Source organism: Chamaea fasciata, unplaced genomic scaffold (genome assembly GCF_029207755.1).
Source record: "Chamaea fasciata isolate MVZ Bird 193981 ecotype frontalis unplaced genomic scaffold, bChaFas1.0.hap1 SCAF_7, whole genome shotgun sequence".
NCBI classification, from domain to species: domain Eukaryota; kingdom Metazoa; phylum Chordata; class Aves; order Passeriformes; family Sylviidae; genus Chamaea; species Chamaea fasciata.
Window position 1 is genome coordinate 12,641,891 of NW_027094092.1, and position 144,179 is coordinate 12,786,069.

General features: G+C 36.5%; 2 long non-coding RNA genes across 3 annotated transcripts; both read left to right on the forward strand.

Moving 5' to 3' along the window:
- The first annotated feature begins 11,967 nt into the window (after positions 1–11,967).
- On the forward strand, positions 11,968–53,086 carry LOC136292203 (uncharacterized). Of its 2 annotated transcripts, XR_010721851.1 has the most exons (5): positions 11,968–12,102; positions 27,853–28,122; positions 29,130–29,253; positions 47,956–48,065; positions 52,659–53,086. It is a non-coding gene; the product is annotated as an uncharacterized lncRNA (long non-coding RNA). The 2 variants fall into 2 exon arrangements; XR_010721850.1 differs by lacking the exon at positions 27,853–28,122.
- Positions 53,087–95,719: 42,633 nt separating this feature from the next.
- Positions 95,720–114,017, forward strand: LOC136291719 (uncharacterized). Its single transcript, XR_010721678.1, has 3 exons — positions 95,720–96,031; positions 112,721–112,809; positions 113,939–114,017. It is a non-coding gene; the product is annotated as an uncharacterized lncRNA (long non-coding RNA).
- The last annotated feature ends 30,162 nt before the right edge of the window (positions 114,018–144,179 follow it).

Genomic DNA, 144,179 nt, shown 5'->3' on the forward strand with positions numbered 1-144,179 from the left:
ACAAGGAAAAGAGAGCTGAAATACCTGTATCATAATATTTCTCATAACTGATTAACGTTTGCCTTGGGAATTACATGATGTTCAGTGTATTTATTTTTTGCTACTTCTAGTGCTAGGTAGAATTTTCCATAAAAGATAAATGTATTCTTGGTCCCTTAAGCAATGCAGAAGGAGTAGCTAATATGTGTGTGTTACAATAGTGTACAGCCATCCACATGTACGCTATGTTTTCTATTTTCCAAATGAATTTTCGGAGTCACTTGGGTTAACAGGAGAGCTAATATTTCAAGAAGAGTTTAAACAAACTGGTTTGTTAATTTTTCCCTGGGGATCAAGAGCGGGAAATGGGGAAATGGCTAATAAGAGCAACCTAGAGCTAGTGATATTGTGCTGATAGAAGGAACTGAATTAACTTAAATGTGTCACGTTGATTTAAGATGCCTGTGATGTATTACAAAATGTGTTTTTGCCCTGCATATGCCACTGGAAAACAAACCATGCATTTTATTACTGTAATATCTTAAGACCTTATAAAAACTTAGCCAAAGCAAACTTATCTTTAATGGCATGTGTGTATTTGCTTTAAGATGAAAATACTTGAAAATATAAAAGAATTTGTAGGAAATAGGTAACATACATGAATGGCTGCTCTGATTCTTTCTGATCTATGAAACTTTCAGGGTTTTCCGGTACTCCCTTGCACATCTTTTTCTGAATGAGGCCAGTGTTTGCAGAAAGAACCTAGGGAAAATCTTGATGGTTTGGTCCCCTCTGGAAGAAAAAGAAAAAGCATGTGAACACAGAAAGGTCCCCATGTGTTTCACAGTCCCCCTGGGACTTTTTAGATCTTTGCATTGCAGGCCAGATGCAACCACAGGGAGCCCACACCATGCTGCTTCCAAGCACATGGACAGACTCTAATGCAGTCTGGCAGCATGCCCCAGAGTCCAAAATATGAATAGCTGTCACTCAGCATGAGTAAGTTTCATGGGCTGGCCCTGCCTGGATTCCAGACACCCACCAAAGCCACTTTATCACCCTGCAGCTGAACAGGGGACAGAAAACAGGACCAAGGTTCATGAGTTAAAGTCTCAGCGAGATCACTCACCAAATACCATCACAGGCAGAACAGACTCAAATTGGACATAGTAAATGAATTTATTACTGAAAAAATCAAAGCAGGATAATGAGAAGTAAAATAATTCTGAAAAACACCTTCCCCACACCCACTCTCCTTTCCAGATTTACCTCCCCCTCCCGTGGCACAGGGAGTCAGAGAATGGGGGTAATGGTCAGTTCATCACTCTTTGTTTCTGCTGCTGCTTAGGGAAAGAAGTCCTTCCCCTGCTCCAGTGTGGGTTCCCCATGAAGTTCTCCATTAACTCCTCAAGTGTGAGTCCATCAGACACCCTTACAGGGGGTGCAGTTCTTCGAGGACAGGCTGCTCCAGCTTTGTGTCCCCCACAGTGTCACAAGTGCTACCAAAATCTGTTCAGCTTGGGTTCCCTTTCCCCAGGGGTCTGCAGGTCCCTGCCAGGTTTCCCATGGGTTCTCAGCTTCCTTCAGGCATCCACCTGCCCTAGTGTGAGTCTCCTCCATGGGTTCCAGAGGCACATCTCCCTCACCACAGCCTGCAGGGGAAGGAATCTCAGCTCCTGTGCCTGGAGCACCTCCTTCCCCTCCTTCTCCACTGACCTTGGTGTCTGCAGGGCTGTTCCTCTCATGTATTCTCACTCTGCTCCAACTGTGTCACAATGATATCTGTGCAACTGTGGGATTTTTTCCTTCTTAAATATCTTATCACAGAGGTGTTACCATCATCTCTGATTTGCTCAGCCTTGGCCAGCAGCACGTCTGTGTTGGCCCAGCTGGGGTTGGCTCTGCTGGACAGCGAGAGAGTTTCTGGCAGCTTCTCACAGAAGCCACTTTTGTAGTCCTCCCACTACCAAAGCTATATAAACCCAGTGCAGTAAGATTGATGGGTATAGATTTCTTACCAAGTCCAGAGGAAAAACAGAAAGAAAAAAAATCCGTACCATTGCTTTTCTTCTAGTTCAATTACAGAGCAACAACCTGATATTTCTTTTACTTAGAGATTTTATAATCACCTATATATGTGCTAAAAGTGTGAGTAAAATATTGTCAAGCCATGATCAAACCCTTATTTCTGTTCTATTTTGCCCTACGCTAAGAATAGGAAGGCAAAAGTAAGTAGCCATGTTGACCCTTGCTTTTCCTCATAACTTACAATTTTATAGAACCTTGTTTTTGCAAGTCACTTTGCCTTTGTCTTGTTTTGGAAGTGACTTGTTTGCCAGGCTTTTTCTGTCTTTTTCAGCCCTTTGTCAATAAAGGTTGTGTGCATTTAGAGAAGAACAAAAACATCACAACAAATCCAGGCTAGTTTATTCCCAGACGCTTCACTTCAATCATGACCTTGGCATTACTTACCCACCAAGGAGGAAGGACTGGCCAGCAGCTGATCGTGACTTATCTGATGGGCCAGGATGAACCTGGTGGATACTATTGATGCTAAGCAAGAGGACAAGAAGGAGGGCCTGAGAGATCATTGCTGGTCACTGAAAAATAGTGTCTTATTTGGATAACCTGCAAAACATAAAATGTTTTTAAACAATAGGATCTAAGAGTCAGCAAGGCTGATAATAACTAAAATTACAATCAGGTACAAATTATTCTTGTACTCTTTTTGTCGCTGACTATGATTTTGACTGAATTTGTGCTGTTAGCTCATTTATACCTTTCTTTGTCTCATTGTAATTTTGGCTAAATTAATGGGAGAAAAAGACAGAAAGAATCTTTGATTTCTTTTTTTGGACCTGTATGCTGAAAGAAGGATGAGATTATAATTTTAGTAATGCAATATTATGTATTTTCAAAGATCTTTTTGGACATTGGGAGGTGTGTTTTCCATATAGGTATAATAACTTATCCAGTTAAAATCATTTCAGTCATATTCACTACATTTCTCTGATATTTTTAATCCTATGGGTAGTTCCTTAACTTCAAGTTAAGGAAGTTCTTCAAGTGAGTCTGAAACAAATACCTTTCCTGATATTAATATACATGTCTTCAAGGCCCTTAGGAGTTATTTACATCAAACAATGATAGGAGCTTCTCTGTATAACCTGAAAAAAACCCCAGAAAACACCCCAAATATCCTGTGTAGGATCTAGCCTCTTTTACATCTCACCACCTGGCTTACAAGGTTGTATATATTTCAGCTGAATCATTTATGACAAGAGAAGCCGTTAAAGTTTCTTTTGCAGATTGTTTAGATGTGGCTGCCAATGAAAAGACCTTAATAAGTTAGCTATTGCAGCTGTGCTTGGATGCACCCAAGGCACTTTCAATTTTGCTATTATTCAAAAAATCTGGCAATTCATATTGTTGCTCCCTGTTAGCGCTCTTGATCTGGGCTCTTCAGGTTCCTTTGGCTCCAGAGTTAGTTTGGGTTTGCCTTTGTTTCAGAGGCAGCCTTTTGAGGAGAGTGTGCATGTGAGATAAAGAACACAGATTAAGCATATTCATTAGGTCACATTTCAGTGACAGAGAGTTAAGGCAAACTCTCTGCTGAAGTCAGTGTAAAGTTTAACTACTTTTTTCCAAGTTACCTAAATGGCACTTCCATATTTTACTATTATTTTGTGACAAAGTACAGCTTTGAATGTCCTGCTACGGAGTGCAGAGGTCCCTTGAAGTGAAAAGTTGGCACTGATCAGCATTATTTTATCATGAATGTTTGTGAGAGCTTTTGTGGTACTTTGCCAAAATGAATATTTATTAAGAGATACATTACTCACTTATATCTAGTAATACATCTGGATAAAGGTAACAGAAAAATATGAGAAATATGTCAGCATGATTTATCTGCAGATGTAGAAAAAGTTCAGCGAAGCTTTTCAATGCATGCACCAGGAGCTTCTCTAGAGAGGTTGTACTGCTTATTGATAATAATTTGACTAGAGAAATGCAAGGCACTCTTTACCTCCTTTTCCCTGGCAGAGTTTTTCCCCACAAGTTGTATTCCTGTCCAATTTAATTCTGCAACCTTGATGACTCCTGGAAAAGGAATTGCAGTACCAAGCAAACACAGCAGCTCTTGTTAGCACAATTTCCAGTACTCAGTATGGGACAGTATTGTCTGAAAAACCTAATTTTGCCCAGTAAAGCAATTTTTTTAATATCTTCCTTATTGTTCTGCATCTCTCCCTTCTCCTAACTGCTCCAATTCTAGTCTCACTAGCTGAAATGAAAAGGAAATTATGGAATGGAGAGAAAAAACCAAAATGTTTAGGATCATCCAGCCATCACAGAAACAGGCATAGCTCCTACATGTTTACAAAAAACCTCCCCATAATTTTTATGCTATGAGGAATTAAATTTGCAGTCTAATAAATGCACACAGCAATTACAAAGTTTGAGCATCAATACACTGTAGAAGTTAATGATTTGCTTAAAAATGTACTGGTAATGGTCAGATATTAGCTTTTTGAGTAATTCAGTTTCTGAAGGATGTACGGGTTTTTTACTGCAAAATTCAGACTTAATTATTAGATGTGATTTACATTCCAGTACAGGCTGTGATAAATGTTTACTATGAAACTTGTAGCTGTAAAATTTTAATTATACACTGAAAAAATCAGGTTAAGTGGAAGGCAACATTTAAAAAGATTCACCTTTATCTTTGTTTCTGGTCCCATTTAAGACGAAACACTGAAACATTTGCATCTTGCACTCAAATCAAATCACTGATACAGTGAAATGCTGAAGGGCAGGGGGAAAATCACCGAGGTCAGAGTCAGGCTGAAGTGGGGTGTACTCAGTTTGGCTCCTGGCAAGTGATGCCAAGGGATCTGGAGTTCACTCACAGGGATTCTCCTGGCAAGGGTCACTGTAGGCAGCTGCCAATTCTTATTGCACAGCTCTGTTACTGTACCCAACAACAATTCTTCCTGGGATTTTACCAGCTGAGAGTTCCAGGCAGACCCCTGATGTTTCCCAGATCTGCTTTCTGAGGTCGATAAATAAACCTGGAGGTTTTTCTTTACTAGGATATGCTTTTTACTTGATGGAATTTTTGGTTTTTCAATGTTTTTTTTTTGTTAGCCTAAATAGTGCAGTTTTTCTTTTAAAGAAGTACTTCATAGTTTTATCATTATTTTCAAGGGGAATGTTAAAATAGGGCAGGACAAAACAGAAATGTTCTCTTCCACCTCAGAAATAAAAGTAATAAATATCTATGGCCTGCTAATACTCTGATAACAAAGATTGAAGTATTTTTAATATTGACTTCATCTGTGGTTATACCACATTTGACACAATTATCTTGACAAATTGCTATTAAATGGAACAGTTTTCTGTACAGATGTTTCATATGCTAGCTTGTCTGTTAGCCTGGCTATTTATTTATCTATGCTGTGCATCTTTGTGATGGATTTCAAAAGAGCTAAATTGAATATTTTTGCATAACTAGACTAGGTTCTAGGAAATGTTATCCTATGGCTACTTGTCCTCAGTGTGTGTCAGATGATACAAATCACCACAGTATGCCCTCTATTAACTTGAAGCATTTGCCCTGATGTCTCCTGGGAAGACTTGGTGCATCAGCAAATTAATGTATAAAGATTGTACCTGTTGAAAAGTTTTTTTTTTCCTTCACTTAGAAGTCTTTATAGGTCAAAAGAAAATAGATTTAAATGCTACCTACTCAACTGTAGTACCTAAAGTGCTAGTCAACCCCTGGTGGGTGCCTTTTATACCTTCCTGAGTGCCTTTCTTAAATTGATCTAATACTGACTCTTCTTGGAATTTTTTCATGTCATTGTAGTTGGCAGTAGCAGACTGAAATCATTGGTGCTGTTTTGTGGTTAAAATCACCTGCGAAAAACCTGTTCAGAAAGGAGCATTTTACAGAAAGTATAATTGGGTTGAACACAGTTTTCTGTTGAAGTTCACAAGGTTTGATTTCTGAATGCAATTATTTGATAAGACACATAAGAGAATAGGCAAATATCTAAAAATAAGTTCAAAGAAGTAAAGAAGCAGAAGAAAGTATGAAATATTAACTGATATTTTTACACAAATGGAATGAAAAATATTAATCAACATAGAGCATCCCAAATAAATACTCAAAAATGTTTGCAAGGAGATAATTTGTCACAAGAATCAGACAGATGATATGAAAAATTCCTGTTTGTTTTTATTCAAAGCCACCGTTCCCAGAATCATCTAATCACTTGAAGCAACTGCAGTGCAGCACATTTGCACATTATTTTTCTCCATCTTCTTTTTTTGCCAAAAACATAAAATCCTCTAGCTATACTTAAATTTCTTTTCTGTTGCCATGTTGTTTACATGCATCAAACAAAGATCAGAGTTTCTTTGTGTTAGGTTTATATAGACATAAAAAATGAACATAATGTCTCTCCAAAGATTGTGCAATTTTATCACGTAATGAGTACATGAGTAAAAGAAAATTTTAGAGGCAGAAAATTTTTAGGAGTCTTACTGGAAACCCTGGAATAAATATAGGAGCTGCATGAGATAAACTAAGAGTAAAAACTAGGCGCCTATTCTTATGTGCAAGTACTTGAGATAATAATTGAAACAATAGGAACCATCTAAACCATATCTAATTTATTTGTGTGAGTATATTGTTATTCACCATAGAGTGCACTGAATTATAGCCTGAGAATTATACTGTATAAATAAAAATCCTGGTCCTTGTTCAGCATCTGCATCATTGTTGATTGTCTTAAAGGTAAATGTCACAAAAAAGAAGAGAAGAATTTGAAGGAATACAATTACAACTGAAGAAAAAAAAAGAAAAAAAAAAAGAGTAGATTTGTTTTGGAGTCCCAACTTGAGATTTGCTGTCGCCAAATCTTAGAAGGAGACATGTTTTTCACTTGTAAACTGAGCTGTAAGCGAGTAGGAGACACATATAACCCCATGATGATATTTAAAAGAGAATAGCTTTGCTTTAATGGGAAATAGTTGATATAGCTGGGAGAAAATATCCTCAGCAGTATTTCAAATGTAGGACTGAGAGAGAATATTCTCATGATAAGAGTTACTGCTCTTTATTTTCTTCTTCTGTTCATTCTACTGTTCTGGAGTTTGACTAAATTTATATGTATGTTCATGTCTACATACATACACATATACATCATAATAAATGCGTCTCAAATTTTATTATCCTTTAAAAGAAAAGCAGAGTAGGAACACCATTTTGAGATGGCTTTGTTAAGAGACAGGATATTTCAGTTCCAAGTCCTTAAATAACCTTATGTTCTTAGGCAGTACTTATTTGTGAATTGATGACAGTCCTACTCAACACAGAGTCAAAACTACTTTCCTTCCTGGAACTGATGTGATGAGAGAATCCGGGTCACTGTGACACAACAGGGTCAGTCCTGAGAATGATTTGAACCTGGCACTTCACTCCTAACTGGACCTCCCTGTGCATGGTCAGGCTTCCTGTCAGTGCAGGACAGAGCAGAAAATTCTTTCCATCTTTTCTTTGTTGTCTTTTAAAACAGGTGGGGTTTGGTTTGGGTTTTTTTTGTTTTGGTGTTTTGGTGGTTTTTTTTCGTTGTTTTTTTTTTTTTTTTTCAGACTGCTTCAGACCGTCCCTTCCAGCACAGAAGAACATTACTTCTTGTCCAGATCCTGTACAGACTTCACCATAGCAGAATTGTCATTCCTTATTGCAGCCATTTCTCTTCAGCCCAAACAAGAGGCAGCAAAATTAATTCAGTTTGACCCCCATTTCCCACCTCAGAGGAGAAATTGAGAAGACAAATCTTTTAGGATGAGTAAGAAGTGCATAGGCTAAAAAACCAAGTTTTTTCAGGTGCTTATTTCTGTGCACAATTACAGAATGTTTGTTTAAAGAACAAAGATAATTTTATAGCAACCCTTAAAATAAGAAGTCATCCCATGTAAAGGCAGTTGTCTATGCTGTAGAGTAATGAACAGCACAGCCATAATTTGGCTCATCAGTACTGTATCAAAAAGTCTCCATAATTGCTACAATATGCACTTTGCACAATTTCAATGTGTTGAATTTCTGTCATTTATTCTAAAACTAATCCTCCTTTAAATGTTTCCTTTCTGCTGAAGTGAGTTGAAGAATTCTTTAGTTAACACCATTAGCTTTTCATGGTATCTAAATCTCTTCTGCCATGAGCATCAATACTACAGTGCTGCTGTCTCCAAGCAGTTCTGCATCAGTGCCTGCAGATGGAACATGACAGATACAGTAATGTTCTCCACACAAATTGCTCTCTACATATAGGCAACAAGCAAAATAACATGGAACATTCATTGCTCTGTGACTGCAAAAATTACAACTGTATTCATTGTGTGCCGGCTCAAATGCCTGAACCAATCACAATATACAGCAGTCATAGTGAATTTGAAAAGCCATGTTTTGAGAAACAATGCATCGTCTTGTTCCCATGGGGTTCCTGTAAAAAGCAGATTCCGATTGTAGACTTCTTTTTTTCTTGTTTTTTTTTTTTTTTTGTTTGTTTGTTTCTTAAAGCATGGAAGTGATAACTACCTAAATATATTTGGGTTACAAACTGGATTTTAGCCAATGATCTTGATTGTTACCAAAAGTTGGACTTGATGGTCCAGGAGACGTTTTCCAGCCTGGGGGATGCTGTGATTCCCTTAAATGGGTAGTTTTGCTACATTTGTTAATGACAATACAATTCTCACCTTCCCTGTGTATTTTTTTTTAATGGTGCAAAATCATCTACTATTCTGCCTTGTATTTAATGAAAATCTGCAAAGAATACTTTATGCTTTAATAAAGGATATGATTTAAAGACACCTCTTCTTAAAAAAAAAAAAAAGCTGTATTATATATTGTGAGTTAAATATGTTATTAAAAGTGGTGTATTCTTGGTGTGCTTATATGGTTTACTCCTTTATACAGATTTTTTTTGTTGCAGATCAGGAAAATGCAATTGAAGTTGCTGTTATGTTTAAGAAAATTAAGACAGTTTTGAAGCACAGACTGTAAAATTATTAGTATTGAGCAGAACAAAGTATTTCATAGAAACTTACTGAAACTCGATGTAATGTAAATCGTGCATGCAAAGTGTAAGTTAATGCCCATTAATAATCAAGCAGTTTAGTAGTAAAGTTCTTAGAATCTCAGTCTCCAAAAATATTGTAAAAGAAAAGGTCTGCTTCAGTTGTCAGACAATTTGACTGTCTGACTTAGTGACATCTTTTGTCTTTAAGAAACTGCATTCTTGCCAGGCAAGAACCCTTGTCTATGATGGATCAAATTTCCCTGTGGGAACATTGGACTGTTTGGCAAGAACAACATGGGAATCATACCTGCTTGGCTCCAGAATATTTATTTTCTATCTGCACAGGAATGGCGGGACCTGAAAAGGAAGGAAAGAAGATAAATTTGTAAATTTTAACAGCATTCATTAATGGATGGTGGACTTCTAACCCTGTCAATTACTTTTCCAGTTTTCTTCCTCCCTAACTCCTTCAAATCGTCACTCTGGTTCCTCACACTCTTTCAAAAGTTTTCATGTGATTCCTCTTCACTGTGATTGTCAGTCTGCCCGCTGCTCCTGTTTTTCCAAAACATGCCATATTTTCCTGAAGAACTGATTTCCCACTTGACAGTGTTCAAGCTGGGTTTTTTTTCCAGTCTGGCTTCGCTTTTCCAGTATTTTACACTGCTTTGGCCTGTATTAGCAATGTCCTTTCGTACTTTAGCACATTATTGTCCTCACTGTCTCAGTTACCTCTTACTCTTTATCTCTGTTTATACAGTTTTCAAGAGTCTCCCCTTTCTTCATTTTTGTACTTTATCAACTGTACTACCAGCTGCTGCTCTCTGAAAATGTTTGTTATGTTAGTAACTTTGAATTGTTTTCCTTTGTTTATTGATGTTTTTCAAGTTTCAGAACTAAACTAACCCCCTTTTTTTCCCCCTATCTCTATGACATTGTTTGATCCCAGAGTTTTGGCTGTCTCTGTAATGTAGAGAGTTCCAAATCATATATCAGACATTTTTGCAGCTCAAATCTTCCAGAGCTAATCATTTTGCAAATATGTTCTCTGGGACATCTGCCTGCATTTCAGATGAGCACTCTAGAAATGACTGTCACAGTTTAAAGTGTTGCTGCTATTCTAATCCAGAAAAGGATAAAGATACTTTAAAGATTTAAGTGATGGGAGGTAACAAGAGAATAGTCAGCCTTGTACTCAATCAGTGATGGCAATGGTGTCTTTGTGAATATGAGAATAAATAGCTCCTCTTTGACATAGAAGAGAAGGGCAAATTGGTAGCGAGATGGAAGATGCTGAAGATGATCTAATTTAAGCACAGATATACCAGCATTACGTTTGTAGCCACTTTTTGAGCTCCCTTGATGAAGGAAGACAAGTTTTTTGTTTAAGACTCTAAGAAGCATAGCAGCCAGATTTGTGGAAGTCTTATCCAAACACTCAAGACCAATGAAAGCAATCATTTTACCTGAAAGGATAGATTAGAGATAATTTTCTTCATGGTGCCGTGGAAAAAGAACGTGAAATATTTAGGCATTAGTTATCGAGGTGGATCTACAAAAATGTGAAAGTGGAGACCTGTCCTGGGTGTCTGTAGTGATCACAGTGATCCATGGAGGATACATTGAAAAGTGCTTAAGGGGAGGATTGAGAGTCCCCTTGGATATGCTGAGCATTTCCCATGGTCTGAAATGTTGCCTGAAACAGAATTGTGGTCAGAAGCTACCTGTTCTGCATGTGTGATGCCTTTATGGCAGACTTTTGGAATTCTGTTGCTCAAAGTAAATCATTAAGCTACTGGAGATTGTCTGACAAGTCAAAACTGGGATGAATTTTGGCTGTGGAGTGGTCATCAGAGACACTGATAAAAACAGGTTCATCTACATGAAAAAGACTAAAATATGGGCTAAAACTGGGGGAGAGAAACATTTAGATACTGTGAAGTAGTCATTTGGTGAAAGAAAAGTCTGGCAGGAGAAGGAGAAATGGCAGCAATTACAGGAATACAAGTTTATTTTATAAGAGTCCCTCATCTTTACCACTTTACCAGAAGTGTGGCTGGAAGGAAAGAATGGATTTCTTGTTAGAAGGCATAATTTTCTAAATGTAACAAATTGCAACTGAAATTTAACCTAAAATTCATTACTGCACCGTAACTTTTAAAAAAAAAATTATTTCTGCTCCAGTCAAAAGCATGCTTTATACAATCAGAGAAGCATTTACATTATGTCTTAAGCCTAATTTTAGCTTGCCAAGTCAACAGGCCTTTTGTCAGGCACTAAGAGTAGAGGGAAGATACCTGCCTAACCCCAGCTGCCTTTTGGGAACTTCAGGAATGAGGATTGATGCTAGGAGACTGAATGAAACAAAACTCAACTGTAGCTCTCCTTCAGAGATCTCTTCCTTGGAGGTAAGCACAGCAACCAGAAATGGAAGGAAAAGGAAGAGCCAAACCCCAGCTGTCTGGTGTCATCTAAGCTGTTTGTGCAAGTGCATTTCCTCTTTGATGTTCTTGGCAATGGCAACTAACCAGCTGGGACGTGTGTCAGCTTTTTCCCGGGAATGGAGGGGAGGAGGAACATTCATACACATACACTCTTGTCTCTGGTCTCTTTTGGGAAGCAGCAATTAACAGCTGAGAGGTTATTAAAAATTTCTTCCTAAATTGCATCTTATCTATGGCTTGCTCCTTTTTAAACAGTATAACAAATCTTGATGAGTGGCGGGGCTTGTTTTAAGACCACAAGACTAAAGGCAAAAAATTTGATGAGGAAACAAATGAAATCATAATTATGAACCTCTGGCCTAGGTCATGTGAATGTGGGCTACTTGGTTCAGATGGCAAACACCTTGAAACCATAGTAACACCTGCCACAGGTGTACTACCTAGATAATCATTCAGCCTCATGGCTTCTGGGGCTGCTAGCTGTGCTGTTATCAGCCACCCAAATAAGCTAAGTTGGCATACCTGCTCCGCTTTCCCAGGAAGCAGTCACATCTCTGATGGCAGCATAAACATGACTCTTGACTGAGGTAATGATTTTTATTTCTATTTTTTTTTTTTTTTAAATTTAAATAAAGGCTGTAGCTGTGAATGTTTGAGGCTTGGACCCTTCAGAGGTCTCTGTTAATGTGCAGCTTTTTGTTTCACACTGTTTATAACCTCACACAGTTATGGTTCTTTATTTTTTTAATTCCTATTTTGGTAATACAAGTTTTATGACTCTCTGCAGTTCTGAGGATTTCAGAATAGAAATAACTTTTCCATTGAACAGTTTTGCGCTAACTTTTATCAAAATTTAAATAAGGCCACATAGTTCAGTAGCAGTCACTTGACTCAGCATCTTCTATTTCCAGGAAATAAACATTACCACTTGGGTAAACAAAATGTTTTTCTTTCCTTTCATCTTTTGGGTATTGAGATAGAAAATAAAATGTAGGACTGTGTGAAAGAGTGGATACTATAATTAATCTCTTTGTACAGCTCCTCTCCTTCTCTCATTTCTTAAACCTAGTAAAGCTGTACTATTGCATCTCATTCCTCTGTTGTGGAACACCTCCTAATCTATCAATTTAATCAGGTATCCTAAGGATTTTTGTCAATTTATCTGCCATGTCAGACAAGAAGCATTGGGCTAGCATACACCCATCACTGTGCACTAAAAATCAGTGGGAAATAGCCCTGTTTACTGCAGCATTTTATGCTGAGTGTAGTTAACACACTGCCGTTCAGTAAACAAAGTACTTTGTAATGTGGAATATATTATTTTGCTATAAGGTATTTTGAAATAAGGTGGCATATTTCAACACTTTTCTTAGTGGCAGTATTACAAGTATGAAGAGGCTGGGTTCTGATAGATTGAGGAGCACATAGCAAATCAGAAGTTACTTTTGGTGGTTGCTCCTTTAATGAGATGTATCATACAGCTTGGATTAATTCTCTGCTGTGTGAAGCAACTTATCATGCCAGAATATACAGTATATTGTCATGGGCTTTTTTTCTTTTTTCTTTTTTTTTTTTTTTAATCTTTTTGATTCTCTGGTATTCTGATGAATTATTTGCAGCATTTCCCTTTCACTGCTGCTAGAATAATCAAGTTATATTTCTTGAACATCAGTCTATCATTTTCATTGACTTTCTCCGTTGTCAAAGAGGGGGAGAAGGGAAAAAAACCCCACTGCTTAATTTCACAAGACATTCTTCTATTTCCTTTGCTCCTTTGTTTCTTTGCTTCCTTTGCTTTCTTTGTTATGGCTTTTAACTTAGAGAAGACTTTTAAGTTCCTTCACTTCAGTGTAAGCTAATGAAGTCTCATTATTTATTTATTTTTTAAATGAACTGTAGTTTCACCACCATAGTCCTCTGAGCTTTAGATGCTTTCTCGTCCATAGCATCAATTAATCATTGTCAGGATTATACTTTTCTCTACATACAGAATATGCTTAAGAATTTTTGCAATTTTTTTTCTTTATTAAAAGTAAAAAAATAAAAAAAAGCACCCCAAAACAAACAACCCACACTAAAAAGAAAAAATCAAAACGCTAATAACTTTTTGGTAACCAAAAAGCAGCTGCTAAATTCTCATGTTGTCACATTTAGCAGGACTTCAGGCATAATTGTTGGAGAGTTGATGACCTATTTCAGTCTTACTTTCCTAGTTCAACTGTGGCAAACTTATTTCTTTTTAACAAACTGCCCTGAAAGTGTGCATCTCTACCTGAACAATCAATATTGTGATGCATATCCAGAAATTTCTTTATCTTACATAAATAAGACATCAAATTCAGAAAGCCCAAACTATAACAGATTTCCTCGTGACACAGCATTTTTGAAGTGTTGTTATTCTGGTTTTTGGTTTTGTTTTGATTTTTTTTTCCTGGTATGTTAATTTCAAAGGTAATTCATTTACGTTTCAAATTACTGAACTTCTTCCCTAACCTCCTGGATCAGCTCTTACATCTAGCAGAAAAGACAAGTGGGTGTATCGTTATTCCTTGGAAATGTTTAGGACATATCTTTTTAGAATCTTTTTTGAAGCTGAGTTGCTTCCATCATACACAAGCCTTATAAAAATGTCATGAAAACAAAAAGGTCACTTCTGGCTTCTTTGAGTGACGTTTCTTAGAGTTCAGGTAATGTTTGGATGATCCTACTTAATTTAGCAGGAGGTCTTTCATTGGAATCTAATCATAGATTTATTAGTTTGGGGATATTACAGATGTTTTTCTATGTTTACCTTCTACACCCATTGGAAGCTTTGTCTTTCTTTTTGAGAATCACATTATTATGTTCTGACCAGATAAATGTTTCCTATTCTTATGTCAGTTATTCAAACATTAATTGTTTTTAGCTTTACCTGTTAATATCTAACTCCATTTCAGGTTGATAGTATGGTCTCATGCATACATTGTCACCCTTTCTTACAGAGCCAGAAAATATCAATCCGTTGTCAAAATCACAGGTACAGACCCCAAATATAGCCATGGCACTGTCATAATAATCTCTCCAACAGCTGAGGATGTTTATTGATAGGCAAGTCAGACAAATATTGCTTTCATAGCCTTGCAAGAAACAAAATCCGATTTTACATCGTTTTTTGCATGGAGGTAAAATTTAATCCCAGAATCTCCAGAATTTTCGACCAAAAGTTAAGCATTAGACCACACAGTCATGTCCTTAAAAGTTTGTTAGTCCAGGAACATAATAAAAACCCCTGTGCCATTAAACCATAAACTAGCTGTTGAACTAGTGAGAGAATTTCTCTTTGTGAGGGTCTGGTACATGCAGCTGTTTTATAAGCCAAGGGAAGTCATCACTGCTGAAACAAAAGTCAAAATTACATAGATTTGGACTGAAAATACCAGGTTTCCTTTCTCCTAACTCCACTCTTGATGAATCAGTATGTCATGACATTCATTTCTGGAAAATCATGAGCAAATTTGTGGGAAGGACAGAGTGATCATGTCTTTTATCCTCCTCTCTTCTTTGTGATATTCTTTATAGAATATGGCTCATTTTCCCCACGTTCTAATCTCAGTATGGATCTCAGAAGCTGAAAGAAAAAAGTGTTTGCATGATTGAAACCCACTTTATAACTTCCTGTAGGTCTTTTTTATTTGTGCAGGCAATTAAGGGGTATATTTTCAACAATAGCTCCCACAAAACAGGCTCTACTGAAATAAGTACTTGCAGAAAGAGAATAAAGACAGTAACTATATTGAGATTGTGTTGGACACCGTTCTGACTGTATATTCAATATTTTGATATTCAAGTTCAAACAAAAGTTACATTGGTCTGATCCAGAATCCTCTGAAGTAAACTTCCAGTCATATCTATGTGTTGAGGTCTACTTGGCAAATTGTATTTATACAGCAGAAATCCTTGGTATGGCTTTAGCTTTGTAAAAAGCATTAAAATAATGTACAGAGGAAAGTCTCATTATCTGAGAGAGTGTCAAGTTAGCTAAGTATTTTTGAACTGCAAGAAAAATAATTATGTCTACAAAAGCTCTAATTTACAATATAATCTGTAAATATATTTTTGATTAGAAAATCACAAGTCTTACTTAATGATCTTTGATACATGAGGACCTTTTGGTGACAGAAACAAAAATTTTGTGGATTTGACAAAGCCAAAAATACTTTTATGTTTTACTCAAAGTGTTTATAAGGGAGGGAGATTTAAAACATGTAGAATATAGCTTAAAATTAAAAAGCAGAAAAACATTTTTATTGTATACCCAAAATGCTAAAATAATTGCAAAATTATGCAAATTTTATGATAGACCAGAAAAGCAAGTAGATTTTTGTCTAATTGGCACCTTTTGCTGATTCAAGTATGTTAATCAGAGGGAGCCCTCATAGTTTTAACAGACTTTCCTAATATATTCAGGTAAATTGAACAAAATAATTAAATGTCTAAATATTGATTTAAAGGGCTCCAAGTATTAATGAAGTTTTGCACTCTCCTTAGCACGGGTTAGCCTGTAGTTTACATACCTTGATCCTTTTGGATTGTTGAGTGAGGCTGAGGCTACAGGATCTACACAGCACACTGACAATTTCTTCACTCCAGCGCAATGAAAATGTATTTTCTCACCGTGACTCTTGAAAAATTCCTTACTTCTGTTTCCTCATAACCTCTGTAGAATGATGTACTGAAATTTACAAAAGCTTCTATGTGTTGTGCCATGGCTCTAATTTTAGAAAAGCCTGGCAGAAATATGCTGATGAGGAGTGGAAAAGGAGGGTCAGGTTTGTTAAACCCTCAACATTTCCACATGGCTTCGGGAGAAGCATAAAGGCAAAGACTGCTAACCCATTCTGCAGAGCAAAAGACCAGGCACAGGAGTGGTTTGGCTTTGTGTGACTGGGATTAGGATTAGGGAGGCTCTGCAACTTTCCATTTTAGCTCAGAGAAAAATCCCATTTTTATTCACATTTTTACTTGAGAATTTAAGTAATACAAAACTATTGGAGGCTGTTGTGGCAGGAATGCCGTGGAGAGTAGGAACTTCTAATTTCTTTCTGTCCTTCCCAGCTCATTTAACTCCATGTTATGGACAACACCTGCTCTCTGATGTCCTGTCTCCAGCTCCTGCAGTTTGTAATGGCATCATTCCCAATGCAGCCAGTGTTATTATTTTTTCCTGCCTTTACTCCTCTGTTAAAGTTACTCTGCTATTCACAAGTCTGCGGATTTCATCATGATGACATTTTGGGGGGTTGAGTTAGAGAAACTGTTGTCTGGATGTTATGACACTTGAGTGCTGAGGGAGCTGTAGCCTCAGCAATATGCCTGCCATTTTTGGATGTTCACCCTTTGGTTTTACTGAGTTAATTGTTCAGGGGTGAGGAGCACACGGTCCTGCACCAGTGCAATTGTGAGTGTTTATAGAAACACACCCACAAGCCTTAATCTGGACTTCTCTAGAACCATTAACTATTTAAAAAATTTGGATTTTTAATTAATATATGAGTTATTGTCATTCAAATTTCCATCTCTTTTCTTCAAACTCTCTAAAAATAGTGAAGAATTTTTTTTTTTTTCTGCATGAGCACGGTAAAAAATAAAACAGAAATACCTGTGGCTTAAGTCACTCTGGTAATTCTTTTTCAGCAGTTGTCCCTGTGTTGTAATTTTGGTTTTTTAACATTTCAGCTATTCCTGAATAAATTAGACTGATTTTGGTCCTTTGAACTGCTCCTTGCCTTTTATTTCTCTTGAATTTTAGTGGAGAAATTCAGAAGAGACAACTGTTGGTTGTGGTAATGGTTTAGGAAGATGTTGCAGAGAAAAGAACAAAAACATGCCTTCAAATCCAAAAAGTTAAAATGATGGCAGAATATGGGCAGTAGTAATACTTAAAACATTCCTACAGAATAGTGAGTCTGTACAGCTGATAGATGAGGGCCTGTTCATTCTCATAATTTTATCGTAGTCAGATTAGAGAGGTAAAACCAAAATTCCTTGAAAGTTTCAGGAGACGTGTGAACAGGGACCTTTAGAGAAGAGGAAAAAAGAAGTCCAAGCTCAAAATACAAGCTGGGGGGGAAGAGGTCACTTTCTCTTTACCCCTCATCTTCACACTAGGCCAGGTGTTGTTTGTGATCAAAACAGCAACATTTATTATTCCTTACTTTACTTTTCAAGAGTACATAGATTCCAGCTAGAGCTGTTATTAGATAAATGTCATCATTTCAGTTTTATAAACAAGCAGGTTATTATAGAGCCCTATGTTTTCCAACTTCCACTACACAATGTTCTTTTGTATGCCTCAGACAATGAGCTGACAGCTCCGTTGAAATCTCTTGCAACACTCTGTAGTCAAAAGTGTTATGGAGTTCACTAGGAGTAGTAGAATGCATAATGCATTGAAGCAATGTTTTAGGCATTTATATTAGACTTTTAATGGAAAAATTAAAAAGTAATGCTGCTTTGCATTGCAGTAACTGTACATCAACTGTATGTCTTCATTTCTGGCACATGAAGGGTAGTTTCCATAGCAGCAGCATCTGTAGCACTGAGCAACATGGAAATTGGATTTTTTTTTCCTCTTGTATTTCACAGATTAGAAAGGTAAAATGTATGGAAATAGAAGAAGGTACGTACTGCACAAATATGATCTTTAAAACCTGCGTTTTCTTTCCAAAATTCTGAAATTGCAATGAAAAAAAAAATTCTTGCACTTCATCCCTACTTCCTTAATCTTCATATGTGACTTAATAAATGTGTATGGCAGCTATTTTTGGTTTTGACTGGCAGAACTAGAAAACTGCAGAACTGTTTCTGTCCATCTTCTGGTATCATTTATTATCTGGCAATTCCTTTACTATTGGCCAAAAGTGACTAATAATTAAGTCTTGCACTGAGACTGGATTTTTATATTTCATTCATTTCTGCACAAACAGCACTTGAGGTATGCTGCAAATAAGAAATACCAGATATGAAAAGTCTGCTATGTACTCAAATTAATCATGTTTTTTTATTTCAAATTCTCTAAGAAAAAATATTTGCTTTTGTTATGTGCACAGAACTTAGAAATGTAACCACATACTCTAAGGTATATATGCGCTTAGATAGAATCCCGATAGAAATATCTTCAGGAGAAAAAAAAAAAGACTGAAAGTTATTGCAAAGCTAACACACTTTGGTGAATTTGGTGTAGGAAAGGTTAAGTCAGAACAAAATTGTAGTCTCAGAATTGTTTCTCTCAAATTTAGCAGGAAGTGGCTCAATTATTTTCCTTAATATGTAAGTCAGATTTTTATTTTCATTTTTCTTTTAAAGGGAGTGAAATTTTCACCATTAGTTAAGAAACTTCTGATGCTTCTACCTGGTGAAAGAGCATGAAAAAATTTCATAAAATTTATATATTGAAAATGTTATGTAAAGACAAACTTACTTTCTAAACATTTTACCATAAATTCCAGGAAAAACTGTGTAGTATTAAAGACAGGTTCACCAGGGAGAAATTCTTTTCAGATACTTTTGTTTTTCATGTTTGATCCTTTGTGCAGATACTCCTCTTGATGGTTGTTATTTTAGTAGGGAATAGCAATTTAAAAATTATCTTTTTACTGGGGCTTTTGTCCCTTACTCCTTTAAGCACTCTGAAAGCTGTTCTTAGACACACTTTAAAATTTTGTTTTGCATTTTGCAGTCCATCCTACTGACTTGCTGCAAATGTTAAAACAACATCAAGTCTAAATGCATCTTTTAACAGAACTACCTTGAGGAGTTTAGGGATTTTAAGAAATAACACACCTACTGAAGAATTCATCTATAAACAGTAGCTATTACCTTTTTAAAGGATAAATTTTCTTTGTTTGTTTCATGAAGATGATTTAATTTTCTTAAAATACAGCTTCAGCTGTTTGCATTGTGAAGAAAATTTTTAGGGCACTTATGATAGACAGAGAGATAAATTTTATAAGGATGGTGTGCTCTGTAAGAACCCCCTTGGATGTGCCAGATGCTGCTTTTCCAGAGGTGCTTGAGAGCCCAAGGTTCCAGAGTGTCACAGGTTTCCTGCCTGTATCCATGAACCTGGACTAAAGGACATTTGGCTTGCTGATGACACTTTATGTTCCTGAACCTTCCTGAAGAGTTATATACAGATTTAAAATAAAATAAAATACACACCATGTTTTGGTGCATGGATAGAAATTGTAAAATTTCACGTCTGCTTTTAAACCCAGCAACTTTCCCATAGTTTTACGCTTTATGAGCAAGGACGTTTTCTGGTTGCAAAGTGTCAAGAAGAAAACGTGAATTTGCAGCAGTAGGTAGTCCTGATATTTTTTCTCTATTCAGTTTATTACAGACTTTCTACTTACCCTTTGTTTTGTACAAATGACTTATCACCCAGAAGAGAATAAAGAAATATTGTTCTTTGTTAGCCTGAATTCCTGCTATGATTTATAATCGTATGCCCAAGCCTAATATGAAGCTTGGCTGACTCTTCATTTGAATAGAATTGTTTTTTGACACATCAGCTGTAGCTGACAAAACTCATAGTCCAGTGCTTCATGGAGCAAACTTCAAAGTTTGCCTTCCTCTTTAAAAGAGAGGAGACTTCTTTGGAGATAATCAGTGCATTGTGATATATGTATAAAATTGAGCATTCCAGTCAGTGAAGAACATACAGTCTGAGGCATTGAAGAGAAAAGGCTTTACACGTTTGATGAGAGGATTTCTATTTCTATTTATCATTTTTAGGAATTAATGGAGGAAGAGAAGAGAATGAGTTTTAATACCATTTTAAAGACCATGGCTTGAATTGTAGATTACTTTAAAAATGTTTAAGTAAAATGATATTAAATAAAATAGTTATATTGTTGTTATTATCTTTGCTCTCTCCCCTTTTTTCCAAGCTCACTTCACCTTTGAATCTTACAACGGAGAATGTGAAAAGATATTTGTGTCAGTTTTTCTGCTTGTAATGCTTTCAGGTAACTTGTAAATTCCAGAATCACTAGAACAGTCTAACTAGCACAGAATCTGAATTTAACATGGCAACTTTGGATTATGACTATTTCTTTTTCCTTCATCCTTTGTTGTCCATACGCTTTCATGAATATACCCTTAGGTCATAATGTGACAGTTTCATCCCTAATTATTACATCAATAACTTACCAACACAAGCAAAGAAAAGGAATGAAGTTTAATGAGCAGTTATTAGTCCTTGGCTTTTTATGACATATCTAAGATAGCATTTCAGTCTTGTTGTAAATTGCTCTTCTGGTGGACAGTCATGGCTCCAGGAAGCAAATATGTCAGTGAAACAGTGGTTGTGTGAAGTCTGACTTTTCTTCCATCTTCTCCATTCCTTCCTGGCTTTGACATTATCCATGTGAAGAAGAGGGAAGATCTCCTGGCAGAGATGCCTCTAAGGAGAGAGGAAGTGTAACTGATAATTCCCCACTTTTTCCCTCTTAACTTCTAACAATCTGCAGAGCAGCTCAGTATTGTGAGTCCATCTTTTTGTTTGATAGCCCTTAATTATTGCTTCTGTCATGAATTTTCCTAACAGCTTTTCAATACAATTTCATTTTTCGATATCCTTCTGTGAGGAGTCTCACAGTTTAATTACATATTACATTAAAAAAAAGTGTTAACCTGGATTTGTTTAAAATTTGCAGCTGAGAATTCCTTGGGATACTTGTCACTTCCTTATTGAGTGATGGTTTCCAATTCTCTTCTGCATATCATGCTTCCATGTGTCTATGGTATTCCCTCTGAGCCTTTCAAGCTAGTCCATTTAATTTTTTTCAAATGGAAATAATTTTTGATCTCTGATAATCCTTCCTACATCATGTTTAGTTCTGCTGTATCCTTCCTGAGATGGAGTGACCACAATTACATGAATGTCATGGATTTCTTTAATAGCCATAAGGCTTTCTCTACTAAGCTCTTAATGCTTTCCAAATAATTCCTAATGTTCTATTTGTCTTCTTAGCTGCTGCTAAGCCGAGCTGACATTTTCATAGAAATACCATTGCAAGATGTGTAATGACTTCAAGATCTCTATCCTGACAGGTTACAAGTAAATTAACATCCATCACGGGGTAGACATAATAAGAATTTTTTTTTCCTCTCTATATCTACTGTTTGTATCACTTTTAATTTATCAATTTAAATTTTGTTAAGAAGTTTATCATGCAATCAATCCATATTGTGAGATACTTAGCAATTCTTTGCTATCATTCTCTTCAATTTTTTCTCTCCATGTTTTTTTTTGGGGGGGGAGGGGCGTGGGTTTTTTTGATTCTTTGGGTCAGTTTTGTTTTCAGTTCTTTGTGTGTTTGTGGTTTTCTTTTGTTGTTATAGAGTTCCACAGTTAACACTTGTACATTGGGAAAATTGGCCATTAATTTCTGTCCTTTCCAGTCTCTGAAATGTAGATACCTGGACACCTACTCTCCACTGATAAATGTTTTCCATTTTAGAAACACCTTTAAAACAGAGCCTTTGCCGGAAGGTTGTTAGAAGTTCAGGCGGAGAGTATATTACTCCTAGCAACACATTCATTGACTCTTTCAAAAAATGAATAGATTTGTGAGGCTTGAGTTGATCTACAAAAATGTCTGGATTGTTGTCCACTCCAACTTATTACCTGCTTTTCTTCCTGTTCTACTCTTTGTTATATTTCCACCAACATGTCTGTTGCAGAAGTCAGATTTACGGCTCTTTAGCTCCTTAGAATCTCCTGGAAGTTCTTATGGAGAATTTGCTTCACCTTTATTGCCTTCTATTTCTTTGTTATCTGGTCTGATTCATGATAACATCCAAAATAGGTGAAATTCATACTTGTATTACTTTAGATCTCTTGGGTGAATTCTGCCAGTTCAGGACAATTTGTTATTGCTCATTTAATGATTTTTTTCCATTATCCCTCTGACTGGTTCTTCAGTATCAGACAAATCCACTGATGCACCCCTCATAAGAAAGGCTCCTCCAGGGCAACTTCACCTCCTTCCTTTCGCATTTTTGTACAAGTAGTTGCTTTCAGTCACTTGCTCCAGCCTAATATTTCTTAACCTGAGTTTATTATACTTCTCATGCATAGGTCTTGAAGGGTATTTAAAATCATTTTGTTTGAGAGGAATTTGAAATAATTTTATTAACAATTCTTGTAGCTTACACCCATTCTTTCCTATTTTGCTCTGTTTGACCATTCCAGAAATTTCAGTAGATATTAGACTATGACGAATCTCCATTTTCCCCTTAAACCTCAGTGATGATGGTAGCTAAATAAATAGATTGTCTAACAGCCTTATGACTGTTTTCTTTATCATTTCTCCTTTTAACAAACTTTCCTTTTAACCAGCTTCCTCACTTTTACACAGCTTTCCCTTCTGAAATGAATTACTGCTGCAATAGAATTTTTGTTTAGGTGTTTTGCAGTTCCCCTACATCAGAAAAAATTTTACAGCCTTCTAGGCAACACGTAGGAGACTGAACTAAAGCAGATTCTGTCTCATAATCGTGCGAAAAATATTCATAGTGATTCCTTTTGGAATATGTCATGACTTCCGGAGCATCTACCAACTCCTGATTCTGAATCTCCACTGTGTTGCAAGTTCTTTATATCCATAAAAATGAATGCATAACAGGAGCAATCCATTTGACAATATTTAAAGCTCATTTTCGGTCTGTAAATGAGAGAACATCAGGTGGCAGACAACATAGAAAGTCCAAAATTTGTTAAAAGAAAAACTTATTTATTATGGTTAGAAATGTGCTACATCAATAAAAAGTCACCTAAGTGACTGGAAGTCTCACTGTTCATTTCACATCTTGCACAGAGCCACTGCTGATTAACAATCTCTGCTGGGTTTGTGTAATATTTCTATTTGTTGTAAGGGGAAAAATATAATCATACTCCCTTCTATAAGAATGGCTGTTTCATGAAATTTTGGACTTATCTAGAACGCAATTGAAACTTTTTTTTTAAAATAGAAAAGTACTCTAATTTCTCATTCTTTTTGTTCATAAGTATGTGTCTTTCTGGAGGGGTGGAATTTTGTGGGTCATGTTCTGGGGTTTTATGGTATTTTTCTAAAATAAAGTTTACAAAAGGTTTCATTTTTACTTGTGTATTTATTCTATCTAAAGATCCAATGTATCAGTTTCTTTCTATTTTTAATTGGGCTTATTCTGAGGGCTATTTATTTGATCTTTGCTTTGCAGACAGAGGAAGAGTACTAGTATTAAAGATACTATGCTATATAATTTTCTGTCATATTTTCGGAGACAAAACAGTCTAAACTAGAAAAGGAACACAAACGTGGAGTGCTGAATTAATGAGAAGTGTTTTGAAAGCCTCTTAAAATGTACTTGCAATTTTTGCAGGTTCTCCTTTTATTTTCCAAGGGAGTTTAACACATTTAGGAAGCATCAAAACGATTTGTGGATATAATTGTAGTCGTTTATATTGTTTTTTCCTCTTTCCTGATTTAAATAAGAAGCAGGTTTGCTGGGTACATTCAGGCATATAATTCAGTGAATTCCCTTCACACACCCCTTTCATCTCCTGCCTTTCCCCATCTCTTATGGATGGGAGAAAAATGGGTGTTTGATAAGAGAAATTATGAATCTGGAAAAAAAAAGAGTTATTGGATGGAGGAAAGGATTGATTGATTAATTAATTCAGGAAATATTGTAATGTGATCAGAGAAAACTGAATGAGTCCAGTGAGCAGTAGGGGTAGGCAAAGACAGCATCTGAAGGGTGGCCTAGAGAGTGGAATAAGCAAACGAGTATCTGACTAATCCAAGAGTTGGGAGCTGTGTATCTGTCAGGATGTAGCTCTCTGTGGCTCTGACACTTTTTCTTTGTGGTTTTTATTGGTTTGTGGTGGGGTTTTTTTCTTTATTCTTTTTTCTTTTTTTTTTTCTTTTTTTTTCCCTAATGACGAAATGGACGTGAAAGCACAAAAATGTGCATGTTCACACACATATTTGCAGTGAAGTAAGTGAAAGAAGAGGACTGTGCCTGCAAGAGCTTTTCTGTGTTCCCCATTCAAGAGTAGATACAGCAGTGCTGATGAAGTGCCTGTGTGGTTACAGGTACATATTGTGCCTGTCAGTGCTCATGCAAAGCAGCAGGAACTTCTCTGAGCTGCTGGTAAACTCTCTTGACAGTTCTGAAACGTTGACAAGCATTTTAAATTCTTGGAGAAAAATTAAAAGAGATTTAATGCAAAGTGTTCTTTTAAAGTGTTTTCTAAAAACAAATCCCCAAAATAACCTACAAGTATCATATTTTTATTTTTGCCCCCACTTAATATGACACTTCTTAATTTCCTGTTGGCAAGGCAGTTGTAATCTTTAGCTGGTAACTAATTTGGTCATAAAATACTGACCCAGATTTTTCTGGATAATTAACAAGTTGGGCAAATCAGCAGAAGCAGGTGTGGTGTATTTTCAGTACCAGTGGAGAAAAGCAGTTAGCTGGTGTTTTAATTCTCATTTCCAGTAATGAACTATATAACATTCTGGCTGGCTAATGCAATTAGCATTGTCTTCTCCTCCCCTTACTTCCTCACTTAAAAAAAAAAAAAGAAAGGAAACTCAAACCAGGAATTTATTAAAGGCCAAGAATTACTGACCCTTTTTGCACCTTCCTTACAATCACACTATTAACCTCCTGGATTGAGCCTTGTGTAGAACAGTAATAAAAAATTTATACTAATATGTATCATGTTACAAGCTGAGGCAGAAAACAATGTTTCCATTCTTCAAGCAATTAATTATTGTGATAAATGTATTCCCCCTTCTCTAAGCACAATTCTGCCAGACAGAGTCAGCCCATTGACATATTGTAGAATTATAATACATATCTAATTAAAGGTGACCTGAAAAGGCAGAGTGTTTAACCTTCCCTGTCAGGACCAAGAAACTGTTAATCAGAAAGTGCTTGCCTTCCACACCACCCCACCCCTCCCTTTTTTTATTTTTGTGCTAATTTCAAATCTTCTCCCTGCATCAGTGAGCAGATGAGATCTTCAGCCAGCTTTCATCTTTCAGAAAAATGAATAGTGCAGAAAGAACATTATCAAATGAGCTGTTGAAGAAGTCAGTGAATATGTCATTGAGTGTGACTGCTTCCAGAATGAATTTAGATTTATCTCTGTTATCTCTCCTCTCCCTACTCACTCTCCACACTCTGTTTGCACTCAGTCCACACGTCAAGCAGGGTGGGTCATAATGAATCATAAGGGACAGTTACTTGTAGAATGGTGACAGGTCCAATTGTGATACAACTTCTTCTGGAATTAAGTTTGTTAACATTATAAATTGTCTCATTTGACCAGAGGTTTAAACACCTAGAAGCCTTTATTCATGCAATTTCTTAAAGTATTTCTTTTCCATTAGGCAGCTGCTGCTTTACAGTATTCCACAAATGAAATTGTTTTATCACATCAATAGCTGCACAAAACAACTGTGACAAAAAAGAAGACTCTTTTCACCCCCATCTTGCTAATAAGTATCATTCAAATCAATAAACTCTGGCAACTGGATAACACCACAAGAAGATATTATTTAAACGCAATTTTGAAACACGTTTTCAAATTCATGTACTGATGCAAGCCGAGGAATTTTCATACCGTCCTGTTTGGTTTCTGTAGAAATAATCCACTGAGTTAACAACATCTTAAGTAGAAAACCAATAAATATTTTAACTTTTCACTGCCAGTATTTTTTTTCCTATATGTGGTGCAAAGTTGTTGTCATAGGATTTTTCTTTTTATTTTTGCATGTAATAGGGAATGGTGTGATTAAATTGCAGTGTTTTACCCACAGGGGAAAAAAAAAGACTAATGTTTTTCTTCAATTGTCAGTATTGCCATGTAACAGAATGTGATATCAGAAAAACCTGCAAAGTCAGCACACCTTCAGACACATTTGTTATATTCTGTAAACGCTTTGGGGTATTTGACTAGTTACTTCATAGTTGTGATCATGCTTCACTAGGCTAGTCCTACACAACAAATATCTCTTAGATGCTTTTCAGTTAAACAAAATTAATAAGTAGTGTCACTGATTGTTTAGAAATATCTTTTAGAGTTTATCAAAATCACCAGAATAACTGTTTCGTGCTCCTGGTTTTTATTTATTTTTAAATAATAAGCCTCTTTCATGCTCAGAAGTTAGGGAAATTTCTGTTGTTTCTTGCTGATTTTTCCACCAGCCTGCTGTTTGTCAGGGGGAGATTGGCAAGGCTTACAGATGTATGTTTTTCCTTGGATGTCTGTGAGGGCATTAGTGCACGTGTGCTTCCCTCTGGATATTTGGATGATGTATGTAAGAAGGGGAAGAAGCCACTGTGCAGCAGCAATTGCAGCGAGAGAAGAGAGGAGTGATGAGAATATGTGAGAGGAGCAGACCTCTAGGCACCTAGGTCAGTGAAGAAGGAGCAGGAGGAGGGCATGTTCCAGGTGCCAGGGTCAAGATTCCCTGGCAGCTCATGGAGGACCCCAAGGCGGAGCAGGAGGATGCCTGAAGGAGGCTGGGACCCCACGGGTAGCCCGTGCTGGAGCAGGGACCTGGCAGGAGGGAGAGAGGCAACATGATGAATTTACTGCAACCCCGATTTCCGTCCCCCTGAGCTGCTGGGAGGGAAGGAGGCAGAGAAATCAGGAGTAAAGTTTAGCCCAGGAAGAATGGAGAGGTTGAGAGTAGGTGTTTTCAGGATGAGGTTTTACTGCTCATTCTCATAGTCTTATTTAAATGGTAATACATTAAATGAATTTCCCCAAGTGGAGCCTGCTTTGCCCATGACAGTAACTGGTGATTGATCTCTCCCTGTCTCTATCTCAACCCGTGAGCCTTTCATTGTATTTTCCCTCCTCTGTCCAGCTAAAGAAGGGGAGTGATAAAATGGCTTTGGTGAGGACCTGACACCTTGCCAGGGCATTTGCCTGAAAAGATGTACTGAAAAAAATTCAAATTTTTTTGGTTTTGAATTTTTGGTTTTGTTATTATGTCTGGATCTCAATGCTTATATAATGGTGTGGTTGATTAAAGGATAAAAGGTAATGAAAATTAAATGTTATACAGTGAATTAAAGAAGGGTAGAAATTAAAGTCCATCTTAAAGCCAGTGCAAGCTTTGGTCCTAAAATGTTTTATGGCGATGGGCAAAATAGAAAGAAGCTACTACAATTTGAAAATATTACCATTTTGTTCATTGAAAATATGATTTATTCACAGTTCTCTTATTTTTAACCATTCCAAATTATATTGATATACTTTTTTTTTTTTTTTTAAATTCAAGGCTGTAGTTGCAAAAATTATTTACAAGCTCTGAACAAGGAAGACATTAAGTGTTTATTTAGGAAGTGCTATTTTGCAGAAGAGAAACTGAGGCTTGGCTCAAAGAAGCAATTTTATAAAAGACTAGGAGGAAATCCGTGTCAGAATTGAGAGCTGAAATTCTTCCTCAACTATGTCCATGGCGTTCATTAAAAAGAGATCTTTTCCTTCTGTCCTTCTCCTCCTCGCTCCTAAGACTGTGAATGACTAAGAAACACAACAAAGTTGACTAGTAAGTTAAAGATACTGAACATTTTTTTGTCACAGTATCTCCAGTCATTTAGAGACATGGATGTATGTGTACATATATATTTTTGTATATATACGCTTACATTTACAAGGCATTTCTGCCTGTTTTTTTGCTAGCTCTCCATTTGTCTGAGACATGTTACTGGTATTATTTTCATTAATGTTTTGATGCTTTCTCTATTTCTGTATATCAGTAACCTTTCTCCCCATAATAGGTTCAAATATATTTGGAGGGTTAAGTTTTCTGAGATACAAAGCAGAGTATAACCCTTAAGTCTTCACTGAGTTTTCCAGCAAGTAAGATTTTTTAATTTCAGTGGGATTTTTGCTTGATTAAAGACTAAAGATTTCAGGATTTCATTGCCTCAGCCTCAGAAAATGTTGAATAAAAGAATTAAGTTAGAAATCAAGCTTGCAGGTAGCAAACTATCACAAGTATTGCTAAATCACAGAACTGGAGTGAAACATTTGAATAGATCAGAGGGCACCTAAATCGGATCAGGTGAGACTGTAATTGTTTTGATGTGTTCTGGTACAAGTGATAAATTTTATACAAATGATTTTGCCTGAAGTGTGACAGGACATGAAAATTTACCACTGAAGAATGGTAATTTTTTGCTTTTAAAATTTCTTTCTTGCATAATTATTGATATGAAAAAAATAAAAAATGTTTCCAAGGTAAGTTATACCCTTGCTAAAGTAATAAATGCAAGGGTTATTTAATTATTGGAGAATTTGATTGCAGAAATACTAGAAGTTATGTCCAAGAAGAGGTTTAAAAAAATAAAAAATGTAATTTTCCTTGTTGTGTTTGGAGAATCTTTAAAATACTAATACAAACACAAGGAAATGCTGAAAATGATATTTTGCATTGTGTTAAAAAACCACTACATGGGATATAAATATGAAGCGAATTCTTGGCTAACTGTTTCAATGCGTGCATACTGAGCCCACAAAACCTTTTACCTAAACTCTCTTTGTCCTGTGCAGGAACTTGTTACCCAAATGATGGACCTGTCCAGGTCAATGGGTGATTTCCTGGAACATGAAACATGCGCAGCTCGGGCTGAGTAATGCTGATTAGATCAGGGCTGGAGCCTCATTCCTTCCCGTGGTGTGTATTACTTTCATCTATCATCACATATCTTAAATCAGCACAGAATTAATTCAGCAGAGCACCTTAGGCAAAGACCAAGCTTTCCCAATGCTTTAAGCTTAGGAATCACCCCTTTGAATCCTGCATGCCAGCCCATACTTCAGCTCAGATACAAGACAGGGGCTGATCAGATCTTGCAGAGGCACTCAGCTCTGAATTAGGTTCTCTGTCACTGGCAACAAAAACTGAGGAGAGAGGAGTGGGGTTTGGTTTCAGTTTGTGCATAGATATCTCAGTAATTCTATCTAATTTAGAGAAGTCACTCCAGATTTACACCAGTGCTACTGAAAATCAAAATCTGGCCCATTGTCTCAGCAAAATACACCAAGTCAATATCAGTTCATTACAGAGAGGAAGAGAGAAAGGGAATGAGAGAGAAAACAAGGATTTCGTTAGCAATGCATTCTGTAGTATAAAAGATAAAAAGGAATATCCAATTAACACACCACTATAATTGCTTGCAGACATTCTTTTTTATTTAAAGATGAAATAGCTAAGAGTTCTCATCAAAACTGGGGTCACAGCCTACATATTAAATGAAAGAAATTGATTGGGCTTTATTACACCCTGACTACTGCAAATGTGCCTCAATCACTGATTGCTATAAATTTATTCTTATAAACTACTAATTGCCCAAGTCATAATGGTAACAATGGTATAATGAAATTATCTTGATCAAGCTGATGCACAAATTTTGCTTGACAACATGAGCAGTGTGAGAAAAAAGGAAAGAAGACATGCATACAAATACATAATGTTTCATTAAAATTAAAACCAATGTTAAAACAACTGTTCTCTGAAGTATACAAAGTTCTGTATTAGAAGGGCTTCCTTTAGAAAAATCATTTAAGAAGACAGGCATTTACATTTATAATAAAATGATCTTGCATTTTTTATTTGTCTTGAAAATTAATGACTTACTTAATCACATTTGATCAAAGGAGATAAGTTGATGTAGTCATGTGTTTCTGATTGCATTAAGCCTGATCCAGAGTGGCATGATGGATATTTAATAGTCTTGCTGTCCCTCTACATCTTGTCACCATTTCTTGATATGCATGGATACTGTGGAGTACACCACAGCACAAAACTGTACTTTTAATAGAACAGGCTAAGGTTAGAGAAAAGGAAATTCTGTTGGAGATTACATGGTGGAGCTTTTAGAAGTAGGTTATCCACTATCAAAATATATTTCTTTAAAAGACAAACATCTCAGGTAACTCTATATATAGATCTACAGCTTGAAGCATTTTCTCCTTTTAGAAGTGCATTTTGCTTGTATGCTGCCTCTGTTAAAAGATATTGCTACAGTAGGTTTCAAGGACTAGGCAGTGTGAAAGCATGTAGAAACAAAGATAGCCATCCAGAAAATGTAGGAAATTTCTAGAAGCTGGAATGCAGAGTATTGTGTAAAATGCATAAATTGGTGCTATTTTTATTGTGCTAATAGCTGTTTCTACAAGTGTCAGCTGAGCCATTCATAGGGAATATTGGTATGTATGAGAAATTATTTCTGAGTAGTTCAAATGTAGTTCCAACTCTTTCCAAATTAATCTCACCAAAAAATTTTATTTAAATTGATGCCTAATTCTTTCTCACCAGAGTATTTCTTCAGTATGAAGCTGTCTTTTTTTTTCCATGAGCGTTTCTTGCTTTCCTCTCTCAAAAGAGAAGTCCAAACTTTTATCCTGGGGTACAGTATTTGCATTCTTCAGACTGAATTGCTCCTAAAATTGCTTTAGTTGAGGCCATTCTATAGGAACATAAAAAATTCAGAGACAACCAAGCTGGAAGGGCTTCAGGAAGCTTTAGCTTAGCTGGCATGCCCCACCCCACTTGGGCTGTGTATTTGCTAGGCTGCCCCACATTTTAACTTTCCAACTGCTGTAGTCTCTGTTTGTCCTATTGCCAGAAAGCTTTTCAACGGGGGCTGATCTAAATCACTTTGCTGCAATTTATACTTAGTGACACTTGTTTCATGTGTAAGGGCCATGGAAAATGGTTTATCCCTCTAGTCTATGCAATATTTTTAGATATGGGAAGTTTTGACTCTGCCTCTTCCCTCCTCGTTACACGTTCCACTCTTCCCACTTCCGTACTATTGGTCTTTAAGCCCTAATATAATAAAAGCTGTTCTGAAAAGAAATATATCTGTATTTGGGAAAACATACTGGAGTTTAGGACAGAAATATCAAAAAACTTCAGCCTCTCAGGAATAAATTACCTCCAGGAGAGCACACCTACAGCACCCAGTAGGGCAGGGGTAGGGGAGTAACCCAGACACAGCCATTTCTCACCCCTATTTTCATAATCCTGCGGCACCTATTTTATTCTAATTAAGTGTGTGGTAGTAAGTAATAAGATTTTCCTGAGACATATTTGTGTGTTTAATGAAATATTGGGATTCTGGTGTGGTGTAGGTAGAGTTGCATACAGGTTTTGTTTGTTTTAGATTGCTATATTATTATTATTATTTAGTGCTTTATTATTATTCAGAATTAAATTCAGTTAGCATTTTATTCAACACTGTTAGATTCTCTGAAAAAAAACCAAAACAGACCAACATTTTTCACACCTGGAAGCATTTATTTTTTATTATATTTTATTTTACCACCACTGAATTTTTCCTTATGTTGTTTATTTTAGTTGCTGGGTTTGGGTGGACTTGTTCTATGACTGGCTAGCTTTTGAAAAGGTCTGTGTTTCTACAAGTGGGCATGTTTATAGATTCAGACTATATATGAAAGAGAAACTGGCCTGGACAGGATGAGACTAAAAATAAGAAATCGCCAAAAATGTGTCAGAGAAAAAGAAATAGTGTAACAATATTTATAAGAGAATGGCAGAGTTTTTAATCTATTATCTAAGGTGAGGAAGTCCCTTAATGTTATTGATGTAGTCGGTAAAAAGTACCTGGAATGCTGTTTCGTGCAGTTTCCCTAGTATTTCTGAAATCTGTATAACAAGAATGCACAAGTTGAGTTTTCCAAATGGCCTGTTCACATAATGCTGTAACACTTGTTGTCTGCCTTACTCATCCATTCCTTTATCCATCTATCTCTGTATCTATCATGAAATGACAATCCTAACTTACTTTAAACTCTCCAAAGGTATATTCTTAAATTTTAATGTTGGAAAAGCTTCCTGATGACTGGTACTTTGGCTTAATGTGGTATAGCTTCTGACAGCTGCCTCTGTAAGAAAAGCAAAGGATGGCTGCATTACTGTCACTTTCTGTCACATTCTGGTTGCCAAACTCTTGCAGGGATGATGACAGTGAACCAAACAAGAGTGACAAAGGGAGTCAAAGCTGTGATTTTGAATAAGGAAGAGTGGACACTTGAATTGCATTTTGTTCATGCCGTTCATTCTGTTCTGCTTGTGGACTTCATGGCATGGCGCCTGCTCCCATTTTTTAAATTATATGTTCTTTGGGAATTTCACCTGCTTTTGGCACTCTCAAAACTCCCCCCAAAAATAACTGTTAACAAGCCCAGAGTAGGTCAGAGTATGAACAGAAAAATATCTGTAACTGTGGAATGTACTTGAAGGAGAAGGCAAACTCGGGGGCATGATGCCCACTCAAATTGTCTGAAAAGCAGCTTGCACTCAGAGGAGCAATGAAAGTGTGACCTTATTTTCAAGACAAAAAAAAATGTGGATTACCCATATTAAACTAGCACATTTCATCTTTTCCCCCCCAAACTAATTTCTATATCTTCCTTTATATGAAGACTGTTTTCTAGATAAGTCTCTAAATAAAAGAGTCAATAACTTCTGCATGCTAGATTAAAAAATAGCTGCAGGTGACATTCAAACACAGCACCACTGTCCAAGCTTTCCTACTGTACTGTGACAAAGCTGCAGAGCAAAGGCACAGAATCCTTCTCTCAGGGGAAGGTTTTACCCAGCAGACTGGTGTCCTCTCTGGGGTCTTGTGAGGAGCTGCTGTGAGAGGGGGATTGACCCAGGACAGCCTCAATCTCATCACTCCTACTCCCTAGAGAGCAGCTCCCTGCCTGAATTTCCAGCAATGTCCTGTGATGACCCAGGGGTAGGAGGGTCACAGACTCGTGTGGAGTTTTCCAGGGGTTCTCCTTCCAGTACTGGAAGGGAGCCAACAGAAATGAAGGAAAAAGACTATTTACAAGAGCAAGTAGTGACATGACATTCTGATTTGAAAAAGAGTAGGTTTAAATTAGATATTGGGGGAAAAAAAAATCTTTCTTGTGAAGGTGTTGAGACACTGGAAGAAGTTGCTCAGAGAAGTTGTGGATGCCCCATCCCTTGAAGTGTTCAAGGCCAGGCTGGATGGAGCTCTGAGAAACCTGGTCTGGTGAAAGCTGTCCCTGCCCATGGCAGGGCCTTGGAACTGGATCATCTTAAGGGTCTCTACTAAACCAGACCATTCTATGGTTTTACAGATCATTAAACTGGTTTTACTTACTAGGTTTTTTTTTTGTATTGAAGCTTAATAAAGTGGTTCTGCCCCAGTTTGAAAGTAACTGCAAATCCCTGTAAGTGCCAGTAATGCCAGTAATTAAGGCTGGAGCAAAGACTGTTGCCTAGATCCAGGTGATAGAAGTCCAAAGGATGTAGTGAATTTCTCTGCCCTGATTGCATTTTCCTGCTTTCCCCAGTGAAATGCCTCTATTCCCTGACCTTTCCACCAGTTCTTGACCCTAAAGCTGTGATGATGGGGCTGAGTAGGTAATGACACACACACACACACGCATATACACATGTATACATATGTACATATATATACACACACACATATATATACACATACATACATATATGTATATATATACATACATATACATACATATTTATATATACATGTTTTGTTGACTGGGGTTCTAAACAATTTTGTTGTGCTCTAATAAGAAAGGGGGGTTTCTGCAACTGGAAGACATTAACTTCAAGCTATAAGAAAGCTCTATGCATAGTGTTAACTCTTTGATGGAGAGATAAGCCAGGAGGGACCAAGTGGAAATGAAAATAAATCAGTGGGCAAATACTGTGACTAGTAATAGGAAACAAAAACTGCTTTGATAGTTATTTTCCACATTATCTGAACTAAGATGGCATTATTACTTCAGTACTCTGTCAAATGTGAGATTGTTACCTGTAGCTGATTTACTAAGTATCTGTGAGAATATGGTTCCACTAAATCCACTGTATGTTTTGTATTTTATGTCATTATTCTTCAAAGAGGAGATTCCCTGTTTCCTGAATGTTCTCTGGTGTGGTCAGCTGAAATGTGTTGCAGCAGCCACAGGAGAGAATGAATGCTGTGACAGATTGCACACCAGTGTTGCTTATGCTTCAAGTTCTATTAGGAATGAGCTGTTTTAGAAATCATATCAGCATTTGGTATTTCAAACTCTGGGAAATGTTTTTCAAAGAGCCTTGTACTGGGAGGTAATGAAAGATTTGTTTAGTTTGTTTAGTTTTGAACTAGAGGGAATTTCATTACGTTTAAAGTGGAGCCTGGGTGAACCACAAGTATGATCCAGATTGCTGGTGTCTGTGTTCCTAGTTCTAGAGCAGCATTCAAATATCTTTAATAACAGGCCTTTAGTGAGAATGTGCCTTGCTATTTATTTTAGGAAGCTACTGGGGGTTTTCTCAGCAGTGTAGATTCAGAGTGTTGTTTTGTATTCCTAGGAAGGATACCTATAGTGCAGACAGAGTGCCATAGAAATCTTGTACATGAGGGATATTTCCCTTCCCTTCCCTCTTTCCCTTTTTTAAAATTTTTTATTTTATTTTTTTATTTTTAACATTTTAAAAATTTCTTTTAAGACTGATTTGGGTTTATCAGAGCTCAGAATTTGCAATAAAAACCTGACAGCATACAGCGGAAACTTAATCCATTTTCCTTAACCATTACACTTCTGTAACAACAAAAGCCTGTGTGTGGTGAGTGATTAGTTTGTTTGATATTGGTCTCTCTGACTATTGCAGTTACAGAAAAACTGGCCAGAAGAACTGTGTTTTAAATTCAAGTGGAGTTTAGATATGTTCTCAGTATTTTATGAACAGTCATGTGCTTGTATGCTAACAGTTACAACAAAGCTTTGTGATACAGTTTTTAACATCAGACCATTTAATGTAGGAAACTATAGACTACAAAGTATGCCATGGATATTATTTCAAAGACACATACTCTCACTTTTAAACTTTATTCACACTAAAAATAGGCACTTCTAGTCTTAAAAACAAGAGCATAGTTGAAGGTCATGTAGTAATTAACTCTTGGATGCAAGTCATTGGCATTAGAAGGGTATTCTTTGCTTGTTTCGTGGTGCAGAACAAATGCTCCATTAATCAGAAACCTATCAACCTGAGATTGAAAACTAATAAAATCAAGTGCTACGGTTCGACATTGCTGGGGACACCTCCTAACACACATATTTCTTCATGCAATTTTCAGCATAAGTTCTGCATTTTCCTCCTGATTGGGAGGATTTTAGAAGACTTTAAATAACTCAGCTCTTGTGAGAAGATAAAAGGAAACAAGAAAAGAAGGAATGACGATTTTTCTATAAAACATCTAGACTTTTCATTTCTCACACAAATTGTGGGCATTATAATCTCTTTAATACTGTGGGAGGGGAAAAAAAGGACATTTATAAAAGGCCGTAACAAGCTATGAAAATGCTGGTTACATTTTTTTGCTCCAGTGAAAAATTTCCATGTACTCCAGTTCCGAATATTTTGTTTTCTTTTCTTCTGAGAGGAAGGATGAAAAAATGAGCATAAGGCATAACTCTTTTCCTCAGTAGTGGAGTAGAATTTGAGGAGCAGGCACCTGAGGAAATCAGCTCCTTGGTCACCTTGCTATTAGCCGTGGGCTCTGAACATATGGCGTTTAAGAGTGTGATGAAAAATCTTGTTGGGTTTTGTGGGTTTTTGGTTTTAATCCTTACTTCGAAGTCTGAGATTTTTCTGAGGCAGCTGATTTTATTCATTGTGTTTTGTGATTTCACTGTGTTTTATAATTTTAGCATGCATCACAGGTTTAAAGAAAAAAGATCATAGATAGTTAGGGGAAGAGTCTACATATTGTTCATTTGGAAAATTATTAAGATTGTTTTTTCATCACTGTAAAAATCATGTTATAAATGTCTGGACCTCAAATGCTTGTTTTTGTTGTTATTAAATTTTTAAAATAAATTGTTGATAACTATTCCACTTTAAAAGTAGAATTTTCCCAGCTGCACTACTAGCATTGGGAGAAAAATGCAGAGGCAGAACAGAAAGTTCAGCTACCATAAATAGGTGATAGAATAGGACATTAAAAATCCTATTATGTTGTTTTATATTTTCTTGGTCGCCACTTTGCCATTTTGATGACTGTCTTTTGACTATGTTACCATTCAAATATAACACCACAGCATAAACCCTTGATGTTACAATCCGACTAATTTCTGTGTTCCTTTACTGTAATCCAAGTACTTTCAAAGAACAGATTGTTATGGCTGTCACTGTCACATTGTTTTCAACTTTTTCCTGGCTAGAACAGTGGTAGAAACAGATTAAATTTTATAGGTAGATGCATGGTTAAGATATCTTATAAAATAAATATTCAAGCTTCTATTCTGTTTCAGCTATCAGAATGTTTCTTTTGGTATTTTTCACCTGAGTTTAAAAGAATTTAAACTCTAGAATATAATCAGGATCTTCCAGCAGTTTCTGAAATTTATTTTTAAAAGTATATTTGACCTGGAAGAAAAAATTTTGGACAGTGACAGTAATTTTCTTTGCAGAGCTTCTTTGTATTATACAGGTTAACTGATGAAAAATAATAAATTGAAGGCAGAGTCAACCCAGGATTCAAGGGTTTGTTATTTTAAAAATTCACAGGGTGTAGTTATTGGGGTGTGCTGTGCAGGGCAGGAGTTGCACTCTGATGATCCATAGGGTCCCTTCCAATTCAGGACATTTTATCTTTCTATGGTTAGAGTAAAATTTATTTAAAATTGCAGCAGGTGTCCTTTCAACTCAACTGACTTCTGCTCTGTCGTTTCTCAGCAAAAGGTGACATCACTCTTAAAAGGAAAATTTCGGTTGAGTCAGAACCCAGATCTGTGATCTTCACTGTTAGTTCAGTTACCTCTCTGCAGAACAAAATACTCAGCTTTAAGGAGAGAGAGGAGCTTCTACTCCCTGTGAAGATTTTTAAAAAAGTAGTGGACTTGACAGGATTTCTGAAAATTTCCTTATGTAATAGATGGAATGAATAACTTTAAAATGAGGTTTCAGACCTGTGAATTCGTAATAAGAGTTAAAGAGAACTTTGAAACACTAGAACAAATTGCTGTAAAAACTAGAAGAAAGGGTACTGGTTATAAATGTTTTGGCAGGTGCTTCTTATAGAAGCCCATTGCAAGGAAGATGTGGAAAGAAGTGGAGTGAAAAGTACATGACAAGTGCTAGAAAGGCGCTTTTATTTTTGCCGAGTATGTGGCAGAATACGTTTTTAAGAAATGTGGAAGAAGAGAACCAGAGTATTATATGACAAAATGAAATGTAAGAGGAGAAAGGTTCCTTGACACAGAAGGTCCAAAAAGACAAGATTTGTTAATTTTGTTGCTGTATGCTGCAAATTGTAACAGCACTGTTACCAAGATTCCTCCTAATGATCATTCTTTTTTGCTGTCATGGTGCCTAGCAATGTTGATACAAAAACATCTTTCATTCCTAGATGACAAATTCACTTCAGTCCACCAGCACAGAGTTCTAGGATGAAACTGGACTAATTTAACTCAATTTAGAAAATCTTGGACTTGAGTTAAATGTCAAGCACTTGGAAGTCTGAACTTTTGCTCCCACCAGCTTATGCACCTGTAAAGGCTGTTGGCAGTTGGAGCATCTGTTACATCCTCTGTCTTACGCAGTCAGTCCTTTGTGCAGAGAACTTCACAAGCAAGCAGTTTTTCCCTTTATACTGTGATCTGTCCCTTCATCCTCCTAATCTCTCTCTCAGTGCTGAACCCAGCCATCATGTGCTTCAATAGTTTTAACAGTCCATAAATTATAGACAGTAAAATGCCCACGCATTTGCCCCCTTTCTGTCCTTCCTTGCCTTCGTGTTCTGTTCTTTCCCTCCTCCTGCACAGAGAACTGTCTTGGTGGGTTTTATTTCTGTTTTTCTGACTCTTCAGTGTGCAAATTTCCCTAAGGCAAACCTCTGCAGGGCTGACTCAGCAGTCAGTGGCATTTGTCAATTCATTGATCACCCTCCACCAGCAGTAGGAAGGGGAAACTCGCCGAGTCAGCAGTGAGCAGCCGGCCTTTGCGAGGATTAGGCTGTGTGAACCTCCAAATTAAAAATAAAGAGCTTTCTGATTTCTCTGCAATAGGACTTTCAAAATGAATTAAAAAAAAGTCTCTCAGCCCTCTCGATTCATTCAACTGTAATTTTTCTTATTAATTCCTTCTCATTTTCCAAAAGACGGCTCTCCTGTGGAAAAGGAAATTGTGCTTTACATGTTTAAAGGATTTTACATTTTATTCTATTTCTTGTAATATATTCACATAAGTCAAATAAGAAAGCACTTCACATACTGGAATATGTCCTTGTTCCAATTTTCAGTGGGGCATGATCCAAGTTTAAAGATATATTTTCACTACTGGCCCTCTTCCCCTTCCCCATCCCTTCTTTTACTTGCATCATCTCTGTAATCCTTAAGGGAGTGTGCTGGTTTGGGAGAAAGAACAAATGGTTGAGTTGGGGATAAATAAGGTTCCTTCTTTACTCTCTGAGAAAAGGAACTATTTCATTTCAACTGAAGGAAAACTATAGCATTTCCACTGCTACAAATTCTCTCTAGGCTAAATCTATTTTCTTAGAGGATCCAAATTTTTTGAAGCGTCGTCTTTTCTAAATAACTCTTCAGTGAGCATTTCCATGGGAGCTGGACTGAACAGTTATTTTCTTGCCTCCCTATCTTTTCTTTCTTTCCCTATATATGCTCTAGACTCTTATCTCTTTGTCAGAAAACAGATATGCGCGTTCTCCTTAAAAGTCTCATCATTTTGTCACGGATAGAGGAGATAAGAATTTGCACAGTGGGCACTCATCTAGCAGTATCTTATATTTTCACTTCCTGAATATTACTGCACTGACTATTCCGTGGGAACCAAAGACAATTGTTTGTAGACAGGGCATAGATTGTGTGCATTCCGTTCTCCTCCCCATTGCTTTCTTTTTCCTCCTTTACTATTTAATGGGAGCTGTACATGAAAAGGAGTGGAGTTCAGATTTGGGATTTTGCGAGCATTGTTTTTATGCCTAATTTTGTACAATGAAGTGTTGAAACAAAAGAATTCCATCCTTGGCAATGATATTTTGAATTCTTTAAATGTTCACTTGGAGAGCATTTTCTAGTGTTCTCTCTAAAGACACCATAAGCCTCAAGCCTGGAACCCTATGTTCAGGGACTTGAATGCAAATACAATTGTTTTTGTTACTGAATTCAAGAGTCATGAAGATTCTGTGCTTCATGGATGATCAGCACACCATATCAGTCTCTTTCCTTTTCCTCAAATAGTAGAAGATGTTTTAGGAGGAGCATGCTGGCAAAGGTTGTTTCAGTTATTGACGCTCCCTTACCAGGCCCAGGGTGGATAAAAGTGGTGGTAGTTTTAGAAGGTGATTTAATTGCTGTGGTTGTTCTAGGAACAAATAAGAGAAGGAGTCAGGTAACACGTAGCATCTCTCTGAACCCACTGGCTGAAATATAAACTCCATTCCTTTCAAACTGAATTGTTGTCTGCATATAATTTTTTTTTTTAAAAAAACATTAATTTTGTTTTAAAGATGATAAAAAGTGGCTTTCAGTCCATAATGTGGATAATCATTATTAGCAAAGAAAAGGAACACAGGCCCAGAAAAATGTTACTGTGCTGCTTAATTTTAACAAAACTTTAACTACTGGCTCTTTTTAGTGCAGTTTTAGAAAAATGTCTTTTTAAAAAATATAGATTATCTACTTTGGTGTTTACCTGATCAATAATCTGTGAACATCTGTAAAGGTGTCTACACCTTTGCAAGAATTGAATGCCATTTAATCCACATTTTGATGGTTAGTCATCCCCTTTAATCATTGTGTTTCTACATATCACAAAGGTAGAAATGTAACAACAATAATACTAATGATATAATTTTACTCTTCCAAATGGCAGGAGAAACTTGCTACTAAAAGGTTGTTTTTTTTTTTTTTAAATATATATATATATACACACACACAAACAAACAGCACACTTTTCCTGTGTTTTGAGTTTCAACAGTCTTCAGAAGGAAGAATGTGCATTGCAATCGGTATGGTTGTCAAGATGCTGAACTCCAAGTCTAAAGTTTATGTACCAGATCCAGCTTCTGTGGAACACTTTGTTTACCTTAGTTTAGTACTTGTTTCAATGGAATGTAGCACATTTGGGAAGCTAAAGTCCCAGGGGAAATTTGAAGGAAGTTATGGTGCTCAGTCTGTGTGAAAATAATGTCACGTACTCTGAGTTAAACATGAGATTGTTTGGAGCTTTGTCCCAAATCAGATAAATATAAGTAATAGATGCTCACTAAGGTTCAAAACTGGGGTACGCATTTTCTTTTATAATATTGAAAATAGACTCTTGAATCTGTCAGAAAACCAAACATTTGTAATGGTATTTGAAATGTGAATTCCAGAGTCCCATTTTTTCTTTTTCAAAGTTTATCTTTTGCTATGTATATCTCTGACATTATTTCTTCAAGTAATTTCTTTCCTAGTACTTGATGTAATGTCCAAATTTTCAGTGATGTGTGGTTATTCACCAGTGGCTAGACAACGATATCACCTTGACTCTACACCTCATTTTAGTTCTTTATTAATCCCCATTTCTATACCTTTCCTATACCTGCTATGACTTAAAGTTGTAGGGAGTTGGTTCGTTGAGTTGGTGTGCTGGGTAGGAACATTTGGATTTTCTGCTGCTATTAAAATTGAATGAAAATACAATTTGATCTGTTCCAAAAAATTGTTTTTAGTGAACCTCTTTCTGCTTAAGGAAAAGTTAACACAACTCTTGAGTGATAAATATAATTTACCTACAGATTAATGAGGAGATTTGATCTCATTTTTCATAGAACTTCTGCTTGTGTGCTGTGCATATTATCCACCCTTGTCTTGTGCTTGAATGTGTATTGGATGTTGTCAGATTCTAATCTGACTCAGCAGTCACAGAAACATGAAAATAATCTGTTTCTATGATAATTTGCTAAACATGTGATTTTTATTATATGGTTCATTGTAAAGGGCCAGATTATGGCTGGATCGTGTGGATACCAATCAGAAGGAGAACTGAAGTGCCTACAAAGAAAAGTTTATGGAGAAAAAAGACAGCTTCTGGAGAACCAGTGTAGGAAAACAAACAAATAAGCAAAATCATAAAAATATGCAAAGCACTGCATATTTTTAGCTTTCTTTCTCTCTCTCTGTGTCTCTCTGTGTCTCTCTGTGTCTCTCTGTGTCTCTCTGTGTCTCTCTGTGTCTCTCTGTGTCTCTCTGTGTCTCTCTGGGTCTCTCTGTGTCTCTCTCTCTCTCTGTCTCTCTCTGTCTTCCTTTCCTTTCTTTCTTATTTTCCTCCCCTGTCCACCTTGCATTTTTTTTTTCTTTTTTAAAAATGGTTAAAATCGTGTTGGTGTAGTCTGGCAACGAGCACCACAGAATGTAAGAATAATTCCAACACAAGTTATATGCTTCACAAATTCAGGATTGGCTGATGAAGCTAAAGAACCTGTGGTACCCAAGAGACTAAAATTCTCATTAGAGGTTGTGGCCTTTAGCTTTTTCTTCAGTTGTTTCTCTAGAATTCAGATGCATTCAGTACTGAGAATTATTTCTTTGCTATATTAGGTACTCATTGCAACTGGGTGGAAGGAAGAAGGATTGCTGAGATGTAGAAACTGGATGAGGAATGTGCCTTTTGTTGGTCCCTTGTCTATGGTGTTTTTGCACTTTTGCTCTCCCTGCCCTTAGGAAATGTGCCTCCTGTCATGTCCAGGAATTTTTGCACTTCTAGAAGTAGATTGTTGGTTGTCTTTCTTGGTTTATGAATCTAATGTCCCTACATACTAAAATCTCAGGGAAATGACAGATGATCTCTCAACCATGATGAGAATTCTCCCATCTGTATGCTGTGATCTCGAAAGCAGATCCCTCCCCACAGAAACCTTACGAGAACAAATCTTCCAAGAACACAAAAAATAGCATTATGTGTATGTTCTGCTCCATAAATGTTTGCATTAAGGTTGAAAGTTTAATAAATATTTGCTACATACCTTGGTTTACAGAGAGGAATTTGCTGTACTTTTATTCTTTTGGGGTCTTGGGGGGTGTGTGTACGTGTGCTTGTTGCTTTGGTTTTATTTGTTTTGTTTTCCTGAATAATTTAATTAACTGTCAGAACTGAAAGCACAAAACATTTCTGATGCAAGGTTCAGCTGCTTTTTGTGTAATCAGGATCTAAGTTCTTAATTTGAATAACAAATGCTAATGTGAATCAGAAAACAACTGAACAGGCATTAAAATTAGGAACTTCAGGTGAGTAATTCATCTGAGTTCAGTCCCCATCTTTCTCCCACTGCAGTGAGTGGCCAAAAAGTCAAAGGACTGCTGAGACCAGTCCCAGATGGGCCCACACTGTGTTACTGCAATGTTTCCTTCTGATGGTGAGTGGTAGGAAATGCAAAGCTTGATTTGATGACATCCTAAACTGTATGCAGAGAGAGGAATAAAGGAGGGTGGATACTGTAACATGGGACCTGCAAGGACAGCAGAGTGTGATGGTGGTAACAAATGGTCAGTGAGGACAAAGAGAAATACAGTGTGAAGTTTTTGCTCAAATAATTTTATTCTGTGAAAAAAAAGCAGTATCTGCAAGAGATCTCTAAGGTCCTGTGGGGCTCCAGATTCAAAGTCCCAGTTCACCATTGCCTCAAACCACACTTACTCAAGTATGAAACTGGAAGAATGCAGTTATAGCTGGAATTGAAGCCTGTGGTACAGGGCGAACAACTTGGTGCACATCTCAAATACTCAGTTAACCATAAGGGAACTTGGTTGGTTTTGGCCAAGCAATTTGTGTCAAATGTTGCAATTTTATACTAATGGGAGTCTGAAAAAGCTACTGAAGCAGGATTTCTGAAAAATTATTTTAAACACGAGGAAAAAAAATCCACAAAATCCCGTGGTTCACAAAGATGAATATTTGTCTAAACGACTGAATGGAATTTGAGATTTTCAAAGCCACGGGCTTTTGGCAGTTTGCTCATTTTAATCCCATTAGAGTAGTGCTCAGCCCTAATAAAGAATAAAGCAGCTATAGAAGGGAGGGAAAGTAACATTGTATTTCACAGGTTAGTTTTTTCACTCATAAGTGAGTAAATTAATAGCAGAAAATGGAGAGAGGTGTGATGTCTAATCACACCTGGATACTTTGTGGGTCTCCACTTACTGTTTTAGTGAGATGTCTTCCATAGCTCCCAAGTCTGAAAATGCCAGTCACTTTCTGGGCATGACCAACACTTGTATGAGGAATTTTTCCAAAGAGATTTACAGTCCTGTCACTTGTTCCGAGTACCTGTTACTCATATGGGCTATAAAATAAATAAGCTTAAATATGAATCTTTAAAAAGTTTCAATTATCTTTGATTAATAGAGAAACTTGCAGTCTTTTATGTTTTTATCTTTTTCTCTTAAAGAATGAGTTGTGCAATGCAATACCTTGTGGCTGTGTAGGCTGTCAGAGTTGGATTCCCACAAACCTGGGTGTTTTCATTGACTTAAAGGCTTTGAAAGAATCTTATTTCATGACATCAAAATAAACGTGGAATTAAAACTGTATTAGGACTCAGTTTGGGGTTTATTCTCTTTCTTGCCCTACTCAAGGCATGCAGGATTGAGACAATGGTTCTCAGATAAAACCTTTTCTTTCTTTCTTTCTCATGTGGGACAGAGACAATGATGCCTATGAGTGAGTACAATGACTATAAGTGTTACAAATCCTAACCTAAGTACGTATTTCCAGTTGATTTCTTAATGAAAAGTAATAATTTTTGTACAACGAAGTCTCTCCACACATTTAAATAATATTTAAATACTCTTAATATTGTGGAGAGTTAAACAGAGTTTGAAATGCTGCTCTTCTTACAAATTTAAATAATAATAATATAAAAAAAATCTGCTGACACAAATGTATTAGAAACAGACCTATATAAAGGAGCAGTTAACCTAGAACTATTGTGAGATATATATTGTTTGACATACTTTCATATGAGCAAGCAGAAGTACCCCATCCTTTAGACTGTGGTAATGTGCCTTATTGTTAAATTCAATAGGAAAAGCTATTCATACTGTAGTATGATTGAAAAGAAAATTGAATCCTTTTGATGTTATAAATGTCTCTATTACTGAATGTGCACACAAATTTTCCATGGAAATTATGGTGAAAGTAGTGGTTCTCCTAGAAAAATGCATTAGTGTTGACATGTTCAATTTTAGCCACATCAGAATATAAATACCTTTTAACCATGGTAAAATTGTTGGGAATGTATATAGTGTATCTACATAAGTCAGTTGTCTGTCTAAAAATATGTGTTCCTATGGTCCAGTTATGTTCTCTGTTTCAGCTGAAAGGGAAATTAAAAACAGTGACTCACACATCTCACTCTTTTCTTACAATATTGTGTTTAAAATATTTCAGTATGTGGAGTATATTTTATATAGCTGTTCATGATTATGTTTAATTTTGAAAAACCACAAAACACTTAACAGGTTTTTGGCTATGAAGCAAATTATATGTGAGAGGTTGACTGTCCATTCACTTGCATGGCAATTGGTTCTGTGTACTAAATTTTCCTGGTAATGGAGATAGTCTAGGCTTCTTTGCAATGACAAATGAATAAAAAAGAAAAAGGAGTGTATCCAACAGCCAAAAATTTATGACAGTGGCACCTCCAAAGTTTGCAGTTTGTCCAGGATCATAACTAGAAAAGGAAAGTGGTTTTGATTTTCTCTCTGTGAAGCCTGATGTATGCTGTCAACTAAAATTACACACAGTTTTAAAATGTATCACTCAGTGCACTTTGTTCATTAAGGCACATTAAGTTACACAGTATAATGCAATAAGAACTAACCTGACAACAGCAGATGTGAAACATTGTGTGTACTGCACTGTAATTATATAAAAGCACCAATGACTTTAGGAGGAAAAACTTTAATTCTTCAGGGCTCACTTGGATGTAGCTGTGGCAGGAATATTTCCTGTTGTTTGAAGCCAATGAAAAACACAATACATGTTGCTTGCTTGTTTTTCGGTTTCTTTGGATGGTATTTTTGTTAGTTTTGGTTTCTTCCATGATTTGTTTTCAGGCTCAGTAGGCAGAGATTTAATTGGCAGAGTAGTCTAGATATCTTGATAAAATAAACCTAAAAGACAGCTCTGAAGGTCTTGCAGTTTCAGGTTTAGATAACAGTTTTATTTAACACCTATTTTTTTTTTCCTTGAAACTGTATCTGAAGGAGCAACCAATGGTCATTTTGGTATTTTTAGAAAACAGAAGTCCAGATCTTCAATTAGGACACACATGGGGTATTTCGGAGTGACAATTACTTTATACCCATCTAATTTCTCCTGATATACTGAGTTTGTTAGGCTCTCAGTATAGCAGAAATATTCAGTGAACATTTTGAAATATTATTACCTTTCCAACAGAATGATAACTTCAAAATTATCTTAATCTACAGTGAGTTATCTAATATATAAGGCTTCTGTTGCAATATCTACACATCTTTTGTGAAAATTAAACATATGAACTGATGTCTTTTAACTCAGCTGGATGAACTATAATGTTACTACCATCCTCTGAATGTAAAATTTATTGATGGGTGTGAATCACATAAACCATGAGAGTGCTGCTGTTTTGGGAAAGAATTATGTACTTTTCTTTGTTTCCATCCTTTGACTCCTTCTGCCCTGCCCTACCCTCTTCTCTCCTTCCATGCTCATCAGCTAGATTAATGTATCTTCTCTAAATTGCTCAGAATTGGGTGGGAATATTTACACTGAGTGAATTATGGCTGGATGCATTCCTATGTCAATAAGTACCACGTTGATTTCTTATAAAGTAGATCATTATTCTGTGTGGCATAAATAGTATTACCAGACTGATATGATTAAAGCCAGGGAGTCATTAATTAGCATCTAATTAAAAGAGACTAGTAATGTGTCTGTGTACAACTGTTATTGTGTTATATTTTCCTTTACAGGAAAAAGTGATTCAAGCCTGCAGGATGATGTTCAACTTACTCGTCTTATGGTGTATAGTATAATAGAGGGGAGGGGGATGAGTTCCAAGTATGATTTCTCAGTTTTGCTGGGAAATTCTGTGTTGTATTTGAAGAGATGAAACTCTAAGTTTTAGGAAAATTATACTTTGGCAAGGGATATCTAAAAACGTAAAAACCATTTTTCTGGAAACCTTCAAGGTATACGTTTCATTGTTGTGTGACTATACTAACACACATGAGTGATTTAGCTGTTAATTCATATGGAAGAGAAACAGTCTTTTTGTGTAAATTCACTGTGGGGCAGGAGAAGAAACCATGGGGTGTGTACAGTGAACATGTTTAAGCACAGACTGACTCCTTAGTTTCCCCTTTTCACTGCCAGTTGATTATTAACAAATCATATTGGTCTCATGGTGGTGGGTATTCAGAAGAATTTTGTGTGGACGAATCACAAGGCATGGAGACAAGGGCTTAAGAAAATTCATAAACTGTGGGTGAAATCTGTCCTAGGCCAGTCAGAGTATTTCATTTTGATAGGTTAGCTCGGACATGAATATTAATGACAGTTTTACAGAATTGCAGGATACACACTCATAGATTCTTAATGAATAATTGGATTTTTTCCTTTTAAAAAATGCATTATTAATCCACATATAAGACCACATAAATGAAACTGCAATCATAATATTTTTAACATTGAAAATTTCTTCTACCAGCTTTCAGACAATGCTTTAAATTTGGTTTTGTCTTTCATGTTTGCGGCCCATACTTGAAATATCATAAAGGTCAGTGTAAAGACTGGAAGATTTTTAGCAAATACAGATTTCAGAGAAGCTCTAATAAATCATGATTTCTACCGGTTTTATAACTGGTAGAAAAAAATGATGCAACAAAAAGGGTTTTGTGAGAAGGAAATTGTCCCCTGTTCAAAGCTAAATATGGGTTTATTCTGCACCACCATCCAGTTTTCAAAAAGGACATCAGAATCTTGCCTACAAATTCATAGGTGCAGAAAAAAATATAAAAACTGAATAGCTAAGATTTGTATAAATTAAATTATGTATGTTCCCACATTTTAGACATCTAGTGTCTTTTGGTCTTTAAGAGTGTTTACTTTTTTTAAAGTCTTTAAAGTCAATTGAATTTAAGCCCTTTTAGAGTTTTGTGGTTATCTTTGTCCATCTTTGTCCAAATTATTTTCTATTAGAGATTTAGTTATTCTAATATAATCCATACAGAAATTGGGATGAGGGTCGACCTTTCAAGGACAGTGAAGAGAATTAGAATTAGCAAGGCTAAGATTTTGCTGTTCCTTCAGGGCTTTGAAGTGGTTTTTGGGGCTGCAATGAGTTACAGCTGCCTCCAGTGCCAACTCAGGAGAAGAGAAATGAGGAGAGCCACTCACTCTGGAAAGAGGGATAAATGAAGGTCAGTTACTTCTGCAGTCTGAGGTTCTTCAATCCACACTTTTGGTCACTTAGGGCAGGGCTCCCTTTCGCAGGCTGCAAGCTGAGCTGAGGAGCCTTCTCAGAAGTCATTCCACATTGTACTAGCAAGAGCAGGAATTCTGCTGGGACAAAGTGCACAGGAAACCGTGATATTCTTACTTAATGGTCCAAGAGCAGTTTCTGGGGTTTTCATGAAAAAGTGTTTGTTGTCCCATATCTATCTGGCCAACCATATACTTAGATGAAAATAGGAGCACAACCACATCACTGTTGTAAAATTAGTAGGAGAAAATGAATTTTGTAGGTATCTTGTCCAGGTTTATTAGAACCTCAGAGGATACTTGCTCTGTTTTAACCCTCAGGTAGGGCTTATTTCTGGTTCCAAACCCCATTCAGGTACATTGTAGGCAACAGAAATAGTATCTGTGTTTTAAAACAGAAGAAAGATGTATTTCTTTTAATTAAGACATCTACAGGGTTAATTGTGAGAATGTTGGGGGTTTTTTTGGTTTCCTGTGCCCTATGGGAACACTACATTTAAACAATTAAATTCTACCCATTCTCTGGTCAGTGCCATAACCTTAATTCTAAAATTGGTTTTAAAAAGCAGAACAAGATCAGAAACAAAAATGATGCTGTCTTGATCTCTAAAAACTTTTTCAAAGACCACTGCAATATTTTCATTCGAAGTCCTTAATTCTCATCTTTAATAAATAAACCATTGTAGTTTCCCTCTGAATAGATATTTCTGATTATGAAGTTTATGGCTGTGATCTGTCAGATGCCAGTTAGGCAGAGTTCCCTAACTTATAGCCATGTCCTTATGCCTTTTCCAAGAAAACAATAGTTCCATTGTAGGCAGAATTGGAAATTCGTTCTTCTTTGTGATTCTGGTTTGCTTGATCTGAAACCTTGGAATTAAATGACTTTTCTGACTTCACATTCCAGTTCTTTAGCTTAACCCACCACAGCAACGTTTACACTCTGTCGTCTGAAAAATATTATCATTGGCCAAAGTTAAACTCTTCTATGTTCAAGAGACTCTGAAGGTCCTAAAGATAATGGGAAATTTGACAAATGGGATGAAACCTAAACTTTGAGAAATTTGGAATTCAAATGTTCTTGTCTGTGTGGGGGGAGGAAATCAGCATTAGGACTTGGAAAACGTGTAGCTGAACCACTAAGTGAAAGATTTGACTATGTCCAAACAAGCAGCTGTTTTAACTGAGCTGCAAAATGCTTTGTTTTGGTTTCAGAAGAAAATTAGCTAATTCTTATGATAAGTCATCTGTTACAGACATTTACCATCCCCAAATGAGCCTTCAAATAAAATGGTAGTCATCACATGTTATAAATATTATCTTTTTCATATTGATCTTTACTTCCAAAACCAGACAGATGAAAGTAGCCACGAAGGGTGCAAACCACAGAAACAAAATTGGCAGGCTTCATAAAGATGCAGTTCCCCATTTCTGGGATGCATTCATGGAAACAGTAGCCTTGGAAGTACTGCCAAGGTAGGGTTTCAAGTAGGTATGTATAGATTTGCAGAAAGGAAAAAAAAGTGTAATGAAAAAAGACAGAAAAAAATTTGAAAGGTAAAATGAATGAAAACCACAGGAAAATGTTTCAAATATGGTATTTTAAAGCTTCTGTAGAATATTATTAAATTCTGTCACCTCTTTAGCTGTGTCAGAAGGACAAGTTTCTGTGGGCTTACAGGCATTAAGCATCCTAAATTAATGTCTACATATATATCCCTGCTCCTGGTATTCCTCTAGTACCTATAGAGTAGCTCTGCCTCTTTCATTGTGAGATTACATGGCTTGAGTTATTTCACAGTTATTGTGAATACACTGGACAGGAGAACAGTGACTGAGGTTATGGAGCAGTCTTCTTTGCTTGCAAAACCTTGCACTAAGTCCACTTATTAACCTTTTCTCATTAAATAAGCCTTGTTGGGGGCACAGTATGAGGATAGCCGAACATAGTTCACTGTGCACAAATAGCACCCAGGAAACCTGATATCTAAAATGTTTAATCAATTTCTCACAGTTGTTGTTGTTGTTATATCAACAGTTTGAATATTCAGCCAGAAGTTAAAGCAGCTACTCCTGCTGTCATTTACCCTGAGGTAGGGCTAAGTCTGATAAGCTATAAAATAGGTTACATTTGTTCACAGGTCTGTATAAAACTGATGTGTGAATTTAATTAGGCCCAAAGTATCACTAGAGGGAGGAATCTAAGTGGAAATATACATCTCCTGTTGCTCACATGCAAGAAAATTAATCTCCCTAAGTGTCTTTTTACACTAATTCTGGGAAACAAATTACAGTCAATAAGATCAGTGATAAAACATAGTTGTATTCTAGGTGTTTCAAGATGCCACAAAAATGTATTTCAGGGATATATTTGATAATAATGATACAGATGCAGTTTTTCCATTGAAATCCACAGAGCTGTGGGCACTCAGCATCACAGAAGGAACTGCACTGCCACCTCACAGCAGAGGGTGCCTAATTGCCTCTCATCTTACTTAAGTTTTAAATAGAAGGTACAAATTACTTTGTTTCTCATCAGTCAGCAAGCTGTTTATTGCAGCAAATGAGTCATGCCCCTGTATTTCTGCCATACAAGTTCAGAGGTCTACAGGTGTGATACCAACAATCAGAGATCTTATTACAGCCTGTAGGTGTAAAATTATTTTTCTTTCTTTGCATTCCTGCATAGATTTCATTTGCATTTTCTCCAGTACGCTTTCATATCCATCACCAGAAGTTCTCAGTAGTGATTACCAGCTTTTGTTGTTTTATGTTGCTTTTCTGCTATTTGGTAGAGTCTATTTTTAATATTGCTTCAGACTACTGCATGTGCAGGCTTGTCTCAGCAGTCCAATCCTGAGTGTCAGGCATTCAATTAAACAGGGTATTTTATTCAAGGAGACTGCAGTGTGTCTAGCCCAGTAACTATCTGAGCAAGAAGGCAGGCAGGCAAATATTCCCCTTGAATTTGGCATAACATCTGCAGCCAGATGTGAAAAGATCACAGCATTTGCTTTTCTTTAACATTATTATTTCCTTTAAATAGAGTGTAAATTTTTGAGGGGTGAAGTTCAATACTGGGTGTTGCTGCAATAAAATTGGGTTTGTGTGTGTGACACAACTGCAATAAATTTGGATATAAGTTTTGGAGAATGCCACTCTGGCATATGCATTTTTGAGGTTTTTTTGTGAGTTTTTATACAAGACCATTTTAAGGCATGCATTTTCAGGTGTGTACACACTGATCCACATGTGATATTTTGAAACTTTTACATTTCAAGCATATTTTCTCCCCATACTTTTGAAAATGTTGACTTGGATACTGAAATTTGAATGTAAAAGAATTATTCACATGTGATTAAAAAGAATTGAACATTCTGTACTTTATACTACAAGAGTGTTATTAACAAAATATGCCCACATGAGTAATTATTACTTAAACTGCAAATTTCTAAGAAGCACCACCTGAATTTGCAACTAGTGACCTATTTTCAAAAACAACTTGATAAATTTAAGATCATATATATATATTTTCTTTTTAACTTCACCTAAACCATAGTCCTGAGGGTCATCATCAGCATTAGTTATTATCTTGCCATCATTATCAACCCACTGAAGTAAAAAATAAACTTTATTTAAAATATTTAGATATAACTGTATATTTAAATATAACTGTATTTAAATAACTTAAAAAATAAGGTTTTGTCAGCTTGAGTCATATTGGCTGAAATTGTTATTGAGTAATCAGTTGTTGGAGCAGAGGGGAGAGAGAGATTACACACGAGTGTGCTAAGTAGCTGAGGACTCAAGTTTTTACCCCTTCACTTCTCCCAGCTAAAGATGGGGGATTGCATGAGCCCGTGCCATAAAATACATTCGATTTACTAGACACCTAAAAAAAAAGCAAAGTCACTGGTGAAAACAGGATTTGGATATTTTTTACCACAAGAAATAGTCTTGGTAAAAGACTTTGTCATCCAAGTGGAGGATATATTGTTACATATATTCAAATTTAAATTTAAAATATAAAATATCAAATGACCTATTAATAGTTTCACTGATAGTTTACAAGTGATTAGAATATTGACAGCTGTGACTGTACATTTAGATGACATGCAGAGTGATAACTACACTCACAATCTGAGCCTGCATTTCAGTTAATTGACATTCAATTGGAATATTTTCCCCTGGAATTTATTTGCAGGTCAAATGGCAGGAACTGATGATGTAAAGTTCATAGGTCCAAAAAAATTTAAACAGAATGAGACAAGTTTAATGTCCACATTCAGTACTCGAACGCTCAACAGTCAGTTGAACATTTCTTATATGAACAACATGAATATATTGATTTCTGAGTGAAATTTCCTTAAATAGTGCAGCCTTACCTGCGTCCAACTTCCAAAGACAGAAATAGAGTAAGTCATCTCTGATGATAACTTGATAACTTCTTACTTCTCTAGATGTACTTTATTTTTCAACCTTCATAGGAAGAAGTCAAAAAGATTGACTTTTTTTTTTTTTTTTTTTCTCAGTAACAGACTGCTGCCTTCTCTTTTCTCTCTGGTAAGGAAAATGCATTGTCAAGAGTTGAGCTAACTCCTGCTGGTGTATTAATTAATACCACCACCTGGATCTATCAACAGCAAGACAGCCAGATTCACGCCAGGGGATAAAAAACAATCTGCACCTTGTCAGCCCTGCCACACTGGGAGTAGTCACAGGTCTGCAGCCCCTGGTAATTACTCACCCGGGTCTTCACACTGCCTGCATTTCCATTTTGATTGTTGACATTGCACCGTACTGCCTCATCTGCCTAAAAAGGTGGGAAAAAGTGAACAAAGTATGTCAGGCCTGGTAATTACACCACTGTCACCTCTCCCAGCCCTTGGACTCCATCAGTAAAATGATAGTTGTCAGTCTTCTGGTTAACTGTTTCATTAAAAGGGAATGATTATGTTGAGTGAATGAGTTGACACTAAGAATCAACACCTTCTGAGCAGCTGTGAAAACATTTAGAACGGATTAATGTACCAGGAGCCTAAGTGAAATTAGAAAGAACAACCATGGGTCAAACAAATTAATAAAAATGGGGAAAATATTAATTTGAATTAATTTTGTGTAGTTGGAAGTATAGATTTGAATTCTTGAAAAGAAAATAAAACTGTATTTTTGAGGGTCTGCATGTATTTAAAAGAAAGCACTCATAAAGTTTTGAACTAAACTCCACTGAGAGGGATTCTCTGTGTTGTGTCAGCAAACTTACATTTTCAATGTATTGCACACTTTTTTTTTAAGTGTTTGTGGTATTTATCTGTTGATATCAAACAGACCATTTCTTTCAGGACAGGAGAAGGAAACATCAGTGGGTTCTGCACAAAACACAAAAATAGGCTAAGGATACATCAATTATTCTGACCCATATTTCAGCACTGACAGCACAGCTCAGTGCAGGCTCTTTCTCAAGATTCCAAAAGATGAATCCACGAGGTTTACTAAATGTCTCTCGTTCAAATTTTTTAATACAGAAAATATCATATAAAAACTTTTTTACACTATAGTTGACAAACTGATTTTGGATAGTGTGCCAGTGATATGATTAGAGAATTTCAGAGATTTCAAATTTTGTCCCCTGAAGCCTTTTTCATCACGTAATACAGAAGGAACTTGTTAACAGTGTTGATACATGGAGTGACAAAGCACACATGGACAGAGAGAGATTAAAAGAGGATCCTGTTTTCAGGTTATGAACATCATCATCATCATCACTTGTGCATGTTGGAGGAGATAGGGAAGGTGGTTTTTGTGAGTCAGAAATCTGGGACAAGATTGTTAAGCTTGGTGTTATTTATTTTCCATTTCTGAACAGAACCAATTGCCAGGTGCAGATCAGCTATGAGTAGTTTAGCTATATGTGGGAATTACAGCTTTGCATGCATCATAAAGATAATGATCACTAAATGCTACTTAATAATGCTGTTTGTACCTCAAACTGATTACCTGCTATTTCAAGACAGAAGAGAATTCCAGATCTGTAGACATCTTGAAGTCCTAACTATCTCCTGCTCATACTAGTAGCCAGTAGGATTTGTGTATTTGTTGTATTTTATCAAATAAAAGGTAATATAGGTATTTGTTGCCAGTTCAGAGTAAAAAAGATTCTCTCTACTTCTACTATCAAGGACAACCACCTCAGCAAACAGACAGTTACTGTGAGCTCCAGAACAGATCCCTGTAATGTCCATTTCTCCTATGTGACTTTATTATTATTGTTGCTATTCTTAATGCCACTACGAATTATGGATATTTAAAATTTTCATTTGGACTGTCCCTTTCAATGACCAAAATTCAAGCTTGTTGAATCACAACATTTCAAATAGGTTCAAAGAGAATACATAGCTTTGATGAAGGGATAGCACTTTCTGGTGATTTATTTTCCTGAATCATTTTTAGAGCAACACTCAGATTCCCATTTTGAGCTGTCATTCTCATAGGTAAAATCAGTTAAATAATGTCTGTATATGGAGATGCACAGGAAACAGCTAGACAGAAACACCTACAAGGTTTGCTCCAAAATATTCCAAGGAGCAAAGAAATCCTTCCTCTGCTACAGCATCAGCAGCAACCTGGTATGGATGGGTTCATTGTGCAGATAAAATAAATTTTTTACTTTACAGTACTTCTCTTGTCTATTCTACAAAGCATCTTGTAGGTGCTTTAGTCAGCAAGGACAATGGTTTTGAACAAAATAGAATTTGCAGTCAAACAGAATCATTTTATCCATACAAAGATTCCCTGAACAATCTTACTGGTACATGCCACTAAGTAGAGAATGCCAAGACATTTTATTTGTTTCTGTGGGAATTTATGTATTTGAAGTACAAATTTGAGAGTTTTGGTCCCTTTTTGAGAAACTTGTCAGCTTAAAGATCAACAATAAGGGGGTTCACAGTGTAACTCCCAGAATTTGTAAGAGGTGTTTGTTGGTTAAGCAAAGAGGTTAAAGGGTTTCAGCTTCAGAATCTTGGTTTAATCTGCTCGAGATCCTCTAGCCTTCCGTATTGCCTGCCAACTCTGGGCCAGGATGAGTGTATGGAGTGGGACGGATTGAAGTAAGGGCCAAATGTGTAGTTCTCCACTGCTTTGCAGGTGGAATACTTCTCTGGAGTTGGAAATGAGGCTTGTGGTGCTCCTTTTACCATACTTTTCAAGGTGGTTTGTTGCTCAGGAGGGCCAGGATGGGTTTTGCTTTGAAGAACTGTAAACTTTGTGCTTCAAAATACCATTTTTATTAAATCTCTGTTGCCCACTGTTAATTGGTAGGATAATGACCAAACCATGGGATCAGGATCTCTCCTATTGGTTTATTCCTATATTCACTCCTAGTATACCTATATTTTTCTTGCATCTGCTGCCAAAACAACCAGCTGTGTATTACTTTATGTTTATGTAGTGCCACACCAGGGAATTCAGAAAAATGCCGTAGGTAATTATTAAAGAAAACCTTTCAGCCAAAAATGGTTAATGTGAAATAAATAATAAAATTGTAAACCAGACACAACAACATGCCAGTGACAGCAAAATTACTGCATCACAATACTGGCAAGCAATTTTAAATACAAAGGTGTGACTTTTTATTTTGTTTTTCCTTGATACCTATAAAGGTTAATGAGTGGAGTCTTGTCTCACCTTCTCTCATCTTGTAATTGCTGTATCAGGTCACAAACCCTTGAACCAAAAGAGTCCATATTTCTACTCTAGCAGAGCATGGGAGCTGGGATTTTTTAACTCAGTGGGTAATATATCAGAATGCTCAGGAAAAAAAAAAAAAAGTCCTTATGTCCTTTTCATCAGATATAATTCATTACTAGGCATAACCCAGTCCACAAAAGACTCATTTTTGTTATTGGGTATCCCTCTTATTCTTTACTCCCATCAGAGTTCAGAAATCCAGGACTGCAACATTGTCCCCCTGTCCTTAGCAATGGTGGTTATGGACAAAAACAAATGTACATGGAAAGGGATTAATCTACTGTAGAAAACCGTCATGAAACTCTTTTTAAGGAGGGATTATTTGCATTTGCAGCACAGCATTGTTGACATAAGCCGTTCTCTTGGTATATTGTTCTGAGTTACAAACGTAGTCTGCGGGGTTTTTGTTCTAAGTTTGTTTTGTCATGATAAAACTTCCATTGATCTCCTGCATATTCCCCCTGACTTTTAAACTTTTAATCTATTATTAAAGTGCTCATTTGAATTGAAGGCTAAAGTCAGAAACTGTTTTACTGTATTGAATGTTTTTTAATATACAGGCAGGTATCTATCCAGTAGAACTGCCTAGCTGAGGAATATGCACTTGAAAACAAAGAGAAATTAGATGTAGAGAGAAGCCTAGAAATTCTGTTTTGTGAATTCATGCATTCTCCTAATAAAAGTTATCCAAGTAAACAATTGGAGCTCATTTAAATGATCAAAATTTTAAACTTGTACTTTATACATCTAGTCTTCTGATCCTGTTAATACTTTATCTTCTGGATTTCTTCCTCAAAATATAAAATATTTCTGACACTAAACGCAAGTATGCCTTAAGTCCAACATATGCTTAAATCAAGAAACAATCAACTTATGGTGACTTGTAGGCCAAAGATCCCAAAATTACACATACTATGTTAGCTATTTTAGACTTTATATGTTCATACACTCAAAAAAATACTACAACTACTTCTAACAACTTTAAACGGTTTTAAGTGTATTTTAAGTTCCTCTGAGCAATAAATATAAACATTGTGTATAATAAAGACCAGATTCTGGGCCTGATAAGTTCTGACGTTTTTGTCCCTCTGACTCACACATTTTTCTCGCAGAAGTCAGAAGAAATATTCAGTCCCCGATTTTGTAATTTTACTGTCTCTGCGATTTTGTCTGTAATGGTTCTCTGCATTCGTTTTTCAAAGTATGTGCACAGTATGTTTTTTTGAGTAAGAGGCGATTAGCATTTGATTTATCTCTGAACGGGAGATAGCTACAAGGAAGAGCCTAAAACTGTACTCCTGCTGCAAAATATATTGTTCAGTGGTTTGTTTTGTTTTTAGAAAGCTACATTAGATAAAACTGTGAAAAGAGGTGGGCTTAAAACCATTGAGTATTTTGGTTATCAGAAAAGGGTCACAAAGTTTTCACAGGAATAATTGTTCTCTATCCTGCCACACACTCCCCTGCCCCCAGTATACTGTACAAAATCCTCCTTTTGTTCGAGAGACTTTACTGAAAATCGTTAAGATGAAATATGACAACCTGAAAGAAATTACTTTTTATGAAAATTGCAAGGGAATGGAAATAGACATTTTAAAAGAACAAGCTTCAACAAGAAGTAGTTATGATGTAGTTCTGGCAGACAAAGCAAGATGTCTTCAGCTCAGATTTCTCAAGATCTGAGGGAGTAAATCTATGTATGGCTCAAAATATTCTAAAAATTCCGGACCCTGTTCTGCAGCTTCCAGGCATGGAACTGCTGCAGTTCGGTTCTGTGGACTTCTCAGTTCTGGCGAAAGTAGAATGCATTAAGTCTCTGGGTATAAAATTATAGAGAGAGATTCTCCTATCAGCTGAGACATGTGCCTCTCTGTATCAGGATAAACGTGTTTTATGTATAAATAACACATATATATTTATACAGCCTTCCATAAACTTTTTACTCTTTCTTCTTCACTAGCAGATCTCAGAGTTCGAGACATGTAGAAGTAGAATGAGCAGGTAGCAAGGTGATAATGAATGAAAAAAAAACTTTTGGCATATGTTTTTCTAATTTCTTGTACGTTTCACTACCATTACATGGAAACCAGCCACAAAAACAACTAGCATATGAGTAGAGAAAATTGACATGTCTACTTTTAGAGGTCCTTTTTTTTTTAAGCAAACCAGAAAATATGCAGCAAAAGCTGCATGTATGCAAGCCCATTTCTACACAGTGCCAAAATATGTATTTCTTTGAACAATATTAATTTCCATATAGCTCCAATTCCCAGTTTCTTTCCTTACTTGGGGTCTTCAGTCCAGCTGTGTAAAGTCCATTTGTGAATTGTATAGTAAAAAGGAGGCTCCCTTGAGTAGGAAGAGCTCTTTTATTTCTTGTGCTTGTGGAGGATTCAAAGTGAAGTGAAAGAATTGCTTCATAGCGTCACCTTTACAGTGATTTAAAATAAAAAAATAAAAAATAAATGAAAAGGCAGTTGTTGATTTACAAGAACAATGCTCCTTCACTGCTAATAACAGGGATTTCCATGATCTGTTTTGCTCCATTTAAAAAGACAAAACTAAAAAACCTTCCAAAATTAATCAAAACTAAGCCAAGACAATTGACAGAAACTGTCTTAGAAAAAGCAGTTGCTTTGCTGCACACCATAGATGTGTATTCTGTTTTTATTCCCCTCCAGACTTCTTAAAATCACATTGTTATCTTAGTCTTTGAAATGTAAAATGCTGGCACATCAAAGAAATATTGTGATGGTCAAAGAAATTTAGAAGGAGAGTGTATATAATGAATACTTAACACCAGAGCTTTACTTCTTTTTTCTTTTTTTTTTTTGCAGATATCCATTGTAGCAACTTAGAGCTGGAAAATGAAGCATGAAATTGTTTGTAGAAGGTTCAGTAAATTGAATCTTAAGCATTTGTATATTTGCTGCAAAACTAAGCTTGCAATTTTAGTCATAACATGGGTATCTTTGCATTTGTTCTATAGCTTGTTAAACAAAAAGCAGATAAGAAACACAGCAGAAGTGAAAAAAACATTTTGAGGATTATAAGGAGCATGCAAAAGCCAACAACACATCAGGAGACAGAGATGAGGACATCCTCTGTGAATAAAGAGGCGTTTTAGTCATGCTGGGGATATGAAAAGTGTAATGAATTAACCTTCTCTAAACTTCTGCAATTGGAATCAACCCCTTCATAAGATCTAGATGCAGACAGATTGTTCTTACCCCACACAAAGCTACTCCTTCCTGATACCATCTTTATCCAGCCTGCAGTATTTAGGGTTGCCTGTTCAAAGCTTGGTTTGCCACCTTTGCCAGTGCTCTTCTTTCCAGCAGCACTTGCCCTTTAGGAACACTCTGCTTGAGTGAAAGTCTGCAATCTTGTTTTCTTGTTCTGCTGCCTTTAGTAAAGATTGCCACTTGAATAAAACTTTTCCTTTGGTCAGTAGTGGATTCCATCAGGTGATGGGTGATCCCATTCTCCTGGGGCTCTGTTGAGCCTTCTGAAAATGTCAGTGTGGGGAACAGTGTGTTTTAAATGGCAGGGAGGCACCATTGGGTGGCCTGGTAAAACTATTTGTGCCACCTCTGTGCTTCTGTTTAACACAAAACACATTAACATCTTTTCATTTGGAGTGTGGGTTTGTAGAGGAATACTAGTTGAAAAATCAAGACTTAGAAAATAGTAGAAATCATTAAAACTAGTGGACTTCACACATACAGAATTTCCATCTCTGAGATATTTTTAATAAATCTGTATGTTCCTAATTTGGGGATTAAAAGAAAGACAAAGACAATGCTTTACCTGAAGCAGAATATAGGGTATGCAGCATGTCTCTTCTTTAGGTTACATTTGCTTTCTAAATATTTGCACTCATATTAGACTTGATTTTATATATTTCCTGTTTATTTTACTGTAGAGAACATAAGTTGGCTTCATCTAAACTTTAATTATTTAGTTCCAGCAGAAGAAAATAGAAGTAATAAATATATTGTTACAGAAGTTTAGCTGCTGCATCCATGGACCAGTTCAGTGTGTGCTATTTCCCCCCATCAGGCCCAGTGCAAATTGGTCCTCCATTTACTCCAAGATATCTTCAAACAGAGTCCTTCTAGTAAAATATTTGAGAATATCGAGAAACCTGTTCTTTATTTTGTAGTAAACTGTTTTCAGAAAGCTACATTAGATAAAATTTTGAAGTTATTTTTGTAAAATTTTGTAGTAAAAGATAATTTTGTAGTAAATTTACAACCCATTTAATCAACATATTTTCATGAAGCGGTGATTCAAAATAAAATTTCAGGTGGGTTGAAAAATTCTTCCAGTGAATTGGGATGGGCAGGAATATTCAGAATACCAAAGAAATCTGACACCTTCCCTACACCTTCCCTAATCTTTGATTCAGAATAGTTTTATCAAAATGGAAGACTCACAGGATTGAGCAGAGTTGACGAAAAATAAACTGTTATCATTGTACTTGTTTGTTCCTTTCTAGAAAATGCATGTGTTTGTTAAAGAAGAAAAAAGGGAAATTCTGCTGCTGTGCATGAATTCCTTCAGCAGTCAGGTATATTCTTCTGCCTGAATTCGGAGTAGAAAAGATCTCATGTGCCATTTTTCAATGGTCATAACTCAGACACCAGCTTTATATGAAGTGTAATAGTGTTATGAACCAGATATAAAATAAGTGTGTGTACTTATATACATATAATTCTCTATTATCATCTCTCTGTAGATGCATTTCTCAGGATACTAAGTACATACTTTAAAGAGTCAGTGGTAATTTCAGCCTTCAGTACAATACTTGAGAGGGTGGTTAAAGAAAATCTATTATCCCTTTCTCCCTCAGGAAAGATAAGAAGTGGGGAAAATTAGTTCCTATTGCCAAATTACACTTTCTCCTGGAAGAGTAGCTCATTCCATTTTTATGTCATCCATCCTGACTTTCTTCATTCACTGAGAAGATCCTGGTTTACACAGGATGAAAGAACAGGAAAGGTACTGTCCAATCAGTTCCTCTCTCATTTCCATGCTCATCCATATATTATTATGCTGATTAATTTCATCCTTAGCTTCTTTCAGTTTGGCATATGAGATGGGTCTGGGCTACTTTTGTTTTTATCCTAAGGAGGAAAATGCCAAAGATACACATCTGGCCTGTATGGGAATGTATAATATTTGTTTCTTAAGACTATTTGATTAGAGTTGATACCGTTTCCAGAAGCTTCAGATTTTGAGGACAGAATTAACATATCCCATATGATAAATCATGTCCTATATGAACAGTCAGAAAACGTAAAATTTTTATTTCCTTTTCTCACTTGGATGATCGTGTCTAAGGCGTTATGTTCTACAATTTTTAGTTCTTTACAACTTAGTAGTTTAAACCTCTGCAACAGAATTAATGGAAGGTTTACTCCTAATTTTTGCTTTCACTGTGCAGTGATGACAGTTATTGTATAATACACCTAATTGCAGGGAACCTTATCCAAGGTATTCATTCCTGTCCACTCACATTTGCATCATTTATAATATAGTATAATACTTTATTTATATTCTAGATATGTTTTTATATTCTATAATAATTTTAGAGATTTATGGCTGCCCTCATCCCTAATGCAGGGCCTAAGAATGTGGTTGCATTTGATACACGAAGGTAAAAAACTTCTGAGTAAAAAAAAGTTTAAATTATAAAAGAAGGGTGAGGATGTGTAGGTAAATCAAGGCTATGGTAGATTTGACACTCAACAAGGGAGACGGGGTAGGACAAATGACCATGAATGGCACATAAACTCAGGAATGAGCAAACTAATCTGCACTGGTCCCATCTGGAGACTGCAGCAGTGTGCTCCTGTGGCAAATGCCATCCTGGGACGCATTAGGAGGAATCCTGCCAGCAGGTCAACAGAGGTGATTCTTCCTCTCTTCTCACACGGGTGAGGCTGCACCTGGAATAATCTCCACTTCTGGGCTTCCCACTACAAAAGAGAGTTGGAGCTGCTTCCTAATGGCCAAATCCGAGTAAAATAATGGATTGGAACACTGCTCATTCAAGGAAAAGCTGAGAGAGCTAGGATCATGCAGGCTGGAAAAGGGAAGGCTTTTGTGCTTATATTTATAGAGAGGTAATTTTTATATACCTATTGATGTGTATAAATGCCTGAAGGTATAAAAAGGCATAGCCAGACTATTCCCAGTAGTGCCCAGTGTTAGGCCTAGAGGTCATGGGCATAAACTGAAACATGAGAGATTTCATCTGAACATCAGGAAACTCTTCTTTCTACTGTGAGGTTCACTGAACACTGATTTGTGTTTCCAAGAAACTTTATGGAGTCTCCTTCATTCTTGCAGATATTAAGAGAAGGTCTGGATATGACCCTGAGCAGCCCACTCTAGGTGGGCCGACCTGAGCAAGACAGCTGCACAAAATGACCTCCAGAGGTCCCTTCCAACTTCAACCATGGTGTGAGTCTGTAAAGACAGAAGAAAAATTGCAACTGTAAAGGCAAAACCAAGTTTTGTTCTCAGAGGAAAATAGTGGCTACAGCTAGTCTGATTTCAGAGACTCCACTATATGCAATATTTACTATTCTTCTAAGTACATATTTCTTAATCAATGATTTAGTTTGAGCTCCTCTTTTGGTCAGCAGTATTTTGGAATGAATCTGAGATCAATAAGTCTGGGGTGCTGTAGGAAAGAAAATTCATGACAACCTATTTTATGTACTTCATTAATAAATTTAAACAGAAGAGGTTAATTCTAATAATGAAGGAATAACAGAAGTTTCTCTTTTAAGATTTACTCACTTTGTAAATGTACCACTCCTTTATTTCTTGTACTCATGGGAAAGAAAAGAACTTCAAAGCACTTTGCTATTTGATTCTGAGAAATATATACAGACTCTTAGCCTGTCTGCCTCCAAAATCAGAGGAGATGCCTCCTTTACTGGTGAGTACTAGGCCTGGCTGGTTTTTGCTGCCCAATCATTTTCCCTCTGTGGTCTGCTCCTCTTTTCAGCACTAACATTTTCCAGCTGCACTTAAATCTCAGTGGTGGCTGGGTTTCTGCTGTGCTAAGTGCTTTGTGGACACATGCCTCAAACAACACAGAAAATGAGGAGGAAAAACAGTAGTTCAGGAAGTCAGTGGTAGGGATAGAAGTGGAGTCCAGGCCTATGCTTTGGACTGCTACTGTGTGTATGGGGGTGTGCTGGATGCCTCTGTGTCCATCTTCACATCCCACTACCTCCCATAAACTTAGGCAACCCAGCCCAACTCTGGAAAACAGGAAAAAAAACCCCATGGCAAAAAGATTATTCATGTTATCCTTTCAAAAATCCAGGAAATGCAATGCTGCCAGGAGTTACATAATCTGTGCTTCTTGAAGTAACTTTGGAGAGGCAGCCATAGGAAGGCACATACCATGTTTTGTGGAGACCTGTCAGGAAAAGAAATCCTGGAGAATCCAGGCAGAAAGACTATGGAACCTTCCACTAGAATAAATAGGATCCTGATTCAATTTTTTTTTCCTGCCTATAGCATGTGCTCATGCAGAGAAAAAGATTTTACATGATTATTTTGTAAGCCTTCAGAAACATCCCTCCAAAGAAATAGTGAGATTAATATTAATTATATAATTTTATTTTAAAGAAGTACCAAATAATTTCACAAATACCTCTACAGCACGTATAATGTAAATGAATAACAGTTTTATTTTTTAATTTAAAATGTTTTTTCCTCCTACCAGATACCTTTGTTTTACATAATAAGAAAGAAACCTTGGGAACAAAAACAAAACTTCTGTAATTTGGTATCTAGAGGTCCAGGAAGAAACTTGTTCTGGATTTCATGGTACAGCTCAAATTGATATAAAATTTGTTTTAAAGTAACTTAGGGGTTCTAGTAGGATATTTTAGAGCCAGTTTGTGAAGCTTTTATGTTCACTGTAGAGGCCCTGTCCCAAGTAAATGATACAGACTTAGTGAAATAATTTCAGTGAATAACTCCTTAGCAACATGAAGAGGTTGTTTCAGAACCCAGCCTATAACTTGAGGACAGAGGGGATGGTATCAGCACTTTGACATGGTCCATTCAGTTTTTGATTTTATAATAAAATATTTAAATACTTAATTAATAATTTTCCTGGTTTTCAATATTTGCTTTCAAATTTTTGAAAAATCCTACCTTCAAGTCTTATCAAAATCTGAAGATTTTAATCCAAAATCCAAAAATTGATTGAGGTATTTTGACATCCTAATAGTGCTTAACTCCATTAGAGATTACATTTCCTTTGCATCTCTGTACTGAGCTGTACATATTTATCAGCTGTTATCCATCACTCTGAATAGAGATGGAGAAAATCTAAATGCCTTAGAGATCACACTGTGTAGGTATGAAGGGATGAATTATTTAAAGAAACACCCTCTTATTTACTTACAAGTCTAATAAAGGACCATGGTGGGGTTTTCTTTTTCTTTGTTTTAAAGAGAGAGATGAATTATTCTGCAATACTCCAGGAAATTTTTCTGCAATTAGAAAGTAGCCATATGTCATACTATTCAGATACCTTTTGGCCCTATAGTATAGAAAGCACATTGATAATTTCTTATTGCTTTATGGATACTTCCTATCTGTATTTTAAGTGAGCTTTTGTTGTTCCTTTTACCAACAACAAAACCTCAGCTGTATTCTCAGCTACTTGGTAACAATGGCCCAATTTTCATCCTTGCATCCTTTCATTTCAAAATTGCCTGTGCAGGTGGTTGCTGTAGAGCTCTTTTCCCCGTACACAGTTACAAAGCCTGTGATTTGTTATCAGTCTGGCTTTAGCCCGGGACACTTTGCAGGGATTGCACTGGCAGAAGTCGGAAAGGATTGATTCCTTGCTGACCACTCCCAGCATCCCCCAGCTGCATTCTCAGTTCCTGAGTGGCCTGACTGCCCCTTTGAATCACTTGAAGTCTGTTCTCTGCAGCTTTCTTGGTGTCAATGTTCAAATACTTTACCTTGTTAGCTCTGTAGCAAGTAGCTGTCCAAAAGAAATCACAGGAAATTTCCTCCAAACTGGAAAAGCCCTTTTTTCCCCTCACTATTTCTATGTCTTGTGTGTTACATTTCTCCTGCATCTCTGTGCTTTTCCTTCCCTTCTAGTGTCTTTCATGTGTATGGCTAAAAACTGATCATCAAAAGTTCTCACATCCCAAAGCACTGTATCTGACTGGGGTTTTTTGAGGTTTTTTTTTTTCATGACTATCATGTTTTTTGACAGGAAAATGGCAGGAAAAATCGGAATGTTTCTGGTTGGGAAATCATGTTCTACTTTCAAGACAAGTGAGAAAAAATTATGTCAGTCCCCCCTAACAGTTCATTGACAGGTACATTTCTACCTGAGCCATTACATCTATTAGCAATGAAACACAAAGCCTGCCAGACTCTTCTAGCAATACACCCTAAAATCCTGACCAAAAATTGGTGGGTTCTGATCACACTGAAATCTCTTGTGAACATAAACAACACATCCGTGTTCTTTGAGATGGAAACACAGCACTGTTTCCAGGAGATGGAGAAAAAAACCTCTCTTCATACAGTACTTTACTAAGTTGTAGCTGTGTGGGCTAGACAAGGGAAGACCATCGAAATTTTCGAACTAATTCTGTATCTGAGTCACTCTTTTTCAGTACTCACCCACAGGAATGCTTTGTTTGTATTTTGGCTTTTTTTGTGAAGACAAAATGGTTCTTATAATGTAACCTTACATTTGAGAATGCATCTTCCTTTGATTTAAATCCTTTTGATAGTGAATGGTGATTGCAGGTGTGTTGTGAGCTGCCTTTTCTGTAATAATATTAAGATGGAACAATCAGACAGCATCAATGTACACTAGAAAGGGAAGGATAAAATAAAGAGAAGACAACTCTGGACTACAGGAATATGACTAAAATGCATTCTGTTTTCCCAAATCCATCACAGACCTTGCACCACAAATTTTACACAAATCAACACCTTCTCATGGCAAAGCCGAATTCCTGTCAGGTGTTTTAAGTATTTTTTTTTTTTTCTTTCTTTCTTTCTTTTTTTTTTTTTTTTTTTAAATGGGATTTCAGTTATGAAATTGTTTTCTGTTTACATTAACAGCCAAGTGGAAATGTGCAAACTGCTCTGCTTTTCAGAATAGTATCAAAGTGTCATAACTGAGCTCCTAAAAAGCACAGTCATTGGCTGTTTTGGAAAATCTTGAATTTTCAGATTAGAGTTTGGGGGTTTGAAAGAGGATGGGAGTGCTGTTAGAGGTTTTTGTTTGGTGGGGAGAAGGCTGGATTTTGTTTTTGAGAACATCAGCAGACAACGAAGAAAGGCATTTTTCTGCTAACTTGTTCCATTTCTGTTTGGCAAAAAGCTTTCTCTTTCCTTTTTCTTTTTTTGTTTTGGTTTGTCTGGGCTTTTTGTTTGTTCACTTGTGGGTTTTTGTGTGTTTGGTGTTTGGTTTTGGTTTTTTTTGTTGTTTTTTTTTTTTTTTTTTTTTGTTTTTTTTTTTTTTTTTTTGTTTTTTTTGTTTTTTTTTTTAAAAAACATTAAGTACTGGACTCCTTTAATATGAAGAAGTTTAATGAAGTTATTGTCCTATAGGATCCAGTAGGTCTACAGTGAGAACCTGTTTGCTGGCCATCCATTGGCCTTCTCTTTCAGTAGTGATTACAGGACACCAAATGGACAGCACTAGAAAAGATTTTCAACCCAGGCAGTTCAGGCATACTCCCTCCAGTAGAGGGCATTGATACTTGAGCATATAAGCCTGAATTCTTTGGAATAATGTCACAAGCAGGAGATAATCATGGCAACAAATCTTTTCCCCCACTGTACAAATCCAGAAATGAGGGTTGTCATATTTGTAGCCATGTTTTCACTTATGTCTTCTTTATCTCCCTGAGAACAGGAGAAACAGTTATTTTCTTTTCCAGCTGTCCACATACAATATAAGGAATCCATATACAATACGAATTTATAGCAAGTGCCAATGGTAAGCAAAAGAGAACATTTTTGAGGATAAATGAAATTCAGAGAATAGGAGTACAAGAGAAAACACTGCTTGGTGTGTATATATGTGCTCAGTAAAAATTCTGACTTAGCAATGGAGCACCCTGCATGGAAGATGAGAGGTATGTGTGAGGAAATGTCTTTTGGATCATTAAAATGGAAGTGATTCTTTACATAACTAAAACAGTTTTTCTAAATGATTCTAAGTGAGTGGAGTTACAGGATCTGGACACAAGAAAATGTGTGCACCTAACAAACAGAAGCATATCAGCATATAGCTGATGACCTAGTGTGACAGAGCTGATTAGTGACAGCATTGAAGTCCTGGGTCTTGGTCTCATTGTCTACCCTGTTACTGCTCCTGCATTCCCCTAAAAACAGTTCTTCCAAATGCTGAGCACTGCTTTGCAGACCTTCTGTCATAAAGCCAAGGTGAGAGCCAGTGGGAAGAACTAACTGTTCAATAGGTATTTTGGGAGATGCTCACAGTGGAAGATGATGCCAATCCGCTCTCTTTCACCCAAGCAGTCTTTTTCCAAAGGTAACAGGGGCAGGAAAATGTCCATGGGGATGATATTAGTGATCAGCATACATTTTTTTGGTGTCCACAAGAGATCTGGGGATATTTTCCTGCAGGAATGTGTTTAGTTTTATGGGCCTGTTTCCTTATGCAAGTTAGTGACTGTGTGATCTAGCAACCTGAGTTGAATAGCCAGTCCTTTAGGTCTTTCACAGGCTATGAATACAGTAAGAGCACTCAACCCTTCTGAAGATATGCAAATGGAGGCATTTAAAAGATTTACATTCATCTTTCACAGGCCTCAGAAATATAAATATGAAATATCCAGAACCTTGTCACTTCAGTAATAATTAAGCTGATGGCCTATTATGTTCGATTGCAAATCAATATAGTATCTTTTGGTGCCACTTGAGTTCTTGAGGGTTGGCTTGGGGCCAGCACTAGTTATACAATTGAAGAGCTGCAGCTGCATCGAAAACTTCTCTGCCATTTCCATTCAGAAAGAATAGACTGGTAACAATGGTGGCCAGCCTCTTCATAGTAATTGTGTGCAAGTACACATTTTGAAATAGTGTTTTTGTTCAGCAGGTGCTGTTATTTTAGTTTAATTTGAATTTTGAAATATGGAGGAGAGAAGGGGCCTAATCTTAACAGCATCTAACCTACAGCTGTTCAGAACAGGACAGCAAACAGCATATGTTGCTTAGATGAAAATCATAATTGCTTATTCTTCCTGGCATATTAGCAGACCAGTGCTGAGCCTCTGAAATTATCTAGCATTTTCAGGCTTTTACTTTACAAAGTGATCCACAATACTCTGGAAGAACAATTCTAGAACATCTGACAGTGAGTTTTCCCACACGCAGCTACTTGGTTTTACATCAGAAAACACAGACTGGGTAGAGATAATTTGCCAAGGCAGTGTCAGAAGCACTAATCTCCAGAAATATTAATGCAGTGCAAAGTCTATGTTATTTCAGCCTACTGCAAAAACTGAAGAAATAGTTTGTAAAAATGATGATTTCTTGGGAACAATCTGTCTGTTTGTTTTCCTCTTCTCCTTTCAGGCTTATATCTATCCCTAGGGTCTGAGGAGGATAAAATGGTCACAAAGTTTTTGAGTGTGTACATTAGTCAAAAATATTTACTGAGATTTTTGTCCAGATTTTTTTTTTATGGCCTATTCTTTGGAGGCTTACTATCTGAGATAGATAACTTGCATTTCTTTAAAAAAATGCCCAAGTGTTAGAAAACTAGAAAAGGCAAAAATATAACAATGTAGAAAAGGTGTGATTAGAGTCAAAGTTCAAAGCTTTAAATTCCTTTTGTCATAAGCCTGACTCAAAAATCTGACTAAAAACCTTTAATTAAAAAGGTGTTGGTAATGAAGCTTACCTTGAAAAGTAGTGGACATATTTTAAGCACTTCATATCATCTGACAAAGCTTGTATAATCTAAACTAAGATGTCTCATTTTTAGGATCAGTGCTTAAATGAGAATTTCAGGTGAATGAATATCTTTGGAATTGGAACATTGTCATTAGATGTCTTCAATTTGATCCTTTTTCTTGCCAGTACCTGCTTATGCCTAGGCCTTCTAAATGGTCATTACAGAGTGAATAACATGTAACGAGTCAGGTTTGGCTCAAGCAAATTCATTAAACCTCAATGACCATTCTGTATATATATTTATATGTCAATGTTTACTCATTTCTACTTTGGGGTGTGTAAACACAAGCAGAGAGAGTTCTTTCACAACTAATATCCTGTCAGTTTCAAATATTTTCTGGCTGCACTTTCATTTAGATCAAGATCCTGAGGGAAGGAGAGGCAAAAATATGTATCATTGTGCTGCTTGTCAGCCCCACTGAAGATGCTGGTTTTGTACTAGCCTCAGAGGGAAAAGCAAAATAATGCACTCACAATTCAACATGCAAATAAAAACAAAGAATAAAGTTTCCTCATTAAATATTTCCCTGGAAACCCGGAGGTTTATATTGTTGAAAATATTAAAGTAAAAAGAAAAGTATGATGCGTAAGACAATCACTGTCTGTTTTGGACAAAATCACTTCTTTAAAAAATGAGATACTTTTATTCTTAATGCTTTTCAAAGGAAGACAGAAAGTGAAAAAAATTACCGAGTAATGTACAAGTTTTGTGGGGTAATACACCTGGAAAGGCTGGCTGGGTGAGGTGCTCTGCTAGCTCTGCCACTTATGAATAAAGGACTAGTTGAGATGACAGTCTGTAACCAACCGCCCCTACAGAGGTCACGTAAGCCCAGGTTCTTGTTATGGACCCTTGGGGCAGATTAGGGGCAAAAGACATTGAATGGTGGTGTTTGTAAATATATATATGTAAGGTTTATTTCAGAAAAAAAATTGTAGCAATGGAAAGGAGGTATGTAGCCATTTGGGTTGCTATTATCTGTAGTAATACAGCACTTAAGTAGGACTTAGGAAAATGTATAAGGAAAAAAAAAAAGAGAAGGGAAGAAAGAATGAGAATAGATCCTAGCACCCATTGACCTCGCAGCAAGACTTGGTTGTTGTAATTTTGAAGTAGTTTGAAATTGAAGAGGTTATTTTTTGGTCACCAGAACCTCTCAATTTGACTTAATAGAAACTGAGACACAAAAATCTTATTCAAATTTTCTACAATAACATATACTAGTAAGAAATTATATTGATGTAATTAATTTGATTCCTGTCCAGTACTCCAGTCCTGGAGATTCTTGTGTCCCTTCTGTAGTTATTTAGAGTTGTCCAGGCAGTGCAGAAATATATATTTCTAATATCTCCTTTTTCTACATGTGAGCCTGGATCTCATTGTACTTTCCATTTCTGCTCTCCACTGCTGTTAAGAACTACATTGGAAAAGATTACCAGTATTTCCACATTTAGTATTTCAAACCCTCTTCTGAAAACTTCTGGCTCATTAGAGAAATCATCACAAGGTATATTGAGTAAATATCCTTTCATAGCAATTATAACTCCTTAGAGACTAGGGGTATACTACGGAGAACAGAAGAAATTTTGAAAGTCATGTTATCCATCAACTTTAAAAAAAAAATCAATTCTTCTAGGACAACAAAACAAATCAGTCATAAATTATTTCAGCCAGCAATTAAGAAGCAGTGGACTGAAGATAGGCAGCAGATTTCAACATCAATGATATCATTTGTTGATGACAAGTTGTTGGGAATTTTTGGTGTTTCTATTTTAATTTTATTTTTGTACAAATATTTTACAGAATCCTTTCTCTAATAAAACAGATTCTACTCTCCATTTCCTTTCTCTTTTTCAGTAACAGGTCTCCAGCTGGCCTGGGAGGCTTATCACCTCTATCTAGTTATTAACAGTCCATTTGCTTAAGTACCTACCATAATTACTTTGTATGGTTCCTCCGAGAGATGCTTCATTTAAGGAACTCCAGGAAAAGTTCTGGTCTGACTGACAACCACACAGTCTCATATCTGCCACCTGCTAGCATCTCTTAAGCCAAAATAAGTTTGTGAGAGAGAGAGCCTGCACTTGTCTTTATTTTAAAGATTTTATTTCCCATCTCTCTGTTCACGTTCCCTAATCCCATTTTAAACTGCCTGTTTTTCCCCAGCTTTAGCTCTTTGTGTAGTATCAGCCCTGAGTTTCCACACTGGTTGCTGCTCTAAATTTTGTAGGTAGGATACTGTACAGTGCATGTAAACCAAAGTGATTGCAAGAACTGAATTTAGTGGGTGTCTTGTTTCACCTTGACATATTAACAGAGTTTTGTTGTCCCTTCTGACTCCTGAAACTCCATAGTCTGGGGAATAACCTTACAAGTTATTTTTCAGAATAACTAAAAGTTAGAGTAAAGCATACTCGCTAGCATGTCATGATAGTGATTTTATTTTCTGGTTGCTTATTTTAGTTTCATTCTCTGTAGGTTCACAGGCCCCATTTTCTTTAAACTTTCCCTAAAATGTTAAAGTGAAAGGATGGTTTTCTTTATTTTCACATCTTTCATATGGCTTACATCAAAGCCCTGCATCAGCTTCTTTGATAAAGTTAGGACCAGGTCAACTCAACCTCTGTACACTTTTTTTCACGTTTGCCCTGGGTTTCAGGTTTGTAACAGACCTTGAACTACGACTGAGCCAGGAGAACTAAGTCAGTGGCCAGACAAAAATAGTCCCAAAGTAATGTTTCCCAGAATTTCAGGCTTTTTAAGCTCAAATGATTACAACAGAAGGGATGAGACTGAAAATTGTATTTGAAAATGTAAATATGCTTATAAGGAATGACAGGTGGCCTTTCCCTTTTTGAATAAGAGGTTAAAGCAGGGAAATCATTTCTATCTCTTGTGAGTCTTTTCTTGAGTGAAAATGCCACCCTAAGTCTATCAAAGACAATGTAAAGACTCAGAGAATCCAGGTAAAAATACTTCATGTGTCCTTTATTTTGTGCCTGTGTACCTAAAAATAAATAGAAAAACCAAACCAAAAACCAAAAATACCCAACACAAATTAAAAAAGCAGCAAAAACCCCAAACCCCATAAATGCAAAGCAAGACACTGCCATGTTGTGTTAAGTTTAATAGATACACTCAAAGATTTCTGAATGTTATTTAACTGCTCTTTTCTATAGGGGAACAGCAATAGGATATTTATCCACCAGATGTGACTGCAATCACTACAACCATTAAAAAAAAAATAAAGGCAAACTGTCATTATGCATAGGTTAGCCAATAAAAAAACATGATGAAGGCTTTGTTCAGTCATTTTAATGCACCACTGCGTAAGTGCTGTGGATTTTAGTCTTGTGGCCAGCAGAACTGTACCTTCACATTTATGTCTTAAATATATCAGTCAAATAAGTATAGCACATTGAAAACATATTTTGGACTCACTGATGAGGCAATAGCACAGCTGTCAAAATCCAAAGGTGCCATAAAAATGGCCTTCAGCTGTGCCTTGTATAATTTGTACTTCTTTTGTAAACCTATTCTTGATAGTTCCAGAAACAGGAATTTATACTGAAGAATGACAGAAGTTGGAGAGGTGTGACCAACATCACTATGGCAACACTGAATGCTGGGTATGTGAAGAGGTAGGTAAGACCCCTGTGGATCATCAAATGCCAACCTGGCTATTATAATGAATGGTAATTGGTTAAATTATTAAGCATTCTATTGCTTATCCCACAGTAACTAAATGGCCTTGCAGTTGCTATATAATTACTGGATGACTGATGGTCTGTTTTCTCCTTGTGATTTTTGTAGTTTCTTGTCTGTCATGATAACAAGACAGTCTAAATCTTACTTACCAATCATAGGTCCTGTAAGGTGCTAAATGCCTTCGATTCATCAATTTTATAATGAAGTTGGCATGTTCAGCTCTCTTGAGGATCGGTTGTCAGGGTACTATAAAAGTATTGCTGCCCACAGGAAACAGGTGTTTAGGTAGGGTACTGATCTGAGACTTAAACTTTATGTCCTCTGCTAAACCCAGCAAAAAGGCAGAGTTTGTACTCTAACTCTCAAGTATTCAGATTACCTAAGCTCTCGTTACAGCTTTTACCTGCATGGGTCCCCTGGCGAGGGGTAAGTTTGTCCACTTCATTCAGCTCTGTTCTACTCTTTGAACAGCTGCTGAGCTGCAGCCAAGAGTCACGTTTGAGAGAGGCTCTTAATTGCCTCTGAGCCATCAGGTGCCGCTTCTCAGCTGAAACCAGAGCCAAGAGCACACATCTCCTCTCCTTCATCGCCGAAGTGGCAAATTCCCACCTCCTCTGGGAAAGGAATGCCGCTGGCCGTGGCCTCCCTGAGGCACGAGGCAGGAATGCAGCCCTGTGCCCACAGGCTCAGCTTCGGTTATGAAGTTCCAGCTGACAGCCACAATGTCCCCTCGGAGAATGGAGCTGTGGTTTGCCCCCTCCCCTCCATGATGGCGAGGAAAAGTCCGGCAGGAGCCAAGGAGCGTGTCCTTAACTCTCTCTGATCGATGCTGGCAGAATCTGACTCCCAATAAAGGAAAATAAAAGGAGGATTTTTCACGCATTGTTCCAAGTTCCCATGTCAGCTATTGCCTCACCCAATTGGGTGAGGAAGTTTCCAGGCACCCAAATCTGACTTTGAAAACAAAAGGACATTAGATTTTCTAGGTCAAACTAGATTAGACGTACTGCAAACACAGAGTGAAGACATACTTATCTGTTTTTGAATTTGGCCACTAATTTAGTACATGAACCTGAATAAACCTCTGCGTTTACACATTCCAGCTGTAAATCTTGCAAAACAGTTTTGCCATTCTTCGTCTGATTAGTCTGTTTAAAATTAGAGATGTCAGTGTCACTGTGGGGTAGTTTTTGTTGTGTATTTCTGCCAGTCTTGACCCATTAGATTGCCTGTTTAGGGTTGCTCAAGTAGTATCATAATATGTTGAATTTTGGTATCAGGACACACAGCTCATTCTGGTAGACTGCTTTGATCCTCTTTACTCTTGGCTGTAGTAACTGCACAGTGGGAAGGGCTGAATGGATTTGCAAGATACAAGAATTGTGTCAGATATGCCAATTAAATGAAATGTCTTTATAATCAGTTGCAAAAAGTGATTATGAGTTTTCTTCTAGACAAACTCATAGTCTTTTGTCAAAAGGACCTAAACCCCTTGGGTCCTCTAATAAATGTGAAGTATATTTATAGTTCTCTAATACAAATATAAAGCGTCAAGCACCCTTGAAAAAAATAACTGGCAACAGGGCAGAATAGGACATTTCACAAGAAACAAAGAGGTCAGGGTAAACATGCCCTGAAAAATATTGGCAAAATTCAGTGCCCTCCTTTCAAATGGTACTTCTGATCTTCTAGGACTCTTCATCTCCCAAATATAAGTGCTGAAGGTACCCCTCCATCACGTCTTTGTAGCTGAGGATGGGATTTGGGCTTGTATTCTAGAGAATCTGGCAAGTTACATGGAAGGTTCTTGGTGTGGGTTTGAACGTCTAATTAAGAAAAGGGATTTGTCTACTAAATATGTGAGTACTCCAACTGGGAGTAAGGATTATTGTTAAGCAATTTTGGAAGTGCAGAGCATGGGCTTATTCCTCACTTCAGCAGTGCTTGAAGATGACTCTGTGCAGATATCAAGATTGGGATAACTTATTTTAGCGTTTTGGGTAGCCTGGACTGTTACTCTGTGCAGAATTATCACACTTCTGAATTACGAAAGTAATTTGAAGGGTTCTGTGTTTTGAATTGAGGCCTTGACATCAACAGATATGCATGTCTGATTCTTAATTACTGTGGTGAATTCCTAGCTTTATATTTTTGGGGACAAGGAGATGGGCATTAGGGTGAGGGAGAGTCAGGAATGTAGGGGGGGGGTATTTATGATTTTTTTAAATCAAACTGAGTTTGATTAGTTGCATCAATTGATATAACTTTTCTCCTTCAGTTTCCGTAGGCTGGAACCTGTAGGTTTTTTAGTCAAGCATAGTATTGGAGCTCAGCAAGTTCGTGTCCACTGTGCATGTACTTTTGATGACTTCAGCAACATCCAGATCCATAAAGTGTGAATGGTTATCAATTGATATGAAACCCCATTTTTTAAGTTGCAGGCATCATGGTGATCACAGTCTTTAGGGAAGGCTGGGTTTAAGGAAGGAAAAGCTGTAGAACCAAAGTAATTTGTGTAGTTTGGCTGCTCTGCTAAAGGGAACTGAGAGTTTTCAATAGAAATGAACAGCGCCTTTTCCCCCTTGGGGCTGTACCTGTGCTGAAGTGAGGTAAACTCAGATACAAAGCACAGTCTGTTGGTGATTTCAGGCAAAAACACTCACTTGAGCTTGGAGTAGCTAACAGGAGTTTGTGACAGAATGAATTGTCTTGGGAAATGCTAAGATTAATGATGAGATTTGGCCTTCTGGACCCCAGGTGTCTCCCAGTTGAAAAAGTAGTTGAATTTTTGAATGTGATGTGAAGCAAGTGATGCCTTGTGTAACTGTGTTTGCTTTTCAGGTTGTTTGTGGGTGCCTATTTTGTATTCAAGGGGCATCGTTCAGTATGGGTTAGGATCTTAGACAAGGAGAGCAAGGGTACAGAACTGAGATTCAGAGTAAAATTCAAAAGGTCCTGTAAGAGATACCAGCACTTTTTCTAGAAGTAGTGGATTCCCTCCACTGAGTTTAGGCTTAGAATCCAGCTTAGGTTGCAGCAAACAGAGGAGGAGAGGTGTGGATTGTCAGCTGTTTTAAGGCAAGCAAGGAGACTGAAGCTAAAGTCCATAGTAAACTTCAAGATTCTGTTCTTGCATTTCACTCTAGTCTTGTGTCCCTCATGTCTGGAATTGCAGCTGGGGAACAGGATAATGTCTGGAAACAGGGTTGTTTCAAACAAAGCCCTGTGTAGTTTCCTGTAGGTCTAAATATCCCCCCACTGTTGTTAAAGCAACAAGGTTTCCTGTTCTTTGGAGGTGGCTAAGGTTGGAATGATGTTGTTTAGAATGATTACTGTATTTTTTTTTTCATGTGGTTTGGGTTTTTTTTTTTCTTTTTTGAAGAATTAATAATTTTGAATCAGAGAAAAGAATTTAAAAAATAGTGCCAGGATTTATCTACCTACACTTCTAAAATCAAGCTTAAGGCTCATAAGCTTATACCTGATGTTCATGGATTTTAGTTGATTATTGTCAGTACATCCAACATAAACTGAGTTAAGCATCAGTATTTTTGAGCATTTTATCTTCTTTATTGTCTTCTTCTAATTGGATATTAGGAATGTGCTTTTCACATTTGAATAAGCCTAGGAGGACTGTAGTTATTGCAGAGAATCAAATTACAGTTACAGTTTCTCATTTTAGTGATGGCATAAGATTTTAGAGAGAAAATACTGTGGTAATAGCATGATCTCTTTTTTTCTTCTTTTTCTTTAGTCCATCGTTAATACATGTGAATATTTAGTTTTTAATTTTGGGAAGCATTTGGTAGTGCAGGCACTAACAACACAAGGTGTGTGTGGTGCAGTGATGCATATACTACTTCCTGATGGAGTTTGGCTCCTTCACTTTTGTCTGCCATGTGAGAGTTCTAAGAAGCAGTTTATAAGGCAGGAATATGTTCTGTTACCATGAAATAATTAAATATTCATTCAAGTGAAAAAGTAAACAAGAAAAAAATTTATGATCCATCGGTTGGGATAATAGTGTGGAATATAAGGTGGATGAATGCTCTACCTGTTGCTTCCATGAATAGTTAATATGAAATACTCAGCTGTTTTAGGGAGCAGGAACTATAGCACTTCCTCTGCCTTCCAGTATGACTTTTCTAACCAGAGGAAATGGAGTGAATTTTCTTTTGCCTATTATTTCATGGAAATGGGAAATAAATTGAAGTAATCATATCATGTAATCTATACCTTCATAGAAACATCTCATGATTTGGACTTTAGGATTCCATCTGTTGAGTCAGAGATGTAACTATTAGTAAGAAACCCTAGGGCTCCTACATCCTGAGGACAAATTGCCAACACCATTTTGTTCAGGCATGGGCAGTTATTTGGATATGGTGGGGTTTTGAAAAGTTTAAATAGGTTTGGAGAATGAACATTACAAGAGAGCCTACAGACAGAATGATTAGAGGAATATCTACTGCATTAATCCTTGCAAGACATAGACATGTTAGACTGTTGATTGTTACCACAGTGCAGGGAGTCTTAGCATGCCCAGGAGAAGGCTATTTTTAGAACCTTAGTTACAGAATTATAAGGATCTATAATTCTAGAGCACTGAGGTGGCAGCTATATAGAGAGAATATTTTTTTTAAAAACTAGTTTCCTCTACTCTTTATGCCCATCTGTATAATAGTAATTATGATAGAATCATAGAATTCTGAAGACATATGCACATCACCATGGTCCTAACTATATTTCATAGAATTGTAGGATGGTTTGGTTTGAAAGGGACTTTAAAGACCATCTAGTTCCAAATCCCTGCTGTTGGCAGGGGCACCTTTCACTAGACCAGGTTGCTCAGCACTCCAATTAACCTGTCCTTGAACACTTGGATGGAATCTCTCATGGAACAGCATCTTGAGCTTGTCCAGGTCCCTCTGGATGAAATCCCACTATTCCTAGATTAAGCTGATGTTACAAACTGTGTCAGGGTTTGTTTCTTAAAGAAAAAAAAAAAAAGCCAAATGAATCATAAGAGCCACAGTATAGCTTAAAACTACTGGGGAAAACAGGTTTTTTTGTGGGTTTTTTGTTTGTTTGTTTGTTTTTATTTTTTCCTTAGGCAAGCATAAAACATATAAGTAAAAAGTTATCATACTTTTCATCTAAACTTTTCATTTAAACTTGTTTCATCCTCTAGGGAATCTACCAAACATGCTTCTAATAAAAACAGGAAATTTGAGACAGCTGTTAGGTTATTTAGGGGATGCTAGTAAAGAACCCCAGTATCAACACTGCTAGCTTTTATCCTGTTAAGGTAATTATGGAGATGTCTTCAAACTGTGATTATGCATTGAAAAGATGAGTCAACCAAATTAGCAAACAAGTTAAAAAAAGCATAGCAAAGCGACACGCTGAACCTGTTTTCTTCATTTCTACCTCAGTTTCTGGACATTTGTTTGATGTATTGAATAAGGATATATTTTCTCCTTCCTATACTGATTAAATGTAGATGTAACAAAGATATTTCCAGTGTTTCATGCAAATCTAGCATGATAGCATTTGGCATGCTATCAATGGAAGAAGAAAATATCAAATGACTGAAGTAATGATGCTTCAGTATTAGATGGAAGAATACATATGCTCATGATGGGGCTTGTTTTTAGAAAGTGGAGAAGCATTTGAATTAAATTCTTGATGTAGAGATGTTTCTGAAAAAAGCAAACTCTGAAACAGCAAACTACATATTCTGACCTATTTGAAGTCAAAACCTTCCATTTGGCATCTATTAGTAAGCATAAGAGGATGCCCTGGTGTTAAAGTCCATTCTAAAAAATAATTTAAAAAAATTTAAAAAGCATTTTTAGTTAAAAATAAAATCTGTATAATAGAATCCTCTTGTCTTCAATATAAAAAATTCCAATGCTAATGATTAAATGAGACTGCTGTTTAGTATCAATTAAAATATCTGGTTTATGCATTAACACAGAATGAGATTCTCGAACTTAGTTTAAAAAGTATTTTCATATATATACATATACACACACATATATATATAAAACAACTGCCATGAATTAAATTTTTTGTATTTCTGTACAGATACTTTTACATTTCTGTAAAGATACATAGGCCAAAAAGTTACGATTGTTAGCCTTCAGGAGTTGAAAATACATTCCTTTCTAAGCAAGTGTCCACCTAAGAAATAAGAGCTTGAGTATTTTAAATTTTATAAGATGCAGGCAAAATCTCCAAAGAAGCTCCGCAAGATCTTGTTTGTTTATGGTGTTGGGTTTTTTTAAGCAAATATATTTACGGAATGGAGATGGTGAAAGTTTTGCTCACAGATTTGTGTTTTTGAAAAAGAAGCCAACTTTTTCTCACTGTCAATATTGTGCATTGCAGACTGTGAAAATCAAAAGATCCGATTTTCCAGAGCGATTCAATTGACATTTCCTTTCCACACTCTAGACTTCCAAAATGTTAAGAGTATTGATTAAACATCTGGTATTTTGGTAGGTTTCCCATATCTTTAAAAGAACAGCTCTCAAATGATTTGGAAACTCCAAAGGCTCAAAAGAGGAGCGTGCTGTTTCTCATTTTAGTGTAATTGAACAGATTTTGGAGGGAGAAAAACTTACTTAAAGTTTTATATATGTTGTGTTCTATAGATGCATGCATATAAATGGAATAAATACTCCAAGTGGCATGTCCTTTCATTTTGGATTGTCACCCTTGTATTAATTTGCTATGGCTAAAAAGGGAGGCTGTCTTTGTCGTCTATTTGAGGAAACAGCAATAATTAAAACTGTGCCCATAATCTGCTGGTTTAAGAGATTAGGTTCGTGGCTGGGCAACCATTCTTAAGTCTCTAAGCATGGACAATAGTAGACACCTATAAAATATTTAAGGTAAAGGATCATTGTGGAGCTATCCTTTCGTTTCTACAGCATCCCAGCTGCAGCAAGCAGACACCCTGCCCCACAATTCCTGCCTGATTTATCAGCGGAATTATCCTCCATCAATTTGTCCAATCTTTTTTTGAATGTGTTTGTCTGTGTGACCTCCATAAAATCCCATGGCAATGAGTTTTGCAGCATGGTAATGTGCCCTATGGAAATGAACCTTGACTTATTTTAAGTTTCCCACTTGGTTATATTCTGGGCTGTTCCCTTATTCCTGTATTTTTTGAAAGAGAAGTCAATTGTTTCGTCTTCAATTTCTCCTTTTAATTCGTTTTCTATAAACCTTTCTCATGTCTTTTTCAAACTGAGAAATTATTTATACCCTTATATAGTATGGAAACTGTTTTAATCTGTCCTGTACACAACTTTAGTGACCCCCTGTTTCTACAGAACCTTCAGTTTTCTATGCATCTGTGTATATTTTTAGTTTGTTCTTTTAAATAAGAATTCATGAGAAAAGTGAAAAAATGAGTGGAGCAAAAAAGGAGACTCTCCCAGCTTCCATTTTCCTACTTTTCACTTACTCATGAGAGTTGTTTTTTTGTTTTGTTTTGTTTTGTTTTGTTTGTTTGTTTATTTTTTTGGTTTTTGTTGGTTTTTTGGAAGGTAATTTATTTGCTTATCCCTCAAATTATTTACACAAATTTAAAAAAAAAGTAAGAGAAAAAATGTGTAAACAAATAAATCCAAATTTTCTGTAATTTTATGCCATGAGCAGACTGAATTATATTGCTAATGCAGGGAATTTTTTTTTTCAAGTTAAAACAATGCTGTTTTTCAAATTGGCTTCAATCGGATCAGATCTTAATCTCAGAAATAAATAAATGGGAAATATATAAAACATTTCAGTTTCCAGCATTGCAAATTGGTTGAGCAAAATTTGGGAAATTTTTAAGTTGCTGATGTGTTACTGCTGCCTTCTTGTCATCACTCAGATTTATCTGTTGTATTTCTTGGTTTGGACTGCAGATACTTGTTTGAATTAGATGATGCAGTCTTAGCATGGAAGTTTGGAGAAGGAAAAGTTGATTTTTTTTTTTAATTGAATTTTTGTGAAGGGTGAAGAGTTCTTGTCAGAATATAAAACTTCAGGTTTAGATTATACTCTAATAATTTCTAAGCTTCTGACCAGAGTCATGTTCTCAGGAGGGTAAGATTCTCCTCTGTAAAAATTCTCTCTCCCCTTGAATGTTTAGCATTCACTTAGCATGCTTTCCCCAACTGTGAAATGTGTAACTTTTTTTTATGGATGAAAGCCACCGCTGCAATGTTCTTCAGCTGCTCTTAAAGTCTGAGGGCTGAATGAATTTCAAAAACGATACATCTCACGTGCCTGAGTGCCAAGTCACAATTTTTAACTCAAGATTCATTTCTCAACAAACCTCTTCCCACTCAGTTCTCTGGTTTCTGTCTCAGCACACAGGTCAGGAAGCAGGAAAAGGACAGGTCGGGTGCATGAGCTGGACTGCTCCAAATACAAACTTTCTCCCCTTTTTTTCAGTAATGTAGCTCAGTAGCCAGCAATGGAAACAGTTTCCAAGATGGGCAATGAAGGCATGGAATTCCCACTGACACTTTTTATTCAATAGGATTTTTTTTTTACTGTCTTTCTAGGTCGACACCATGAAGTGTGAGACAGGGAGCTGACAGAAGCTAGAAGGAATTTGGTAACAGCAAGGTAATTTTTATATTCTTAATGACCCTAGTATTGCTTATGGGATCAGTTAGATTAATAAAAGCTAGTTGAAAATATTTCCTCTGATAATTTTTCATCCAAAATTATATTTTTATTGAAAAAAAAATTGCTAGAAGAGAAATATATCAGTTCAGCCAATAACAAAAGGTCCAAATAGTAATTTTTTGTTTCCGTTTTCCTGATGAAAATAGAAAACTTTTGTCATTTTGCACTTCATTTCACATCACTGTTCCTGTATTTTTTAAAATCTATATTCACACAATTATGCCATTCTGTCCATTGCCATTATTTAATAATTGAACTGTAGTTGCTATTGTGGTGGCAACATCATCACAGGGACAAAGGTGTCTTGCTGAAAAATGGATGATCCAAAACACAAAATGTATTCCCAGCAAGTCAGGTGTGTCTTTTCAAAATCTGTGGTTTTATTCCTGATTTGTTTCATTTTAACGTGATCCTCAGTTCTGGTGAGGGGAAGAGAATCAGAGATTTTATTAGCAGGAGCAAACACATACCTTATATTCTAACGTTGCTACACATATTTCTGGAATGCTGCATACAGCTCACTGCAAATCTCAAGGACAATCTGCAGCCAAAATCAACATTAAACCAAAGTTTGAAACATTTTGAAAAAAACACTGGTAAAATGTAGGTAATTTATGCAGAGTAAAATGAGCATGTAATTTAGAGAAGGATAAAGTCTCTCTGACAGAGCTGAGCAGCGATAACAGTGCTCAAATTGCTCAGGTTGAGTAGTCATTTCCCACTTTTTCAGGCTGATTCCAAAGCTCATTAATTTTTTTCCCCCTAGTGTCTCCAAAGAGGTTTGAATGGAGTTCTTCCCGAAAAGGGGCTGAAAAAAAGAGTTCTGGGATAGCAAAGAACTTCAAGTGGAGTTTTGATTTTTTGCCTGCTCAATTCCAGCTAATTTTTCTCTTCTAGACCCTGCATTCAGAAAAGGTAATAGAAAACTAACATGACTCAGCTTAATAGGGAAAGTGAGAGTGGTTAAGGCAGTTAAGAGAAATGTGGAGTATTATTACTACCAGTGGACTGTTCTCTTGTTCTTTCAATTTCACTCCAAGAACTAAATGGATCCTTCAAAATCTGGCTAACTACCAAGGACACAATCAAACATCTGTGCACCAGATGCACAGAGCATTATATCCAGCTGTGTTACTGCAGCTACATCTGCAGAACACAGCATTTGTCAACTTCCATGGCCAGCAGGCCTTGGAAATGCTATCTATAGGAATTAAAGCTTGCAGCAGAAGTAAAAGTGTGTGTTTTGCTTTCAACATTTTTATGTCTTCTTTTACTTCTCTGCATTTCTCAACTGAGTTGCTTGTAAGTTTAAAATATTGCAGGGAAATAGCAGGTGAGTTTTCAGCCTTGGAGACCTGGTTTCAGGTTATGGTAAAGAAAAGAAAATTACTTTCATCTCATCTAGTATTTTCATTTTAAATTTTTACTTTTCTCTTAGAAAATATCATAATCAAAGTTCTCAGAAAAATAGCCTTTTCTTTTTATGGAGCTGGTGATATCCTGTATTGCAGCTGAGGAAAATTGAGGAGAGTGTTTCTCCTAGAGGCCACTAGAGCAAACTTCCAGAAGAATTTGAGAATTTCTGTTTAACTTGCTGAGGTAATGAGTTTCTATCAGGAGGATATACAGTAGGTTTCCCCTACCAAATACTGAGCAGCATATGGAGTTGCTATGTAAATTAGTGAAGTTCTGCCATTCATTGGAATATTTGTTTTACATATTACCCTCTCTTTTTCTATTCCCCTCAAGGATCTATTGCAGTCTTCATAAAAACATGGGAAAAATATTATATTTGTATACCTTGATTTCTCCTTCCTAACCATGTAACTCTGCCCTGTTAGGGTTATCCAGTAGCAAGTTAGTAAAAGGAAACTAAAACATTTTCTTTTTGCACAAAAAGCAGAAGCAGCAGCATTTGGTGGATGCAGATTGGTAACAGTGGCCACTCCATTGAACTGGCAGTATTCCTTGTGGATTTCAGGCAAGTGGCTCGAAATTATAAATAAAATTTCTCACAAAGTGTTAATTTCACACTACTGGATGCATAAAACATTTTTCATGCTGGTAGGTTTGCATACCTAAATTTGCTGCATTTTTATTTTAAAATGCCTTATATTTTTAAAAGTTATTGATTTGCCCTTTCAGTTTTACCTTGCTGAATCATTCTTTTCAAATTTCATCTTCAGTAAAAATTCATACTTGATCAGTCGTATTCAAACTTGTGATTTTATTGAAACATGATACACCTTCAAAATTCGACCACATGCAAATATATATAGCATTTGCTTATTGAAATTTAAAAAAAAACCAAGGGAATTATTTTATGCATATAGAGAAAATGTTTAAGCAAAAATACCTGAAACAATGCAATCCTGTTATGTAAAAAGAACAGACATTTGCAAGGAAAAGTTAGTATAAAACCAGAATGTGTCATTTCACTAATGTTTACTAGTACCAGACCCCTTATACAGCTGCAAATGCCAAATATTGACCGCATCTTACATAAAATTCTCTTTAGCTTTGATTCAGTGTTCTCTCTGTTTATTTTTGAACCTTCTTTCTCTCTATGTCCTGCTCTTCCAGTAGTAATAGCTGGATTTTGGACGCATCTTGCCCTGCATATTTGCCTCTTATGACACTGTCAAGAGCAGAACAGTGTTGTGGTAGCAGGAGACATAAACAAGATGAAGAACATTAATTTTCCCTGACTTAAATCATAGGCAGTGTTATCTAGGCTCTGAACTTAGTTTGTATCCAGATAATAATGGGAAGCAGGATGAAACATTTTTGTTTCCATTCCAGGCCTTTTAATAGCAAATATTTCTCCTTGGAAGAAATGTTTTTCTAATGGGACATTTTTTCTCCAAAAATAGAAGTTCCACTCTACTAGTAAGTAATTCATATGAAAGCTACTGGCTGTTTTTCTGCTGTTTGTAACTGGAACCAGAATAAAGGTTACAGATTGTGATTCACAGCATGGGTCTGCTGATGTGGTTAAAATGACTCATAAATTAAGGCGACGGCAAAATCAACTGCATTAATGTGATCTAGAATAAAATCAAGTAGTTGCATGATGTTCTTGATTAAATGGCATAAAGTTGTTAAGGTAACTGACTTTAAGGAGAAGGGGAACTGATACTGTTAGTCACAGATATTTCCAGTTTTACTGCAGTGAATGTTTAATTTTTGTATTTTGTTTTCTATGATGCTAAAAAAAAAAACCCACAAAAATACTTTGCTGATTAAAACATACTCCACATCTTATGCAAAACACATCTGAGATAAAATTACTCCAGTCGGCAAGTGGGAGAACAGGATTTTATTCCAAGATTACAGTGTTCTCACTAACATTCTCAACTACCTATACACTTCCAGAATATTTTGTAATGCTTTAAAATATTCTCACTGCACTTTTGAAGTCAGCTATATCAGTCACAGTTACGTTCTGTCTGGGGTAGGGTTTTCTTTACCTCATTTCCTCATTGCCTTTCTCTTCTTCTGCAAGGAAAAGGGTGGAATTACATGAGTGTTTTCCTTTATTGCTGAAAAATGCTGTTCCTTTGACATGACAAGTGTCTAGGACCTATGCATTCCCATGGTGTAAATAAAAACGTGTTTACAAATGTCTGGAATTAATGTCCCCTCTCACATATGAGAAGTGATGAGAAGTGATGATATGGGATGAGATACAAATGAAAGAATAGGTGGGGAGATTTAAGTGAACAGAGAAAATAAGGGTGAGGTAGAAGGTTATAAAAAGTAAATAACATCAAATGCTGATGTTCTGGAAAGTAGCATCTTTCCAGAAAATATATAAATATGGAAAGAATTAGGAAGAAATAACCTGGCAGCTGCAATGAATGTGGATGAAGTTCATAAGGAGCACTAACCTTTCTGGTACAGCTGGAGAGAGATGGAAAACAAAAGTAGTAAAAGGAGCTATTTTGATAGATTGTCAAGTAGACAGAAGAAAGCCAGAAACAGCTGAACGTTCAGAGGAGCTTTCAATTGCTGTATTGTAGTTCTCTATTCTAAATTAAAAACTGTTCTCATTAATATTTCAAGAAAAAATTCTTCCTTATTCAAAACTTTATCAAATTTAATAAAATCTAAAGAATGTGGTTTTATTTTTATGTGCTTTTCAAACAATACTTGTTTGAAAGTATTTAATAGTTGTCTGATGTTTAATAGATGTTAGAAATGTTTGTGTGTGAAATAGTCATCATAAATAAAAAGTACCTTGGTAGCAAAACTGAACTGAACCAAACTAAACTGAAAATAATTTTCATTATTTCATGCTTAAATGATCAGAAGTGACAAATGTTCAGTTCTGTGATTTACTTTGGTAGTAAAGCCTTGCCTGATGATGTTACTGTTGGTTGAGGGTATTTGTTTCTGTCGTAATGTCCTCAAATAGGTCACCCAGCACTTTAGTGACAGGCAAATGGGAATATGAAAGTCTTTGGGCACTGTCCCTTGAGTACCTATGATAAGAAAGCCTTCGCTTTTTTTTTTAAATTCTGCTCATAGATGTTCAAATCTGAATCTGTTTAGGAAGATAAGTAATATTTTTTATTAGACTTTTCATATTTAGTGATAAGAAGCAGATGGAAAGAGGACGGGCTCTTGTGTCAGTAATATCAGAGAGCAATAAAGTATTCACTGGTACATGATGTGCTAACCAGTTTCCTACAAGGAATTGTTATGAGCTCTACTGTCATCTTACACTGACAGAGAAGGCAGGGGTTTAGGAAAGCATCATTAACTTTCTTGCAGAACAATTGTGAACAGTTTCCAGAATATTTGATTGCACTTTTATGCAGCAGCTTTGTCAGCCCACCTAGAACAGCTGTAGCTGCATTTTTTTTTTCCTCCTCATTACCTACTTTCCTTTTGGAGCTCTGATGTTGCCAAGTTTTAAACTACCAAGTTATTTTTCATCTTTCCTTGAAAGATTTGGAAACAATGATTTTCCACAAGTCAGTACCTTATTATAACTTGGCAAATGGCCACAGTCGTAAAATTTTCAAATCCAAAATACTTATACAACTAGAATCCAATTTATTTTTTTTAATTTTATAACTTCTTTTTTTTTTTTTTTTTTTTTTTTTTTTTTTTTTTTTTTTTATATATATGGATGCTACCATTTATGTTATGAAGTCCAGGACACATTTCCTCTGAAGAGAGATTCAAAGAAATTATTTAAAGTCAAAATATGAGATCAGAAAGGATCTCACCTAGAAGATTTCCATTAAGATCTGGCAATAATTTTGCTGTGAGTTTGAGTGAGGAGGAATTTCCAACCAAGGGTTTTATTAAGCTATTGCTTAAAAATATTGTTTAGCTGTTTTTAGGAAGTTAACCTGTGATACTGTACATCCCCTTTGTTTTCTGTATCCATGGATATTCTGTGCCATGTTTTCTTCTCTTTCAGATTTGCAGCCATCTTAAAGAATCTGGTCAAGACTCTAAAGGGATTCTTGGTGTCTCACAGAATTTTCATTCATACAATGAAATTTCATTTCATTTTCTGTTCACATGTGAAATATCCATGTCCAAGGAAGGAAAGGGTCATAAATCTGTTATGCTGACAGGATTATTTTCAGAGGAAGAAAATGTCTAGCTCATCTTAATTCTAAAATTTGTAATAACCCTTTATTCACAAGTAGAACTACTAAACCATTGTTGTTTACTTTTTTCTTTTTTTTTTTTTTTTTCTTTTTCTTTTTTTTTTTTTTTTTTTTTTTTTTTTGTTCTGGTATAATAGCTCAGAGGAGCTATGCTATTTTCAGGTGTGAAGATAAGGAATTTGAAACCAAAGGTCATAGAGACTTTCTAGTGTTTGCATTTTTTGACCCTTCACTTTCCATATATATATATATTTAATGAGAACAAGTTTTATGTTATTTTAATTTTGTTTTTCAAGGTAAGCTTCATGTGACCAAGCACAGAATTATTTTATTTATCACTCATAGAAATAGTTACAGTCTGTGTCTTCCAAAATAAACCTAAATTGAAATTTAATAAAGATATTACAATCATTTATTTTTAATTATTTCACTCTTTCAGTTCTAGAATGATTAGTCAGGCTGCTAAGTCGTGGGTAATGCTTCTCTACTTTTCCTTTCCTACTTGTAACTTGTCCACATTATCATGAATATTTCTGAGCTGTTGTTAAAGATGGCCATTCTGCCACAGATTTTAAAAAGGGACTGATTTTCATATTAAATAATTTCATTTGCCAACAGTCTTTGTACAATGTTTTATATACTAAGTGTTAGAGGTCACTTACCAGAAGTTCTTTGTGTCTAATACATCAGTCTCATCCTGCTGTAAGCGTGGGAGTTCTATTTTAAATCATGGTACATGTTTCTCCTTGTCTTTGCTGCTTTTATTTTTGTCTCTGCCATAGCACTGTGATCTGCTATGATTAACATCATGCCCTTGAAATCCAGCATTCTCACTATATGCATGATATTTTCCTTTAACACATTTCATAGAAGGGCAAGTTCTACTTTGCAGCAAGCATCACTTATTCAGAACTGGAAAAAAATAATTTATTTGGTCGAAGGTTCCAAGGTCTTCAATCAAGGGCAGATAATTTCCTAGCATCCAAATCCTTTTGTTGCAAAGATTTCAAGTATTAGACAGTCGTTACTCTTTGCTCCCTTTTATTTATTTACGTTTTTTTTCTGTTTCGCTCATAAATGAACAGAGAGTAAATAAAATATTAAGCATCATACTAATAATGATTAAGTTTGACATGTTCTGCCATCTTAAAGCAACTGCAAAGTGTCCCCTTGCAGCATAGCAGAGCTTGGACACACTCACCAGTGTGTCCAGATTGGTTGTTTCAATCCAGCTCTTGACAGATTTAAACAGACAAAGGCACAATGGTAGTCATAGCAAAGCCATGACTCAATCTTTTAGATTAAGTAGTTCCCCTTTCTCCTCAGTTACTTCAGCCCCTTGTTTTTTCTTCTTTTTCTAGCCTAGATCAATTCCCTGAGCCTACCTCAGAACAGTTTCAAGAAGAATTTTAGCATCACAGCACAGAAGTGGGATGGATGTATAAAAATGGTGCACAGGAACCATTTCGGTTGGTATTGTTCCCATCAGCTTTGCATTGTCAAACCATGTCCTCAGACATGGTGACTGTATGAGGAAATAGCAAATTAATTGGATATATTGGAAATGAAAAAAATATAGGACCGGTCTTTTCAGGAAATTCAGAAATATTACCTTTTTTTTAGAGATTGAGTGTAATTTTAATATAAATTAAATAAATTAGGAAGTATTTTTAAAAATCTTACATTACTGTTCAAGTGCTATATGAATGGGCCTTCTAACATTGCCAACATATATTATTCTAACACTAATTCAAAATTAAGCTTGCAATGAATGATCAACACAGAAGCATATGTGGTCTAGAAACGAACAATACTAATCAAGCGAAAGGACTATGTGCTCTGGTGGAAAATGCAGTACTACGGCAACCAGAAAGGTAGATGAATTGCATTCTGAGGAAATTCCAAAATTTTTCTTCTCTTCTAGCTAGGATTTTGAAGTGTTCTGGATTACAAAGTAATTTGGTTGAGTAACATCTCCATATTTTATTTCACTGTTGTTGTTCCAATTCATGTCACGGTACTATATCAAAATAGCGTTAACATCCAAATTACTTCTGATGGCTTTTTAATTCAGTTAAGGCATCAGAGAAACTGTTTCTATTCCTAGACCATTTTTTGTGAATCACGCCTTGATATTTGTCCCCTAAGCCGTGTTTTAATGTGAGTCATCTGAGAGGAGCCCACTTTCCCAGCCATATTTCCACAAACGAAAATCTGCCATCTTGTTGGCTTTGCAAAATTGCTTCAATCCTGATGTTGAACAAAGCATTAACGACCAAAATGCTTTCTTCATCAACTCTTTGATTAACACACATTTCTAAATGTGGCTCGACACTGAGCTATTCTTTTTCTTCTTCAAAATAACTGATGCACATAAACATCAGTTATTTGCAGGACTCAAGACATCAAGCCTCTCATATATGTAGACTTTGAAAAAATTTGCCTATATTTTCAGTTGCTGTCCAGACTTTTCCTGTAGCTGCTGTCTTGACTGTTGTGAATCTTTGCTGTGAATTAGAATTTTGTTTCAGCTTCCAGCATAATGTTTCTGATGCACTATAGCAAGGTACACCGGTTTTACTACATGTTGATCACTTTTCCCAACACACTCTTCAGAGGTAATACTAATTTTCTTTCTGTAATTTGTTTTTCTACCTGACTCAAACTTGTACTGTCCCAATGAACTTGTCCTGTCTTCTGGTGCTTTCTTATATGTCAAACTGGAGGTTTCGTGGTTCTAAGAACATACTACAACACTGTAGGGGCTGGAGTAAGTTAGAGTTGCCTGCCCAATCTGTTTAAAATTTTCTAAATGAAGTCCTTTATAACACTGTTTTTGACCTTTTTACCCTTCTCTAACAAAAGCAGATCTGCAACTGGAAATTACCAGTATATCAGCCGAACTGGTGAGTATGCTGTTAGAGAATCTTGGTGATCTTGCTGCTGTTTTTTTGTCAAAAGAGCCGCATGCCAGCAGTGGGGGGTTTTTTTCATCTTAGACTTATTTAATTTTTTTTTCTTTTTTTTTGAGCTTTTTAATTTCTCTCTTGCTCTTCTCTAGAGTGCTCTTGTGTTTGCTTTGTGCTAAGGACTGGTCTTAAGGAATCTTGATGTTGCCTGATTATTTGCAGCTTGGCTTTCTCTCTCTAGGCTTGTGTTCCATTCAAGCCACTAAACCAACTGGCAGTGAACTTCTCTCTGGCTTTTCACGTACTGCTGGGAGGCAGGAAAACCAGTTTTATCCAGACAGCACTGTGAGGATGAGTTGCATGAAATTACTTACCCAGTCTGCTTGCAAAAAATTTGCATTTCTTGTAAGCATATGCATTGTCTGCTATTAAAGGCATTTCTAGGACTTAAAAATGCCATACCACATAAGAGTATGGTTTGCTATGTGGCACAGCAAACTGTAGGTCTGTTCAAAAAATTCAGGTTTGAATGTGTTACCATTTTAAAGTACATCCTTAAATGGATGAAGCGGGATATATCTTCCTACAGGAAATCAGAATAAATAGGTTATATTGGGCAGTCATCATCATCTAGAAATGGGGAGTAAAATGTTTTCTATAGATTTTCTTCAGAATCTTCATATGGATTTTTTTTTTTACTTCACACCAAATATTAAGCTTCTAGTAGCTGAAAATCTTGTGTGTGAGAACAGAAGATAGCTTTTCCCCATGCGTGAAGGCATTTTTGTTTAATAACAACTTTGATCCTTCTACTGTTGGCAATGGTCATTGAGAAATCCTGACATAAAGAAGGTATCTGCAAGATAAAGTTCTACAAGGGATGATTAGCAGCACTTAAGTTTTCTTTTTGTTGAAAGGAAGAATCCCTGATTGAACAGTGCATTGAATGATATGACAAGCAAGTACTTGATCCCTGTCCAGCTGGAAAGGAATTGTATTCATCAGCAGCTTTTTAGCTAAGGATGTCTTTATATTTTCACTCTTTGTTTGAGTCTCTCCAGATCCTCCCTTTACTTCATGTCAGCACTATATAGTAGGTATGCCAAGTGGTTTTGAAATTTAAATTACAGTCTCTTTTTCAGATGTTATTGGAAAGAACATGTAATTTATAACCACGTGTTAGGAGTACAGGATGTTCATGGTTCACTGCCAATTCTTCTTTTGTAAAGTTAATAAAACTTTCATAAAACACTTATACACTTGTATATTTCATGGTAAAGATTTTTTTATCTCATAGGCTAATGTAAAGATTTATTAAAAACATTTTTTTGTTAAGAGGAGTGTCAATAGTTTGCAGCTGAGTGTAATTTTGAATTCCCAGTAGATGACAGTCTGACTGAAAATGACACTAACAGCTTTGTTGATTTAGCACTAAAAATAAAGGATTCTTTCAAATGATATAAAGCTCTAATACCCTGAGTGTGCTGAAATACACTTGAGACCCTTAAGTAGAGTTTCAGCGAGATGTTCGCCAGCACTCTGGATTCCGGTGAACAAGCATTAGCGTGCTTCCTGGCACTGACCCACTGGGCTCCCACCTAGAAACTAATGGAAGGATCAGCACACTGCACCAAGGAGAGAAACTGGCTTCTCTAAATATGGGAGCCATCAGAGCTTTGGATAATGTCATGCACTTCTAGCAAGACCTTGTGACATCATTGTGACTTAAGTTTTTCTTTTCTTTTCCCTCAAAAAAATGGAGCGCTTGAAATATTTAATTCAGTGGCAACCCAAAACTACTACCATCTGATAGCTATGAAGAGGTATGTGAAAAGAGCTGATGGTTTCATGCCAGCTTCTGCAGGATGGTTGTTCACTCTCTTTTTGTGATGTGATAATTGATAGCTTTGCTGGCGATCTTGGCAAAGATGCTGAGGATTAAATAGCCCAAGAGATGGAACTTTCCTAGTCTCCTAAGTGAGAAACAGACATGTTGGCCAGGCAGCATGCAAGAGTCTACAGTGCTCCTACTGTACTGTACTAAATAAAAATACTTCAAAAGCATTTCCTCCATCTTTGAACAGCTTTTACTCAGTCTAAGAGTATTTAGAGCCATATTCTCATCTTTATCTGATTTGAACCTATTTTCTCCTTGTAGTCTGGAACAGGTCAGGTAATACAGTGACAAAAATATTTTCCACAACTTTACAGCCACCTACCCTAAGCATCTGCATCAGTGTAACTGGAATAGAAAGCTCTACACTTCCTTAAATGATTGCCTAAAGAAAAGCGATGAGGTGTAGAAAGTCACTTGGGTGTAGAGTTGGTAACAAGTGCTAGAGGGCACTGATAAATTTGTCATATATAGGATCCAATTTTTTAATATGAAATCTGCAAAGTACCTCTTAGTCTGGTTAAAAAAAAAAAAAAAAATCACTATTTACTTTGAGCCTGCCAACTTTTGTTATTTCCTCCATATGTTGTGACTACTGCAGTACATTTTTACTTTCTTTAGTGTTTTTCCTAAAACAATTCACTCCTGATAGACAAGTGGCTAAACTTGGAGACAAGAAAGGCTACATTTACAGATCCATAAATGGTAGTAATAATAACATCTACAAATGGTGGTTTGTGCTGTAATAACAGTAGCACTGAATACTGTAGGAAGCAGGGAGAGATCTAGGAAAAACTAAGGATTTGTTGTTTTATCTTGCCTATGTGATAAAATAGAAATGGGGATCCTTAGAGAATCAATTAGTGTGCATAGAAATAAGGCGGAGGTAATTATATAGAGGGAGTTAAAAACAAAATGGTTGAAAACTTAATGTGTTTATAAGAAAATGTTGAGTGGCTGCTGATTCTTGACCTAGATTGCACAGTGATCGCAAATTTGACTTAAAATCACTTTTTTAATGCAAATTAAACAAAGCTCATCTAAAAGAGCAGCTTTTACTCAGATTGACCTCCCAATATAATGTGTGGGATGTATACACACAAATTATGAAAACATAAGCTGCCTTTCTGAGTATAGCTTGGCAAAGTGGCTGTTTTGTGCTTTTTCTTCTACAAGCATGGCTTTCCAGATTCAGAAAAATAATGGAGGGATCTTCTCACTTGTTGTAAGGGTCCTTGCAAAGTTCACACCACTAATCAAAGAACATCCAAACCTTTTTGTTCCTAAGTAAATGTAGCATAATAAAGTCAACATTCTGGGATTTTTGAGAAGCAATAGCATTTATATATTTACATATAAAACAGATGAAGAAAAGGGTTCTGCAAGGAGCTCTACTGTGCCAGTTGTGTTATCTCACAAGAAGTAATCCTATCCACTCTGAATGTCAAATGAAAAGTGTGGTGAGCTTCAGGTCATTTCTGCCTAGGCCATGACTGGTGTGCAAGGCTGATTTGGCATCCTTCCTTAGTGATGCTTGTGGGAAAAAACATACCCTTTATTAAATTACCTCAAAAAGCCTGAAGATAAGAAAGCGACTTTTAAGCACACAAGACATTCAAAACAATTTTTTAAAGTGAATTTTCCAGATCTGACAGAGCTGACCACCACGTTCTTTCATTTCCACAGTAAAATCTCTTCTCCTAAATTTCTAATGGGCTAAATTTGTCTGGGCTAATTTCTGAGTTTTTTGACCCCATCCCATCAACCTTACTGAAACACCTTCTCTGGGGAAGTATTCTGTATTGTATGAAGAGGAATCTGCAAAGGAAATAGAATCACACTGGTACCATTACCACTGATCTCCCTTAAGATGATTAGAAAGTAGGCAAAACATATGTTAAACAGCTTGGAAAAGATGAACAATGCATATAGAGGTCTTTAACACCTTCCAATTGGAAATAAAATTTTTTACAATTATTTTATTCTGTATTAAATTTACAAACGTTTAATTTGTTAGACCATAATTTTAATATAACCTTCTTGAAATATGAAAGTCCTCTAGATAACTACAGTCAGTACATTTGTCTTTGAATGTTCTTCTTCTGTAGATAAGAAAAAAATTACAATAATAAAGAATATGATTATAAAGTAGTGATTAGAACTGAGTGGGGGGAAAAAAGTAATTTGTGTTTCCCTCTGTTTTTCATTCTATTATTATTATTATTATCAAAGATTAAGAGATGAGAGAAATTTGGATCAGCTGGTTTGTGGGCAGGATAGAGCTGCTTCAATAGTGTTCAGTGAATGATGAAGTGTGAGTTATATCAGATATTTCACGAGTATTTTATTAAACTCTGTAGAGGAGTGGGCCTTGCAGTGACAAGGGAAGGTGGCACACGGGTGTTTTCTCTTTGGGATATGACCAGCCCCTTGCGTAGGCACAGTGATAAACCTGCACTCGTGCAGGACTCTGCTGCTTTCTGAAATCGTGCTTTCACTCTTTGAAGGGCTGAGTGAACCAAGTGCTGCTCTCCTGAATCCACAGTGGAGGCTTCCTTGTCTCCTTTATTTCATTCCATTTTCCTTGATTGCTGGAGCTCTTCAGGAAGGAGCCTGCCACTGGAATAGCATTGATGCTTCTCTTGCCTGACACTCTTGCAGCACCCCCTCAGACCCAGCTCTGGAGAAAGCTGCATCCTGTATTATTTTCATGCAGGTGTAGCCTCTTCCCAACTGACATTTTTTTTTCCTAAATAAATACTAGACTATTGTCTGCTAAGAAAACCAGTATCATTTCTATAAAAAGGATAAAGCAAAGACATTAGGCATAATGCTTTCTGTGGGGCAAACTTGTTTGTGCTAGTACAGACTTAGTTAAATATTCACCAAATATATCTTAAGGTGTTTTGAATTTTTTTTTGTTATAAAATATATGTTAGAAGATTAAAGCATGTACAGAACATTCCTCCTTCTCATTCATGTCAAAATGAAATTGATAATTGCCAGTTTTTAACCAGCTCAAAAGATGCTTTCACAGCCTTCCCTTTGCAGGAGATTACTTATTGTTGCCTTTGATGTTGACATTATTTAATAGACATTTTTTTTCCTTATGAATTGTTTCAACTTGCTCATGCTGTCTTCAATTTAATGAAGCTGTTGAGAAGAAAACTGTAAATAAATGAGATAGGATGGTTTAGGGAGAATGTGAATTGTATTCTTTAGCAAGAATTGTTTATGGGGATGGTTTCATAATATGTAAAACATATGGACCACCAGAAATCTAAATGTAAGATTTTAGGTCTTTGATTTATTATTTCATGTAATTGACATTTTATCCAATCTTTCCCCCTCTTTTTTCCATTTTAACTTATCATTTTTGTAGCAATAGAGCTGAACAAGGTATGCTCCTGTTACGGGACTGTACCATTCATTGGAACACAGCAAAAATGCTGAATGTCACGAATGTCAGGATTTTAAAGCTTATTAAGGATCTGGAGGTATTACACTTGAAAGAGACAATAAAATTAATTTTGTTTTTCTAGTTATTTCCTTTTAGAAATGTATTGTTGGGTCCATCCAGAGTACAGATTTCCTGAGTCTGTTTACAGTGCTGGTTTATACTTACATTATCTCTGTAAGAACTGCTTTCTCACCTAATGCCCATCCAGAACCACCAGATTGTGTTGCAAGAGAACCAGAACCAAATCAGTTTTCAATATTTTTTTTCTTACTGAAACAATAAATCCATTTTTCTGCACTTTGAATGTGAGTGTACAAGCATGTGAAAATAAAGACCATATCACTGTAAAGTGACTGCTTATCACTAATTTCATTTAACCTACATATTTTTCATTCCAGTAGAGGAAACCATTTCACAACCAGTACAAACTGTAGCCATGTGAGATTAAATATTTTAATAATGCCAACACCAAATAGTGGAATTCAGATTAATAGAATTCATTTGCCTTTGAGAGCTTCATTTCTCAGAAGTTTACTTGAATTTTAACATTCTTGGAAAATTAAAAGGTGTTGCTTAGTTTGCTCTACACCTGTAGACATTTTGATAATTAGCATCACAAATTCAGATCAGGTGTTAACTAGTACAAAATAATTTGCTGCCCAGGAGGAAAAAAAAAGAAAAAAAAAGCTGGTGTGGAATCGTCATCAGGGAAAACAGGAAAAGAAAAAAAGTTGAGTAATCTTTGATCCTGCTTTCAGCAAACCTCTGCTGTACAAGTGAACAGGAGATCAAACGTGAACAGATTTTTGTGCTGTACTGTGCTATAGGAATCCAATACTCCAAGAATCCATTGTAAGTAAAAATATGAAATCTGCCAAGAACATCATAATTACCTAGAAGTTATTACTGAGAAATACAAAAATGTGGTTTGTATATATTCCTGAACTGATGGACTTCAGCTGAAGGTGGGACTGGGCTGTGGTCAGTCAAGTACATCTATTCGGGAGATTAGACTTTTGAATGACATGGTATACGAGTAGAGCATTGCTAATGTTTTTCTGGACGTGGGTTTGTGAAATTTACCTCTTCCTGAGTATTTCATAACCAGTGTGATTATTGGTCTCTCTAGAGCTGTGTTTTAACTTTTTATTATTACATTATTGCTTTGTAGAGGTCTTCTGTTAAAAAAAAAAAAAGTTACAGTGGGTGCTATTGTTTTCCTGTATTATTTTCTAGTGGAATTTAATTTGTCCCTCATTTTTAACTAAACTTTTCCTTTAAAATTGTATTTTGTTGGTTTTAGGATACACATCTTCCCACACATAACTTTCTCTGCCTTAAGGTGGTCTGTATTGTATTCTGGTATAGCAAGTTAGGGTTACAGTTGGATGTTTCAGGTTTGAATCTTTTTGGTGATATCAAAAGTAATAATTCATGTCTCTGAATGTAGATATGTCACTGACAGGTGTTTGTTCCCATTTGGCATGAAGCTAGACTGATAAAAGTATATCTAGAGAGGAAGTGTGTCTATATGATGAGGAAGAGAGGGTTTTCACCTTTTACACATCAGAATCACTGGGGAATACAGTTTTTGTGTAGAGAAAAAGCCTTAAACAAAGAGCTTCAAGGCGCACTCTGTCTTAAAGTGTGTAGCTGATAAATGAGAAAGTGAGTGAAAACAGTAGAAGGATGTTTTAGCTGAAACCCTGGAGCAGATGAACCTGTAATGCTGCTTTTTGGTTTTATTTTTTGATTGTGATTTCATGTTGCTTGTCGTAGAGAAGCTTTGTTGATCTAAGTTTAATAGCTGGAAAAAAGGTTGTGATTTTGCTCTTCAGCAGTCAGCTTGCTCACAAAGCTCTTAGTAAAGTCCTTCTGTATGTTTTGGAAAAACACCTGTGCCAGCAGCTTTTTTCACAGCCTCCTGTACATGTTGTACGCTGCCTGTGTGTTTGTGTCTGTCAGCCGGGCCAGGGTGGAGAGGGGTAATTTCAATGAAATGGAACAAAGTCTAAATGCCTGGTTTAGGTGGCATCCACCCAATGACTGCTTCTACTTCTTTTCCTGCTCTCTCCATCCCACTCCTTCTATAAAAATTACATTTTCTTTAAAAACCTTCTATACATTTGAAAGAACTCTAAATATTGAAGCATCTGGATGGGAACTATTTAGGGGCCTAGAGCTCCCTTCTTCCCTGTATAATTCTTCATCATTGTCACTCCACCCTACTAAGGCTACCCACCCAGGCCTAATTTTGTTCCTTTCACTTGTTCCATACTGCAAATATTCATTTTTTATGCCTCTTGTGATTTCAAATTGTGCATTAAATATACTTCGCAGGGATTTAAAAGAAATAACTTACTCTGTCATTTTAATTTACAAGTTTATGGGAGTTTTGTTTTTTTTTTTTTTCCTTTGCAGTGAGCTATGTTGCTGTAATAGATATTTTTATATGTAAAGCTGGAATGCATAGTCTCTTTGATACTATGAAATTTGTTCATAAGATGCTATAGCAGATTGCTTAATGGTACCTATCTTATTTTTAAGTCAAAGCAGAACTCCTGATTTCTTTTTTCTTTCTCTAGGTATTTACCTATCTCATTCTTTCAGGATATTGCTCTTCAATGTTGCTTTTCCAATGTTATCTCTTTAATCTCTGTTCTCCCTCCTATCATAATTAGCTCCCTTCTGTTTGACTCAGCCCACCAGGCACCAACAGAGCCTAGATCAGTATTAGGCCAGTTAATAATAATTGTCAGCTTTCCACATGCTCAAGAAAACAGGCCCATGCTGATTTTGGGTAATAAGAGAATGGAAAACTATCTTTCAGGGACTAAAGAGTAGGTTTTGTTCTTACACGATAGTTCAGGTAGTTTTAGTTCTTACAAATAGCTACACCAGGGTTAGGAGCTCTACACCTGCTGTATTTGAAGGTCTGGTATGGTAGCAAGAGAATAACATTTGGAGAAGGCCCAGCTGCCTGCCAAGAATGATAAAGCAGGCTTCTGTGTGCTTAATTCTCACTCCTGCAGCCTGTGCTGGATTAAATGTGATCTCTGCTGCTCGGAGGTGTCGAGTTAGACCATCGTCTGTCATATTGTAGTAAGGAAAAAGCAAAATATTTCTCATTCCAGATGATGGTGGCACTGTTTTCCAATATTGTTACAGTAGTTCAACATGATGGAATCACTTTAGAATATGAACTATCTGTTCAGTCCTGAATTGCTGCTGAATATAATCAGGCTTTCACAATGTCCGGCTTTGTTATGTGGGTCAGAGTAAGTCTTTGGGGCTCTTTTGCAATTGTGCCTTGGTGTCTCTCAGTGTGAACCTTGGCATATGAAAATTTCTTTGTGGCTTTAAACACCGTAAAGTTGGGTTTTTTCAGCACCAGTGACCAAGAGGAGAAGTAATTATATGTGGCTTGGACTTATTTCAATTCAGAAATAAACATGTAATTAGGAGATAATTATAGCTATGAGATAATTTGATATAAAGGAAATGTAAATGTAGATTTTGAATAACTTTTGCTACATAAAAAAATCTTATTTACCTGCGGTTTTGTTCACATTGTAAGAACAGCTCTTTCAGTTCAGGGCTTGTGATAGGAGGAGCTAATTAATTACAGAGATATTCTTCCTGATGATTCACAGCTTTTTAAACACTTGCTGAAGTTTCTTTGACAGATCTGTGTATTCTGCCCTTGCTGCCGAAATGTCCACACAATATTTTCCTGAGTTAGAAGCAGTTGGATCAGTCCTCCATACCAACAGAAAGCACAGGAAAAAAATCTTGAGTCTGGAGGCATAGGAACTGACATGCATATCAAAGGAAGACACAGACTGTTTTCTGGAGCTGTACAAGGAAAGGGGAGGCACACCTTGCAGAGGAACAAGGCTTTGGGGCTGCCAGGAGAAGAACTGGAGAGCAGAGTTTCAGGATAATTGGCTCTGCTGCAGAGCTGAGTGTGAGACAATACATCACTTCCTGAGCTGTTCTTGCCCTTGGCAACCCCTGAAACAAAGGGACTGGACAGTCTAAGTCTAAATACCTGGTGAAGATATTTAGCAACTTTGCTGTCAGCTGATTGAAATGTCTGTAACAACCTTAACCTGTGTGTTGCTGCCAGCTCTGCTGAGGCTGTATGTCTGCCCTTCCAGGGCCACCTCTGTAAATTCTTTCAAGCTATTTTCAGAAAGTGGTATTTGAGGAGCAGAAGGGAAGACAGACTTTTTATGTTACCTCTTACTGTCAAAGCATTTCTGTAGCTGTTAGACCCTACGTTCACCATAGTGTTTGTGGTATGAAATCCTTCCACTCAAATAGTTCAAAACACTGGTTAGAAAGAAAAGTCATAAGCCTTAGAATACAAATGGTTCTCTATGTATAATTTAGTGTCTCTATTTTATTTCAGACATGCCGAGTCAAATGAAACCAATAATATTGATTGTCTTACTGATGTAAGACAGTGCTGGAAATTTTGTAATAAACAGTGCACAGCTTTTGGGGAGCTACACTGGGAAAGCTGAAAGACTAGTTCAGAAAACCACTTTACTTCCAGCCAAAACCTTACTTTTGCAGTTATAGAGATATCTTTATACTCTTGGCAAAGCAGTAGAAAATAAGACCAGTAAGAAAGGCAAGGAGGGAGCTCCTAACTCACTGTTGTGGCCACTATGTGTTGCCTTTCACATGCTCACAGACTCCCCTTGCTCATGCCAGACTGGAGCCTATTTCAGCATAAATAACTGTAGCTCTTAAGATCCCTTGGACTGTGAAAATTCCATTTCTACAAAGTAAAAGAACATATCCACCTGCAAAATATTTTCCCTGGTGGATAATGTTTTGGGAGTTTTCATGTCAGTGGATTATTGCAGCACCTTGATGGACTTGGGAGGAATAATCCAACTTTCACCAATTTCATTTTGCCTGCACAAGGTTGTGGGGGTTTTTGGTGTGGGTTTTTTCTTTTCTTTTTTTTTTTTTTTCACAGAACTATTTTGTGTGTGTGTGCGTGCATGCCAGGATTTATGACTGAATAAACCAAATATAGAACAGACCACTTACATAATATTTAACATATGCTATAATGTCAGATGCGAGTTAATTTTAGAAAGAGTAATGGAGCAAACCAGACAGAATGGATCATCACTTTTCCCTGAATGTGATTAAGCAAAGAGGAAGGATTCTATCCCACCCCACCCATGTATTGGGTATAAATTTCCTGCAAGTCCTTTAGCAGACGAATATAAAACTGACTTCCAAGTGAATATAGGCAGATGTTGGGTGGTCCTATTTTACACATGATTATTCAATGCTCTTCTATAGGAGCACACTGGTTCCCATCCAAGTAAAAAGCCTGAAAAAAGTAGATTCTTCATTACGTTGTCCAATCTAAAGGTAATGTATTCTCTTAAGGAACAGAACTCAGATAAAAGGTGCCTCAGTCATTAATGGGTCATTAAAAAATTAGATTAAAACCCATTTGTTACTGAATTCTGAAGCAGCATGGGTGTTGCACTGAAAACTATTAAGGCTCTTACTTTGTATGAGTAATATATGGTATGGTAATGTCTTTAAATTTCTATTCAAGCTGAAGAAAATTTGTTTCAAAAATATGCGAAGTTTTTGTCTGTAAAATGTGTGACTAAGAGTCACACTCTATCTATCCACTCCCTACCCGTGTGAATGGTACCCGTGTGTGTGCATCCTCATGTTAGTAGATGCTCAGCACTGTGCATTGTGTGTCTGGAGCTAAAATGCCAAGGCCTGGTGTTTGGCAGCTTAGACTGAATCTGAAACCCACAATTCTGTGCAAAATGGTGAGAGGAGGATATTTTTGATTGTTTCCCTTTGGTTTGCAAGGAGCAAACAGGGTATGTTCAATGATATCTGATCAAAGATAGATGAAAAAGGAAATACTATGAATGTGATCCTTCTGAACCCAGGGAATTTTGTAGTATTCTGTAGGAAGAAGTGGGAAACCCAGAAAACTCTCCTTCTATTCCACCTAATATTTTTATTTCTCGTGTCTTGCCGTTTTTTACTGGTCATTTCATATTGCTTCTTCACCTCAAGCTAATTCTCAGAATATCTGCTATTTCTTCACTTCAAATATTTGCAGACCTATAATTAGTCTTGTAGCTGTTTGCTTTAAGACAAATCATCTTAGGTTCGTGTGCATGTTTCAGTTCAATAAGACAGTTAATAGAGGGAGATATAAGGATGTTAAGAAAATTATAAGACATAACTTCTGGTATGATGTAACGTTAGTTTGAAAGTTCTGTTGTAGTCAATTTTATATAAGGTATAACAGCATAAAAGAAGTTTGTTAGAACACTGCAAATATGTAGATATGCTTCAGGTAATACCAGAATTCTTGTTCAACTTTCTTAAGGTTTTTGTTTTGATTGTTGCAAATTGATTTAGTGGCAAAACTTCAGCAATGATCAATGTATTTTAGGTCTATGTAGAAATCCAGATTCTTTTTCACTTTTATTTCCTTCTTTTGGAAATAAAACCAAACAAAAACCCCAAAGACTTCAGAGAGTGCTGGGACTTCACCATTTGGAGGTTAAAAGAAAATTTCTTTCCTAAACTCTGACAGCTGAAAATTACCAGGAATTCTGGCCTATCTACAGATAAACAGAAGTTGTGTTCTGAAAGATGTTATTAGAACTTCAGCTCTCTCTCACTCCTACTCATGCCTTACTGGCAGTATTGCACAAGCTGAATTTCTTTGTAGAACAGTACTCCTCAAGAGAAGTGTCACATGTCCATCCTCTGAGCAGGTTTCAGGGGAAGTGTCAGAAGTGAAATCCAGTGCTACCAACTGTAGAAAAAACCCACATTTTCCTCCCGCAGTGAAGCTGGATTCTGTGGATGCTGACCTCCTGGAATGCTTGTGGCCAGCATTCATCATGACCTAGCTCTGTGGTGGGCCGAGTCCTGCAGAGTGGCTGCAGAACCCTGATGGAAATTTTATTTTGGTTAAATGAGGTTGCAGACTACAACCTTAATTTTAGGTTATCCTGATGGTAAAATTATATGTCATAAACCAGAGGGAGAAGTTTTGTTTGACCTTTCATAATAAAGGATTGGGGAGTGACAGGAGACGTTCAGGGAGTATGTTTTAGCTAGAAAACCCAGTTGGAAGGAATGTTATGTTTTAAATTCTGTCAGATTCCACACTGTAAATAAAAAAAGCCCAAACAAAATATTAAAATGAAATTTAGAAAGCACCAATATTTTAGAGTAAATTTAGGCTATTGTGTCACCTGCAGAAAGATCTAAGAAAGTAGTTGGTATTATTGTATTCCAGGCCCTAATTTGATTAATTGTATTCAAAATCTCTTTTTTTAATATATTGCTGATAATGAATAAAAGTGACCAGAAAAACCCTAGCTGATGTTTAATTTATAGTCACAGTATCTGGACAAACAGCACAACTCTATTCCATAGCATGTGTAGCTGAACTGGTAAATTAAAGAAAACTCAGCTGAAAATTTTTAATAAAACAAATAATGAGTAAATAAATTCCCTGCACTCAAACATAGTTTTCTGCATACTTATCAGCCTAAAGACTTGCTTTGGATGGTTTTAGCAGTAATTTACTAGGCAGCATAAAAGTGCACTAAAGTTCTTAGAAAATCCTCAACAAGAACTCCAGCAAAAGCTTCATCCTGTGTCCTGGCTGACCTGGGGATTAAAGACCAAGCTTTGCATGCAGAGGTAATTCTTTTTTAATCATAACAAAACTCTGACCGCTTCACACTGTTAAAGCACAAGTAATCAAAGTCTTGCCTTAGTTCTAGCCAGATTTATTGATAATATCTGAAGAAAAATTATGCATAGAGTCCATTGTCAATTCCCACTACAGCATTCATGCAAAGTTTGAAGGTAAAAATCTTCTTGGTTGTGTTTATGGAATGGTTTTAAAAGTCTGAAGATAGTCAGGGCTTCCTGACTGGCTGTCAGTGATGTCATAGCCATGTCAATAATGCCCTCTAAGTCTGGGACTCTGACTCTTTCTTTCTCTCTCCCTTTTGATTTAAAAATTCCATTTCATAATAGCAAAAAGACACTTAAAGGAAAGTCTTCAGTTTCTTGCCTTATCAAACTATCCAAAGCATATAATAACCCTCAGAAAATGCACTACCTGTCATGTCATACTGCTTAAACACAGGTCAGAAAATCTGCCATAGCAGACAGGATGGTGTAAGTGCTACACTGGAATGGCCTCAGAGGGCAGAGAAAAGACTAACTCTGTCCTCAACTTCCATGACAGCAGAATCCAGAATAGCTCCAGTTAGAGTTGACAAGCATGGGTGCAGGGAAAGAATGATCTCTCCTCCCAAAATTGATTAAGCCACAAAAGTTACATTAACCCTGGGAGAGGCCCATGTGGCAGCAAAGCAGATACTCTGAGTCAGACCCTTAGGTCTGTGGAAATGCTTTAAGTTTATGCCCTAGGCTGCAGAGAGCTTTTATTTGCAACATATTCTTCTTGCAAATACCAAAACAGAGAAGTGCTTGGACCAAATTTACCTGCAGTGAACTGTCCCTCATAGCCTCAGCCCTACCTTTTTGATTTTTCGGCTATGATTTTAGTTGGCTGCTTAATTTAAAAAAAAAAAAAAACAAAAAAAAAAAAAAAAACAAAAAAAAACAAACCAAAACGAACAAACAAAGAAGAATTTTTAAATAAATAGCTAAATCAAGGGAGAAGTGGACAGCCTTTCATTTTCTTTTAAGAGGCCATATTGCTTATTTCAAGCAAAGCTGGTAACATTCCAATGTTCCTTTGATAAGCATATTAACCAAGACCAAAGACCATGGGAACAAAAAGAAAATGGTATTGTGGGTTATGCAAGTAAGCATTTCTGTTTTCATTTCTGTGCAAGATGAGTGGTGTTGCAGGATGATACAGAGCAGAACTCATTGTTAATGCATTTTTGCTAGGAAGTTCTCAGAAGACAAGGGGTCTCTGGAAACTGAGCTTTCAGACAAGGTCAAGGGTAACAAAATGCTTCTGGACACTATTCTTCAGGCTAGCAGTCTAGTCTGTATTTTTCTCATACGCTGGCTGGAAACATTAAAAGTAACAGTTTAATTATCTCCGTTGAAATTTACTGCAACATGAAAAGAATACTGTCAACTTTGTTAACAGAACTTGCAGGTATGCTCTCTCTCCTTTAGTCTGTGTGGCACTTTTTGCTGATTTATGATCATTTTTCTAGTGAAAAAAAGGGTTCTAACGTGGCTACTTTTTAGGAGCTCTACCAGAAGATGAGAAATGGAGAGCACATTAGTAGAGTTCTACACAGAGAGTATCTGGTGAGAAATTAATTTAAACCAAACAGCTGTCCAATATACAAAGTAAACAAAACACTTACACTGTGGTTTCCCACGAAAACCTTTAATTTATATTTACAAAAATGCTGCTTAGGACAACAGATAAAACTATCTGTTATATATCTATGTACAAACTGTTCTAAGTTGATCATATTCCTTTAATTAAGGCACTTATGAGCTAGGCCACTTTCATCATAACAAATCTTCCATCCTTTTGAAAGATAGGAGAGCCTAAGAAAACTGGAAGCTATTAGGATTAACATATTCATATTTAAAAAATGGATCTTTTTGCATGAGCAATAAATCTCCTAGAATATATCACATGTTATTTCCTGCAAATAGTCCTATGAAGTAGACTTTCTCTTTTGGTTCCTCCTTTAATGTGACTGAATTCAGCTACATCTGGGAAGTCCTGCTCTCTGTTCCCTTATCAGTGAGCTGACTTTTTAATTTAAAGGCAAACCTCCTGTCTTTTAGATATGAGGAAGCATACCTACAACAAAATTAGTGTTCTCTTTCTGATTATAGAATGAGGTATTTGTGATGTAAAAGATATAGGATTAACTACTACAAATTAAATTAGAAATGGATCCTTTGTTGTGCATTTTAGTTGTGTTTTCAGTAAATGGATGTTGTGGTTCAAACTTTTATAGTAAAAACTTCTTGTATACTAAACTTGGAAATAAAACCAACACCTCCCTCTGTAATGTGTAGTAGTTGCCCCTCCTTGTACAGGGGCATTTTTGTTTTGCCAATGCGTGCCAATAAGTTGCTGACAGTTACTTTTCATTGAAAGAAAACTTTCTATAGCAATTATGCCCTCTTGCAAAGTAGCTTCCATTTTTTTCTTCCATATAAAGCTGAAGCCAGTAGCCTGGGAGTTGATGGTTCTGACAGTTTAGAGATCATTGGTCCACTTTTTACTGACCCTCTAAGGAAAATAGAAACAAACAGGGAAAGGGAATGCACAACTGAGGTTAACCTCATCTGAACCTTTAGCTGGGAATACTCATGGATCATTCTTATATGACTATTTCATACAGAAGATGTAGAGAATGAAACAGATGTATATCAATCCCTAATATAACAGTTTTGTAAGTTTACAACAATCATCTCCATCAAAGGTGTAAGTTTACAACAATCATCTCCATCAAAGATGTATAAATGCTTTATTTTCACTGCCTTGAAGATCCATTGCATATTAAAACCATCTTCCAACAGCATTACTCTTCTTCCATTTTTTCAGGCCAGAATGCACTTTTTTATTAGGTACCTTCTGCAGAGACTCCCACTTAAATTACCATTAATCTTACATTATGATTCAAACCATAATCAGGGTAATTTAAAGAGTTGTATCTGTGTTTTGGTTGGGCCGAGACACTGCTCCTGGGAGTGATCTTGATAACAATGGCACAAAGGTTCCTACTTGAATCACTAGAATGCAGTACAATTCTAGCCTTGTTCTCCACCCAACCCTCCTCTACTTTTCACCTCTTGGTGCAAACCTAAGGGTTTTAGTCCTGTTAGAACACCTGAGTCTGAGAGGGTCCTCTCTCACTTTACCTCCCCGTTCTAGTGAACTCTACAAAAGAATTTCTAGTGTCCTTTATGTGTTTCATCTTGTGCCATCCCTTTTTGGTGTTTGAGGTTGGCCAAAGGTATTCTTTCCCTTCTGCTTTGAAGGAGCTGCAGGAGATGGAAAAGCCTGGCCGTTGTGTCTTCTATGGAGACACCATGGGGCAATATTTACTTGCTTAAGTGCCATGTTTTGTTTGGGGATGTGGCAGGGCTTACTCTCAGGATTGTGCTTCCTGAGGTGTTGTCAGCTATTATCATCCTGTTTCTTCAGGCTGACATTGTATGAAATGGGAGAGGGCGTTGACCTGAAACAGAGACTGGACAGAGTTAGAGAATAAAGTACGTATTTATTGAAAGGCCTTTAGGGTACACCTTGGGCAGGACAAGATCCTGATCAGGGCTACACCCAAGGTGAACTTAGAATGGTCACAAAAATGGCTAACCAGTCATCATGAGGTCTTACATTTTTGTAAGTTTTGGTCTATTTGCATATTGGGGTTTAATTGTCCAGTTACAGGTTCAGGTTGTGGGGTCTCATCCTTCTTGTTTCTCTCTTCAGTCCACCCTTGTTTGTGCTTTAGGGCCTGAAAATTATCCTTGGTCCTCAGCAGGAAAAGGATTTCTTTTGTCTCCCTACTCTGTGAAGAGAGCTTACTGACACTTAATATGGGGCTCAGAACTGCACCCCTAGGTGGCACAGAATCTGAAAAACGTGAAATCTAAAACTTAAAGCATCAGTGTGATGTCCATGTCAGTCTCATATCTAGAAGTCTATTGGGGTTTGAGGATACTACAGTGAAGACTTGCTTCCCATTCTCTGTCTCTTGCAGGAAGTCAGAGCACATAACTTAAGAGCTAAAAAAAAAAAAAAGAAAATCTGGGGAAAAAAGAAAGAGGGAGAGGGTTGTTTTTTCAGGTTCTATGAAATGTTCACAGCACAGCTCCATGAGTTGTCAACACAATGAGACTGACAGCAAACTTTGCCAAGAGACAGGAAAAAAGCCTCAAGGTTTTAAACCAGCATTGCTACTGAGCTCCCTGTCATTGAACCATGATGTGAATTTTATTGCGTTCTTCAGAGAGAAGGCCACACTACTGTTAACCTCTTTATAGATTGAACTTTGCATGCATCCTTCTTCCACTGAAATACCTATGAAATCCAGTTCTGAATATTTCTTGTATCCGTGTCTTGTTCGCAAAGACAGCAGCTCTTTTTTTCAAAATGCCAGCCTTCATTTTCGCTCTAGAAAGCTGCTCGTATATGAATCTCATTCAGAAATGGTGTGGTTATGGGCACTGTCTCAAGAAGTTTCCCCTGCTAAAAAATTCAGGAAGTCAAGCAGTAAAAGTTAACACAGCATATGAATTTTGGTTAGCAGCAGTACACCCCTAACTTTCCTTCCTTTAAACTGCCAACAGTTTAAAAAAAGACATTTGCATGTAATCATTAGCATTTTTGTTTTCAATTACCACTGAAAAGGATTCAGGCAAGAAATTATGGGTAAATCTGACCAAAGGATGAAAATCTAATTTTGTGGCAACATCTGAAGTTTCAGCCCAGATGTTCTTTGATTGAGTGAAAATAATTAATCTTTTTTCAAAAAGAATTAGGGAGATTTGAGTTAAAGTAGAAAGGTGCTTGAGTAGGTTGGGATGTCTGAGGACCCCTTTCCTTACTTGCCGTATAAAACTTGCTTATCAAACCAGCAGCATCTCTGCATTCTAGATTTGATACAGCAGCCTTTTCAAAATCTACTCTTTCTCCAAAGTTGGAAATGTTTTTATTACTTTTAATACTAAGACATCATGAGTAATTCTTCTAATTCAGGCCATAATTTATTGTAGTTTTCATTGCAGCTAAATTGCATAAAGTTTTGGTTTTGTTCCCACAACAGTTTTCACATCACATTCTAGTCTGAGGACATCATGTGTGTTTAGCATACATACATAGCAACATGCATATATTCCACACAGTGTCTCTGGTTCCAAGACCTGATGTAGGACGGAACATCTGCAATAGCCTCGTTTTTGCTATTTCTAGATGTCATGTTTATTCTAAGTACAGAGATACAGATTGAAGGACTCCCTGAATTAGGGTTGGGGTTTTTTCTCTTTTTTTCCCATTAAAAAAAAAAAAAAAAAAAAAAAAAAAAAAAAAAAAAAAAAAAGCTCTTAATGAATTGAGGAACAGACTACATTGCTTCATGAAAATTTGTTGGTTTTAACATGGTGCCTGGTAACTTTTCACTCATGAATAGAAGTTGGTCTGCATAAAATGCCATGAATCGAGTGGAAAATGAAAAAATAAAAGGATCTAATAGTTCAAATGTGACTACTGTCTTTTGGTGCTCAGAATGATGAATGTTAAAGGTACAGGATTGTCATAGAAGACTTTCCCAGAGATTTCTGAAAAGTATTCTTTAAATCTAGCTAAAGAAAGCAGAGTAGTTTTAGTAAATCTAAATTGTGGTGTGTATATATGTTGTTCCAGCTATTGTCATGCAGTATGGTTTTCAGATATAGACTGGAGACAGCTTTCAGTACATGCACAAACAATGGTGAATTGGAGCTGATGGAGTGTTCCAAAGCTGTCCTGTCTCTTGATATTAAGAATATTAAGGTTGATTTTTTATTAAGAGAAATTATATTGGACATGCAGAATAATTTGTGAAAACTCAAGTTATGGTGGCATTTTCTTATTAAGACCTATTAGGCCTATTCTTGTCTGGGATTCAGAACACTTGCATCCATTCTGATATGCCTGTTTCCTGTGATTGTTCTTTTTGCAAAGTAAAATTATTTGCTGAGTAAAATTATTTGCTTCTTCCAGGAATACTTTTGGTATCCCCTGCTACCTAATAACTGCTGATGTCCACCCCTGATGACAGTTTGGAGACTGTGGAGAGCCTATGGCTCACAGAACCTATAAATAGCTTTTGTCATACTGACTCAGTGGAAGGTGACACACAGTTTTAAAGTTCCACGTCCTTGCAGTTAGCAGCTGATTACATCTGATGAGTTACTAGTTGTTTCTCCTGTGCCAGTTTGCAGTAAACAGCTTCTATGAGTTGTTAAACATTCTCATGTATGGAAAGAATAGGAAGTGGTTCAATTGGGGCTGGTCTGGTACAAAGGAGCCTGCCTTATCCTTAGAAAGTAAGGAAAATAAATACCTTGGTATTACTCAGGCTGGATAGAAAATTCACTTAACCTCACATAACAGTAGCCATTTTCCTAAAAAAAATATAATGAACAAGTTTGATACTGCTTAAAGATATTTTCTGTGTCTTTTTTTTCCATTGGTATAATTCATCCTATCAGTAAATAGAAGTATTTCAGGTATGTATGTTTTGTTGAAAAAATATTGAAGTGGGACTATGATATTTAAAGGATTTGAATTTGTGTCTGAAGGAGTCTTTGCCATAGTAGTATAGATTTACTTTTGCAATAGGTATATCCAATAAGAATTTCTGCTCCATCATGAGATCATTTCAGTGACGTCATGTTCAGGCAAATGAATTCTGCTCTAAGCAGGTCATTATTATCACCTAATTAACCTTTTTATGTTTTGATAAGGATTACCCTGTACCTTAGACACAGGCCAGAGGTTAAGGAAATTTAGCTTCAGATTTCATGTCTCAGAACCTTATATTGTTTGGTGATGATCCTTTCTTTGACTTTTGGCTTACGTGATTTTAGTATCAGTGGTGCTTTATTTCACTGAATGCTGTTGTGGGGAAGGTTGGGGTCAGACCCCATACACAGAAGAAATATAGGCACCAAGAAGTGATGCAATATTTTTGTCCCTTTGTCACCCAGAGAGCTAAAAGATAGGACAGTGGTATTTTCAGATGGGAAAAGAATTACTCTTAGGTGTCCTGGGCTTATGATGTTGCTGTGGTTATTTTGTTAATTCATTTCTTAGATTTGAAGTTGCCTGGTTTTCCAATCAATAGGCAAAGAATTAGAGATGGTTTCATGGCTCAAGTTCCTCTTGAGTCATAGCCTCTGGCTTAGGGAAAGCAAAGGGCCACATTTTACATTTAAAAGATGAAATGTGTGATGGAAAAACAGGGTATCATGGTGAGTAGTGTGTCACAGGGAGGTGAGCAATGTGACATAATTTCCATCCCATTCCACACTGTGAAAAGTGTCTGTGTAGCCCTGTGTGCACAGCAGCAGGAGGCTGGGCTGGAGTAGTTATGGCTAGAATGCAATTGCCGTGTTTTGGAACAGTCCCTCCCTTTTATCATCCAGTAAAAAATCATGCCGTGGTCCTGTCGTGGCACACTCCTCAACGTGTTCAGCTCCCTTTGCAGCCACTTTACAGAAGAATTGACCCCCATCCATAATTTTACTGCTCTTAATAACCTGTTCTTTGGTAAAGAAGAACAGCTATTAAAAAAAATTGTGGCTCAGGATGATTAGATTTCCTCTCTTCTGACTCTTTTGTTTGAATTTTTAGAATTATTTGTTTTAATTCCACATCTGGGGAAAATTCTATGGTTTATTTATAAAATGTCAGATGAAACAATCAGTTTCATCAGTTCTTTCTGGCTTTTGGAGTCTGGAGATATATAGTGACTGACTAGAATTTACTTTAAGGGCTTCCTTGTTTAGGTTGTCTGCTAACATAAAATACAATAACCAGAATGATTCCACTTCAGGAAACATATTCTACATGCCCACCTTAAGGTTGCTAGGCAGATAGTAGTGGTAGAAGAGAAAATGAAGGAAAAATTGCTTTTCTAACAACCAAGAAACTCATTGTAAATAAATTCTGTGTTTCTTCTGGACTAGGATATTGCTTGTCTGTTTTCATGACAAATTTAAGTCCAGATACAGTTGGAGACTTGTGTTCTTCCTTAGTATCCATTTCCACTTAGCCTGGTGCTTACACAGGATCTCAAATCCATCAGAATGTGTCTTTAAAGGTTAATTGAGTGATCAGGTGGGACTGAAAATATGCTTAAAATTAAGCACATGCTTAATTATCTGTGATTTTCGCATGAGAATCTAAGATTTTTGCATGAGATTTTTGTCGGAGGTATATTTCAAAGTCTAAACTCCAAAGCTCTGATTTTGAGGGGTTTAAAATGAAAGTTTAACATCAGGCAATTCTTCCATCTGCTATTATGTTTCTAACAACACAGATATGGAATAAATAATTTGAAGAAGTCACTTGTTATTAGTGTTTTTAATGGAAATTATAGACAAAAAGTGTCTCAGCCATCAACTTCGTGTTTCTACTAGTACATACTTGCCCTTGGTTTGCATACATATTCTTTCTCATAGAATGCAAGTTAAATAACAGGTACTTTTATTTTTTTTAAGAGCAGCCTAACACATCTAATTTCTGCAATTTCTACCTATGGTTTTCCTCTTAAAGGTAATTTGTTTCCTTTCAAGTAATTACAAATTGTACATTTCCAGTCACATTATGCCAACATCAAGACTGATAACTAACTAGTTTGATTCCACTCTTATCAACATTTTATGAAAATTAGAAGTGAAAACATCACACTGGGACCTTTAGAGTTGCTTTAAGTTGTTTTGAATAAATAGCAGGGTCTCTTATAGCTCTAATGATTAGAACAGCTAAAAAGATTCCACTACAAGTTGTAATGCATCTCTCTTTATAAGAACCCTGGAAACCTGTTCATCCTGTTTATTTTACTTCTACTGTGCAGTGGCATTCTTAGAGATGCATAAATGCTATTTTAAGTTCTTGCATAGTTTAAGCTTTACTGAGTTGGAATAACATTTCTCTAGCTAGTCTTTTAAAGCAATCCCATTTGGGCAGAAACGTTCCAGTTGCATTTGGCAAATACTGTCTATTCACCGTTGTCATTAAGTAAAATTATTTTTATTGTCTTTTTGTTCTTCATACCAATTGAATACTTAAAATGAGCACATTTTACAGCTTGGATTTGTTGTTGTATTGGGAGTTTTTTGGTTGGCTTGTTGTTTTGTTGTTTTATTTTTTTTTTTTTTAAGGAAGAGAAGATCCATGGTATCTCTTCATCAGAAACTCATAGATTAGTTTGACTTAACTTTTATATTGTATGAAGTTTCCTGGTTCCCTCTGTTCAAAAGCAACTTCTAAGATCATTCATGAAGCAACCAAAATTTCAAATTAGGTTTTTTTTCATTTGAGAGAAGGTGAAGGTGGATGAAGCAGTGGTAAACGTCCAAATTATGTTTTGAAATTCAAAAAAAAAGAAAAAGCCAAGAACCTGAGAGCAGCTTGTGTCTTTCACTCAGATTTGTTCTAGTTGTCCTTTAGAGCATCTCTCTTCTACTGTCTTAAAAGCACATTCCTAAGTGCTAGTTTTGCATATTTGTCTCACGGTACTCATCTGCCCTTCTGTGAGATATTAGGTCAATAAATTCCCAAAAGAAAGCCTGATATACAGGAGCAGTTCTGTCATTTCCAAAGATCTAACCTATACAGTTCCCTGTTATAAGTGTAATAAGCTTTTCTTGTATGTCTCTTCTAAGGCTGCTGCAAAGCACTTTGTAAACAGTAAAAAAAACCCGTGCAACTTCTGTCTTTAGCAGGACTAGATTTTTTTTTTTTCTTTTTTTTCTCTTGAACCATAAACCCAGAAATCCAGCACCTATTTGCAAGACCTTCTAGGAACTTCAGTGGACCTCAGGGAAATTGTACAATAATTCAAGACAATTGACTGGAACAGGTAAAAAGGGGTTGTGTTTGATTCTCATCTGTGCTTCTGAAAACAGTGCCAGGCTTTCCTCCAGTGTCAGACTTTTTTGCTTGGGTAGTCACTAAATAGTTTTTTTATATTTTCTTTGGTGGCATGCTGGCTTTGTATGAATGTATAAAAATAAGGCATGTGAAAGATGCAAACATAGAAAGAAGATAATTAGAATTAACAGATGAAGAGTGAGGCTCAGAGAGATGCACAAATGTAGTGTCTTTGCCAATAAATCACCAATGGGAATGATTAAACTAGAAAATATAGTATATACCTATTTTTCAGTTCTCTGATAAGCAATATGGTGGGAATAATTCTTTGGCTCTCGAGTTACATTCCATGTTAGTGGGTTAGTAATGGGTCACACATGACTGATTTAACAGAATAAAGGCTAAGATTAGATTACTCTTTTTAATAAAGTGAGCATACTTCAGATGAGAATGTTTTGTCTATTCATCAAAATTATGCATGTGGTACCAGGCATCCTCTTCTTTTAAATGTACCTCATTGAAAATACAGCAAGTTAAACACAAACCGTCTTAAGCATGTGGAAGCATATTGTAGCTACTGTGGGGTTTTTTATATGTCATGAGGGAAGCAGCAGTGCTACATATGAAGCTGGCTTCTAAACACCAGTTTCAAATAACAAACTAGTGCCTGCAATATTTTCCTATATATATCAAAAAATGGAATGCACTATATATATATAAATATATATATACAAATAGTCAATAGCGAGGAGGAAAAGAATTTTTTCCAAGCATAATAGATGAGGGTGGGACATAAAGTTGTTTGTCATAAGATCTGATTTCTTATTTTCTGTGTGAATTTTTGTCTGCTCATGTTTTCTTAATCCATCAAGTTACTTCTGGCCAGCTGCTAATTGTACCTAATGATTCTCATTCAGTTGTCAACTGCATTCCATTACCCATAGAAAAGGTTGATAATTCTTCAGGAACTCTAACTGCTATGATGATGTGTGAATTTTGAGTTTCTCAAGCGCTGGGGAAAGCATAAAATTGAAACTTGAGACTGGCAGTTTGTCTGTGAGTCCATGTATGTATTTTGCCACTTAGTACCCAATTCATGTTTGCACTCAAAATTACAGAGGAGTTGAGGCTGGAAGAGACATCTGAGGACATCTTGCCCAACCCCCTGCTCCAACAATGTCCAGACAACTTTTGCATATCCCCGAAGACAGAGACTCCACAGCCTCCCTGGCAGCCTGTGCTAATGTTCGTTCACCTTCACATAGAGAACCTAAACCTATTTCCTAGTTCCCATTTGCAAAGTGAAATCTAGAAGTTTTGTTTGAAATCTATAGGTAAGGAAGTTTTGACCATACTAACCAGTGAGAAAACCATTTTTAGTTCTTGTATTGCTCTCTTGAGATAGGAAACCCTCAGTAATTCACTTTCTATGACCTTTTGTATATAATGTGCTGTTTGCTGCTTCCCATGAGGTCCAGTGGGAGGAAAAAACAAACCTTACTCCTTGACACACTTTGATCAAGATCAACAGTTTGGAACCTCTGTCTACCTGTTTAAAGGTCACAGTGGCACACGCAGGTAGCACCCCTGAGGGTACAGGTGAGGAGATGATGAGGCCCAGGAACAGCTGGAATTAGTCTGGAAGGAGGAAAAGTTGACAGCATCCTTCAAGATAGGTTGGAACAATCAGTGAAAGAGCAATGACCTACTCTGTGTGACACATTGCTGGGTAATGCTGTCAGATGAATTAATAAAGCCATTGCCTAATTAAACCACATCCTTTGCATCATGTCTTCCTGCACAGTCAAGCTGTGTGCTTTCTGGCTTGTATGGTACCATCAATAATGCAGATCCGACATCTAGATCATCTGGTGGTGGTGCAGGAGTTAGAATACAGCTAACTTCCTCTTTGCTGTATTTGGTTGCACAGAACTACAGGAGTAAAAAATGGTAACAATTTATTTTTATCACTAAAGTGAGTACATTTGGACTGACTGCATATGGAGAACAGATCTACTGAATAAGACTTTTGCCTAGTAACTTTTTCTGATTGTAGCCACATTTAACAATTGTGGTTGAAATGCTGGCTTTACATTTAAAAAAATGTTGACAGAGTATCTTTCACAAATAGGAACATGCTCACATGATTCTAAACATATGCTATAGTCCTTTCCCACATCTACATCTGTTTCTTTAATTGATATTGTATTTTAATTATTTTAGCTTATAAATACACACTAGGGCTGATAAACACATTTTCTATCAGATGTTTTTTGGAAAGAATACTGTCGCCAGAGTTTCTTCTTTCATTTGTTTCCTGTGGCGTTTTTTCAAGATTTCAAAACTTTTTTACAGAGTTGCTTCTATTAACTTCTGTTGGACAAAGATAGGGAAAGGTGCAGACGGCTCAAATCTTAGAGTGAGATAAACCTCAGAGTATAAAAAAAAGTTCATAATAGGACTGTATGTTCTACTGTGCAGTGCATTCCATTTTTTGCTCAGAAAGAGGGAAATGCTGGTATTATGAAGCAGTTAAGTCACAAGTTAATTTCAGTGCATTGCAGAAGGAGCACAGCAGCAATGACACATGCCACAGCACTCTAGCAGTTATTTATCTCAAGATAAAGAAATATTTGAATATTTGAAACCATCTGGAAATAGAAAAAGCAGTCACTAAACCCAGTAAAGCAAATCCTGCCAGAACTTACAGGTGAGTGTCTCTATCTGAAGATCTCTGTTTCATAAGGTTATTTGTTTGCATAGTACCCAGTTCCTTTCCTTTCTCAGTTAAATTCATGGTGGATGGATGAGAGCTGAGTTTTTCAAACAGAGGGAAAGGATTAGCTATTATACCAAATATGGGTCAGAATTGTAAGTGATGTTCCACCCAGTCTGGTGCTGATATTCCCAAAGGATTCTTTCAGTGTTGGCCTTATCAGTCAACTCTTCACTTTTATTTACTTTAGCAGTTGCTTTAAAAATTCATTCCAACATCTGACTAAGATCAAGAGAGGGAAGTAAATGTATCTGCTCTATCTCATTAGTTAACAGTGACATACAAAGGTTTGATTTCAGTTTATGTCAGACAATATTCTATAATTAAGCACAGACCATCATCAATTCTCTACCAGAGTGACCTGGGAGGTTGAAATAGGTTTGGTGTTTAATGAAACATAATTCAGATAAGATGAACATTTTGGACCTAATTTTTTTCAGGTGTCTCCACTAGAATCAGTGGATTCTCCCAGCAACAGGAAATGTCCCTATTTATGTAGAAATCTTTTATATTTTAATTTAAAAAGCTGCCTCATCTTTGTCCTCAGTTGTTGTTTTAATGTTAATACTGAAAGCCATGGAATTTTTTGTTTTAACTTGTTTAATGACTGATTAGTGTTGGCATCTTAAAGGAAACAAAATACCCCGACTTTGACCAAAGTCACAAATATGTGTTGAGAATAGCAGCTCACTTGTATTCCCACACTGGCATATCATGATGGAAACACACGAATACAGAAACGACCTATGTTATAAATTATATCTCATGGATTAAGAAACAACTAATGGTATAAATTATAACTATGGAATCTAAATGGGGAATGTTAAATAAATGTACTTTTTAAGGCCCTGAGTCAGGCTCACAGCCGATCTCAGTTCCCTTGGGAATCACAGACTTCATCTCTGCTGAAAATAGGTGACTTCAGGCATTCTTTTAGTGATTTGATCCAATCTTGCTCCTTCCTTTTAAAGTGAAAGCAGGAATGTTGATGTTGCCCTCCTTCTTACAGCAGTGCATAATGTTTAGAAGACTCTCAGAAAGTGGGTAACAGTTCTCTTTTCCAACAGAAGCTCTTTGAGACTTCATCTCCTACTTATGCTGGTGCAGTTTATGTATGGCATTATTTTGCTTTCCTTTAGGACAAGAATCACTTTGGAGGAATGAATTCCTAATTCAGTGGGAAAGAGAGGCAGGGCAGAAAGAATCAAGGTGCCATAGTTCAGGGATTAATGTAAATGGTGAGAGAAAGGCTTCTGCAATTCCAGCCCTCGGTCTGTAAAGGACTTCTGTAATTCATATCAAATGGCTATCCTGTCGAAAACCCCCAAAACAAAACAACAACAAAACCCACAACACAAACACACGGTATAATTACTGTGAATTAGGAAAATAACCCAGCCATCTCTTTATCTACAGGAGTAATCTAAATTTTGAATATAAGTATCAGTCTCTGAGTCTGATACTGAAGTCTCAGAAAACAGGGAAAGTTAGGAAAAAGTGCTCTATGCATTTCTGTTTTCTATCGGATAGGGATATCTCCAGTCTATTCTTATCTTCTGACTTTTTATCTCTATGTGCCTGACTTTCACTGGGAATTTAATGGAATGACTAGATCCTAAAAGGGGTTTTTGTATGTCCAGTCCGTTAGGTCCTTGACTATATCTAGAGACTGTAGATGGTTTGGACTCTAAATGACATGAAAACATACTTTGTGCTACATATTTAAGCAGGCACTGTTTGATGCAGTGGGAACAATGACCTAGCTCTAGGCTATCATTTCTAGCTCTTCTACAGGTTAGAGTCTTGTTGAGGCAGATTTCAGTATCTCTCACCAAGGAGCACTGAAGATACTACTCAGATCATTGAAGTGCTTTTGGAAGTTTGACTTATTGTACAAAAATGGCTTTGGCCCACCTGCCAGTATAATTTCTTTTTGCACTACTGTTTAGGGGCACCATGGCACCATCCTCTGAAAGCACTACTGCTAACACAACCGGATTAATATTTATGGAACCACAGAAAATCTTTGAACCCTGTGAGAATTGAACCTCATTGAGCTGAATTGATAACAGACAACTTCTACAGGCAGCCTTAAACTATACTGGAAAGCCAAGACTGAACTTTGCTTAGCTGCGGTGCAAAGTTTTGTATTAATACATCAATAAGGAGTTCTGAATGTTGGGTTGGTACTCAGATCTTTTCTTGCAGAGAGTCTCCTTGCCATACAACCATGGAAATGTAGTATTCTACACCTCTAAGAGAGACTATTTGGGTTAAGATACATTTTCTTTTATTAATATGAAATACTATAGGACCTTTTGATACAAATACACCATCTTGGCCATGTCTCACTTCATAGTATGTCTGCTGGTAATCTGCATTATTTTATTGTCACCAAAGTGTTTAAGCATCAATGTCTTAGACTATCTATACATTTAATTTTCCCTTAAATCTTGTGTGATGTTGGAATGACAGCAGGAAATTGTGACAAACACTAGGTATTCCATTCTGTGGAGTAGTCAGGGAATTAGAGGTAGCTAGGTTGTCACCTCTTCAGCATTCCCATGAAACAGTAAGGTGCTTTTCCAGGTAGGTGTGGGAGCTTTTCTTAGGGCTGATAAACTATCTCAGGTGAACAAAGCTCTCTCATGAAGTGTTAAGCAGTGCCCCCCTGCCAAAGCAACAGCAGAGTCAGATTATGGGCTGAGCTATCAGGGCTACTTTTGAGCCTGTCACATAAATCAGATTCCATCACTGCAGAATGCAGGTAGGATTAGATATCTTTTGAATTGCAGACATCAATTGATTTCAAACAGTTGACTTAAAAAGATGAATTTATTTCAAAACCATATTGTAGTGATATTTTTTTCATAAATCAATGAAAGTCCCAAGCACAGGTGTGTTTTTGTTTGCATAGTGAATGCAGTACCTTGTTTTCACCTTGCATATTGCAATTATGACTGTCGATTCATTCACCTTTCCCTTTTTTAGCCTTTGTCCAATATAAATCTATAATTTGTTGCTTTGCATATAAATACTTTCATACAACAAGTTCTGTACTATTTTTCTGTTATTTTCCACGTTTTTTTTATCATTATTCCAAAGTTTTTTATGGAAAATGCAGCTGACCCTTGTGAAACTTAAGATTTTGTCTGTTCCCTTCCCAGAGCTGCTGGGGAGTATGAGAAATAGTTCTAGATAAAAAGGTTATGGCAGCTTGTTTCCTTCTCTATTGTGAAACCATTTTAGCTTCTGTCTATTTTGTCTTTGTAGCTTGTTGAGTCATATCCAAGAAAGGGAGTATTAGGCATGCACCATATTTTCATCCTAGTTACATGTCACAAGCAAGGAGAAGGGTCTCCAGCCTCATTTTCTAGAGGAATTTCTTACATTTGTGACAGATTCTTGGAAAGCTCTTCTAGTAAGCTGAGTGACATTTCCCCTTTAAATAGTATTAATATTTGTTAGTTAATATTTAGTATCCATTGTACCTGAATTATCCACAGAAATAAGACTTTCTGATACACAGAGAAGATTTCTGGAGATATGAAAGAATGTCACAGTTTTCCTGCTTTCTGCCCTGAATGGCTCATGCTTCTGCTAGAAAAACATGAGCAGAAGCATCTCACAGAATGCTGTTCCCAACAAGCCCCAGCACTTCAGCAAGTACCACTTAGCTTATTCTTCATGAAAGTGCTAAGAACTTAAGCTGTGGTTACTTTATGTATTAAACTACATATATTTTAAGAGTTTAATCACATTTGATCTAAGCACAGTCAAAGAAGAGAAGTGGGTACTACTAGAGGACAATTCAGATCTGAGCTGTAGTTTCTTGTACACAACTTTTTTGTAAAGGGTCACAGTTTAAGCAGCTTCCATTATCAACCACTTGTTCCATTCCTCTTCTTTTTGTACCAGTACAGCTGAGTGTGTTGCTACACTGTGAACCTAAAACAAACATGGAATGAGTAATGTAGTCTGGCGTGCAAGGAGGAATGCACTTTACTGTGACCTGTCTCTATCTTTTCAGTGGTGTTCTTCACTGTACAACTTGATTTTAACTTTAAGTTTTGAAGTTGTCAGATAATAATTGCATTATCCTATTCCTGTTTAAATACACCATGCATATGTAAATATAAATATTTACTGATGCAAAATCGATTCTAATTTCTCTCAATGAATAGTCCATATTTTGCCCATAAGAAGCAGCAAGAGGAGATTAAAATATTATTAAATGTTTTTTCCAATATCACATCTATAACCTGTTGCTGAAGATCTGAACAGAGTTATCCTTCATCTCAGATCCAGAGATAATCTTTGATTATACATTTAAGTTTTTTAATTGTACCTTGTATTATATTTTCAGAGAAAAATCTGTGCATTCTGATGAGCTTGGTGATTTTAATTTTCACCATATAATTAACAGTAGTTTTAATTTCTGTTCTCACTCAGTCACAGAATCACAGAATGTTTGAGGTTGAAAGGGACTTCTGCAGTTTACCTTGTCCTACCCCACTGCTCAAGCCGGCCCACCTAGGGCAGTCTGCCCAGGATTGTGTCCAGATGGTTTTCTAATGTCTCCAAGAGTGTAGAGTCCACAGCCTCTGTTGAAAACTTGTTCTGGTGCTCAGTCACCCTCACAGTAAAGAATTGTTTCCTGATGTTCAGACAGAAGCTCTCATGCTTCAGTGTGTGCCCTCTCCCACTTGGCCTGTCACTGGACACCACGAAAAAAGAGCCTGGCTGTGTCTTCTTTACACCCTTGGGTAGAGAATCCAGCCCCTGTCCTTGTTAAATTTCTTATGGTTAGTGATTGCTCAGCTTTCTAGTCTATCCAGATCTCTTTGTAAGGCCTCTCTCTCCTCCCAGAGGAGTCCACAGCTTCTCCTGCTTTAGTGTCATTGCAATATTCACTTAATGTACACTCAATTCCTGCATCCAGATAATTTATAAAAACATTCAAGAGCACTAGCCTGAAATTGAGCCTGGGGGAGCCCGCTGCCAGCCTGACATAATCCTACTTACTAAAACATTTTGAGCCTGACTTGTTAGACAATTGTTCACGCAGCATATTTTAGACTTCTCTGAGTGCTAAACATTTTGTCCAGAAGGTTACCCTGAGAGACAGAATCTAAAGCTTTACTGAAATCCAAACTCACTACATCTACTGACTTCCCTTTGTCAACTAGACAGGTGACTCCATAAATGGAAATCAAGTTGATTAGGCGCAGGACTTTCCCCTCAGGAACAGATGTTGGCTTTCATCAGTGATTGCATTGTCTCTCAAATAAGTCCTGGAATTATCTTCTCCAAAATTTTACCAGGTACAGACAGGCCTGTAGTTATCGGGGTCTTCCTAATCTTACAGAAAGCTGGGAAAGCATTTTCCAGCTTCCAGCTGACTGGGACCACTTCAGACTCCTGAGACCGGTGAAAAGTGATGGAGACAGGTCACACAGTCTCGCAGTACTCTAGGATGTATCCCATTGGGCCTCATAAGTTTTTTCATCCAGCTGGAGCAGCAGGTCTTGAACAAGTTCAGGGTTATTTGGGTTTTTGTTTGGTTTGTTTTGGCTATTAAGTTAGCCAGAACACTGAAAAGTTTCGATAGTTTTCCTATACAGCTTTACCATCTAGGTCCAAAGCATTTTATGCTAGCTTCTACTTGGAATAATGGGAAAACTATTTCAGGAAGAATTTTACAATAATTTTCTTTTAAAATACTTGTTTCCATGGTTATTTGGTAATTACTTTCCATGTTGCGTTGTAAAAATATTAAAAGTATTAGTAAAAGGTAGATATATGACCACAAAAATAGCTCATTCCTAGCTCAGCAATCTTGTGTAATCTCACTGGATTGTGTGCACTAGAAAAATTAAAAATAAGCATATACAATTGAAGAGTTCTCAATATCCAGAGGGAATGACAACAAGCCAAAGGGAAACAATTCATACCATTTTTGTGACTATGAAAAGTATGTATATGAATAAGTTTAGGAGTTAACAAGTAGTATAAATCCACTCCTTGAAAGTTACCTTGCTAGTCATCACATCTAGTCCCAAGTAGAACTTGTTAAAAAAAGTTATTTAATGTTTTTCTTTGTTATTTTGCTTAATTGAAAGTTTTAAACCCATTTAATTTATTCACACGGTTTTACTTGTGATTTTTACTTTTTCTCATTTTGATAAAGAAGGCAAAATATGAAAAATAGAATAAAATCATCAAGGCTGGAAAAGAACCCCAAGATCATCAAGTCCAACCTTTGACTGGTTATTGCCATGTCTACCAGACCATGGCACTGGGTGCCACATTGAGTTGTTTCTTGGACACTTCCAGGCATGGTGACTTGAAAACTACCCTGTGCAGCCCATTTCAGTGCTTCCAGTGAGGAAATTCTTCCTGACGTCCAATCTGAACCTCCAGTGGCACATCTTGAGGCTGTGTCCTCTTGTTGCCTGGGAGAAGAGGCCGACCCCCACCTTGCTTCATCGTCCTTTCAGGCAGCTGTAGAGAGTGATAGGGTCACCCCTGGGACTCCTTTTTTCCAGACTAAACGCCCCCAGCTCCCTCAGCTGCTTCTCATTGACTCACACTGTAGACCCTTCACCAGCTCTATTGCCCTTCTCTGAACTCTCTCCAGCCCCTCAATGTCACTTCTATAGTGAGATGCCCAAAACTGGACACAACACTCAGATGTGGCCTCACCAGTGCCCAGCACAGGGGACAGTCACAGCCCTGATCTTACTTACTGACTGTACTATTACAAAAAATGACTATAAAAGTGGACTTTAAACTCTAGTCAATAAGATCAATGTCAGGAAAAAAATTAAAGAAAAATTGAAAATATGACTTATATATCATTTCAAGAGATTGCTTTCACATGCAAGGGTAATAATACTTCCACCAGGATTTATCTGTGCAGTTTCTACAGAAAATAATTCCTTCTCTTGTGTTAACATTCAGTGAACCTCATATTCACTTAATGTGAGCACAATGGGATCGGCTGTCTTGTCAAGTTAATCTATAACATTAATGCAGTGTTTTATCCCTCTTTCTCAGACTCCATGCACATAAAACATTCATATATATAGTTTTCAGCAGAATGTTCTTGTGTCCATTAGTTACAAATGCATGGTTTTATCCCTGGGCCAGTGGAGTGCCTCTGTACCTTGCTGTTACTCTGTATGTACTGTGATTCCCAAATCTGTTACAAAAGAGTATGCAAATTAAAATGTCTCCTATATGTACTCTATGATCAGTGTATAAGATATGCTTCAGTACATACTGTCACTTATGCTGTATTTCTGGTTGGTTCTTATCTGGCTTGATAGAATATAAAACATTGGAAAGGTCCTTTCTGAAAGCTATTACAAAGGAACTGGTACTTTGGTTTGCAGGTGGAGACCATCATTACTACAGGTAATCCATAATTTTCATATCTTGTTTCAATTCCATTGTTACTTGAGGGCAGATCTGTAAAGAGGGACGATGACATCACGGAAAAGACAATAGAGGCGAAAGAAAACCTACTTCTGGCTCTCATGTTGTTTTTACTTTTTATTGTCAGTCAGATATTGCCCTTTGTTAATTATGTTTATAAAGGCTGCAAGCTGTTCATCATGGAACCTGTATGTACAGCACTCCATACTCTGGGTATAATTTATCAGTTCTCCAACTCCTGCTGTACTATCTGGAAGTAGTAGGAATTGTTTACATTTTTGCTTCTTCTCTTTCTGTGTTGAACTTGAGCATGTATTTCAAAGAGAAAATTACACCTGGATGAACAGATTAGAAAATAGGGGGCTAGGTTCTACTCTCTACGTGCCAAGATAAATGAATGCAGTAGCATTAACACAAGATGAGGAGAAAAAAAGACATTAAATTTTTATTTCTCTATTGGAAAAGTTCTGCAAAACAGCATCTCAAATTCATCATTTGAACAAACATTTTGTCTTAAAATTTAATTTTTTTTTCCATGTACAAAACCAAAAAAGAATTTGAGTGTCATGATCAGGCTCAGGAATTTAGCTGCCCATAAGTGCAAGAAGTGTAAAGAATGATTGGTTTGCTCTACAAGAGACTGCTGTTGTAGTACTTGGCTTTACAAATGTGCAGTTACATTGTTCAAGGCTTGAGCACTGTTTGAAGTCTTGTATAGTTCTTTTTTCAGGCCCTCTCTACAAGGTTTGAGTTTCATCTTTAATCAACAGCCAGCTGTTAGGGTTGCCGCTGATTCCTGACCTGTAATTACCCCAGAACCTCATCCTGCTGGCTGGCTTCTCAGAGTCTCCTGATATGCATGCTACAAGATTGAAAGTGGCAAAAAATCCTTTGCAAAGGTACCAAGAGATTTGTATCTTTGCACTACAAATCAATCCAAACACTAAAGGCACGAGTCCTGTTCTCCCCTACAGCCCCCACTCATTTCCCCCTTTAACTCTGTCCTGCATTTCAGGTTGTAATTAAGACTAATGTGAAATCAAGCAAGTTTGCTTGAACCTGCCTCTAGGAAAAGATCAATTGGCAAACCAAAGGCATGATATCCTTGCTGATGAGATCCATGTTTTTTTGCTGGACCCTCTGATTATGAGTTTTAGTATGAACTGTGTAAAGTTTCTAATGCAATGTCCTTTTTGAGTTAGTTGCAATCATAAACACACTTTAAGTATTATAGATTCTGGTTGTCATGAAACATTTACTTCATTTTCAGCTCTGTCTACTGTATTCTTGAATTTTGAACTACAAAGTACAGCCAACCAGCAAACATGCATTTTTATTCCAGGATGAATGATGTTTCCAAGCCATGAATTGGTTTCTGTTCTCTCTCCGTTTCATCTGAGAGGAGAAGCTTGTTTTTTTAAAAACATGCCATGCCCCTCAGGTGTGTGTTTTAGTAAATACACATGCAAAGGAAAGGCTAGAACAATTGCAAGTTTTCATTACTGCTACTGTTAATTGCATAGCTAGCTCCTTTTAGAGCTGGCCACCACAACTAACTAAATCTAAATTTGTCTTTCTTTAGCTGAGGGAAATAGCCTCACATCTGTTAAAAGATTATCACCTAAGGAGTACACCTGAGATCAGAAACTCTCTGCACCAAGCTCAGGTCTCAGCAACACACACACTTGGGATTGCTGTCGTGATACAGCCAGGATGATCACATGAAAGGGCTGACATAGTCTGAACACCCACATTTTAAGTACTTTGTGAGCAGGTGACTAGGATTATGGATTGTAGGAAAGGCAGGAGACCTGGGAGTAAAGATGTTCTCCCATCCATGTATGTGTTTCTCTGTTCACTGGAGAATGGAAAGCAGATCCAATGGTTTTTAGAAATTTCCTGATTTTTCTCAACTAAGCTATAAGCTTATGCCTTTTTAATGCCTCTGATCTTTTTTTTTTTTTTTTTTTTTTTTTTTTTTTTTTTTTTTTTTTTTTTTTGCCAAGCAGCTACATTCAACTTAACATTTACTTGCTGAGAGATGTTAGTGGGAATAAATTGTTGCTAGGTTATGAAATGCATCTTCCTGTATTTCCATAGTCAACCGTTTTGATTTTATCTGATAAACTCAAGTATTGCACCAGGGAAAAAGTAAGCTGTATTATTAACATAGGCTGTTGAGAAAATCTTCTTTTAAAAAAGCAGAACTCCAGGATGTAATATTAGGAATTTTTGTGAATAATTACTTCAAGTCTGAAAATATATATTCAGCTCAGATCCACAGCAGCATGGCTGAGAGGAAGACAGAAGTCAAACTCGGATCTGATTAAGGGTTTTTGTGGTTTGCTTTGTATTTTTTATTTTCTTATAAAATAAGAATTCACCTTTCACAGTCATATTAATTGTCTTTTCCTAGCCCTCTTTCCAGTCTGTATCTAATATTCAACTACACACTGTAAAAGTAGCTTATGCATAACAATTTTCTCTTCATTGATTTAAAGAAGGGTAGGCTACTATGTAGAAAGCTTCCTACATTGATGGAAGAAGGCAGTCAATAATCAGTAGGAGAAAAGGTTCATCTATACAGTTCCTTAGAAAACTTTGTTCATATCACAGAAGAATGGCAAGGCTGTTATCGGTATTTCCACCTTGACTAGGGTTGTTCTTGATATTTGCCCTGTGATATGACCTGGGCAAAGAGGAATCTGAAACACAGTGCTCAGTTTGCACTTTCTGAAACCAAGCTGTAGTCTGGTCAATTCAGTTACTCTGATCAAGGCTGTGCTGGGGTGTCCAAAGAAAGAAAGGACAGAGCTGAAATGTGATCCCCAGTGATCACAATGGTTCCACGGGTCTGTGGAAAGTCAGAGGGAAATTATGGCAGCACTAGAAAGTGTAATATGCATGTATTAATATAGCCAACCATGCTACAGTCGATCTTTAAATAAGTGAAACACAAAAAAATAATGAGTCTCTGTTTCCTACCACTGCGTTTTATAATTATGTGGTGTATGCTTTTAAAATACCTTTTTTTTTTTTTTGAACAATACAAAAAAACCTGTTGCTTTTATAAATAATGGTTTTTAGGTAAAACTAGCCTACAGAGAGAGGAAAAAAAAAACCCCCAAAACAAAGAAAGTATACATTGTAAAATGAGAAATATTTATAAAATAATATATCTGAAGTTAAAAGCTAGAACTATTAAAGCTTTTTAAATCAAAAATAACACTGCAAAAGATAGGACATTTCACTATGACTATATATATACATATGCATATATATTTTCAAGTAATACTGTTCAATAACATGATTCTTTACAGGGCAGGGGAAGAAGAGAAGACACAACCCCAGAGTTTTTTGATAAAACTATTTGTTATTCTGGAAGCTTTGCAGAAACTGAGGAGAACCCAATCTTAAACTCCATTTGCCAGTCAAGAGCACCTGAACTCAGCTTCTCAGTTTCCCATTCAGTGAGATGTGAGATGTTATCTAACCCCAAAAGGCAGAGCACCTTTTCTTTTGTTTGAGTCCCAGATAGGAAAGTGTACAAGACAAGCATGGAGGAGAAGGGAGGCATTAACTATTAAAAAATGGGGTTTGCCTTTTCTAAAAACTCCATGTCAGATGATAAACTGGAATTATAACTTCTGTTCTGTGAATTGAAAAATAGGACCCGCAGAGAACAGTGTTGCAGTGCTCACGGGTGGCCATGTCTTACGCAAAATTAAATTCCCCAGATGGTTGAGGGACAAGTTCAGGGGAATGTCAAAAAAAGAATCAGAAATGCCGTAAGTATCAGAGTAAATGCAATGAAACGTATTGCTGTCTGGTTGTTAGACATGACTTGGTAGTTCATATTATCTTTTTTCCTAGAAGTTTTTGTTTCTTGTGTTTGTACCTTAATCTTTAATTTAAAGCTTTCTATGAGCACAATCACTGAACATTTATGACTCCCCCACATTTTAAAGGCAATTTTGTGTGAAATATATTTAAAAGATTATATACTTTGGTGTCTTTATCATGTAGTTTATACCCATTAAGGGCATTATCTTTTTTAAAAAGTAATTTTATGAAAATAAAAGTAATTCTATGAAAAAAAATCATGAAAATTTTAAAAGAAATTTCATGAAAATAAAAAGCTGTTTAAACATTTGTCAAGGGATGAAGATTATCTGGATAGATGTAGGATGCCAGTATATTATATGCTGTATTAATCTGTATACCATAATAGTCTTGATCATCAAAATCTCTGCAGTTTTGCAGACTTGTTGCTTGCAAATTCAAAATTTATTTCATGTGAATCTAAATTAAACTAGTATGCATCATGACATTTTATTTTAACATTTTTATCCATAGATGATTAAAAAGCAGTAAAACACAAATTCAAATTTTATTTGAAAGGCAAACACAGGAAAAAAAAAAGAAAAGGCAGTTTTTGAGTCAGGGTAGGAATTTGTTTCAAAATGACATTTTGCTTGAAAAAAAGGATGAACTAAGTACCCAAACTGGGGAGAAATGGATGTCACAGATAGGAGGTGTGCTTGGAAATAGGAAGTAAATTTAAACTGCAGTTATAAAATGATAGAATGGTTTTTGTTGGAAGGGATCTTTAAGATCATCTCATTGCATCCCCCTGCTATGAGCAGGGACACCTTCCAATAGACGAAGTTACTCAGAGGCCCATCCAAACTGGCTTTGAATACTGTCAGGGATGAGGCACGCGCAGCTTCTCTGGGCAGCCTGTGCAAGGGCCTCACCACCCTCACAGTAAAGAGTTTCTTCCTAATATTTGATCTAAATCCAGTCTCTTTCAGTTTAAAACCATTACTCCTTGTTCTATTGCTGCATTCCCCTATCCTTTGCAGTAGGACCCATTTAGGTAATGGAACGTGCAATTTAGAAAAGAAAAGGAGGAAGACCCCTTGATCCACATTTATAAAGGTGTTCTTTAGTTTCCCTAGTTGTTTTTCACAACCACTAACTCTGACCACTCAGGAGGTGTAAAACACTGGGCTTGGTCTATGGCAGAAACTAGGAAAAAAAAAATTAGTCATGTCCGGTTTTACTGAAGGTAACCAGCCCAAAAGTGATCCACAAAAGGAAGGTACCCATTCACAGGGTGAGGATAAGAATTCTTCCCTCATCTGCCCCTACAATAGTCCTCATACTGGAGTTATTTAAGTACCAAGGTGTTGTGTAATAGAATCAAATGGATGCTATTAAAAGCATGACAGTGGGTGGGTGGGAATAGGCCAACGCCTCCAGAGATTAAGTCTTAGCTTCTGGATTGAGACAAATGTCTGAGGGAATGGGAAGCGGAGAAGGAGGGAGTGGTCCTTCTGGTCACATTTCATGAAAAGAGCAATGGAATTAGATTAGATATTAGGAAGAAATTCTTTACAGTGAGGGTGGTGAAGCAATGGAAAAGAATTGCCCAGAAAAGTTGTGGATGATCCATGAGAATTGTGGTCACTTATTTCTGTAAATTTAGACTCAGTGTTTTGTTCGTGTTGCTTCACATGCAGTGTTGTGAAAATTACAATAAATTATTCGTAAAAAAAATGTAAAGGAAAACTATTTTGATGCATTCAGTAAAAACAAAATAACCCATCCTAATACATGATCCTTACAATTTTCTGATGTGTGAAGCACAAAAACTTACACAGTTACCACATACACTCAGCAGAAGTAGTGCTTTGTGCCAAGTCCAGTGGGAAAGCTGAGGTACAGGGGTTAATGTTGACATAAAGTCCAAATCCTGATTTCTTTGATGATAAGAGGAAATTTTTCATTGAGCCCAGTGGGATTAAGATTTAGTGTACATATTCTTGTTTCTTTGAAGTCAGTGTAGTCTAACGTTGCTCAAATCTGTTAAGTAGTCTTAACTAGTTCTGGGCTGTTGAATAAAAGAAATTTTATGTTTAGAGCAAACAGCTTTCCTTCTTTCCAAACAAAAATTTTGACCAAGAGGCAACTGCAACTAAAATAAATAGATATTTGGTTTTAAATCTGTAATAAAAATATAGATAAGAACATAAGATATATGAAATGTTTTTATTACTTATTTTTTAAGCGACAGGAATATTTAATAATAGCAAGCATGAAATTAGAAATGCTCAAGAAAGGTTTTTATAACGTATCTCTTCTCGTCCCTTCAAGCATTGTTTCAAAATCTATTAGGTTGTGGAAGCAAACAAATATTTTTTCTTCTATGTTAAAGGAATTTTTAGTACCAGTTTATAGTTGAGAAGCTTTGGTCTACAGCTATTTCTTACCCAAGGTACTGGTGATGTAGTCATGTAGGCGTTAAACAGAAGCAGCAGATTTAATGCAGATATTCTTTATATGATTGACAATTATTCTGCCAGTGTTATGTCTGAGCATATAATTTTCTTAAATGTGCAAGATAAAATCTCCCTTAAAATTTTTACACTGAAAAAGTAGCTAAAAACAAAAAATAATTTTGCAGAAAGTCAAAACTGACGTGTATTCCATCATGAAGACTAGAAATGGAAGGTAATCTGTCATAATTTTTTACCTGAAAGAATAGAAAATCACTGATTTATAAATCAATTAATTTTTCATCGTTTTGAAGAGTAAAGAAAATGCAGAATGTAATACAATTTACGGGTTTGAGGACTAGGGACATCTATTTTGCCACATAATTTCAATTTAATATAATGTGTTAAAAAAAAATACAAGGAAAATAAGCCTATATTACTACCATAGATAAATGTGCTAAATTCATTGCTATGCTTCTAAAAGCTTATTATTGGAATATTGACAAAGAAAAATTGTATTTTAAATTGCTGTCCAACTCCCAGCAAACTTGATTTTTGTTTCTTTAATATGAAAAATAAGCCAAAAATGACATATATGCATACATAACTTATGGCATTTGGCATTAAGTCCTAGGAAGTAATTCACCTGATGAAAAGATGGGGCTGAAGTAGTTTTACAAGCCCTCTGTCTTAGCTGGGGTGGTTTCATATTTGCAACTGCATTTTAGAGATCAAATGCATTAAACTCTAAAGAAGCACGAAAAGGTTGACTACTTCAAAGGAGTTTTAAATTGAAAAATAAACATAAAACAAAACCCAATAATTTATACAAATGTTTTAGAAACAGTATAACTAATTATGTATGGAAAAAAGTGACACCTGTTCAGAGAAATAACTTAGCTTTTGCATTTAAACTAACACTGCTTAACCATTTGTTATTCTAACTATTCTACTGAGTTCAGGTCTAAAATAGTCCATAATGCATATATATCGCTGCATATATCTGCATAGATTACACGCTAAGCATTTAAGTTTATATTTACAATTCAATTTCAGAATTTTTCAAAAGTAGGTCTATTTGCATTGCTCCTAATCCTGCAGTAGGTGGCAGTGGGTAGTGGAGAATATACAGGAATATACAGTCTAGATGTCATCACATTTTTAAGGGAAGCTTAAAAATGGCCAAGTGTTTTATGCTTTTCAGTTATGCATATATCAAAGAGAAAGGAACTGTCAAACAGAATTTCTAAATTGTCGTGTTTAAATAGTAGCTTTGGCAAAGCATTATGAAAATAAATTAAACTGATAATGGAGTCAAATGAAGATGGAAATACAGCACACTTTCCTGTAAATAAGTGTGAAGCTGAGTCCACATAAGAAAACTAAATGAAAGGTTTAAAACACAGGGGAAGGTTCTGCAGGGCAGCTCTGCAAGTTAGGATAATGTGGTGAACTCAATTTACAAATAGAGAAAGAAAACTGCCAGTTCAGTTTTATCTGTATTCCTTTGGAAATTGTTTATATTAATTTTCAGTATTGCACTTCCTTTTGAAAACATCTTTGTAATTAATGAAATAAAAAATTTTTGGATGGGAGAGGATTTGGGCACGATGTAGTCAGTCTGGAATATTAAAAGGGTTTTAATAGGCTGATTGTGTGGGAGGATGATTTGTGAAGTTTACAACAGAGATCTGATTTTACATTCCATGCACACCTGAAATATGGGAGCTTGAGGGTATACAGAATGTGAAATTGGATGAAAAGTCTGTCCAAGAAGAACATTCTAAGTCTCGTTCATTATTGATTCCTGTTTCTTGCTTATCTGAAAATCTGACTTGTTAGATTGATACAGAAAGTGCTTGGTCAGCACTGCCAGTTTTCACATTTTCACCACTGTGTTTTGTGCTCCAAATAGACCAAGTCAGACTTTTAGAAGTGCAAGGCATCCATCCACTAGTTCACATCTCAGATACTTCGAAGTGACCAATAATTAGGAGTTCTTGTTTTCATTTGCTTCCTGTTTTAATCTCCAACTTTTCAAACTGTGCAGCTGGAAGCTATTGAGCGCTCGCTGTTTTGAAAACCCTGGTCACGCATATTGCTGGACCTGGACTAGCTGAGGTAAAACTCCCCCTGAAACTGTTTATGATTTTGTGGCCAATCTCTGCCTCCCACTACTTCACATGGTTAAGTAGTAAGAAAACATTCAGTTAGGCTATATGGTTGTGCTTAATGTTAACTCTCTAATCATAAACATTATCCATTCATAGATATTATCTTTTATGTGAGTTAATAGTTTATACTAAAAGCAGGTATAAGCAAATATACAGAAACAGGAAAAATGATGACTCAAAGTTAGTTGGAGTTTTGCCACTGACTCAGTAGTAGTAAAACTATTGTAATCTCATTGTGTTACCCATCAGCTAAATTTCTGTAAAGTTAAAAATAAGAGGAGTGTTTTGATAAAACTGATAGTGATGAAATGCTTAAAGAGTGTTTTAAAAAATTTGAAATTTGGAAAAAAATCAAGAAATAGGCATACTTTATTGACCCTTTAGTTAAAGTAAAACCTCCAAAGTTAAACCCCAGGTATCGATAATTTCACAAAAAGACTTATTTCACATTTAAACTAAAAGGAAATAATTGCCCCTGTTGAATCATGGTTCAATAATTTCTTGATTTACTTCTGCATTTTCTAATTTTATGCTAGCAATGTGAATGCGGCCAATGAAATTTGGTAACATTAAGTTTGAAATCATGCATTGTTAGCTTTGTTTTTGTGAGCCATGTCTTGTTCTCTGATACTGTTTTGTGTTAAGATGCATCAAGTATTGTGTTGTTCTCTAGGAAACTAAGTAAGTTGTGATAAACCTTGAACAGTATTTCCCAAGATATTTCAAAGTTCTCTTTGAAATATATCCAAATTTTCCATTTTCTCTATTGATGTTTATGGCTTTTCTTATACTTTTAGAAATATTGAATTCTTGTTGTCTGATGATATTTGGGGTTCTTTTTTGTATAATTGTCTACCTTTCAGTATTGTACATTTAATTTGTATTCATATGATTTAACCATCAGTGTTTCTGTGTTATAAATCTTTCAATGACTATTCTTGCTTCAAGTAATTGTAATTGTTTAACATTTTCTTAAATCAGGAAGTTACTATTTTTAGACCTCTAGAAGTTCCTCACTCTTTCATGGGCAATGCCACAAATATCTCCAAATTTTTATAATATAAGGGGAGCTATAGAAGGGATAGTATAGCATTTTTGACTGTAGGTCAAAGAATCAAGAAATTCAGATATAAAAAATTGAGAAAAAAATTGTGGGGGAAAGTGATTTTCTCTAATACATTGTGGTTTAGTTCTTCTGAAAAAAAAATGTTGTAATTGATTTATAATTGTTTTTAGCAGATTAAGATAAACAAAAAAAAATTCTAGGGAACTGGGATTTTTTTGTTCTATTCGTTGCTAACCTGCCAACACCTTTATGCTTGTACAGAAGAGTGCAGATAAAAACTCTTCAGGACACGTGAATTTCACTTGTTGTGTCAGTGAACATTATGTGTACATCCAGTCCAGATTGCACATGAAGGCCAGGTATGAATTAATTTGCCTGTGCCCAAACAAACAAGCAGAAAGAGTTAAAGCCTGAGAACATCCCAGCAATGGTAAGGAGTGCCCAGAGGCTAAGAGTTCTGAACTGGCCTCCTGCAAGTCACAAATGTTTTGCACCTTTTATGCTTTGAAGCTCTTCTGCTCTGACATGTGTAGAATCCTCTGCAGAATTCTGAGTACCCAAATATCTCTCTCAAAGCCTCTCTGCTGTTCTTTCTTGGTCTGCCAGAGATAAGACACCATGTGTCAGGTTCCCTGGTGAGAGAAAATGAGACCAGGGCTGAATCTGGGCTAATCACTGTCTCCATGAACTGGCTGTTAGTGAGACTCTCAGTAGTGAAAGGCGTCAGCTTTTGGAGATGAGTTGCCAAGGCTGGTTTAGCAGATGCTGAACGATAGTTATCCACATTAACAGCATGGCTTTGACAGAGAAGAGCTCTGACTGAATGCCACGGAGATCTGCAGAGGAAAATAGCTGAGAAAAATATTAACCACGAGAACAGCTTCATTTTCTTGCAAACCTGCAATGAGCTCGGAGCTGGGCATGATGAATGATGTAGAAAATGTGAGTAGGAGGTGGCATGTTCTTGAACAGAAAGTTCTCCAGCATACTTCCCCACCTCCCTACGCGATCTCAGTTTTTAAATGTGTATGTGAATACATGGCTACTTGTCTGGTACTGGAAAGACAGTTGTGGCTTAATATTAGCACCAATTTTCCTTTTCTCCTAAAAACTCTTTAAGAATAAGATTGGGGTGTAATTTTGGTTTTTCTCTCTTTTCCTCCTCCCCAAAATTAGACAAACTACAATGAAGATTACAAACGACTCACCTTTTTTCTATTAATAATTTAATATTATGACCTTATTGTCATAATACCAACAGTAACACGCTTTTGTGAGTCACTGAACAGAGGTATAAGGAGTCTGCTCCCTCTATAACACAGTACTTAAATTTTAACCTTGGTAAAAAAGATAATATTAAATCAAGGAGTAGAAAGTGTTGTCTGTTAATGTGATCATTTCCTCTCTGCCCTATTTTGTTTTTCTGTAAAATATCTCTAAATACCTTTCCCGAATCTAGAATATTTAGAGAATAATTTAAAAAACAATTTTCTAGCAAATCAAAACAACATACACTTGCCTTCTTAGCTACCATCATGTCTCTGGCTTGTTCATTCCTGACACTGATATGACTGATGAGTAATTGTCTCTCTTCTTGTAATACTTCCCCAACCCAATCCTGTTATACACATTTGATGTTAAACTGGGTAAATCAAAGAGCAATTTGATTGTCCAAAGAACACAGAGTGTCCAAAAATAAACTGTTGCATGAATAAGAGAACAAGATAGAAAGTAGTGTTAACATATGGTATGAAAATTTAACTCTGACTAGTGGAAGTTTTTAATTCCTTGTAAAATCAAAGACCTGAACAAGGTCATTAAACTGCTCTGAAGTGAAGTGAAATCTCACAGGTCCAGTCCAATACCTAAAGCACCTTGTAAGCCTGATTCAGTACAGACAATAAGAACAACAGGTTGAGATAACCTGATAAATATTGTTTAAAAACTGCCTGTAGTTCAGAGGCTCAATACATCTTACTAAATTGTTGGTTTGAGGCAAAACTGTGCATCGATTTCTTGTAATCTGACAGAGGTCTGTGGCTTATTCTTTTGTCTTTCTTCAAAACTTCCAGCTGTCTTCCTAAAGGATATAACAGTTTATACATTGAACAATTCTAACCTCTTAACTCACTTTTAATAGTTGCCAGAGGTAGCATGTCTCTTCCAGTACTTGTCACTTCTTGTTTCTACTTACTCTAGTTGCCAATTTCCAGCTGTCAGGATGGCTAAGAGGAAGATTTGCTACCCTTGCTTCCTATTTTGTTTCTATTTTTTTCTGACTTTCTCACTCACTGCCTTTCAAGAATTTTTGATCTAGAACAGGGCTATTTTTAATTGTTGAAGAAATATTCCGTCAGTAAACACTTTGGCCAGGAATCTATAAACCATTTTGGTTCTGTATTCTAACTCAGAAGATGATCTGTCAGAATTAATTGAGAATGTCTTAATGTAATCAAGTCCAGTTCATTAGGCAAACACTTAAATTATTAATTTAAATACCGGGTAGTTCAACAGCATTTATGACAGTAACAAATACCAATGTATTTTAATTTTTAAATTCCTCCTCTGTGCAGAAGTTGATGTCCTGCTATAGCTGCTGTTGTTAGACATAAAAAGTTGTCACCTTGCTAGTGTTTAAGCTTCTCAGAGTCTGCTAAAGAATTATGTTTGGAAAAGGCTTATGAAACAAAAATGTATCTTTTTAAGCACTGCGTGCTTAAAGTTAATCAAGCCAAGAGTGTCATTTTCATTCTTGCAACTCTATTTTGGATCAAGTAGAATTATACCAGAGATGAACTTGAACCAGAAAGCTCAGGGTCATGCCATTTCATCAATTTATAGAACACTTAAATTAATGTATCATTATTTACCATAAATCTTCTTCTTTAGTACCTAGGCATTCCCATTTCCTTAGTGCTGAGGAAAAAAATTTTTTCATAAAATGAATTAATCTCTCTTCCATTTTTGCCACATCTAGAACAGAGATTCTCCCAAAAAGAAAAAAATATTAGGACGGGAAAGGGGAAAAAGAAAAGGTGAGGGAAATTGGTTAAAAAGAGAGGAGAAAAAAGAAAATGAACGGTGATGGTTGTAAGTTAATGATATAGCATGTGTTGAAAAGGGTGCATTCATTCAACATACTTCACAGAAAAACAGAATAGTTTGGGTTGCAGAAGAGCTTTAAAGCTAATCTAAGCCCCTTAAGATGAGCAGGGACATTTTCAAGTAGAGCAAGTTGCTCAGAGTCCCGTCCTACCTGCCCCTGAATATTTCCAGGGATGAGGCATCTGCCAGCTCCCTCCTTGTTACACCATCCTCAAAGTAAAACATTTCTTCCTTGTGTCTAATCTGAATCTTCCCTATTTCAGTTTAAAACTATTAACCCCATCCTGTCACAACAGGCCCTACCTAAAAGGCTGTCCCCATATTTCTTTTAAGCCTTCTTCAGGTACTGGGAGACCTCAAAATGGTCAGCTCAGGACTTTTACCTCTTTGGGGTGAACTATCCCAACATTCTCAGCCTTTCCTCATAGCAGAGGTGCTCCATCCCTCTGATCATCCTGGTGGCCTCCTCTGGACTCACCCCAACAGGTCCTGTCCTTCCTGTGCTGGGACTCCAGAGCTGCATGCAGCCCTGCAGGTGGGGTCTGAGCAGAGCAGAAGGGCAGAATCACCTCCCTGCCCTGCAGCTCATGGGGCTCTGGATGCAGCCCAGAACACATTTGGTCTCTGGGCTGCCAGTGCACATTGCCAGCAAATGTCCAGCTTTTCATTCCAAGTCTGTCTCTACAGGGATGTTCTCAGCCTGTCTTTATACCAGGGGTTGCCCTGAACCAGGTGCAAGACCTTAGACTTGGCTATTTTTGAACCTTATGAGGTTCCCAAGAGTTCACTTCCTGAGCTTGTTCAGGTCCCTCTGAATGATGTCCTATCCCTCAGGTGTGTCAGCTGCTCAGCCTGCACCCCCGTAAATTTGCTGAGCTCTCTAATCCCACTGTCAGTGCCACTGATGAATCTGTCACACAGGACTGGTCCCAATTTCTACATTCTGCCCTCCGAGTTGCCCACTTTGGCAGCTTGTAGCAAGGTTTGCATACAGGGTTTCGAGTGACTGTTTAGTTATGTGCATCTTAAACCCATGCCTGCCTGTGTGGAAGTGAGAGTAGAGCCTCTGGGGCTGATAAATCTACTTGTGAAAACACAGGTACAGGGAGTCAGGGAGTGACAAGTGTCTTTGCCTGGTATTCCAGGGCTGCATGCCATACCAGCTTCAGGTATTCCAAAGGAAATTCTCTTCGCATAAAACAACTGGAAGCTGGAAGGCCTACTGCAGTAATTTCCAAAGTATTTTAACTCATGGGCTGAAAGGACCTGTTGTAAATATATAGTTTTGCTATATGTCACCTTAACTGCAGGAATTTTAATACACACTTTGTTACTTGAATCATTCTTAATGCAACAATTTAACTTTGCGTTCAGTTGTAATCCTTTCACTCAGTTTCTCTTAGCCTTTAAACACATTTACACTGTATGTCTATGTTCTACTCTTCATTTAAGTAATTTGAAATGTTCTTAAGTTATATGGATCTAGGTTTTATTGTTAAACTCTAGCAGCCAAATATGACACAGAGGATTCTTAATAACTGTGTGGCTTGCATTTTTTTTCTCTATTCAGATTGTCTGAAATACTAAAAATATTTGTTTAGCAATAAGTCTTTACAATTTTTTAAACTGTAGTATGCTTCTAGAAATATTTTGTTACAAGAAATAGGGTCTTTCCCCCTTTGTATTCCCCAGTGTTGGAAGGAAAATAATTCTATCTGTAAAGAGAAAGATTCACTTAAGAAATGGTATTCACAGGAGAAAAGAAACATTCAAGCTGAATGTTGCATCTCAAACAGGAGCAGGATCAGCAAGCAATACTGAAGAGGTGGATTTAAAAAATTCTTCCAGACAGAAACTGTAGCATTGGGGAAGGCACAGGTACAGAAAGTAGTTACACAAAAATCTCAGAGAGTACTGGAAGCAGAAAAAAGTCAAATCAGCCCGGCAAAAGCAGTCAGCAGCATCAGAGCATTTGGCTGTCAAACAGGCATAGCAGGTCCCAACCTATTAGGGCTGGATCACTGAGAATCACTCAGGTGCCCTCTGGCTTGCACTCCTCCCTTTGGGAGCAGACTCAGGGGGCACTGCAGGAACACTTTGCAGAGTTCTGCACACCTGAGGAGTCGGTGGGCCAGGGCTGCTCAGGGGCACAGGGCACATGAGGACCAGCAGCCTGACACAGTGTCAGCGCTCTGCCAGTCTGAGATGTCTCAGGATGATACGCATAGAACAAAGCCTGGCAAAAAAGTTTGTTCTCCAAAAGCCTCATCCCACAAGGTCCTCTCCTGTCATTTGTTCCAGCTCACGCATAAATGCACACACACACACACACACAACCACCCTTAACCGTGGCTTAGCACATGGATGTTCACAGCTACTTATGTGACCTGCCAAGCATGTAATTTTTCCCTTTTTTATGAATCACATATTTAGATTAAAAAAATACAGTATTGCATCTCCTCTGGTAAAAAATAATTAAGGTGGAAAAAAAATGAACAAGAAAATACTGTGAGATTAAATTTTTGGCCTTTTTATCAACTGTTTTATATGATTCTCTTATTGGGAATGGGATATAAAAGTACTGTAGAAGCCTTCTTATAAGCCTTATATTACTAGTATAATAATGCCAGGTTTTATATGCCTACTTAATACTTTTACAATTCTCTGACAAGATTTCTGCCATAGAAATATAAATACTTTTCTTTTATCGCTTTTTAGTCTCTATAGCAAAAGCAGCCCATAGCTGTATCTGTCATTTCTGTTGTCTCTTCTCTTTCGTGGAAATTTAGTGTTTAATGGGAAGAGGGCTAAAGAGAGCTAATTTCCTGTCCTCCCCTGCTAACCCTATCATTCATTCCCTTTTGACAATGGTGCTGTTTGACCTTCAGATTTAAAATTGCTTCTCTTCAAAATTTGAATGGTGTCAAAGAGAGAGGAAATCCAAGACAAAATTAAAAAGTGGCAGTGGGAGCTTAATCATCCTTCCCAAATGTTTCATCATTCTGAAAAAAGAGAATGGATTTGTCTCAACTTCTGTGGTTGTTTAAAAGCATTAAAAACATTAACAATGAGCAGTAAATTGATTATTCAAACCTCTTGTGAACAATCCATGGTTCAAATGTTATTCATGTTTTTCAGGCTGTGTGGGCACACACCTGTATTTGAGTGGAAAAGTTCACAAAATATGACAAAACTGACTTGTTAAATTAAACTCAGGTTTTAAGTTTTTCTGCCTTCAAAAATGTCCTGAGGAAGATTTCCCCACACAATCCTAGGAAGAAAAGAACATGGGTTTTACTAGAATTTATGCATTCCCAGATTCCATTGCTGTCAGAAAAAACCCCTACTGTTCAATAACACTTTTAGTTCTAATTGTAAAACTGAAAGTAACACAAGGTTTTGGTTTTGTTTTCCTATTATGTTAATGCAGTTCTGTCAAAAAATGTTAAGAGTTACAGGATCGAGAATTTCAGTGATGAAGCCTGAAAATTTGAGCATCCTCATCTAAACTTTTCATCTTCCCCTTCAGTCTGTCTAGGGATAAGCACATTATCAGAATGCCTTTGTCTCCCAGCAGTAAGATATTAGATATTAGATAACCATCATAAGATGTGTATAAACAATTTGTTGTTATGTGCTGTTAGCTTTGTGAACGAATGCATATAGGCTGAGGGAGTGCAGTTAAATTTCCTGTGTTTGCTTAACATGTCTGTGTCAGTCTCAGGAATTGAACTGGAGGGTCCTTGGTCTTCAGCACATTACCTACCACTTTTGCTGCCAAAAAAATGACCAGTGTTTCCTGAGGCACTACTGTGCATGTTGTTACTGCTTTATATCACTTTCTGATCTGAGTTGTCTGATGTATTGAATAATGAAATTGAGGCTTGTGAAGGATAGCTGAACCACAGAATATCCCCTGGAGTGAGCTTGCTTATAATAGGGATTTTTTCAGGGATCTTTCCTTAGGGAGAGGGTCAGAGGAAAAGAAAAGAAAGACTCCCACTTTTTAAAAAAAAGAAAATAATTTTCTGCAATGGAGCCAATATCATCCTTTCCACCCATCCTACTTCCTTCTGGTGCTCCCCTGCCCATTTACCAGTATTTTTCTTGTGTGATTGAGAAGCCCTTGGTTTGCTCAGAGGAAAGGGCTCATGCTGAGCAGTAAGGGATCCCAGTTGTACACTTAATCAAAGTGGCATGCTCCGCACTTTGTTTCTGAGTAATTTCCGTAGCAAACGCATGTGATCTGTGTGTTGTGCCTGCATGAATCAAGCCCGAAGTTTGCAACTTGACTCAGTTGTTACTCCTGCTGACAGGCAAAAGGTCCTTTAGGAGGAGGCAGGGGGGGTGAGGTTCAACTCAATTCAGGTTGCTAAAAGGGAATGAAAGGGATGATTTGAAAACCACAAATGCTGGGATGAAAGATTTCAGATAGCAAACAATAACTGCCCGTGGTAAATCGTTGATTGGGGTATCTGTATCAGGTGATGTTTGTAGTCTCTACATGTAGTATGATGGAAAACAGATTAGGGCAGTGAAAGTAGAACAACAATAGAGTCTGATTCTTTGTTTTCACTTTTCAAAGGCTTTTTTCTGCTTTTTTCCTTCTTTTTCTTTACTTCCTTTTTTTTTTTTTTTTTTTTTTTTTTTTTTTTTTTCTTGATAAGGCCCAGGAAATTGTTAGCAACATGCTGGTGGGAAACTATGGAAAAGAATACACAGTGTATCAATGGTACTGTTCTTATCCTGAGAGCTGTGTTGGTGGGTGTGGGAATAGCAGGCTTTCAGTGTGAGCTGCTGCAATGAGATAGCATTGAGAAACCAGGGCAGGCAACAACACAGATTTAGTCTGGGGAACCAAGAGCTTTATCCAGCAGTAATGTGTGTAAGGACAGACAATGTAACACTATAGTTGGTTTCACAACAAAGAACTGTAAAAGAATTTGATAGTAAGGGATTGGCAGAAAAAGCTGAATGTATCTGTACAGTGCAGTGAGTATTTTCTTTTTAAAGGTATTTAAGTGAAATAACTTTAAAAGACAGTATTTAAAGTTGGTTTTTTATAATAGACATTATTTTAGACTAGGGTCTCTTAAAAACAGAGTAAAAGACCTAAGAAAAGTAAAGGAGTAAAAGACCCAAGAGGGTATTTTATTTCAATAACAGAACAAGAAGGATGAAGAGGCATGTGTGGAAAAACAGAACTGACAGATCTTTTTTACAGAGGTCTATTGACTTATTGCTTTTGGTTTCTGAACACCTGTATGGCCATCGTCACCAGCAAATCAGTAAAAGATTTTCATCTCTATCACCCAGTCTGTATAAGTCTATTTTGTTTTCAAATTTAAATTGCAGAAAGTTTTGGCTGTGACTTTAGCAAGACCCCACATAATCAGTGGAGCTATCTGGGTTTAAAATGAGCATATGACTTTATGAAGCCTGTGGGGTAAGAAGGTAACTATTGCCACAGTAGAGTCATGCTGGCTGTACTTCAGAATGAAATCGCATTCTTTTGTTTTTATAGCAGTTGTCATGAGCAAAGAAAGTTAAAAAGGCTTTGTAAATCCTCTGTGTGCCACTGCTGGTGTATTTGGGCAAAAGTGTTAGTGCTTAAGTGATCCTAAGTGCCAGTAGTAATCCTGCTGTGGGAAAGATGACTGAGTAGGAAAATCAGGATGGAACTATTTTTTGCCCTTGTGTCTGGTGACCTTTCTAGCACAGGAAAATATTCTGGCAAGCCAGGTAAAAATCAGTTAGGAATGTGAGAAAACTTTCATGCTTAGTGTCTGGTAGTTGCTGGTCAGGACTTTTTGAAGATCTCACCAAAAGCATCTCTGACTAAAAAATATCGTACAAACATGTGATTAGGTTAAAGATATGTAGATCTCTGCTGCACAGTTAGTGGAATTTCTATTGAATTGGGAACAATATGTAGCTAACTGCTCTGCAGTGTGTGGACCTACCTCTGAACTTAAAACACCAAACTGAATTTTATGGGTTTGTGACCTGCATGACTTCCATTAGGGAGTGAACAGAAGCATCAAAATCCACTGCAATACTCTTAAATGGAAAGATGCCCTTAGGAATCCCTCCTGTACAATTATGTGGTTAACATTTTGAAATGTAAGTGAATGGCTACCACTCTGTCAGTACTTTTAGATTAATATTGTATAAAATGCTAGCCACATTGTCAGTCTCCAGAACAGTGCATTTTGGACATCTGATGTTCCAGAATAATATGGCATCTTTCTGACCACAAAACTAGCCTATAGAGGTCTGCAGCCAGCTTGCCTGATACTTGAATGTTGTATCATTTATCAGGCAAGACGCTTATAAACAAGAAATAGAAAGATTCTGAAAATCCATTACAAGCTTAAAAGACAAAGATCATAAATTTTAGAAAGGGTAATGTGGCTGATGAAACTGGGTTTGTCTGTATTTGCACAGCAAAACTGAAGAGTGCTAAGTTTTTAACATTGTCTTGCATACGTTTTTAAATGAACTTTATAGAGCATTCTATTAATTCCCTGCGAATAAACAAACTACATGATGCATGTCTGTGTTCCCAGAGCTTCTTGTTGGACATTCACTGCTAGTCAGCAGGCAGCAAGGGGCTAAATAAAATTAATGAAAGAAAATGCTTTTTGGATGGGGGGGAGGAAGGGTTAGAGGCAAGATGAGGGTGAGTAGAGTCTTCTTAACAACATATTTTCATTTATTTCACTATAATATCTTTTTTTTTTAACGGCATAAACTTCAAAGATAACACAAAATTGGAATTACGAATATCACTGCTTTGTAATGAATGTATTGCAAGATTCTTAAATAATTAAATTATTCCAGTTCTTAAAATGGAGTGTAATTAGTCATTAATGAGCAAAATCTGTTGCTGTACAGAGTTGATATACTCCATGCAAACCATCCTTAAGTTTTACAGGATTTGGTTTAATTTCTAAATGTGTATGTGTTGTAAAGATCAACTGTTGTGTATCTTGTAAGATAATCACTAAATTAGCTAGTAAGTTACGTAACATATCAAATATTTAATTTTTGTGTAATAAATTATAGATTTGTCAATGACTCCATTTTCTGCTTCTGCTTAACGAGCAGCTTGGTTTAGAAGCATGGTGATGAAAGGTTTGATATTAACAGGGATTAATAAGTTTAAAAACGATAGGCCAGGCACGTGAAGATGACAGCTTTTCACTCACAAACCCACAGTTCAAATTCATGTTACACAGGTCCTGCAGGAACAACATGGATGTGTAGCAGCCATAGGATCTACAAATCCATTATACTGCATCTTATTGTATAGGGTTAATGCTGATGAGCAGAGGCTATTTTCTCAATTAGCACTAACAACTAAAAGCTTACATTTAAAACTGTATAAGCATAAAGGGTAAGGAAGAAATGGAACATGATGCCCTGAGAGAGGAGGTCAAGGCTGTTGCACATTCAAGACACTGTTAGAAATTTACATTTCTGCTCTTGGATTAAATTCCCTGCTACTGAACTAAGCAGGTGTCTCATTAGAATCAGCGAACAGCTCCCACCCTTAAACACATGTAGGGTTATATACCTTGCAGAGTTAGGCAAACCAATAATAGAAGCTTCTTTCTATTGTTGAAAACAAGGTGGAATAAGCAGCAGCAAAATAGGAATGGGATCATAAACTATTTCATTAGGAAACCACGTTTTCCTAATATTGGCGCTTCTGCAAAATGGAGTTAATCTTAGCTAAATAAATACCATGTGTTTAGAACTGTGGTTAACCTGAATAAATTGTAGGAGTTTGCTCCACAAGCCAGTCATTAAGAGCTCTATGGTGTGGAGCACAGACTTCAGTGAGCTAATTAAGGCTATTTCAAAGATGAAGGGCTTTTTAGACTGGTGTCCTATGTTTTGCTATTTTTCATCTCATTTTCTTTCTTTTCAGCGGGTCAAATCCTTTTCCTAGTGAAGTGCTGAACCTTTGATTTAGTCAGTCATACAAACTAGTTACAGAAAGGAAATGCTGATATTAAGAATACACCATTTAATCGTTGCAAGAACTCTCTGACCCTTTAGTGAAACACACAGTATGTACCATGAAAATACAAATACTTCACACTCAGATGACTCTGTTTGATATAATCATATGTTCTCTGTGCAGTTCTTTAGGTCATGACTCAATCTCAGTAACGCCAGGCAGAGAATGATGCTACTGTTGCTGAAATATTCTTCTTGCTTTATATAGAAATTGGCATAACATTAAGGGCTAGTGTGCAGCAAATGTTCCTCTTCAGAGATAAAGGGGGAAAAAAAAGGTGTGATCTGTTCTCCTTTGTTCATCTTTCCTGAAACTGAGGAAATTCAACACGAGACTTTTAATTTGTTTGGTCGACCAGGGTCAGTTTGAATTTTTAAGTGTGAGATGGGTTGCATATTTGTACAGGTTGCCCAGAGGAGCTGTGGAGTCTTTGTCCTTGGAGATGCTGGAAACCGAATTGGACATAACCCTGCTGTAATTGCCCCTGC